The 123,771-nt window shown below is 41.0% G+C and overlaps 2 protein-coding genes across 4 annotated transcripts; both read left to right on the top strand.

Annotated features, from left to right (window-relative positions):
- The first annotated feature begins 3,990 nt into the window (after positions 1-3,990).
- On the top strand, positions 3,991-68,936 carry NCK1 (NCK adaptor protein 1). 3 transcript variants are annotated; one of them, XM_036431356.2, is made up of 4 exons: positions 3,991-4,120; positions 52,009-52,252; positions 64,893-65,605; positions 68,014-68,936. In XM_036431356.2, the coding sequence occupies exons 2-4, from the start codon at positions 52,027-52,029 to the stop codon at positions 68,206-68,208; spliced, it is 1,134 nt and encodes a 377-aa protein (XP_036287249.1). In that variant the 5' UTR covers positions 3,991-4,120; positions 52,009-52,026; the 3' UTR covers positions 68,209-68,936. The 3 variants fall into 3 exon arrangements, with proteins under 3 accessions (XP_036287249.1, XP_036287250.1, XP_036287251.1); XM_036431357.2 differs by lacking the exon at positions 3,991-4,120 and adding an exon at positions 33,925-34,014; XM_036431358.2 differs by lacking the exons at positions 3,991-4,120; positions 52,009-52,252 and adding an exon at positions 54,968-55,095.
- Positions 68,937-76,550: 7,614 nt separating this feature from the next.
- On the top strand, positions 76,551-104,187 carry IL20RB (interleukin 20 receptor subunit beta). The gene is given in 9 exon segments (XM_036431360.2): positions 76,551-76,668; positions 79,983-80,078; positions 85,591-85,717; positions 87,257-87,447; positions 91,351-91,475; positions 93,813-93,963; positions 96,952-97,094; positions 102,630-102,719; positions 102,721-104,187. Coding segments are annotated over 9 exon segments (1,191 nt in total). The 3' UTR covers positions 102,871-104,187.
- The last annotated feature ends 19,584 nt before the right edge of the window (positions 104,188-123,771 follow it).

Raw genomic sequence — 123,771 nt, 5'->3', positions numbered from 1 at the left:
CATGTATTAAGGACTAAGAAGTTTAGCATAAGTATAGTCTCAGAAGAGCAGAGAGAAATGGGGCAGAAAAAAATACTTTAAGCAATATTTGGCAAAAGTTTTCCAAATTTGACAAAGGAGAAAACAGCAATAACCACCAGCAATTCACAGAAACAAAGATAAGTGAACTAAAGCAGGATAAATACAAAGAAAACCACACCTAGTAACATAGTGTAAATGATGATAAACAAAGATTTAAAAAAACAAAGTCTTAAAATGCAGCCAGAAAAAAAGAAAAAGAAAAAAAAAGACACTCAGGAAAATAATGATAAGAATTACAGCTGGTTTCTCATCAGAGACAATGAGGCCAGAAAACAACAGAATGACAGGTTAAGCTGCTAAAAGAAACCCTTTAATGGCTTCTCATTGTCCAGCAAGCTCTCTGGACTCTACAGGAGAAAGTTTAAGGTCCTTAACTTCAACAACCCAATATTGCTTACATTTCCAGTCATCTTCTGCTCCAGCAAAATTCTACTATTGTGTCATAGCATTTTTATGCAGACTCCTCTCTGTAAAAAGTCCTTCTTTTTTGCCTACTTAATTGCCTGACTATCCTGACCACACAACTTCCCTTCCACTGTGGCTTAATGTTCCTCTGTACATAGTATTGCTGTACTTACTATATTAATAATAAATATCTGTTTAAATTTCATTCTCTGGCACTGGATTGAACTCCTTTAAGTTTAAGACAGATCTTAAGCACTTATTGAAGTGCCTATTACAGAGTGGACTCAAAACATTTTTGTTGAATTAATTCCCATAAAAGCATAGCAATACTCAATCCAGAAATTTAGTTCCCAGGGTCCACTAGTTTCTATACCTCACAGTTGAGCCTGTGATTGGTTACTTCTTGATTAGTAGGTCTTTTTGGTCCTAAAGAGCCCTGGCTAATGATGCTAAAACAGATCATGCTCTCAAATCAATTCGAGCTATCAATAGTTTCCTGGGAAAGACCTTGAGACATGGAGGCTCATTTTTTTCCTTCCTTCTTTTCCTATATCCTTTCTTTGGAGTTAATGCAAGCTTTTATCTTAGACAGATTAGCTACTTATCAAAAGCTCCATTTCCAGTCCTTAGGTCTTTAAGTTCTGACCTAAATTTTGTCATTTTATTCTATCTAGACCCTGGTCCACTCAGCACTAATTAGCAAGGGTGATTACCGTTTTTGGTTTGAGTTCTGCTAAAAGAAGTAACATGCATGTTTATGTTTGGAAGTTGGGGAGACATTGTGCGAAAGGAAGCCTCTGGAATAACTCCTACCCCATAAGAACTTGGACTCTATTCCTGTTAACTACATCACACTACAATTTGATACATTACTTTTTGCCTATATACCATTCCTCTTTCATCTCTCTTTCCTTACTTTTAATTTCTCTTTTTCACTTAAAAATATTTTTTATTGACTTCAGAGAGGAAGGGACAGGGAGAGAGAGAGATAGAAACATCAATGATGAGAGATAATCATTGATTGGCTGCCTCCAGCATGCTCCACACTGGGGATCAGCCCACAACCCAAGCATGTGCCCTGCCTGGGAATTGAACAGTGATCTCCTGGTTCATACGTCAATGCTCAACCACTGAGCCATGCTGGCTGGGCTTAGGTATAACTTTTTATTTTAACAAGTCTTAAATAAAAGAACTATTTGGTCTTTCAGACTTTTTGCTGCTAATTCCCACTAGAGGATATTTTTCCATGGATTTTTTAGAGTGAGTGGAAGGGAGGGGAAAGACAGAATGAGAAACATCAATATGGGAGATACACATTGACTGGTTGCCTCCTGCACCCACCCAGACTGATGCTGACTGTGCTGGGGATCAATCATGCAACCCAGGTACCTGCTCTAGATAGCAATGGAACCTGAGACCCTTCAGCCTGTGGACTGATGGTCCAACCACTGAGCTAACCCCACCAGGACTCTTTTAGACTTCTTTAAGTGAGATTAGTTTATTTTTGAAATCAATAAAAATATATATTTAAAAAAAACAGGTTTAAAAGGAACTAAGACACTTTAAAATCCCTTAATTCTTCTATTGCTTAAACAGGTGGCACACGGTTGTCAAGAAATCTGCAGTCTTATGAAGGGTCAGTTCTGATTGTTGGGCAATTCAAACTATATATTCCTTTTCAAAATAAAAATTAAACTTATGACTTAAGCATATTTTTTCTGGGTTTATTTTCCCCACTTAAGGTAGGCGGCATAAGCTACCTGATGGCAAGAATTACTTTACCTATTGTATTTGTATTCACATCCCCCTGCCCCTAACACAGGTTAAAGGTGTAACTAGTATTGAATTGAGCTAGGTTTTCCTAACAGTTCGCACTGTGATTTTGGATAAATAGTTTTAACTTCTGGAGAATGGTTTCTCCAGCTTCAAAAATGAGTGTAACACACTTCAGATCATAAACTTTATAAAATGTATCAATAAAAGGGTAGTATTAGTTAGCTCAGGCTGCCATAACAAAATATCACAGAGTGGGTGGTTCAATAAATAAAAATGTTTCGCAGTTCTGCAGGCTTAGTTCCACACCAGGGTGCCAGCATGATCAGCTTCTGGTGAGACCTCTCTTTCTGTCGTGTACATGGCTGTCTTCTCATGGTGAAGCGAGCTCTCTGGTGTCCCTTTTTATAAAGACACTAATCCTATAAGATTAGGGCCCCACTCTTACCACCTCAGTCAACTTAATTACTGCCTAAAGGCTCTATCTCAAATATAGCCAGATTGGGGGTAAGGGTTCAACATATAACTTTTAGGAAGGCAGCCATGACAAAATACGGCATTGAGATCCTAACAGTAAATTCAAAATTCACTTATGTTATTCACTGCAGATGCCAACAATAAGATGTAAACAGAGAGTTTAGCTGATGTTCAGAGGTTCGTGCTATACTTGCGTCAGCCTACCTGAAGCCAGGAAGCGGCCAATGGTGAGGTTAACCTTGTGATCCTGTATATGGCAAGCAAACCACATACAATCACCAGTATTCAGATGGAATAATTTTGAAGTTAAATGCAGAAAGGTGTGAACTCTTGGAACCTAAAGTCAAGGGCCAGGATTAAAGCTGGGAAAGGGCGAGGTATCAATGCCTTTAATATTTACTGACGTGCTAGGCACTGGGGGAAAACTGAAAAGTGATAGGGTCTCTACCTTAAATGGAGTTTACAACCTAAATATACAGGTGAACTACTTCCACAGCTTGGATGGGGACAATACCAATACTCCACGAAGGGTACCTAACCGAGCAGGCTTCCCTGAGAAGGCAAGCCTAACCCTAAGCCACAAAGTTTAGTTTAGGAGGGAATGAGGGATGCTGTGAGTGGCCAGGCAGGTGGCTGGGGCAGAGCCCCCCAAGAGCGGGCAGATCTGCCACCGAAAGTCACTGTCCTTTCTCTTCACAGCATGGCCACTGCAAAAAAAGGCCCTCAGACTCTATTTCGGTTTGTGGCTCACATGAAGCATTATGTCTTACATTTTTTCTCCCAAGTACCCATTTTCAGGCCTTTTGGGTTTTCTTTCTTTCTTTCTTTTTTTGCTGTCTGCCCCCAAGGATCTTCATCTGCCAAGACTTTTCAGGTGCAGAAACCCGAAGGAAGATCCCAGAGCGGTTGGGGCTGACCTCGGGAAGCAGTCATTTTTTTAATTTTTATTTTAATTTTTTTGCTGTGGAGTCTGTCCGCAGCATCCAGGAGGAGGGCCCAGCGTAGGCAGCTAGAGAGAAAAGAGCGACAGGAGCCTGAGCGGAGGCCGGCGCTACTCCCTCTCCAGCTCGTTCTGCGCCGCGCAGCCTCAGCTCCGTCCACGCCCAGCACAGCGCTTGACGGACAGGCAGTGCCGCCCAATCCCGGTGCGGCGGATGGGAGGGATGGGGGAGATCCAGCCTATCAGATTAGGCCAGGAGAGTGTTTCCTGCCCGCGCGGACCCGCCCTCTCGGCCTCGCGGCCAGTCGGCGCCGCACCTCCGCCCGCCCGCTGCGCGCGCCCCGCCCCTTTCCCCTGAGAGCGACGCGGCGGGCGGCGGAGCGGAGGCCTCGTGCCGTAACGGCCATCGCGGCGGCCGCGGCGGCGTCTGGGTGCCCTCGTCAGGTGAGCTGGGGCCGCCGAGGCTCGGCAAGAGGCACGGAGAGACGGCCTTGCCGGCGGGCGGACGCACAGGGAGCCGCCTCTCCTTGTCCCTCGCGTTCACACAGCCTGCTGCTATATTCGTTGCGTCGCTTCCTCTTCCCAGGCGAAGGGAGCCCCGGGCGCCGTCTGCCGGCCCGGAGCTGAGCTGAAGGGGGCGGGGAGGCCCGGCGGCCCGGCCTGCTGGGCGTTTGGCACCGAGGTTTCGCGCAACCCTCCGGCCACTACCTTGCGGGGAGGGAGGCGGGATCCCCGCGGCTTTCCTGTCCGCCGCCTCCGGAGTGCAGGTCCGGGGTGAGCATCCCGGGGGCGGCCACCCCCTGCGAGGCTGGGAGGTCCAGTGTGCAGCGCGCGTGCCTCCCTGGTTCTTTTCCTCCCGAAATCCCATTGCCTGTTGGGACCTCATGCAGCCGGGAAGGTAGGGACGTGGTGGTGGCGGAGGAGGGAAGGGGGGCGATCGCCTCCGGCCTGAGCCCCGGAGCGGCGGGCGGACATCCTCGGGATGCTCCCTCTGCCCCTCCCCCAGCCCCAGCCGGTCCCCTGGAGCTTGGGAAACCGGGGTATTTTAATCGTATGGACGGACCTGGGGTCGATTCCTGCGTTGAGTTGCCTGGGTTGTGAGCTTTTTGACTTGCCTTGTCATGTAGATCCGGTAACAAGCGACCTCGGTTGGCTGATTTTGTAACCTTTCTTCTGTGTTTCCATAAAAGTTAGATCGGCCGTTAGGAGCTCAGGAAGAAGCTTTTTTTTTTGTTTTTTTTTTTGTTCGGGGCTGAGAAACGGTGACATGATTATAGACGCGCAATTAAACTCGAACCGATGCACTGATCAAGCTAAAAAATAATTCTACCCATTAGATTTCTGTATGAAAGAATGAAGGTAGGAGAGAATGAAGGTAAGGAGAATTTTTATAAATCCCACCTTGGGTGAGTGAGCAGAGAAGCTCAGTGTCTGGTCAAAATGGGTAAGTGTTGCAGGAGTTTAACTCATTTTTTTTTTTTTTAAGTTTTTGGTAGATTTATGCAAACTCAATCATACAATATATTAAGCGCTTGGGAAGCCCTGTGCCTAAAGGCTCAGTTTTCAGCGAGGTCCCAAAGTGAAGGGAGGAAATAATTCAAGAAGAAGGTTTTGTTTGAGAATTGTCGATAATATTCAGTTTTTAAATAGGCATCCCATTCAGTTTGATAGTAACTCAAGAAGTATGCATTGGTTGATTAATAGTTTCATTTCATCTTGATTACAGATTTTTTTTTCTTTGAGAAAATTGTGATTTGTGAGAATTAGCTAGAGAATCTGTAAACACTAGTTGCAAAGTGTCCTTAACTGTGCTTGTTCACATATTTGATTATAAATCCTGTACTTTATTTTTCTAAGCATTATCTTTTAGTCCATGTAAATAAAACTTGAAGCATACATAGAATGCTTTCTTAGTTTGTTGAGAGATACTTGTGCCCTGGATTTATTTTTCTTATGGACCTTTGGGACCTGCCAAAGCTCAAGGTAGATTTGATGTGATTATTGTTATAAATTACTTGTCAGGGAGACTTGTTTTGATAAGTACAGATGTAGTCCTTTTTTCCTATCATAATTTTATAACTTTTACAATTTACTCACCTTTATAATATAGAAAAATTCCAAGTGTTATCTACCTACATCGGAAGATTAAATCATTATTTAGTTGACACATAAAATCAGAGGAAATTCTGGAAGTCACTAAGCACTTAAAAATTCTTCATTAATACATACTCTGCGGTGTGGTTTCAGGAAGACAACTGGCACGGCCAAAAATGACATTTAAAAATGAAGGCAACAATTTTGTCTGGATGATCCTCACTAGACTATTTCAGAGATAGAATTTATAGTCTTTCCTTCAAAATTGATTCCATATGTTATGGTGATGATATGGTTTCAATTGCCCAGATACAAATCTTGGTTTTACCTTTGACTTCCTCAACTCACATATCATTGGCAAATTTTTCAGATACCTATTCATTTCCTCTAGCTTTAAAAAAAAAAAAAAAAAATATATATATATATATATATATATATATATATATATATATTTTTTTTTTTTTTTAATATTTTTTTTTATTGATTTTGTACAGAGAAGAAGGGAGAGAGATAGAAACATCGATGAGAGAGAGTCATCGATCAGCTGCCTCTTGCACACCCCCTACTGGAGATATGCCCGCAACCAAGGTACATGCCCTTGACCGGAATCGAGCCCGGGTCTCTTCAGTCCCCAAGCCGATGCTCTATCCATTGAGCCAAACCGGTCTCAGCCATTTCCTCTAGCTTTTAACTAGGTTTTCTGTCTGCCTTTTCTTCCTACTCAGTATATCCAGCCTTCTGCCTAATCTGTTTTTAAAAATATATTTTTTTATTGATTTTTAGAGAGAAAGGAAGGGAGAAGGATAGATAGAAACATCCATGAGATGAGAGAGAAATATCATATCAGCTGCCATGTGGATTGAGCTGCAACCCAGGAATCGAACTAGGGACCTCTTGGTTCCTAGGTTAAGACTTAACTGCTGAGCCACACTGGCCGGGCCTTATCTTAAAATAATGTTTTCAACGTATCTCATTATTAAACCAGTAGGTCCCTATTACCTATAGACTATAGTTCAAATTACTAGCCTTTTAACAATCTGCTCAAAACCTGTTTTTCCTAATAATAGCACAAATGCAGTGTTTCTCAAACTTTTGACATATATGTACCCCTTCTATAATTTTCGTAACGCTGAGTACCCCTCGTACTCATGAGAATGTAGAATTAGGCGCAGCTAAGCACGGTGCAGTGCATATCCCCACCAAACTCCGGTGCAACACGTACCCCCACCAAACTCTTCCCGTACCCCTGGGGGTACGCGTACCACACTTTGGGAAACACTGCATAGGAACTGAACTGCCCACCTGACCAAACCAATCTCTTATTCTCATTTAGACTTTGTTTTTTTCTACCTTTATATCTGTTGAGACTTTTAATGTCTATGCATAGCCTGCCTATTCTTTTGAAAGAAAATTTACCTCCTTAGGTACCCAAATAGCAAAGGAATTCAAATTTTGTTAAGCTTAATTTTTGTTCCATCAGTGCAGCCTTTCAGATTTTTCATTGTGTTGTTTTCTTATGAACCCATAGCCTTTATTGCTTTATCATTCCTTTAGTTTTTTAATCTGATGTGGGCTTATATCATCATATCATGGGACAGTATTGTGGGAAAGTTGGAATTTCACCTTCCATTTATAAGGAAAATGCAATCTGTACAGAATACCTGCATTAAAATGCATACCATCTGCTGAAACCGGTTTGGCTCAGAGGATAGAGGTCAGTTTGTGGACTGAAAGGTCCCAGGTTCGATTCCGGTCAAGGGCATGTACGTTGGTTGCGGCATATCCCCAGTAGGGGGTGTGCAAGAGGCAGCTGATCGATGACTCTCCCTCATCGATGTTTCTAACTATCCCTCTCTCTTCCTCTCCGTAAAAAATCAATAAAACATTTTTTAAAAAATGCATACCATCTAGTAATGGTGTCAGAACTGAGATTTAACCTTTGATTTTCTAACTCAGGTACTGTGTTTACAAATTTTCTGTATATTTATGAAACTATACTGCTCATCTCTTGTAATGTTTTTTATTGTTTACTTCATATTACTTTGCATTTTGTGTATTTATGCCTTATATAAATTCAGAACTTTTTTTTATGAGGACAGGGGAACCTTAATGATCAATTGAAACAATGATTTAAAAGTATACTTACCGTCTTTTTCTATGCTTGTTAGATGTATTAGAGCACTAACAAAAATAATGTTATTTTTATAGTTGTGTCTTATGACTCACTAAAAAGTGAATGAATCTTTTAGAAGTTTTACTACTGGAGTTTGTTTGAATCTCTTGATAAAGAGACTGAATATTTGGGGGCCTTGAAAGTAGATGGGAACAATGTGATGGTTTGAAGGAAACGTCTGAGAATTTATCACTTAATTAAATGTAATGAGTTTTCTAAAAGTTCTCTTGTTGATTATTAGAACAGTAACACTTTCACAGTTTGTTACTTTGTCACTTTTGTTCATCTGTGAAGAACCAGATTATTGAGCAATCCACTTATTGAGCAAAACATTTTGAAAATTATTTGTTCTATTTTGGAAGTCATCTTTTATACACATATTTGTTCTTCATATTCCTTCCTCCCCCGCTTAAACTCTAAAGTTTCTCTGAATAGCAGAGAGGAATTATATCGTGTATATAATTCAGAGAGGAAGGGGGAGGGAGAGAGAGAGAGAAACATCAATGATGAGAGAATCATTGATTGATTGCCTCCTGCATGTCCCCCACTGCGGATGGAGCCCCGCAACCCAGACATGTGCCCTTAACTGGAATTGAACCCGGGACTCTTTAACTCCGCAGGTTGATGCCCCATCTACCCAGCCAAACCAGCTAGGACTGCCTTGGTGGTGGTATTTTTTTACATCTATTTATATAGCAAGAGTTGAATGATGTAAGACAGGTAGGTAGCACAAAAAACTATCAGATGAAAATATCTCTACAGATGATGTTTTACTCTTTTGGTCTGAAACATGTTAGAAGCTATTATTCTTTTAACTTTTAGTTGTTTATAATGGTTTGTTTTTATTTGTTTAAGTAAATTACCTGCTAAAATAAACAGTTGAAACACTGATTCTTATTTATTTTTTTAAATTATTCCTGAATTGTACTTAAGGACATAGTATGGTATGAATAATTTCCACATTTGTTGATACAGCTCATTGAATAAAGCAGTAAGAATATGGATTGGAGAAATTTTTTAAAAAAACAGATGCATCTGAAAAGGATTTTGTTGTTTGTTTTTAAAGAATCAGCTTTCCAAAAATTTCAGTACATGTTTTCAAATCATGTTGCATTTAGATCAATTCAAATAATAGATATAGCAAAGAATTTAATGTGCTTTGTACTTTTTAAGTATTCCAACTATATTACAAAAATGTTTTTCTTTGGAAATGCTTGATCACCTGAAGGTACTACATGTTCTTGAATGATAACAATTTTTATTTTTGGAAACATTTAGAATACTTTTTATACAACCCCTCTTCCCAGAGTTCTGCTTCCTAGGGAAGTTTTTATTCTTTAAAAGGCCTATTTTTGCAGTTGTAGACATATACCCATCACCCAGATCAAGGTATAGAGAACATTTGTAGTGCTCCAGAATGCTCTGTCAATGCTTCTCAATCAGTATCTCCTATCCTCAAAAGTAATCACTATTCTGAATTATATAATCATAGATTATTTTTGCCCATTCTTGAACTTAATAGAAATGGAATCATACAGTATGTGCTCTTTTGTGGATGGCTGTTTTGCTTAGTATTGTGTTTATAAGATTTATCCATGATGTTGGGTACAGCAATAGTGGCGTGTTCCCCCCCCTCCCCCCCACTGATGATAGTATTCCATTGAAATAATATACAGTTTTTAAAAATGAGCCATTAATGGATATTTGGTTTTGCCCAATTTTTTTTTTTAACTATCCTATAAAATAAAGATGTAATATGCAAATGGTCGTTATGCCATAAAGTAGGGGTGTCGAACTCAATCAGAGAAGGGGCCAAAATCTAAAATCCAGCCTAAATCGCGGGCCGAATGGTTTACTGAACAGTCATAAACTGTCATTGTGATGGAAACGCAGTGAAGTGCAGTGATGACAGCGCGGTGCGGGCCACATTGCAAGGCCTGGCGGGACGGATTTGGCCCGCGGGCCTTGTGTTTGACACATGTGCCATAAAGTGTATCAACCACGTAATGACTTACTGTGTTAATGACTGGGTCACGGATCAACAGGAGGGTGGGGCTGCGAGCCACAAGATGGCTGTTGAGAACTATAGGAGAGAGCAGGGCAGGAAGTTATGGGGGGCACAGGAGGATAGTGGGTGGAGAGCTACTGGAGAGTGGCAGTGAGCAACTGACGAGCTAATGGTGCACAGATTTGTGTGCAGGGCTACTAGTTATGAATGAAGCTGTTATAAACATTTACTTAGAAGTCTTTTAGTAGACATGCACACATTTTATTTTTTAAATTGATTTCTAAGAGGAAGGGAGAAGGGGAGAGAGAGATAAACATCAATGATGAAGATCATGGATCAGCTGCCTCCTGCATGCCCCCTACTGGGGGCTGAGCCTGAAACCCAGGCATGTGCCCCTCCTGGGAGACTGGGAATCGAACTGTGATCTTTTGCTTTCATGAGTTGATGCTCAACCACTGGGCTAACTCATTTCTTTTTGGTATGAATACCTGGGAGTAGAATTGCACTATCTTTGTCAGTTTTGAACCGGCTTGATCCAGCTTTCTCCTTTTACAACAAAACTGGTGACACTCCTCTGTGTTAAATCTATTGCCTGTGAATTATGCAGTTCTTTTAATGTAATCCCTCCTTTAAAAAAAAAAATTTTTTTTTATGATTTCAGAATGGAATGGAGAGGGAGAGATAGAAATATCAATGATGAGAATCATTGATTGGCTCCCTTCTGCCCACACCCCATCTGGGATCAAGCCTGCAACCCAGAATTGAGCTTTGATCTCCTGGTTCATAGGCTGACAATCACTGAGCCATGCTGGCTGGGCTTGATGCCTCCTTTTGATGGAGTATATTCCACCATAGATTGCTGTGAAAGGTTGCAATTTTGCATTAATAATTTTTTCTTTTTTTATCTTCCTGCTTGATTTGGTTCAGTAATGAATTCTAGATTGGAAATAATTTTCCTTCAAAATTCTGAAGGCATTTATTATTTTCTAGGCTTTTGAAAATTCTGAAGACATTCTGATTCCTAATCCTAATATTTTCTGCTTTCCTGGGATTTTGTATCTCTTGTACTGAAATTTCTTGAGTGTGTGACTTGGCATGCATCTATTTTTGTGTGTTTTCCTGGATATCATGTCCTCCAAATCTGCAAAATTATGTTCATCAATTCTGGGAAATCTTTAATTATTTCATTGATGGTTATATTAGTTTTCTGGGGCTGCCATCACAAAATACCACAGACTGGGTGGTACAAATAATAGAAATTTATTTTCTCATAGTTCTTGAGGCTAGAAGTCCAAGATCAAGGTGGCATCAGGGTTGGTTTCTGATGAGATTTCTTCCTGATTTATGGACAGCCTTCTTTTTCACAAAACCGTCCTTGCTCTCTCCTTCTTTAGGGGCATCAATCCTTTTGGATTATTTACGGCTCCACCCTTATTTATTTTTTTTTAAATATATATTTTATTGATTTTTTTTTTTTTTTTTACTGAGAGGAAGGGAGAGAGATAGAGAGTTAGAAACATCGATGAGAGAGAAACATCGATCAGCTGCCTCCTGCACACCCCTACTGGGGATGTGCCCGCAACAAGGTACATGCCCTTGACTGTAATCGAACCCAGGACCCCTCCTTCCGCAGGCAGACGCTCTATCCACTGAGCCAAACCAGTCAGTCTACGGTTCCACCCTTATGACTTCATTTATCCTCTGTTGTCTGTGATAGTCCTTATCTAGAGTTTCAACATGAATTTTTGGGGTGACACAATTTAGTCCATTACAGTGGTTTCCTCTTTTTCCTTCTGTTTCTCTCTGAAAGTTCTCTTATTTGCTTGAATCTCTTAGGCTAGTCCTCTAGTCTTTTTTTCTGCTGTTTTTTCATATCTTAATCTTTTTTACTTTATTTTATATGAAGGGCTTCTTTAATGTTCTTTTCTAAGTTTTCTGTTGAAAATTTCATTTTTGCTGTCAAGATAATTTCCTGTCCCATGTGGCTCAGGTGGTTGGGCGTTGTCCTGTGCACTGAAAGGTTGCTAGTTGAATCATGATCTGAGCACATGCCCAGTTGGGTTGCAGGCTTGATCCCTGGTAGGGGGCATGCAGGAGACACCCAGTGGATGTTAAGCTCTCACATAGATGTTTCTCTCCCCCTCTTCTTTCCTCTCTAATAATCAATAAACTATTGGGGGAAAAATATTTTGATTTCCCAAGAGTTCTTTTTGTTCTCAAATTTTTTTGTATAGAGAGCATCCTGTGCTTGTTTCATTGTTGTACTTTTCTAATTTTGAGGCTACAAATGATTATTCCTTTAATTTTTCTTTTTCTTTTTTGCAGGCTCTATTTCTTCTATATTGGCCTCTAACTTTTATGTTGGAGGCTTATTTTAGAAGTCTTTAACCTTTGGCTATTATCTTGTGATAGTAAACCTGAATTGGTGGTGACTTAAATACTGGATTTATTACATGGTGGTTTGAGTGAGCCAGTTTTTTGATAAAACTGTGATATATGAGAGGTGTTTCCTCTTACGTCAGGTTCATGAGGGGAAAGCTCAGTCTGCTTGAGGGCTGAAAGTTTCTCCACCAGGGCCGTGTGTGTGTGTGTGTGTGTGTGTGTGTGTGTGTGTGTGGTGGGGGGCGGGGGTGGCCGTTGGGGGGACTGGATTTCTCATTCTCCCACGTTCAGAAGGGTATATAGACCTTTAATTATATCTGGTTACACCTCTTTCAGAATAGGGTAGCCAACCATCAGGTAGATTTGGGGAGGAAACTTCTAAGGGTTTAACTTAACTTTTACCCAGTCTTCCTTATTTAACTCTTGCCTCGATTTAAGTAGTATGAGGAACTACCAGTTCTTGAATCTTTTGAGGATTCCAAGGTATAAATTGGATTTTTCAACTCCTATTTAGAAGTTAGGGTTAGCTCACTTTTCCGGAATTCACTGAGTAGTTGCCATTGTCCATCTATCTTTTAGCTTCTGATATTTTGTTGCCTATTGTTTGCTTTCCTGTTTGCCCATGTAAATTTCTTTTTTTAAAAACTTTTCTGTATTAATTCATCCACTGTTTTAACCTATAACTCCTTAAAAATGCTGTTTGTACTGCCCTTAGTTAAGAATGATTTATGTATTAAAAAAGGGAATATATGACAGAACTAACTGTGTGTCCCCAAAACCCTAAAATATTTATGTGGCTGTTCACAGAAAATATTTGCCTATCCTGTGTTTGTTATAAAGTTTTTCATTTCCTTTAATAAAGCTGTTTCTAGCCTACTACTATTTTTACTTGCACTCAAGCTTTACAATCTTGAAACTTCCTGGAGCTTTTTGTTTTAATTAGTTTAGTGCATGTCATGGAAGTTATGACTAAGAATTGGTAGGATATACTCTATTATCAGAGCTGTGAGATTTTTTAAAATGTAAAATATCAAAGAGTAGGGAAAGCAAAATGTTGATGAAATGAGTTACAAAACACATAATATATGTATGTATGCATTGTTCTTTGTCTTGTTATCTAAGTGCAAAACATAGGTGCATGTACAGAGGGAAAAGGGGCAGTTATAATATTGAGAACAGCCCATATTTTAAATGAGTCATTTTCATTAGCCTTCTCTGTAGTTAGAAAACCATATCTGGCAGAATAAATCTGCTCTGGGCAAGAAGCCATTCCAGGCAGTGACAATACATATCCTATATAATAAAAGACTAATAATGCAAATTGAATGAATGGTAGAACCAACTGGTCACTATGAGGTGCACTGACCACAAGGGGCAGACGCTCAATGCAGGATTAGTGCGTTCCCACAGCCAACCTCCTGTGGCTGGCCAGCGGCAACCAGCGTTTGTTCCTTCTGCACCCAGCTGGTGACCATTGCTTCCTCTCCTGACCCTGCCCGTGGGATGTAGAACCAGGGGTGGGTGGAGGTGGATATGGCCTGTCCCTCTCCCTGGCCAGCAGTTCCTGATCGGCCTGGCTCTGATTGGCCCTGATCACCTTTCAGGCCTAGGGACCCCACCCTTGCATGAATTTGTGCACCAGGCCGTGTGTGTGTGTGTGTGTGTGTGTGTGTGTGTGTGTGTACATCAGGTGTGCAAAATGGTATGGCCCCTTCTACCCATGCATGCTTTGCTGCACATGCAGCCTCCTGGTGACTAGTCTTTGGTTGTTATGGTGTCATAATCACTAGGTTTTTATTATACAGATATATGTGGTTGTATTTTCCTATCTGAAATGAAGGAGTATTAATGTGAGCCACATGTCAGATTTCAGAGTGGGAGAAACAGGAATTATGTTATAGGAAATATCTTTTCTTTAAAAAAGTCCTGACTGCAGACAAACTCAAATATGTTTAGTTTTAATTGTATGAGCAGTGTCATTAAATGTGTACCGTATTCTTCTTCATGGAAAAATAAGACATCCCCTGAAAATAAGACCTATCACATCTTTGGGAACAAAAATTAATATAAGACACTGTCTTATTTTCGGGGAAATAGGGTAGTAGGCAAAAACTGACAGAATAGTATTAGACAAATTCCTAAGTACAATATGGTATATTTTAGTATAACTCTCTGGAATAGAACAATAAGTAAAAAAAAAAAAATTTTAACAACATAATTAACAAATGAGTCTAAATGACATACATAGAACATTTCACCCAGCACCTGCAGGATACAGATTTTTTTCAATTGCCTATGGAAATTTTACCCAAATGGTCCAGCATAAAAAATATGAAAATTAAGAGTGTATGCTTTGAAATATTGGAATTAAGCCAGAAGTTTATTACAAAAAAATAACTAAAAGATTTGAGGGAAATACCTAATCAAGGGTACTAGGGTTTTTTGGGTCTGATTAAATGTTCTAAAATTGATTGTGGTGATGGTTGCACAACTCAATATGCTAAAATCCATTGAACGTGTACACTAAGTGGGTGAGTTGTATACCATGTGAGTCATATCTTAGTTATATCTTAGTAAGCTATTTTTTTAAAAAAAAAAGCTTCAACCTAGGTCTTTGTCAATTTGTATAGCTAAGTGACTGCCCTGTCAGAAGACTGAAGATTCATCCTATGTAGGTGACAAAATAGAGAGGGTTGGGCACTAGACATACCATAATTGAAAGGCAGGTATCCTACTGAAAACACTTAGATTAAATGAAATATGCTTAGTGTTAGGATTCAAAAGAAATTTCAATTGTACTGTTGATGTTTGGCTCTGTTAACTTATGAGTTTGCCGACTACTGTCCTAAAATGACCTTTTATCTTTTTTACCTATCTTCCATCTTTTCCTGTACTTTATGAGAGGTTGGCTCTACTTCTATAAATTTCAGACTTCTGGTGGCCCCAAAGGTGGTATGGATTTCTGTTTAAGCCAACCCATTGTGTGTGTGTGTGTGTGTATGTGTTACAGCAGCTCTCTGAAACAAATACACTAGATAATTGGGGAGCTGAAAAGGAAATAAGCAAACACTTAGATATCACAGAGACAGTAACTTAAGTGTAGCAGATCCTTAAAGTTGTGGAATAAGATTATTTTGTTCAACAATGTTTCCTTATTCAATGAAATGCCTTAGGAATTTAACTCTTGTTATGTAAGTTAGCCTATGATAAAATTGTTTCACTTACAATCACAGAACTAGTCAACTGTATTAAGTGAGGATTTAAATAATTACTAGCCCCTAGGGCTGGAAGAACAAAGAGATTGGGTTTATTAGAATTTAAAATCTTGAAGAGTGGCCCTCAGGAACTGAAACTTAGATTTCTGAAAATTAGCTAGCTGCCTGCTCAGTAAGTGTAGGTATCTTAGGAGACTTGATGAGGCTGCTCTGGGAATCGTAGGTAAAACACAAAAGCAAAAAATTGCTAACTTAGAATCAATGCTGTATAGGGTCCACTGCTATTGTCAGAGTGAAGGTCATTTGTTGTTGGTTGATGCTGATCTGAAGGAGTATTTCTTTGTTCCCTCCTTTATTCTTCTAGTGTCTTTCTGGTGCCCCTTATAGGCTATCTGATAGAGCACGCTAGCAAAGAAGTGCTCTTTGCAGGGTTCCAGCTCCCCTTCCATATTACAAAGCACGATAGAATAGAGTAGGTTTGAAGCCTATTAGTTTAAAAATCCGTATTCACAGACACTGAGGTGTGTCATTGTGAAATTTTATAGTATCTGGGACAAAGCAGATCCTATAAACTTCTTTAGAGGGTAAAATGAGTCATATTTCAGAGATTCATTCTCAAGTGCAACCTCACAAGCTGGAAGACTGAACAAAATAAATTTGCCTCAAAATATGAGGCAAAATGATATCCAAGCTAGAATTCTTTATCCAGCCAAAATTATTGAGCATAAGTATAGTATAGACATTTTAAGAGATAAAACCAAAAATTTATCTTGCTCACTTCTTTTCTCAGAAAGCTATTGTCTAATTTGCTCCACCCACCAAAAAGGAGTAAACAATGAAAGGACCGTGATACAGGAAATCAAATTCTAGAGAGACAAATGGGATACTTAAGGTGATGGTAAAGAGGATTCTCTGAATGCTAACTGATCCTATATAATAAAAGGGTAATATGCAAATAGACCTAATGGTGCAATGACTTCCAGGGGACAGACACTCAATGCAGGAGCTGTACCCTGGTGGTCAGTGCGCTCTCATAAGGGTATTGTTCTCAGCCAGAAGCTGGGGTCATGGCTGGCGGGCACAGTGGCAGTGGCAGGAGTCTCTCCCGCCTCTATGGCAATGCTAAGGATGTCTGACTGCTGGCTTAGGCCTGCTCCCCCTCTCTGCAGGGAGCCAACTGCTAACCGCAGGGAGCAGGCCTAAATTGGACATCCCCCAAGGGCTCCCTGCCTGGGCCAGACTGAGAGACCTCCCCCAACCCCCCAGTGCACGAATGTTGTGCACAGGGCCTCTAGTTATCAATAAAAGAACAGTAAGTCCAGATATGAGCATGTGAGAAGGTGATGGTAGTTTTTTGAAAATGAGTAGAATATCTGATATCTGTATTAGACAATAATTTAGGCAATTGGCAAAGAGTTTAAAGTTGAATTAGTGATGTCTTTGTTTAGCTTTTTTTTTTTTTTAATTTTATTGATTTGTTATAGAGAGGAAGAGAGAGGGATAGAGAGCTAGAAACATCAATGAGAGAGAAACATCGACCAGCTACCCTCTGCACACCCCTTACCGGGGATGTGCCCACAACCAATGTACATGCCTCTGACCGGAATCAAACCTGGGACCCCCCCCCAGTCAGCAGACTGACGCTCCACCCACTGAACCAAACCAGTTTTGGCTTGTTTAGCTTTTTTTTTTTTTTTTTTTTTTTTTTTCCCCCTTAGCTTTTTATATTGAAGTTTTAGAGTATCATCACTCTTTCTTAGATGATCTCATTTCGTCCTATGATTTTAAATAGTATTTTTATGTGGCTGGTTCACAAATTTATGTCTCTAGGAAAGATCTCTTCCCTGAACCCCAGAGTCATATTGTATCCATTATCTTCTGCTGTATAAAAATCACTCCAAAACTGAGTGGTTTAAACATTAATCTTCTTTACCCTCCCCCCTCCCAAAAGTTTGCATGTGGACAGGTTTGGGTGGAGATGGCTTGTTTCTAAGTTCCATGTGGTATCATTTAGGCTGGCTGGAAAGATTTATTTTTAAAATAGCTTATTTACATTGTTGACAAGTTGGTGTTAACAGTTGGCTGGGACCTACTTGGCTGGCTGTGGGTTAGGGGCCTTGAATCCTCTCCACGTGGATCTCTATATAGGCTGCTTGTGCTTCATCATAGCTCAAAAAAAAGCATCTCTAGGGTGTTTGGCAGAAGTTGTAATAACATTTATGACAGCCTTAGAAGTTGAGTAGCTTTAATTTTGCATAGTAATAAGCATACCCAGATTCACTGGCTATCCTCCCATTTGGAGATGTGGTTTAAATCACATAATAAGAAAAACTAATAGGATGGGAGATTCTATCTCAGCCATCTTTGAAAAAGGAATATGCTACATATCAGGTTGTTGCCTTGATACTTGCCACTTGGATATCTCATAGCTATTTTAAACTTAAAGATAATAAAAACAAGTCTTCATTTCTTTACCCTTAAACTGCACCCCTATCCCTATTTGTCCACTCCTCAGTCTTTACCATTTTGTTAAATGGTGTTGTTATCCGCGCAGTAACTGTAACTGTGCCAGGTAGATGTCATAACTGATACCTTTTTCACCCCTCAATCCGTCATCAAGTCTTGTCTCTTCTATCTCTACATATAGCTTGAATTTTTTTGTTCTCTATCTACATGGTCATTATACCACTCAAATCTAAGCTGCCATCTTATCTTCACTTGAACTGTTGGCCTTCTGTTTTCTGTGGGTTCGTTTTTGATTGGTGATTTGTTACATTTTTTATTTTACGAAGTACTAAAGGCTTGATGCATGAAATTTGTGCACAGGTAGGGTTTCTAGGCCTGGCCGGTGATCAGGGCTGATCGGGGCCTTCTGGTTGCCGGCCGGGGCCTGCCTTCATTCCGTGCCACCCCCTGGTATTCAGCACATGCCATAGTGAGTGATTGAACTACCAAAGGAACACTTTGCATATTAGCCTTTTATATGTATAGATAATTGACATACCCTATATAATAAAGAGGTAATATGCAAGTTAACTGTCACGCCCTTGCACAAGATGGCCTCTCCCATGTGGTCACAAGATGGTTGGCAAGTGAGGACAGTTGTGGGCAATCAGACCAACAGGGGTTGACGGTTGGGGGCGATCCTGGCCTGCAGGGGAGAGAGGGCAGTTGGGGGGGGACGACCAGGCCTGGAGGGGAGGGCAGTTAGGGGCAACTGGGCCAGTATGGAAGGCAGTTAGGGGCGACCGGGCTGGCAGACGAGAGCAGTTGGGGGTGACAGATCTGGCAGGGGAAGCAGTTGAGGCTGACCGGGCCTGCAGGGGGAGGGCAGTTGGGGGCGATTGGGCTGGCAGGAGAGAGTAATTGGGGGCAATCGGGCTGGCAGGGCAGCAGTTAGGTGTCAGTCAAGCTGGCAGCCGTGTGGTTAGAGGGTGATCAGGGTGGCAGGCAGAAGCAGTTAGGGGCAATCAGGCAGGCAGGCAGGCAGGTGAGCAGTTGGGAGCCAGCAGTCCCAGATTGTGAGAGGGATGTTCGACTGCCGGTTTAGGCCCAATCCAGGATCGGGCCTAAACCGGCTGTCGGACATCCCCTGAGGGATCCCATATTGGAGAGGGTGCAGGCTGAGCTGAGGGAACACCCCCTACATCCTTCCAGTGCAGGAATTTCATGTACTGGGTCTCTAGAGTAGTATTATATTAGTTTCAGGTGCACATTATAATGATTGTACTTACTAGTGTCACTGTAAGAAACATCCAAACCTTTAGAGAATTTTATGAGTTTATATGAGCCAAACTGCCAATTGCTGGGAAGCAAAATATCAATAGGTTGAGAAAATGCTCTAGAGAATTGTAGTTTTGCAATTTATTTTACATGTTATAATCAAAAGAGGAGGCATAAGGAAAGTTATATGAAATTCTTTGGTTGTAGATTATGGAAGAGGGAGAAAGCAAAGCAGAGAAATCTGAGATTGGATAAAGAGTAAAACAGAAAAATTCTTTTATATTGGTGAGTACACAGTAGTTAATATTTATAGCACATAGAAATAGTAGGTGGGAACGAGATAACAACGAAGGGATCCATGGTCTCCTGCTCCGGTAGGAAATTGTGTCCTGACATTCCTAAGTTATGTTATCCTAGATGCAAAGAGACACTAGGGTCAGTTATGGTAAGATTACTTTCGTCAAGGAAGATATGGGCCTAGGACATGTCTACCTGCCATGACTTGCTTTGTTAGGAAGTTTTAAGTAACCACATGCTATGTGGTTACTTAAGGTCTCTGGATTTGTAAGGCCTGCCATGCCTGAAATTGTCAGGCTTAGTAGACCCCTTTTTCATCCACACTGGTCTTTTTATTCTCTACACCCCTCCCTCTCCATTTTTTAATTGTAGTAAAATACACGGAAATTTATCATCTAACCATCCATTTAGTGTACACTTCAGTATTGTTAATATTCATATTGTTATGCAGCCAATTCAGAACCTTTTCATCTTGCAATACTGAAACTTTGTACACATTAAGCAACTCCCCATTCTGCCATCCTCCTCGACCCTGGAAACCAGCATTTTATTTTACATATTTCCTGGCGTATAAGACAACCCCCCTAATTTTACAGTTAAAACATAGGTTTAGGTTTATATTCGCTGTATAAGACTATCCCCCACTTCAAAGAAAAGACTTACTTTGCCATCAAGATCTGCAGGTAATTTTTGTGCAATTTTGGTCTTTTGCCCCCGATTTTCAGTTGACTTTTTTTCGTTTCAAAAGTCGTCTTATACGCCGGAAAATACGGTACTTTTTCCATGAATTTGATTGCTTTAGCTACCTCATGTAAGGGGAATCGTGTAGTATTTGTCTTTTTAGTGATTGCTTTATTCCACTTACTGTAATGTCCTCAAGGTTTATTCATGTTGCCTCATGTCAGTTTCCTTCCCTTTTAAGGCTGGTATTATCCCATTGAATATATATACCATATTTTGTTTATTCATTCATCTCTTGATGGACATGTGGTTGCTTCCACCTTTTAGCTATTATGAATAATGATGCTATGAACATGGATGTACAAATACATGTCAAAGTTTCTACTTTCAGGAGTAGCTCTGTTTAATTTTTTTAGTAACTGCCATACTGTTTTCCATAGTAGCTGCACCATTTTACATTTCCACCAACAGTACACAAAGGTTTCAATTTCTCTACATCCTCACAAATTATTTTCTCCCTTTGTTCCTTTCCTCCCTCCCTCTCCTACCCTAGCCTTCCTCCCTCCGTCCCTTCTTCCCTCCCTCCCTCCTTCCCTTCCTCATAGTGTTATTCATGGGCTATCCTCCATGTCCCATCTATTACTGGTGAAAGTGGGCTTCTTGGGGTGCCATGGGGATAAGAATTTCTGGAGATCCTCATGGGATGATGAGGTATTGTGGAAAACTTTTTTGGTGATGTAACATTAAGGGAGTTTCCCTCCAAGGTCCCATCTCCTTGCATCTTGTTATGGGAAAAATTCCATTTTGTCTTCAGAGCTAGAATCAAAGCCATTGCCCAGAGTTTCCATTCCACGTTAAGGCACAGTCGATTACATCATCTGGTTAGCTTAGCTTGTATTCCCAGTTGCAGTCCATTGCTTGTGGGGTCCCCATAACCACATAGGCCATGCAGTTTCTACAGCCACATGATGGGCAAGCGCTGCATGTTGCAGAACAAGTGAATGCAAGGCAACAGGAGCAAAACAAAAGGAACAAGAGATTGTTCAGGATTTTGCATACTAGCCGTGGCTCCATCCCCTCTAACCAGTGATCTTTTCCCCAGATTGGACTTTCAGGCAAGCACTTTCTATTCACTCCAACTTCACTGCACCTGGGTCCATTTCCCTTATTCCCAGTGATATGTAGGGAATGGGCCAGTGGTTCCCTGGGGAGTGTAAAGTTGCAACTTCCTGGTGAAGCTGTTCAGATGACCATGTGTATAATGTTTGCCTTCCCTTTTGCTTTCTTATTAATATTAAAACTAGCTAATTACAACAGAAACAATAGAAGCTGTTGTAACGGGATTTTGATTTGCTTTTTCCTTGTAAATTGTGATATTGAGCATCCTTCATATGCTTATTGGTCACTTGTATAAGTCCTATGCTTTAAATTTTTGTTGTTGAGTCTTAAGTGTTCTTTTATCTAACTATTTTTTCTCCTTTTAACTCATTCTCCATAGAGCAGTCAGAAACGTTTTTAGATTTCTGTATTAGTATTGCTAACAACTCTAATAAGCAACAAATTGTAGTGGCTTAAAACGATGGAAGTTTATATTACTTTCTTACATCACTATCTAGTTTATATGTTTGATGGAGTAGGAGTAGGGGGATACCTCTACTCCATGCGGTAACTCAGGGACACAGGTTTCTGTATCCCTTTAGTCATCACTATCATCACCATGTATCTTTTGAGGTTGTCTTGAGAAAGGAAGAGAATACAGAGGAAGATTTTAGGACCCTGGCTGGATGTAGCATGTGCCAAGCCAACTCATCCAAGGGTTTGGTGAACCTGGGGGAAGGGGGGGGGGCGGTGAAGGATGAAGAAAAGACAGCACTGGAGAATATGCTGGGTCTAGGAGAAACTCCTGTGTGTAAGGCCACAGAGATCCAAATGGAAAGCTGAACCTTAGTCAGAGGTAAACAAGATAGTGGTCAACATAGTTACAATTTTATTCTGCGTTTCACTTGTTTTGGCAGCACTTGCTGCACCTCTCACAGCCCATTAGCTACCCAGGAATGATCTAGGGAGTATCATGAGGTCAAGCTTAATTGTGCTGTGCCCTCTAAACTGGGACTTGTTCGTGGCTTTGCCAACAGGTGGGTCCAAGGCTTAACCCTATAGCCACTCCCTACAGTAGCACATATCACTTTTACTCATGTTCTATTGGTCAGAATGAGTCACATGATCCCAGCTAATTACAGGAGTGTCTGGGAATGTAGCAGTGTGCTAATGAAGCAGAGGAGAACACAGGTATTAATGAATAGTCTCTGTAACAGTGTATATTGAATTAGAACTCGCCTGCTTTAAAAAAAATCCTTTAATTATGTGCATAGGATAAAATTGGCCTCTGTTCCAATTGTACCTTATAACACTTTCCTCCTTATTCTCAAGGCACATGAGGCTCAGTCGTATCCCGTAACATACCAAGCTTTTCTCCTCCTAGAACCAACTGCGTGTTTTGTAGTTTCCTTTGCTTGGAGCACTCTAAATATTTACATGACTCCCTCATTTTCTTCTTAAAGTGTCAGCATAAAATCCATCTCTAAAATCTACCTAAAGTAGCCCTCCTATTCTCTGTCCTTATTGTAGCACTGTGTTTACATCTATCACAGCATTTATAACAGTTTATAATTATTTATTTGAGAAAACCTTTGTTTGCATTATCTGTATCCTCTGCTAGAAAGAGATATCCTTCTCACTGTTCTGTCCCTGCAGTAACTAGCTGGTGCTTATTTAACACACACTAATCTTTCAGTGAATATCTTGTATGGATGAATGACTATTATACAGAAAAGACTAAAGTGGATAGACTAGGATGAATTATAACCAAGAGCTCTTATAAATTAGGTGAATTGCTAAGGACTTGGGGTTTAATGGTGGCAGTGTCAATGGAACAGAAAAAGACGAACCATATACATTTCAAAGGCAAAACCTATATAAAATGCTGTGTGACTTATTGGAGGTGACAGCATAAGTAGGATGATAGTGGTTTGTAACAAACAGAAGTTAGTGAAGAGGATGGAAGAATTGGCTTTTTGGAGATAACGATGAATTGGAAATAATACATGTTGAGTTTGAGGTGATAGCAAGATTTTCAAGTAGAAATGCTGAGAAATGGTAGCTTCTATTAGAGAACACAATTGAACTTACAGATTTGATAGTCAAGTGGCCAAAAGTGATAAGATGAAACCATAAAAATGGATGACTTATTTAGAGAGAGGGTATATATTGAGAAGAGTAGATGGCTGAAGGGGAGAAAAATAGGAGCCAAAAATGGAAACCAGGAGTAGGTGGTAAGGGAGGAGGAAAACCAATTTACTATAGTGCTAAGGAAACCATCAGCGTTTAGGATAGAGGAAGGGTAGTTTGGCTGATTTCCACTGTAGCAATTCCTTGTGACATACATTGGAGGTTCTAAAAGGTTACCTTCTGTGAAGGTTACAAAATGGTAATATTAATACCTGTTCATAAGGTTGCTGTGGGGATTATTAACATATTGTACTAAAAGTACTTGGCATACTTGCTCTATGTACTAAGTGTCCAGTAAACATTTCTGAAGTGAAATAATGAGATAATGTAGTTAGGCATCAAGGAGAAATTGAGTTAGGCAATACGGAGTTTGTAGAGGGAGAAATGATTTCTGAGCTTGTTGTAGCAACTGTTCTTTAGATATAGTCCTTTTAAATGTTACAATCCTAATATATAAAAACTCAGGGTCCGTAATGTCCAAAACGACTGAAGACTCAACCAAATGCCAGGCTGCGTACACAGAAGGCTCCGGTGGGCGGGGAGTGGCGAGCGGGCTAAACTGCTGACCTCTCAGAGAGGGGGTGGGGGGGGCCTGATGAGCGGTTACCACAGTTGCTGGTGAGGCCTGGAGAGAGAGAGAAGTAGGGTCTGATCAGCAGCCCCTCTCTCTCTGAGAGATCAGCAGTTCAGCCCCTTGCCACAGCCTGGCTGGCTGTTGATCAGCCTTGCCTCTCTGATTAGGCTCGGAGATGCTGACTGGCATAGAAACTGACCAATCAGAACCAAATCTGGGTGAACTGCAAGGAGCCAATGGCTGCCTAGAAGGTGGAGCTTCTGACACTGACTGGCTTAGAAACCGACCAAACAAAACCTAATATGGGTGAACTGCAAAGGCAGAACTTAAGGGCAACAGCTGTTTGGTGTAAGAAAGCAGTTCCATTTTTTAATGACTGGTTTGGCAGTATAGTGCATATGGCTGGCTATCAGTCCAGATATAGGGATTATGTATTTTTGTCTGCCAAGAGCATCTTCTGCTGAAAGAGTCCCGTCCCTCTGCCCCCCCAATTTAAGCAATCTTATCCTATATAATCCATCTATACTAATAAAAGGGTAATATGCTAATTAGACCGGGTTGACCGGCCATCTTCTGGACATCCCAACTTCCTTCCAGACAAAGCCATGGTGGTGGGGGCCGAGGCAGAGGCAGTTAGGGGCGATCAGACAGGCAGGCAGAGAGGGGCAATCAGGCAGGCAGGCAGAGGTAGTTAGGCGATCAGGCAGGCAGGCAGGTGAATGGTTAGGAGCCAGTGGTCCCACATTGCGAGAGGGATGTCCCTGATTGGAGAGGGTGTAGGGTGGGCTGAGGGATTTCGCTCCCCCTACACACACACGAATTTCATGCACCAGGCCACTAGTAAGCTATAATTGTATTGAAAACCTACATAGAGATAACATTTATGAATTTACTTTGAAATGTTTTTAGTAGGAATTTTCTGATCTGAAAGTATACAGAATTATAACAATAAAATGGCAATTTTATTATGGCAATCTGTTTATGCTTCTTAACTACATCCTTTTACTACATCTTATTCCGGAAGCATTTATAATGCAGGTGCTCCTTTGAAAGACACTGTCCTTTAAAATAATTGTTATTTAATATTAAAATGAAACAAGAGTGTATTTAAAATGTATAGCTTTGTATGCCAAGTTATACTAATACCAAATCATTAGAGTATCTGACATTTTGGTAGTGGAATTTGGTTATGGACAATGTGGAGAAATTCTAGTTCTTTGTAGAGGCCTCAGGATTCTGTTTCCAGATAAGTAAGACAGCTGCTATCACACAAGAGAAAGCAAGAGCTTTATTGTATTCCTTCTCATTCTCATCTTTTAAAGTTTGTTCACTTTGTTCAAGGAACTTTGGTGGGTTAGCTGGGCAGAGTTTGTTGCTGTTTCGTAGCTGGCATAAGTCATTTTAAAAATCCTAATATGTATTATAATGGAAAAAAGTAAATTATTGTTGTTTTTCTCATTTATTAATAATAGCCTGAGTAAAGGTAAAAAGGCAGGTAGGTAAGGAAAGAAGTGTTTGGAAATGAAGGAAAAAGAGGGAACTGTTGTTGAGATAATTGGTGAAAAGAGTTATCTAAAGTTTATTTCTATTTGCCTTGGGTTTCAATTTGCAGCGAATTAGCACTTGAAAATTGCTCTGTCACTAGTATAATTGGCAACTTTTAAGTTATTTGCTACCTGGAATAAACATAACTTCCTTATCATGAAATTCAGATATATTCGATAACTATCATTGAATTTATATTTCCATAAAACTGATGGTGGAATTTTTAGTATTAGGTGGGAGGATAGGGAAGAGAAGGACTGTGGTGTAGAGCAGACACTACACTAAGTGTTTTACATATTATTTTGTTCAATCTTTCTAACAGCCCTGTAGGTAGGTGTTACCGAAGCACAGAAAGGTTAAGTACCTTGCTCAATGTCACACACATAATGGCAGAGCAAGATTTCAAATTACCCTTTAATTCATTCCTCTGCTTTATTTTACAATTTCATTCAGTCACTGAGTCTTGTTGGCTTAAAAAAAAAAAAAGCTTTATTGAGATATAATCCACATAGCATATAATTTTCCCATTTAAAGTATATAATTCAGTGGCTTTTAGTATTTTCACAGTGTTGCAACCATCACCACAATTTAGAACATTTACATCATCCCAAAAAGAAACTCCACTGCTGTTAGTCATCACCCTTTAAAATTCCCTATTCCCTACCCTAGTCAACCATTAATCTGCTTTTTGTCACTATAGATTTGCTCATTCTGGACATTTCATATAAATGGAATCATACAATATGTGGTCCTTTGTGGCTGGCTTCTTTCCCTTGGCATAATTTTTTTAAGGTTCATATAGCGTATATCAGTACTCCTTCCTTTTTATTGCTGAATAATATTCCATTATAGATATACCAATTATTCATCATTTGGTGACATTTGGATTTTCTCCCTTTTGACTATTATCAGTAGTACTGCAATGAACATTCATGTACAAGTTTTTTATTGCGATAAGATACATATAACAAAGTTTACCATTTTAAGTGTATTGTTCTCTGGCTTTAAGTACATTCACATTATTGAACAACCATCACCATCTATTTCTAGAATATTTTCATCTTCCTTAACTGTATTCATTAAACACTGACTTCCCATTCTCCCATCCCCCAAGCCCCTGATAACCACCATTCTACTTTGAGTCTCTGTGTATTTGACTACTCTAGTAGGATCCTTATATATGTGGAGTCATATATTTGTCCTTTTGTGACTGACTTATTTTACTTAGCATACTATATGATTTATCTTTTTTGTGACATCGGTCAGAATTCCCTGGTCTAGCCAGTTTAGTTCTGTGGATAGAGCACCGGCCAGTGGACTGAAGGGTCCCAGGTGCAATTCCAGTCAAGGGCATGTACCTCAGTTGCAGGGACAAGTGCAGGAGTTAGCCCATCAATGTGTCTCTTTCTCTGTCTCTCCTTCCATCCACTCTCTCTAAAAATATCCGGTACTAGGTCCTCCCTTAGAGCTAAAGACAGACAATGTATCTCTGGAAAAATATCCTCGGGTGTTTGATTAACAACAAAAAAGAATTTCCTTTTTAAGGATGGTAATATTCCATTGATTGTGTATTTCACATTTTATTTACTTGTGCTGCACCAGCACAGCCAAGGGTTTGGTGAGCCTGAGGGAGAGCCAGCAAAAGATGAAGAAAAGGCAAAGAGAATAAACTGGGTCTAGATAGATCTTCTGTGCCTAATTGAGACAACAGAACAGATCCAGACTGCAAGGTGAGCCTTTATTTTATACTCAGAGGTAAATAAGGTAATTTACAACATTCTTGTAAGTTTCACTTGTTTTGGCAGCACTTGCTGCACCTCCCACTGCCCATTAGCTACCCAGAAAAGATCTAAGGAGCAGTCACAAGATCAAGCTTAATTAGGCTAAGAGGGCTATGCCCTCTAAGCTGGGACTTGTTTGCAGCTTTGCCAGCAGGTCAGTCTGAGGCTTACCCCTATAACCTCTCCCTACATCTCCCCCTTCTTTTATTTTTAAGCTACTAATAATGGAAGTAACACTTAAACATTAAGGACAAAACTCTGACTATTAAATATTAACAAATCAGTGCCAATTCAAAATCCAATAATGAAACAATGCCAATGCAAGACCCAGACATGGCTATTCATAAGACAATGCCAATGCAACACTACAGTAATAGAGAAATCAAACTACAGTAACATTTTCCTACTAAATGAAAGTTTCTTTTGCTGATTTACTCAGAGTCCTCAGACTTGGCTGCGCAAGAGTTTGCAGAAGTCAGCTAACAAATGCTAGCATACTAGAAACATGATTGAGGGAGTAGCTTCTACTAACGCTTTTCTACCATTTGCTGGGCCTCGGTTATTAACTTCTTCAGCTGACCCCATGTTGGCACCTCAGTCTCTTACGTAGCCTTCCTCATCTTCCTTTTCTGCTTTGCTGCCATCGGGGCAACTCTCAGTCTTTTGAATGATGGGACAAGGAGCTTCTCTGGGTTCATTGTGTTGACACACGTAACTCTCTGGCACCCAAATTGGCTTCACTGCTCCTTCTGGAAAGATACGAACACAACCTCTTTGCCACATTATTATTAGATCTGGTAAAACTCTTGTCTGGTTTGTGCCACCGGGCTAAGTTGGTAGAGGCGGCCGTTGTACAACCCTCTGCATCACAATTCAAAAACTTAAAGTATAGAGAACATGTTTGAGTTTGTTTTGAGGTGACACATAACATCCACCGCCCCCTTTCTGGTTTAGTAGCATTTTAAGAGTACGATTTGCTCTTTCCACTATTGTTTGACCTTGAGGGTTGTAAGGGACACAAGTTTTGTAATAAAATAAAATTGAAATTTTATGTCAATATTGTTGACAAAAGAGGATCCAAGATGGCTGCGCCCAGGTGAACAACTAGCCGCAGCCGCACACAACAATTTCAATAAAATACAACTAAAATATAAAACGGACATTGCCCAGAACTACAGGAAGGTTGACTGACTGGAAATTCTACAGCGAGAAGCAAGGAGAAAACCAGAAGGAGGCTCGGAGGAGCTGGAAAAGCCCAAGGTACGGAGACGCGGCTCGCGGAGAGGACGGAGCCGGAGAGGAGGGAGCCCGAGTGCCTGGCGGGCGTTCCCGAGCGGAAAGGAGACAAAACTCCGACTGTGCTGGGCCCCCGACTGCTCTGAACCCCAGTTCTAGGCCAGACCCCGGGGACCCAGGCTCAGCCACAGGGAGCCGGGCTGTAAGGCAGAACCCCGGGAGAGGCAAAAGGAGGTCCCGGAGGAGCACACAGTGCGTGCAGAGAAGGGACGGTCGGCTGTGCCGCGGGATTGCCCTGACGGGAAGGAGACTGGGGCTCCAGACTGCTCTGAAGGCCACCTCCAACTCCACTTCCAACTGAACTGAACCCCAATACCGGGCTCATTGTGGGAGAGCATAGACTGTTTGGCAGCAGGCGAAAATCGAGGGCACCTTTCTCTCAGAGGTGCCGGCAGCGAGCACTGAAGGACCCGAATAGGGCGGGGCTGACGGAAGCCAAAGCTGCAGGCTCCACCCTGAAACCCCGCCCCATCTGTAACTGCGAAATGCGACAACAAAACAGATCACAAACGAAAGAAATGGAGGACAAAAAGCATCTGGATATAGAGTTCAAATATACACTTACAATGTTTTTCAAGAATTTCCTAGAAAAGATGGATAAGGCCTATGAGGATATGAAAAGAGATCAACTAGAATTAATAAGGAGTCAACAAGAAATGATAAGGGATCAACAAGAAATAAAGAATACATTGTCTGAAATAAAAAATATTTTACAGAGTCCTAAAAACAGAAGGGAAGATCGTAAGAATCAAGTCAAAGATTTGGAACATAAAGAGCCAGAAGACACTCCTCCACAGAAGCTAGAAGGCAAAAGAATCCAGAAAATTGAAGATAATGTAAGAAACCTCTGGGACAACTTCAAGCGAACCAACATCAGAATTATGGGGGTCCCAGAAGATGAGAGAGAGCAAGATATCGAAAACATATTGAAAGAAATAGTGACAGAAAACTTCCCCCACCTGGTGAAAGAATTAGACTTACAAGTCCAGGAAGCGCACAGAACTCCAAACAAAAGGAATCCAAAGAGGACCACACCGAGACACATCATTATTAAAATTCCAAGAGCAAAAGACAAAGAGAGAATATTAAAAGAAGCAAGAGCAAAGAAGGTAGTAACCTATAAAGGAGCATCTATACGATTGTCAGCTGACTTCTCAACAGAAACCATGCAGGCCAGAAGGGAATGGCAAGAAATATTCAAGGTGATGAATAGCAAGAACCTACAGCCAAAGATAATCTACCCAGCAAAGCTATCACTCAGAATTGAAGGCCAGATAAAGAGCTTCACTAATAAAAAAAAGCTAAAGGAGTTCATCACCGCCAAACCAGAATTATATGAATTGCTGAAGGGGGTTCTTTCAGAAGAGAAAGTAAACAAAGATAAAAATTATGAACAACAAATACGTAACTATCAACAAGTGAATCTAATAACCAAGGAAATTAAAAAAATCTGATGAACAATATTAACTGTTGAATATAATAGAATCAGAGGTATGGAAGGGGAGTGAACTGACGATTCTTGGGGGAAAGGGGAGAAGGGGGCGTGGGAAGAGACTGAACATAAACTGTGCACCTATGGATGAGGACAATGGGGAGAGGGGAAAGGGCAGAGGGTGGGGTGGGAACCTGGTGGAGGAGAGCATTGGTGGGGGGGGAAAAGGGAACATTTGTAATAATATGAACAATAAAAACTTATTAAAAAAAAAAAAAAATGTTGACAAAAATGTTGAAAAGCAGAACTAGCATATGCGGGTCCATTGTTTGTCTTTAGCTCTAAGGGAGGACCTAGTACCGCAAAGGCAGCTAGGCAATGATTAATTACATGCTTGGCACTCTCGTTTGGGGAGTTGCAAAGATAAAGCAGCAGCAGGTTTCTATATTAACACGTACTCATCTGTGCTTACCAAATTCTGGTATGTGGGTGACATCCATTTGCCAGATTTGATTAAGCTTACTACCCCTAAGATTGACCCCCAACAATGCTCAAGGCAATGAATTACACCCTGAGAGCACTGCTTAACAATTTGACAAGCCTGCTCCCGAGAAAGACAATTGTTTGCATAAGGCACCAGCATTTTGATGTTGCAGAGCATGGGAGGACTGGGCAAGAGAAAATGGGGTAGCCTTTTACATTACAGCAAAGAGGCGATCAATAGAATGACCCCAGTGGGTATATGTGTCGTATGGAAAATTAAAACCTATGGCAAATTAAGGGAAGGGAGTAATCAATTCTAGTATGTTATACCGAAGTTAAGGCATCCTCACCTTTATGTAAGACTCTCTTGGCTTCCTCTGTCAAGCAACGTGGGAATGACAGAGATGAATCTCCCCTTAGTATATGAAATAAAGGGCTTAACTCAGGAATGGTTCATTTTAAAGCAGGTCGAACCCAGTTAATATCTTTTTAACTGATTTCAGAGAGGAAGGAGAGGGAAACATCAAGGAGAGAGAATCATTGATTGTCTGCTTCCTGCACACACCCTTCCCCCCTTCAATGGGGATTGAGCCCGCAATCCTGACATATGCCCTGACTGGGAATCGAATTGTGACTTCCTGGTTCATAGCTTGATGCTCAACCACTGAGCCACACCAACCGAGCTACCCTATGTATTTTTAAAATATATATATTTTGTTGATTTTTTACAGAGAGGAAGGGAGGAGGGATAGAGAGTTAGAAACATCCATGAGAGAGAAACATTGATCAGCTGCCTCCTGCACACCCCATACTGGGGATGTGCCGGCAACCAAGGTACATGCCCTTGACCAGAATCAAACCTGAGACCCTTCAGTCCGGCCGACGCTCTATCCACTGAGCCAAACCGGTGTAGGCTACCTGTGTAGTTTTTGATGGATACTTCGGTAGCTTCTAATATTTTTCTTTTGTGAATATTGTTACTCTGAATTTGGGTGTACAAATGTCCATTCAAAATTCTGCTTTAATTTCTTTTGAGTGTGGACCTAGAAGTAGAATTACTAAGTCATGTGGTACGTAATTCTATTTTTAAATTTTTGAGAAACTGTCTGTTTTCCAAGGTGGCTGCACCACTTTACATTTACCAGCACTGCACAAGGTGCTCTACGTCTGTTTGCTCTACGTCTTCCTCAATACTTTTTTTTAATAACTATCCTAATTGAGTGTGAGGTGTTATCTGTGGTTTGAGTTGCTTTTTTCTAACAACAGTGATGTTGAACATCTCTTCTTGTGCTTCTTGGCCATTTGTATGTCTTATTTGGAGAACTGTCTATTCAGATCTTTTGCATATTGTTTAATTGGGTTGTTTGTTTTTTGTTGTTTTGTTGTAAAGATTATATATTCTGGATATCAATTCTTTATCAGATATATTGCAACTATTATCTCACATTTCCCGATTGTGTTCTTTGGTGCACAGGAGTTTAATTTTGATGAAGTCCAGTTTATCTATTTTTTCTTTTCATGCTTATGCTTTTGGTGTCATATCTAAGAAATGCCATGAAGCTTTTGCCTTGTTTTCTTCTAAGAGTTTTATAGTTTTGGTCTTTGAGTAATTTTAGGTTTTTTTTGGGGGGGAGGCATATAGTGTACAGGTTCAACTTCATTTTATGTTTTTATGTGAATACAGTAGGTCCTCAGGTTACGTCGGAGATCTTTTCTTACAGCGCGATGTAACGTGATTTTCGCCTTAAGTTGGAACCCACTTACATAAGCACCTATGTCACTCTCATGGAGCACATACATCGCATAAATGAATTGAAACAGTAAAAAAAAATGTAAAAGAAAGATAACAATTGCTGACCTTTACTTGTGGTAAATAAATAATAAAAAAACATAAAGCACATATGTACATACATCAAAGTAATGGCACTTTTTTTTTTTACATATAAATGGAAGATGGCGACATAATTATGAAATGATGTACATCCAGTCTGATGCAACCTGAGGACTGCCTGTGCTAGAGGTCTAGTGTATGAAATTTATGTACAGGTAGGGTCCCTAGGCCTGGCCGGTGATCAGGGTGATCAGGGCCAATCAGGGCCTTCCAGATGCTGGCTGGGGCCTTCCTTTGTTCTGCGCTACCCCCTGGTGGTCAGTGCATGTCATACCAAGTGATCAAACTCCTAAGGGGACACTTTACAGATTAGCCTTTTATATATGTAGATATGTTTTAATTTCTCTTGGTATATTGCTAGGAATGGTAATACATACCTGGGTTATATGGTAACTATGTTTGACCTTTTGAAGGAACTGCTGAACTGTTTTCCAAAGTGGCTATACCATTTTACATTTCCTCCAAGAGTGTGTGAGGGTTTTAATTTTTCCATGGCTTTTCAAATCCAAATCTTTTCACTTTCTGACTGGCTTAGTTCAACAATTTCCTTGGCTGGTGATAATCTCACTATTCTGCCTTTCTGCTGTCCCTTTTCATCAATCCATAATGATGTTTATATGCTATAAGAGTTTACAGGTGAAAGGAACTATAGATAATAATGGGAGTCAAGCTGTTCATTTTATAGTTGATAAAACTTAGAGAAGAGATTTGACCTGAAGTTATATGTTATAGCATCAAGACTAGATACCCTATTATGTATATAGCTTTCATTTTGTTAAGTCATTGTGTTTCTTTTTTCTGTGTGTAAAACTCTTTATCTGATTGTCTTACCAGTTATCCTCCTCACCCTCTACCCTAAAGTACAGTCAAAAAGCAAGGATGGACTTGTGTGCAGGTAATTTATTTGTGGATAATTTTAGGGAACAAAGAGTGAAGGACCAGAGTGAATATAAGAAGAAAAGCCAATATAAGACTCTTATTGAGTTACTGCTGTTGCAACTAGGGCTCAATTCCAGTGGGAACTTCTGCGGATCTAAATAGTCTCACATTTTCTTTTCTTTTTTTTCTTTTTTTAAATATATTTTATTGATTTTTTACAGAGAGGAAGGGAGAGGGATACAGAGTTAGAAACATCGATGAGAGAGAATCATAGATCAGCTGCCTCCTGCACACCCCCTACCGGAGATGTGCCCGCAACCCATGTACATGCCCTTGACCGGAATCGAACCCGGGACCTTTCAGTCCCCAAGCCAACGCTCTATCCATTGAGCCAAACCGGTCTCAGCTAGTCTCACATTTTCTACTCATCTGCTCTTGTTCCCCCATCAGTTGACAGTTTCCTCGGTGTGGTATAAATTCTTTCCCCTTCCCTCCCCCACTTACAGCTACACATGAGAATCTGCCAATTGTGTTCCCAGTGGTATCTCATTTTCATTGCCTCAGGAAGTCCCAGAGCAGAAAGCAAAAGAATCACAGTGAGTAGTATGGAGAAATTTAGTCAGATCTACCTGGAACCATTAGTTATCGTGGTAGATAGAAAGATGGTCTCCAGTTTAGTCTTCTATAAGTGTGAATAAGTTAACCTATGGCAAAAAGGACTCTGTATTTTCCTGGATTTTCTATCCCTGGGCCCAGTGTAATCAAGGAATCTCATAAGAGGGAGGCAGGAGTGTAAGAAAGAGAAGTGGCAATGGAAGCTGAGGTTATGATGATAATGGCTGGGAGCTGAGGAATTAGCATAGAATGGGTTTGCCCCTAGAGCCTCCTGAGGGAATACAGACTTTGATTTTAGCTCTGTAAATCCTGTTTCAACCTTCTTGCTAGTACTTTAAGATAATAAGTTTGTTTTTTTAAAATTAATTTTCCAATTGCAGTTAAATTTGTTTTTTAAACCACTAAATTTGTGGCAATTTGTTACACAGCAGTAGGAAATGAATACAGCTAAAATCAGAGGAGAGGCCAACAGCAAGAGGTACATTTTCTCAGAAATTTCTTATACTTCATCTAAATGACTTGAGATGTGGGGGTTGACTGAGCAGATTTCATAAATTCAGATAACTGGATTAATAGTGGTACTATTTACTGAGTTATAAAACACAGAGGCAGAAACTGCAGGGAAAGTTATTAAGTGTGTGAGGTACTTAAGGAGTAGACAAGCACAATGCTTTACAATTTAGAACACATTTTTATATATAGGAGTTTTTAAGTACTAGTGTATTGGTTTTCTGTAATTCCAATAGGTCTTATTGTAGGCATAGGCCAAAAGGATAATGAGGGGCGGGAGGGGGGGGGGGTAATGGGAGGCACAATAAACTTTAATAGGGCTAAGTGGTTATGTCCTAAAACTGTTTTTGAATGAAAATTACATAAGCACATGGAGGGCATGAGAAAAAGCATTAGAATTAAGGGCAGTCCTAGCTGGTTTGACTCAGTGGTTACAGCGGCAGCCAGTGGACCAAATGATTCCAGGTTCGAATCCAGTCAAGGGCATGTACCTCAATTGCAGGCTCTTCCCTGGCCCTGGCCCTGGTTGGGTCTCATGCAGGAGGCAAACAAATTGATGTGTTTCTCTCTGTCTTTCCCTTTCTCTGACACTCTAAATAAAAAAAATTAATGGAAAGAAAACATCCTCAGGTGAAGATTAAAAAAAAAAAAAAATTAAGGGCAGCATTTAATATGAAAAATATTCAAATGTTATGGTTAAAGTCATCTATAATAATAAAAGTGTAATATGCTAATTAGACTAAACGTCCTTTGGGACGACCTTCTAGATGAAGCCAAGGCTGAGAGGGAAGCCTGGGTCCCAGTAGCCAGAGAGAAGCTGGAGCCGGAAGCCTGGGGAAGGAAGGCCTACTCTTGTATGACTTTCATGCATCAGGCCTATAGTGTTAAGTATGTCTGAGATTTCAGGTGACCACAGTTTGGTGTATCAGGATAATATGGTTGCTAAAAGTGATGACATAATTTTAACCTTACTTATACTGTACAGTATGGGGAAATGGTAGTTCCATTGTTTCCTGATATCTGTGTATTCTTTTGAGAATATGTACAACTTGAGTGACACTTTTGAGAGACATAGTAATCTATGTATATAAAAAGCTAAGGGTCCATTTGTCCGACCCACCAATAGCTGTGACACACACTGACCACCAGGGGGCAGACGCTTAATGTAGGAGCTGCCTCGATGCACACTGGCCACTTAAAAATAAACAGCACCATGGACCTGACACCAAAAAATGAACACTCAACCTCCCCTAAGTGGGACACAGGCCCTGCCACCCCCCTGGAGTGACATCCCACCAAATTGCAGCCAATACTGCCAAGACCCCATGGCTCAAAATGCAGCCCACAGCCCAACCCAGAAACGGTTGCTGTGGGCGCCAGATAATTATGTCACATAGCAAATGCCCGGCTTCCTCTCCCTAGTGACTAGCCTCCTTGGACTTTCTTCAGCCCAGGTACCTAACTTGCTTTATAGCCAGGTGCAAACATTTTGCACTTTAACCAAATGTCTGTGAAGCATTTTCCTGTACCTCATCTCATTTGATCCTCATAGAAGTCCTAGAGTAGGTAGATAGGAGACTCGGTGGAATCCTATTTTTTTTATATTAGCCAGAAAACAAAGATTTAGAAAGCTTAGAAACTTGATCCAACTGTAAAGAAGAAATGGTGAAACTTGAAAATGACTTTAGGTTTTCTCACTGCTCAGAATATAATCAAACACTGCTACAGTTAAATATTTTACCCTTTGTTTTCCCTGCATGATCTACAATAATAATCTTCATCTTGATATTTACTGCTGTGTTGCTGACAAATACCTGAAAGAGAAGTTAGAGTGCTTCACTGGGCTGGAACAAGTTTTAGCTAAATCAGAAAGCAAGTCTAATTAAGCAAGTTTGTTCTATATATATATGTGTGTGTGTGTGTGTGTGTGTGTGTGTGTATATATGTATGTATATGTATATATATATATGTAAAAAGGCTAAGTTGACTCCCATATATGCAATGCATAAAAAGCTCTCACTGGCGCCAATCGCATGCGTGTGTTTCGATCTGTCATTGTCAATAGTGAATTTGGTTGACACTTCTATTATAGAAAAAGGGCGGCCGAAACCAGTTTGGCTCAGCGGTAGAGCGTTGGTCTGTGGACTGAAAGGTCCCAGGTTCGATTCCGGTCAAGGGCATGTACATTGGTTGTGGGCAAATCCCCGGTAGGGGGTGTGCAAGAGGCAACTGGTCGATGTTTCTCTCATTGACATTTCTAGCTTTCTATCTCTCCCTTCCTCTCTGTAAAAAAATCAATAAAATGTATTTAAAAAAAAAAAAGAAAAAGGGCAAATAGCGATAGTGAAATATTTTTTTCTAATTTCCTTTCAATGTGTATGAATCCATGCACTGGGACGCTAGGTAGAATGTAAAAGAATAAGGATTGCCCAGTAGGTGTGGCTCAATGGTTGAGCTTTGACCTATAAACCAGACAGTCATGGTTTGATTTCCAGTCAGGGCACATGCCCAGGTTGCAGGCTCAAGTACCTAGTAGGAAGTGTGCCTCAGGCAGCTGATCATTGACTCTCTCATTATTGATATTTCTATCTCTTTTCCTCTCTGAAATCAATAAAATTATATTTTTAAAAAATGATTGGAATAGTGGTAATATACAGGGTTTGGCAAAAGTAGGCTTATAGTTGTTAGTATATAAAATACAAGTTTATTCTTATATTGTTATTTATTAACTAGAGGCCCAGTGCACAAAATTGTGCATGAGTAGGGTTCCTAGGGCTGGCTTGCAATCAAGGCTGTTTGGGGCCTTCCAGCTGCCGGCTGGAGCCTTTCTTCATTCTGTGCCTCTCCCTGATGATCAGCACACTCTGTAGCAAGTGATAGAACTCCTGGTTAAACTCCTGAGGGGTCACTTTGCATATTAACCTTTTATATATTTAGAAGACTATTTGTATTGTACCTGTAAACCTACTTTTGCCATCTCTTGTAATGAAAATACTTAGAAAACACAATACAAATCTGACTTTGTTTAGTTCAGAAAATTTAAGAAGGAACTTAGATAATAGTTTTGGCACTCAAAAAAGACTTTTTGATTGTATCTGATTCAGTTCCCTTGCTTTACAGATAAGAACATGGAGTTTCCGGAAGGTTGATAGGACATTCCCAGAGTCATAGCTAATGGAAGAACAGTGTCTAGTACAGAATTATGAAGTTAAGAAAGTAAATTAAATGTATCATAAGCATATTTTACTTACAGGGGCATTTGAAGCATGACTTGGACTAGGGTGAGACAGACAAGTTGCTTAGGTTACAAAATTGAAGGAGGCATTCACTCCTAAGTGCAAACTCTTGCAAGTAATATATGAACATGGCTTAAAATGTCAGATAGTACTAAGAGGCACCTCTCAGCCTTCCAGATTAGGGATAACTGGAGGACGCTAGATTGCTATTGTTTAAGACCTAGCCCTCAGTGTGCAGTAATCAAAGTTTGCAAGAACCTATGGAGCATTGCTTCACTTTAAAAATAATAACTCAGCCTAGAGGCACATGAAAACATGCTCAAAGTCACTAATTATCCGAGAGTTGCAAATCAAAATGACAATGCGGTACCATCTCACACCTGTCAGAATGACTATCATCAACAAGTCAACAAAAGACGTGCTGGTGAGGATGCGGAGAAAAAAGGAACCCTCATGCACTGCTGGTGGGAATGCAGACTGGTGCAACCACTGTGGAGAACAGTATGGAGTTTCCTCAAAAAACTGAAAGTGGAACTCCCATTTGACCCAGTAATCCCACTCCTAGGAATATATCCTAAGAATCTAGAAACACCAATCAAAAGGATATCAAAAAAAGGATATATGCATCCCATGCGTTCATAGCAGCACAATTTACAATAGCTAGGATTTGGAAACAGCCTAGGTGCCCATCAGCAGATGATTGGATCAAAAAACAATGGTACATCTACACAATGGAATACTATGCTGCCATAAAAAAGAAGGAATTCTTATCATTTGCAGCAACCTGGATGGAATTGGAGAACATTATGCTGAGTGAAATAAGCCAGTCAATGTAAGAAAAATACTACATGATCTCACTCATTTATGGGTAATAATGAACATTATAAACTGATGACCAAAAAGATACAGAGACAATAAAGCAACAAACAGACTGTCAAATTTCAGTGGGGAGGGTAGGGAGATATGGGGGAGATAAGAGATCAACCGAAGGACTCGTATGCATGCATATAAGCATAACCAATGGACGCAAAACTTTGGGGAGGGAGGGCACGTATCCAGGGGTGGGGGGGATTGGTAAGATATGTATACATATAATACCTTAATAAAAAGAAAAAAAAAAGAATAATAACTCATGTCTGGCTGATTACCATTCTCCTTTTTTTAAAATATGTTTTTGTTGATTTCAGAGAGAGGAAGGAAAAGAGAGAGAGAGAGAGAGAGAGAGAGAAACATCAGTGATGGGAGAGAATCATTGACTGCCCCCTACTGGGAATCCAGCCTGCAATCTGGGCATGTGCCCTTGACTGGGATTGAACCTGGGACCCTTCAGTCCACAGGCTGACGCTCTATCCACTGAGCCAAATCAGTTAAGGCTGAAGACTAAGTAAGACTTTATAAAGTGAAAAGACAGGTTGTTTTATTAGTCCAGTCAGAGGTAGTTAAATATATAAACAGAAGCATCACATTTAACTCAGTTTATAGATGCAGTTAGCATAGTTTGTGATGTTAATGGGAGCAGAGTAAGTTTGCATTAAAGAACCCTGGGTATGTCACATCCACAACGACTGAAGGCTCCATCAATCAGAAGTCAGTCCTGCAGTCAGCACTGGGTTGCCGTGGCGACCCAGCACTGACTACTGAGGGAGCTGCGAATCAGACCCAGAGAGAGGCCTAAAGAAAGAAGCAGGGTCTGATCCGTAGCCTCTGTGGCAGCTGTTGACCAGCACTTGCCTCTTTCTTTCTCTCCAGGCCTCTACCAGGGCTGCTGATCACCCCCGCCTTTCATATCCAGCCCCATTGATATGACCAAAGACACTGATTGGCATAGAAACCAACCAATCAGAACCAAATTGGCCAGCAGAGGCGGGCAGTTGGGGGTGAGATCAGGCCGGCAGGGGAGCATTTAGGTGATAATATGGCCAAGCAGGGGAGCTGTTAGAGGGTGATCAGGCTGGCAGGCAGAAGCAGTTAGGGTCAATCAGGCAGTTAGGAGCCAGCAGTCCCAGATTGTGAGAGGGATGTCTGACTGCCGGGTTTACCCGATCCCTCTGGGATCGGGCCTAAACCGACAGACATTCTCTGAGGGGTCCCAGAATGGAAAGGGTACAGGCTGGGCTGAGGTACATGTGCTCCCCCCCCCCCCCCCTTACCCCATGCACCAATTTTGTGCACTGGACCTCTAGCAAAATATTAGCAAAGAAACAAAACTTTCCCCACTAGCCTGGAAGCTCTTTCATGACAGCTTTAGCTTTATGAGTTGGATAGCTCATACTGTGCCTGGCATATAGTAGGGTCTCAAAAGAAAATGGGTAAACATGTTTCTGAGTAAAAGCTTGGTAAAAATCAGTGATTTGATTGTAATGTGGCAAGGTGGTTTATTTGTGATGCAATATCAAAAGAGTTCTTCTGGCTTTCCAATGTCCCATTTCCTTCATCCCACCATGGAAAAAGTCCAACTGAGTATCAGGGCAAAGGCAAAGGCCAATGTCCAGAGTTTCTGCTTCATTTGGGGCCTGCATGGCCTTTCTCAGGCTCCAGGTGGCCACTAGACCCACAGGGTCGCACGCTCCCAGGAAGAAGAGACCACACAGGGCGAGTGCAGTTACAGTCCCAGGTGAGAGAGCTTTGTTCTCCCGGGGTTTTAACCAGGAGTTTATTCAGAATAGCCAGTCAGCTTCTCAAATCTTCCTGGGCTTCTGATAGGGTCCATCCACTGAGGAATGATCCCTTTCCCATGTAAGACTGACAGGTCTTCAGGGTCAACTATGCCCCCTGCACCATTTTGACTTTACTGCATATGTGTTTATCTGCCCTTTTGTTCTTTCCCTTCCCCCAAGTGATCTGCAAATGGACTGGTGGTTCCCTGAGCTCTAGCTTCCTGGTGAAGCCAACAGCCTCTGTTTCCCAGCTGAATATGCTCACCAATTTCTGACTCTTTTTGCTTCCTTTCCCTCATTGATATCTAGCTAACACTACCAGTTTAGCTGTATATGAGTGTAATTTTTACTGGGTATAGAGTTTTGCAAGATGAAAATTGTTCTAGCAATGGATGGTTATACTTGTTGATCAACATTGTAAATATATTTGATGCCACATAACTGTACACTTAAAAATGGTTTAGATGATACATTTTATGTGGCTTACTTAGCTAAGGCTGCCATAGCAAAGTATCACAGACTGAGTGGTTTAAACAACAGAAATTTATTGTCTCAAAATTCTGGAGGCTTGAGTCTGTCAAAGATCAAGTTATTATCACAGTTGTTTCTTCTGAGGCCTCTCCTTAGCTTGTAGATGGTTGTCTTCTCCCATTGTCTTCATATAGTTTTCAAATGGAGCATGTCTGCGCCAAAATTGGCTCTTCTTATTTTATTACTAGTGTCCCAGTGCATGGACATTGAAAGGAAATTAATTAGAAGAAGTAATTTAATTATCACTATTCTGCCGAACGTTGGGGTGTCCTCTATCGCCGGTGGATCTTGATCCGGCACCTAGAAGGGTTCTGGAACCTGAAAAGGCTGTGCGTAGATTAAGTAAGAGTCCAAAGATGAAAGATAATTTTGAAAGCCATTGGGGGTCAGAGGAGCCTGGCTGAAGAAAATCAAGTTCTCCTTGTCTCAGGACCCCTTGCTTTTTATTAACACAAATTGTCCTAAGGCAAGGTGGAGATACACACTTCAAAGGGTAGGTTTTTGTACAGAAGCATTGCCAGATCGGGGAATAGCCTATGGCTGTTCAGGTGTTTGGCCAACAGAAGGCAATAACATGTAGATTAAGATGCCCTGAGCTGTCTGGCAGCAAACAATCATCCTATACAGGTTTGGGGGAAATCCCTTCAGCCATTCCCAACAGGTAATAACATATATGACTCAGCTCTTATTGAGTCCCCAAATTCCATCAACCTTTTGATGAAACTCTTGCAATTATGACATGTTAGAACTGGCTTCTGGCACTATTTGCCCTTTTTCTATAATAGAAGTGACAATCAAATTCACTATTGACAATGACAGATCGAAACACACGCATGCGATTGGCGCCAGTGAGAGCTTTTTATGCATTGCGCATATGGGAGTCAACTTAGCCTTTATATATATATATATATATATATATATATATATATATATATATATATATATATATATATAACTTGCTTAATTAGACTTGCTTTCTGATTTAGCTAAAAGTTTTTCCAGCCCAGTGAAGCACTCTAACTTCTCTTTCAGGTATTTGTCAGCAACACAGCAGTAAATATCAAGATGAAGATTATTATTGTAGATCATGCAGGGAAAACAAAGGGTAAAATATTTAACTGTAGCAGTGTTTGATTATATTCTGAGCAGTGAGAAAACCTAAAGTCATTTTCAAGTTTCACCATTTCTTCTTTACAGTTGGATCAAGTTTCTAAGCTTTCTAAATCTTTGTTTTCTGGCTAATATAAAAAAAATAGGATTCCACCGAGTCTCCTATCTACCTACTCCAGGACTTCTATGAGGATCAAATGAGATGAGGTACAGGAAAATGCTTCACAGACATTTGGTTAAAGTGTAAAATGTTTGCACCTGGCTATAAAGCAAGTTAGATACCTGGGCTGAAGAAAGTCCAAGGAGGCTAGTCACTAGGGAGACGAAGCCGGGCATTTGCTGTGACATAATTATCTGGCGCCCAAAGCATTCGTTTCTGGGCTGGGCTGGGTGGACTGGATGGGCTGGCCTATTGGCCACATTTTGCTCCATTGGGCTCTTGGCAGTGTTAGCTGCAATTTGGTGGGGTGCCACTCCAGGGTGGTTGTGGTGCCTGTGTCCCACTTAGGGGAGGCTGTGTTCATTTTTTGGTGTCAGGTCCATGATGCTGTTTATTTTTAAATGGCCAGTGTGTGTCACGGCAGTTCCTGCGTTGAGCGTCTGCCCCCTGATGGTAAGTGTGCATCATGGCAACCGGTTGGACAGTCGGACTCTTAGTATATATAGATGATTTTTAAACCTCACCTGAGGACATGCTTAGAGGAAGCGAAGGGTGTGTGTATGGGGGGGAGGGGAGATACATGAGAGACTTATAGGTTGCCTTCCATACATGCCCCTACTAGGGATCGAACCCACCATCTAGCTATGTGCCCTAACTGGGAATTGACCTGTGGCAGTCTTTTGGTGCATAGGGCAATGTTCAGCCAACTGAGCCACTCTGGCCAAACTAAATTAGCTGTTATAATGACGCTAGTCATACTTGATTAGGGTCCACCTATTTTATTTTAATTACTTCTTTAAAGAACTTAACTCCAAATGTAGTTATAGTCTGAGGTACTAGAGGATGGGACTTTAGTATCTAAATTTTGGGGGTGGGGTGGAATTCAGCACATAATAGGTATTTTATCACAATTTTAAAATTATATGTAAGGGAATATAATCAATAACACTAATAACTACCCTGTTTCCCCGAAAATAAGACAGTGTCTTATATTAATTTTTGCTCCCAAAGATGCGCTAGGTCTTATTTTCAGGGGATGTCTTATTTTTCCATGAAGAAGAATACGGTACACATTTATTGTTAAATGAAAATAAAGGAAATTTATTACCTGTATACGGTACTGTAGTCTGGTAGTTGACAACACAAACCAGACAAACTGTGAATCCTACAGTATCAAGAATTTACTCATTTATTCAGTGACAATCATGTCATCATCTTCTGGAACATCATCATAACAATCCAATTCCCGAATTTCCTGGTCAATTTCTTGTGACTCCATTTCTTTCAGAATTAGTGGACCAAATCTCTCATGTTTAGCAATAGCATTCTGAGACAGAGCATAGGGGCCCTTATATTTCACTCAGAAGGAAATCTGTAAGTAGATCTTATTTTTGGAGGATGTCTTATTTTCGGCGAAACACGGTATATGGAGTCAGATGGGTACTAGACTTACTATTACTTTTGTAGTAGAACTCTTAGCACTACGTGACATTTTAATTCAGAGAGGGTAATAAGTAAAATTTTATGATGCCTGACAAAGTAATCATATAGGGAGTAATACCTAAGGCATGAAATAAGTTGTTGAAATAGAATTATAGTTGATATTTTTTGAGAGCAGGATTTTTGCTTGATGTGCCTATAGTTATTCTCAGGCCTTAACTCAGTGTGTTCTTCATCTGTAATAACTATTTAATAACTTTTGCCTTTGTCATTATTTTGTGCTTTTTCATATTGGGGATGTTTCCAAGTGATATTTCCAAAAGTGAATAACATAGGGTGGCATTTTATTTGACCCATTGTTTAAAATAAACGCCTTTATTTTAAGTAGTTCTTGTTTCAGACTAGCATGTAATTTTAAATTTCCCCACGATGGGAGATGCTTGTCTGTGTTGTTTCATTAATCAGAGTGTTTAACAATTAAAATAACTTGACAAAATGGTAAGGTATAATACATTGGGTAGAGTAAAATCACATTTGAATTGCCTTGTCTTTTTGCATTACTTACAGAATATTGAAGTCAGTTATTTGGGGATTTTTCCCTCTTAATTGTTTACTGAGAGATCTATAGCCCAACCAAACTTCCGGAGTTAGTCACTTGGGTATTGTCACACTGCTGATTTTTATCAGAAACAGGAAATTGTCAAGTTATATGTCAAAGTACAGCAGACTATAAAATTGTATTTGTACTTGCCTGAGAGATTTCCCTTTAGAATTTTTTCTATCACTAGCTGGTTCCTTTTTCCTCAGAATATAACAACTGACTTGCCAAAAATGGTGATATTTATCATACGCATAGTTTACATGTCATACACAATATGATTGGTAAAATGATTTGACAAACTTAGTGCCATTAATCTGTAGATACACCTAATTAATTTGTAAAAGTAGGTTAGGGGAGAACATGTTTTTAGGTGTTTGTCCTGATGTTATTCCCATATTTAGATTAGCAGGTCTTTTTAGGAAGTCTGTAAGGCCAAAACTATTTTCATATACTGGAATGTTAATTTTCATTTTCACTCAAGTTTCCAGAGACTGCATGAAATGCAGTGATATTTTATAAGATGTCAACATTTGGAAGATCTGCAAAACTTAGTGACTTATATTGCATGATGATATAAAATCAAACATGAGTCAAAACAGGCCCATTTTAAAGTATAAGACAGTGCAATGAATGTTTTCTGCTATATATTTAGTTTAAATATAGTAAGATTCACATGTTTTTGAGTGTGAAGATTAGATACATAGAGAAGCAAATGACTTCTTTAGTAAAAGATTTGTTTTTGCCTTTAGCAACCATTGTTCTTATATATCTAAGTTAACATACCTTGTGCATCTAAGTTAATAACTACCACAACCTGAATGCAGAACAGTTTCTTCATCTCCTCTCAAGAAAATAAATTGTTCTCATGCTTTGTAGTCAGACTCTTACCCCCTCCATTAACCTATGAAAGCCACTAATCTTTGTAGTTTTGCCTTTGCTAGAATGTCATACATAGCCTTTTGAGTTTAGCTCAGTGAGATTGCTGTGTCATATGGTAAGTGTATGTTGAACTTGAAGCTGTCAAACTGTTACCCATTATGGCTGTACTACTTTTGCATTCCTACAGCAATGCATTATCTTCAGTTGATTAGCATCTTCATTGGCAACTTGGTACTTTTTTTGTACCTCCCTTATCTCTGTTGCCATCTTTCCTCTCCCCTCTTTCTTTCCCCCTTACATTCTTTTCTCCACCTTCTATTAACGATTGAAACCTGTAAAGAATTTTTGTGAGTTTATTTGAGCCAAACTGTCTACATGAAGGGTAGCAGAACCTCAACCAATTGAGATAATGCTCCAGAGAATGGCGGGTTACATTTGTACTTATATCTTGCAATCAAAGGAGGAATGTAGGTGGAATACATGAAATTTATTGGTGCTATAAGGAGGATTAAGGAGGATAAAGCAAAGGGGAGGAAACCCCTGGGATTGGATAAAAAGTAAAATGATGGACACATACTTAGGTGGGTGCAGGAACAATTAACACGATAATTTGTGGTATCTGCCCTGGAGCCCAGCACATTTGTTTGTGCTTCAGGGGCTCCAGAAAAAAGGAAGTTACAAGTTACCCAGACCTTTCAAGGGTATGTTAACATAGATGCAAAAAGACAAATAGGCTCAGTTAAGATAAAGGTTGACCTTGTCAGTGAAGATACCGGCCTAGGATGTAACTGCCCACCACAACTTATTTTAAAGTTAAAGTTTAATTTCAGACCATCCTTTGTGGTTACTTTAGGTCTCTTGAGTTTGCAAGACTGCCACGCAGGCCTCCCCTGAGCTTGTCAAGTCAACATGTGGCCCTTTTCCTCTTTTTTTTGTTTTCTTATCTCTCTCTCTCTATTTCTCTTATCTTTCTTCTCCCCTCTTTCTTTCCCCCTTTTATTGTTCTCCACCTCCCTTCTCTTCATAAGCCATTTATAGCTGTGTAGTGATATCACTTGGTGGTTTTATTTTTCATTCCTATAATGACTAATGAGTTTGAGAATCTTTTCCATGTGCTTATATGCCATTTAGATATCTTTTTTGTGTGTGTGTGAAATATCTGTTCAAATATGTTCTCTATTTAAAAACATTAAATACTTAACTGTGTTTCCCCAATGGCTTTTCTTGAATGCAGCTCAAGGCAGCTCTTGCTGTGCTACAATCACATGCCAGTGGCTCTCCTGGCCCCACATCTTTGGGTTGATGGCATTGGCCCCTTTTGAAATGGAGGAGGCAGCCTTTGTGGTTCTTCTTTCCTTGTCTTAAAGGATATCTGTGGTCTTACCTTGTAATATCTAGGAAGACTGGCCAGCAATCTCCCTTTATTCCTTCCTGATTTCTGCTAGTTCAGATTGCCTTTGCCATTATTTTGGTGCACTTAGCGCCGCCCAACCCATTGAGCCACAGCAGCCTACCTTTGCCATTATTTTGTGCTTTGTCATATTGTGGATGTTTCCAAAGTGGTATTTCCAAAAGTAAATAATATAGGGTGTCATTTTATTTGACCTATCATTTAAAATAAAGGTCTTTATTTTAATTAACATGTAATTTTTAATTTCTCCATGATTATGATGGCTGATTGAGTCTAATGTTCACACCTAAACTAATCTATCAAAGGGTCCCATCCCTTGGCCGTACCCTTAGAACTCATAACATATTTTCTTATTTTTTTGCAATATGGAAAGTTGAGAATTTTCCAACTTTTAAATTTAAATGAAATTTCTGCTTTCCTTTTGATTAACAATTCATCTTTAAATTGTTTCTCTTCTCAAATTTTACTCTAAGCATCCAAGAGAAGCAAAATTGCAGTTTCAACACTTTGCTTAGTAATATTAGGTCTAGTAATAATTAATGTCGTTTTCCAATACTTTTTAAAATCGAATTTATTTAAACAATACAACAAAATTTAATCAACAATATAGTTGCCGTTGTTTTCTACTACTTGTGCCCAACGCTCAGGAAGCATTTTAATCCCTCTGTTGTAAAATACTTGTGATTTTGATGCAAAAAATTCGGTCAATGCATTTTTGAGGCATTCTTCATTATTAAATTTTTTTCCAAGAAGAAAGTTTTGCAAAGAACGAAACAAATGGTAATCGGAAGGGGCAATATCAGGAGAATATGCAGGTTGAGGGAGAACTTCCCATTCCAACTGGCGCAGTTTTTCAGCAGTGATTCTTGCAGTATGCGGTCGTGCGTTATCGTGGTGAGGAATTACGCCCTTCCGATTAATCAGCGCGGGTTCTTTTTCTCTTAAAGCTTGGGCTACCCTTTCCAATTGGGCACTATACACTGCACTTGTAATGGTTTGATTAGATGGTAAAAGTTCATAATGAAGAATTCCTTTAAAATTCCACCAAACACACAACATCACTTTTTTCGCATGCAAGTCAGGTTTTGGCGTGGGCTGCGGAGCCTCATTTTTGTCCAACCATTGAGGCCACCTTTTCAAATTAACATACAGCACCCATTCTTCATCTCCGGTAACAATTTGCTCTAAAAACGGCAAACGGTTTTGACGAGAGAGGAGCGAACTGCAAATTGTGACTCTTTGATTACGGTTGTTGTAGGTCAACTCATGAGGAACCCATTTTCCAAACTTTTGGACTTTGCCAAGTGCACACAATTGATTGAAAATTGTTTTTTGTGAACAATTTAAAGTTGTCGCAAGCTCTTGTTGGGTAATTTGAGAATTTTGCACCAAAAGAGCTTGAAGAGCTTCTTGATCAAAATTGGACACACGGCCTCGACCACTCTTGTCATCTAACAAAAAATTTCCCTCGTGAAATTTCTCAAACCAACGCTGGCATTTTCTGGCGCTAACTGCATCTTGACCAAGAGCACTACAGATGTTTTTTGCAGCCTCACTTGCTTTTCTTCCTAATTGGAACTCATAAAGCATGCAGTGCCGAATATGCTCTTCATCCGCCATCTTCTTAGCCCTAGTTTTGCAACAAAAACCAAACCAAACACAAACTTTTCAAGCAAAACTTGTTAATTGCACTTCACACGTTCTGTAGATACCACGTGTTTGAAGGTTATGTCAATACAAGTCAATGCCAAGCAAGATTTTAAACGAATGTTTAAAAACGACATTAATTATTACTAGACCCGATAGCTGTAACCAAATAGCCAATTTATCCTCACAGTTCTAGCTTCCACAAAACCCTCAGACATGAACACAGTTTATCCAAGTTCTTTGTTATTTATTTATTTAGTTAGTTAGTTAATACTCTCCTGAGAATATTTTTCTTTTCTTTTTCTCTTTCCCACTCGCCCTTAAAACAATGTTTTTTGATTTTATAGAAAAAGGAAGGTAGAGAGAAAAAGAGAGAAACGTGAGTCAGTTTTCTCCTGTATGCCCCTTACTGGGAATCGAACCTGAAACCTTTTTGGTGTACTAGACGGCCCTTCAGCCAGCCCAGCCACCCAGCCTGGGCTCTGGGATCTCTTTTTTAAGAGCACTGATCCCATTCATGAGCACTCCATCCTTATGGGGGTTAGGATTTTGACATGAATTTGTAGGGACACAGACATTCAAGTCAGCAATAGTATTCTCTTCTGTTTTTAATATCTTTGGATCTTTGATGATATTTTCTCAGCACAGACATTGGTAATTTTCTTTTCTTGATCGTATTTGCTAAAGATTTAGCAATTGCCTTGATCTTTTCAAGGACCATCTTTTGGTTTTGTTGGGGAGGAAGATATTCCTACTCTACCCTTCTAGGTTTTTCCACTAGTCTAATAAGTCACCATGAGACAGAGTAATGAGAAATAATCCACATTTATGTACATATATCTGTATATGTATATTACATTTCAGAAACTGCACATACATGAGGGGTTCCAATACAGAAAGTTAAAATGAGGTATATATGGCATTCTGGGCTAAGGAGGAGAGAAGATATTTTGGGGATTCACAAGACCATAAGAAGAGCAGATGTTCAGTAATTAAAAGTTTTTCCTGCCCTATAAATAGGTCATAAAAATTATTTCTTGTAATGATTCTCATTGTGGGAAAGGCTCCAAATTTAAATTCTTTAAGAGATAGGTGAAAGTTTTCATGAGCTTGCTGGTCTTGATTTACCTTCAGATCAAAATTAACATGCCAAAGTGGAATATCTTGGGGAGACCTGTTCTCAACCCTTTCGGTTTCAATAATTTTTCAAGTATTCTCTTTTTGTCTCCTGATTTCTGGTCTTAATCTTTATATCCTTCCTGTTTCCTTTGAGTTTAATGTGCTCTTTTTTAGTTTCAAAAGGTGAAAGCTTACATTATTGATTTGGGACTTTTTTCCCTAGCATTTTTATTAGTATTTTAATGCTATAAATTTCCTTCTAAGCAGTCCATTAGCTGCTTGGAAGAAAATTAATTTCAACCAATTTTTATATGTTGTATTTCTATTTTCATTTTGTTCAAAATATTCTAATTTTCTCTTAGAAGACTGACAACATATTATTTAGAAGTGTTTTCAACTTCTAAATACTTAGAGATATTCCAGATATCTTTCTGTTACTGACTTTAACTTCATCATGATCAGAGATCACATGCTGGGTAATGTAACCTTTTACATTTATTTAAAGTTTGTTTTTATGATTCAGAATATGATCTGTATTGGTGACTAATACCATGTACACTTGAAAAGATTTCTGTGTTGCTGGTGGATATAGCATTGTATAAAGTCAATTAGATTCACTCAGTTGTTGGTTAGATTTTGTTTATGTTGCTTTTGTATCTACTTTGGTGGATTACTGAGATTAGTGTTTCAGTTTTCAAGAATAATTAATAGATTTGTTTACTTCCTTCAGTTCTAGTACTTTTTGCTTCATGTATTATATATAGAACTCTGTTGTTAAGTACCTACACATTTAGGATTGTTGTGCCGTCTTGATGAACCTAGTAATTTCCCTTGTCATGAAATCTACTTTGTTCTAGGAAGAATGCTGTCTCAAAGGCAGAATATGTTTCTGTGTGGTTATGACATCAACTGAATATACAACTAGGTTAATTTGTTTCTTTTTTCTTTCTTTCTTTTTTTTTTCCTTAGAGATCACCTTATTTTTCCTTTTTGTAAATTTAATTTTACTTTATAATTACATAAAACATTTAGATGCTTCTAAAAGTACACCCAGAGAGGTCTGTTTCCATACTGAGGTTCTCTCTCTTTTCTCCCCGCAGGATAACCATTATTTGGTTTTACCTTTCTATTGTTTCTTTGTGAGTAAATATAAATTGGGAATTCTAATTTTTATGCTCCCCCCCCAACAAAATATGTACACACATTATGTATACTTGTGAACGCTGCATCCTTCTGTGGCTAGGGTTCAAGATCTGGAGAAGGGGCCGAGGGACCCCACCTGTGTACAAATTCGTGCACCGGGCCTCTGGTATTTTTATATATTTACTAGAGGCCCGGTATGTGAGATTTGTGCACTGGGGGGAGGGGGAACCCTCAGCCCGGCCTGTGCCCTCTTGCAGTGCAGGATTCCTCAAGGATGTCTGCCTGCTAGCTTAGCCCTGATACCCCCAGAATTGGGCCTAAGCTGGCAGACAGACATCCTCCTCACAGTCTGGGATTCTTGCTGCTTCTTACTGCTTTCTTGCAGCGGAGACAGGAAAGGCTCCTGCCACTGCCTCTGTGCTTGCCAGCCATCAGCTGGGCTTCTGGCTGAGTGATGCTCCCCGTGTGGGAGTGCCTGACCACCAAGGGGCAGCTCCTATGTTGAATGTCTACCCCTTGGTGGTCAGTGCGCCATAGCAACCAGTCGCTCTGCTGTTTGGTCGATTGGCATATTACACTTTTATTATATAGGATATATAGGACAATGCACAAAACTCATGCAAGAGTAGGCCTCTGCCCTTGCAGCCTTAGCTTTGTCCAGAAGGTCATCCTGCTGTTAAGCTGTTCAGTCGATTTGCATATTATGCTTTTATTATATAGAACTAGAGGCCCACTGCATGAAATTCATGGAAGAGTAGGCCTTCACAGCCCTTTATTGCCTTGGCCCTCTCAGTCCCGGCTTCATTTGGAAGGTTGTCCCGCTGTTCGGCTGTTGGTCAATTTGCATTTTATGCTTTTATTATTATAGATTATTATAGATTATTTCAAACTACATAGTTATGATGTCAGTTCTATTCTCGCTTCACTAATTTTTTTATCTCCTTGATTTATTACTGAGATAGTGTATTGTTAAAAATTGTCCTCTGTGCAGTAAAGCAATAGACTGTCAAATTACAGTGGGGAGGGGAGGGAGATATGGGGGAGATAAGAGATCAACCGAAGGACTTGTATGCATGCATATAAGCATAACCAATGGACGCAAAACTCTGGGGAGGGAGGCCATGTATGGGAGTGTGGGGGGGGAATTGGTAAGATATGTACACACATAATACCTTAATAAAAAATTTAAAAATTGTCCTCTGTGACCATAGATGTCTATTTTTTTTTTTTGTGGTTCTTGTAATCTATTTTGGCGCTATGTTAATCAATACATAAGTATAGATATTACAGACTTTTACCACTGTATAGTAAATTTCTTTATCATTAGTAATGGTTTTGCCTCAAAGTATTTTAGTGTGTTATTAATATAGCTACACCAGTTGTGTTTTGATTTTTATTTGCTTGGTGTATTATTTTTCATATTTTTACTTTTAACCTTTCAGTGCTCTTAGATTTTTTAGGTGTATCTCTTTTGAAAAGTATATAGACTACTATTATTTACACCTTAAAAATATTTTCTATGTGGTTACAGTGCTGAAGCTGCTGAAAGATGGCAGAAGAAGTGGTTGTAGTAGCCAAATTTGATTATGTGGCCCAACAAGAACAAGAGCTGGACATCAAGAAGAATGAGAGATTATGGCTTCTAGATGATTCTAAGTCTTGGTGGCGAGTTCGAAATTCCTTGAATAAAACAGGTTTTGTGCCTTCTAACTATGTGGAAAGGAAAAACAGTGCTCGGAAAGCATCTATTGTAAAAAACCTAAAGGATACATTAGGTAAGTTTTTTTTGTATTAAAACAGCAACAATACTTTCTTTTAAGTAGATGTTAGAGCTTGGTTCTTTGTACATAATTTTGGCAGTAGTGGGAGATCTGACTAGAAAAGTCCTGGACTGGAATTTCAGCTAGACAAGGTAAACTTGGCTTATAGTAGGTGTTCACATCAGGAGACTAGTGGATGTCGTAAGTGTTTGTAGGAAGTTTCTATGAATCTAGCTCTGTTGGGTCTGGCTGGAGTTAAAAAAAATCAAGCCAGGGTGGTGCTAAGGGGCAGAACTGACTTACATAGCAGGGGCTCTTTGAACTCTGAGTACCTGAGGAAGTTAGGCAAATTCTGCATCTAAATGAGACCGGGGGTAAATGAGTAAGATGCAGAATTGCCACCTTGAAATGAAGGCAGTTTATTTTGCATGGCACATTGTTATATTTTAAACATCTAATGATTTACACTTTGAGCTTCACTTTTAAAAGCAAACCATTATTTTATTATTATTGTTGATAAAAAATTTTTTTAAATATATTTTATTGATTTTGTACAGAGAAGAAGGAAGAGAGAGAGTTAGAAACATCAATGAGAGTCATTGATCAGCTGCCTCTTGCACACCCCCTACTGGGGATATGCCCGCAACCAAGGTACATGCCCTTGACCGGAATCGAACCCGGGACCCTTCAGTCCCCAAGCCGACGCTGTATCCATTGAGCCAAACCAGTCTTGGCTGATAAAAAAAATTTTAAATTGTGAATTCATTACTGTGTAAAAGTCAATTAGATTCATTACTGTACATTAGCTTCTATTAGGCTGATCTTTTTTATTTTGTTTTTCTTTTCTTTCCCCATTCTTTCTTCTTCTAGCTGTAAAGTTTGTTTTTACTGGCCCTCATTAGGGCCAACATAGTGGAACCTACTTCACACTTGCCTTGCTGAGCTGATAGGATCTGTCCAGATGAGGAGTGGCCTTTTTTTTTTTTTTTTTTTTTTTTTAATTAAAATCTCTTTGGCTGACAGGAAGGAATTGGGAGGGACAGAGTTTCATTTTTTTGTATTCAGGCAAGCATGCAAACATTCTATTACTTAAGGGTTCATTGGATATATCTAGAAGAGGAAGTAAAATTTCTCCTAGTGAAGATAGTTTGGGAGTAATGTGGCATGCATGACTGACAAATATAAAATATTATTGATTAACTTCTTTGTATTTTTTAATTCTTATTCAATATTGTTAATTCTACACTAACTTAATCAGTAATAAAAAACAAATATTTTTTGTTTTTAACCATTATAAAGCAGCAAAACTTTATTGCACAATTCAAAGTAAGATATAAAATATTAGAATATTAGTTTCTGAACTAAAAATCCAGTATTCTAAATGTAATTTAATAAATGAAGTTATTAATCTGAATTTTCACCATGACATTGAACTGCCGTGGTAAGGTTACCTTTTTTGAGATTTTAAGTTTGTGTATAAGACCATTGTTAGCCGAAACCGGTTTGGCTCAATGGACAGAGCGTGGGCTTGGGGACAGAAGGGTCCCGGGTTCGATTCTGGTCAAGGGCATGTACCTTGGTTGCGGGCATATCCCCAGTAGGGGGTGTACAAGAGGCAGCTGATCGATGACTCTCTCTCATCGCTGTCTCTAACTCTCTATCTCTCTCCCTTCCTCTCTGTACAAAATCAATAAAATATATTTTAAAAAAAGACCATTGTTAGTTTTTTATTGAAAGAAACCAGAAAGAGATTTTCCTTGAGTAGCTAAAAGAGACCAGAGTTAGAACCAAGAATGTTTATTATTTTGTGAATACTGGACATTTATAGAGATATTGGGAATAATTAAGGTAACTTCTGTGAAGAAAGTGTGCCTTATAGTGATGAAGGCACGAAAAGCACTAGAACCACATCTAAATAGATATTTTTATTTATTTATTTATTTTATTTTTTTATTTTATGGATTTTTTAGAGAGGAAGGGAGAGAGAGAGCGAGCTAGAAACGTCGATGAGAGAGAAACATCGACCAGCCGCCTCCTGCACACCCCCCACCAGGGATGTGCCCGCAACCAACGTACATGCCCTTTACCGGAATCGAACCTGGGACCCTTCAGTCCGCAGACCCGACGCTCTGCCTCTGAGCCAAATCAGTTTTGGCTAAATAGATATTTCTTAAAAGAATGCTGGTATCCTGCGACTAGAGCAAATGTGATAGTATTTAACAAAAGATAGTGTAAAAACTAATACCATAGAGCAAAGAGGCTAAGTTTCCAAATTTTAGATATTACTGCATATAAACTTTAAAGCCCAAAACATTTTTTAATTATTCATTTTAAGTTAGTGATCTGTAGTTAGCCTTATATAGTGATGTAAATTCAGTGTTTGCATCAGACAGCCTTATCTCCACAGAATTTCTGAACTCCTTTTTGGTAACTTAGATGTCCCATATAATTAAATCGTTTCGCGATAATTGTGCTGATGGAGACATTGTTTGAAAGTTAAGAAAACACAGGAAAAAAATGAATACGTGAATATATTTTCAATTGTTGAAAATATGTATGACTTAAAGCTTCTTCTAAAATAACTCTGAATAATAAGATCACATTTGTGGCCATAATATACTTGCTTTACAGGTTCTGTTATAATTCAGGGGGGGAAATGTTTGGAAAGAGAGTAGCCTCAGAAAAACTTTGTATTGCCTGGGTGTGGGCCAAGTCACGTGGGTTGGGTGTGGGAAGTTTCAGTGTTACAGAACAGACCAGGAAGCTCACTCAGAACTGTCCCGAGCTGTAACTGACAAAAGAAAACACGGAATTTTTATTCTAAATGGATTGGTTAAACGCCTTTAAAGATTTTTTCAGTAAGTTTATCTGTTTATTAAATCCATAGTTTTCAAATTAGATTTTTCACTTTTGTAATTTAAAGGAAAACTGTAAGGAGAGAACCTATGGGAGGGGATTATATAGGTTGGTGCTTATGTGGCTTATTAAATTATTGGTGATATCAAATAATATTAGTTTTGACTTTATAAGTAACGTAGTTTTAAAATATTGTAACACTGTTTAACAGATAGCAAAATTAACACAGTATTGTTTTAGTACTTTTTACTTAGATTTTAGAGGAACAATGTAGAAGAGAACATTTAATAAAAGCACCAGTAAATGGAATGTTTTGTTTTAATCCATGCAGGATTGCTAAAAATTACTGTTTCGGTAAGTGTGAAATTTTATAGTTTGAAATGAGTTCTCAGAGCAACTGCTTGCAAAGAAAATATAAACAGTGAGGAAAATAATAAATTATTTGGCTTGTTTTTGAGTTCTGGTCATAAAGTAATACTAATACAAGAGCCTAATCTTTCTACCTAGTGATGGCCTTTTTATAATCTTATGACAATGAAGTTGATTTGGTCTCTGAACATTTACTTGATATTTCTAGAAAAATGAACAGAATTGTTATGAAGTCTCATATATAGGGAGTATAAGGAAACAAAGTGTAACCTGTCGAAATTTCAAGGTAAGGGGCAAAATGGAAAAGAGCAATCACTTTGCTGAAAAAGAATGTTGTAATTGTAATATTAAGACTCCTTTTATTATTTAGTTAATTTTAATAGCCAAGAGATATATCTTTTTTGTTGCTTTGGGGGAGTTATAAAAATTTTTAGATCAGCTTTTTTGGTCAGTGTTCCTTTTACAGTTTATTCTTTAACTTATTCATTTATTTGTTTATCAGGATATTTTTATTGAGAGCCTATTGCAAGCAAGGCAAAAATCATAGAATATAAAACTAGTACTCTCATAGAATTTACATTATCCGTACAATGATAAAATCATCATTCTCTCTTTGAGTCTTAGAAAGTTGATAGTTAATCCTAAATATATTTGTAGGGTCAGGGTCAGGATTTGATATTTGTAACCAAAATACCCTTTGTTCACTAGCAGCAAGTCAGAATTGACATTTATTTTGCTTTCCAGCTTGTCAGAGTAGATACAGGCTATTCACTCGCCTATTCCCTGAATGGACTTAAAAATTTGAGGAAATAGAATGTGTGCTTCTTGTATGGCAGCAAAAATACCCTTGAAAACAAAAAGTGCACAATATTTTAGATCAAACAGAATAATAATTTCTCTATTTTTTGTAGATAAAAATGAACAGAAAATACAAAATATAAATAAAAATCTGTAATGGAAAGAACACTATATTTTTGTATTTAGAATTCCTTAGTTCTGCTTCCAGAAATACCAGTTATTAATCATGTGACCAAGGATATATAACTAAACTTCCTATTCTTTATTTATAAATGAGAGAATTGTGCAAGACTATGACCCTGGAAAGTCCCTTTGAACTCTGGAAGTCTTATAGTGCTGGTAAACAGCTGACCAATCTTAGATGTGCCATAAAAACCTGGGGGATATCCAGGAGGGAGAAATTGGTTTTGAAGTACGAACATAACAGAATTATAGTTCCCTAAAGAAAGAATACTTTCTTTGGCCTCATTCTATTGGATATTTATTTACTCAGTGATTTAGATGGAGGGAAAATAACATGCTTAATGTTAAGACCTAATGCTGGAAGAATGACAAATACATTTTGTACAGAAATATTATTTGAAAGCTAAAAACAACATAAATAAACAAGATAAGTAGGAACAGACATTAACGTAAATTTAAGTTTTTAAAAGAATTTGAAAATGTTGAGAATCTAGCCTGGCAGCAGTTTGCATGAGTATAAAAGACTTAGAGCTGCTGTGATAATGTAGATGCTAAAAGATCTCAACACAGTTCATAATGGCATTGATTCAAATTTATGTGGTGCTCTGGTAAAGGGATGCTATAGCTTCTTTCTGTGTATGTTGGCCAAATAAATAAAGCATGGCTTAGTTTATATACTTTGGGTAGACATACTTGTCACACGTAGGTCCCGGGAAAGGATCTGGGGTGTTTATCTTAGATGTTCCTTTTACATACACACACACACACACACACACACACACACACTTTATATCTCTCTCTCTCTCTCTCTCTCTCTCTCTCTCTCTCTCTCTCTCTCTCTCTCTCTCTCTCTCTCTCTCTCTACCCGTGCAGGTGTTGGGACATTCAAGTAGTTACTAGCAAAGAGGCTATTCTACGCAAGCAGGACCAAGGGCAGGCTTAGGACCGACAAGACCAGAAGCTTTAATTTCAATTTCAAGCGCACACAAAATGATTTAGCTGTTAATTACACCACATGAAACATATGCAGTAGCAAATCACATAGTATTTTATTATTTACAAAAGTTCCTGGTGCTGCGGATACAGGTTTGATGGGAACCTCGGGGTGCTATCCTCTGGGGTCTGGCAGCTGGGTTGGTTTGGTCCGGATGCAGGGGGCCAGCATTCCTCACCCGAGAGCTTGGTCACCTCTCCATTGGGAGGTATTAGCTGTCCTTATGTGGTCTGCTAGAAAGAGGAGCGAGGAGTGGTGTTGCTTGCCGGACTGATAAAAGGATGTGCTTTGTGGCTGTTTCAACAGGCGAGCATTGTTGGCCGGCCAGGACCCCTTTTTAAAGCCTGTTTCATTCCCGTAGCAGTTCAGGCAGCTATCATTGAATTACATCAATGCACACATGTTAATCTCAAACAGGGCGAGGGGCTACATGTGGTTATCTAGGGAGAGTACATTATTCACACAAATGGTTATTTTAGCAAGTCATTCTGAGTCAGTAACTAAAGTTTCAAATCCTTATTTATGAGGTACACACGCTTTAGGGCAGTGGAGAATGTGTCCTTAATACCTCATTTTAAGTTTTAAGAAAGTTAACTTAAACATTTTAAAGTATTTTTAAACATTTCTATATATTATTACAACATTACTTTAACCAGTGGTATTGAGAAATCCAGATGCTTCCAAATCCTGGTATCCGTATATTAAAGATTTGAAAGCCAGGTTACCTAAAGAATAGTTGTGGGTACAAAGAATGACCTTAGGAAGAGGACAACTATCATGTGAAGATGCAATATTCAGAATATTTAGCCAAAGTTCTTAAAAACTTTTGAGGCCTTAACAATATATTGTTTTGGTTAAGAAGCAGAGTTGTAGGAAGAGAGAAGTTAGACCAGTGGTTAGAAGTAACGGAAGGATTGGAAGGTATGCTAACACTCCCTCCCCCCCCCCCCCCCCCAAAAAACAAAGCTAACAATAAAAATGAGTGCCTCAGAGTTATGCAGCTCCTCAGTGTTTAGACCTGAGCATTTCCCTCCCAGTCCTGGCCAGGGCCTGCTATTTTATGCTATAATAAAGGCTTAAGTATTTTTTAAAAGTAAATACCAATATGAAGGAGTTGGAAAGTAGTAACTACCATTGCTTGCTATGTGCTATGCACTGTGCTGAGTGCTTAATATATAAACTTTTAAAAATTCTTTACAAAAATTTATGAGATAGGTACTTAATACCACACTATCATTTCACAAGCAAGGCAACTGGAGTTTAAAGAAGATTAAATAACTCAACCAAGATCAAATTAACTAGTAAATAGCAGGACAAAATTTATACTTAGGGTCTCTTTTGCACCCATATGGACTAAAGATTAGAGTCAAGCAATAGATTAGAAAGGTTTAATGCAAAAGGGACCAATTGAGATTAGGAGTTGTACTGTGAAGTTGGGAAGAATTTAGGAAAAACATACCTGAGGAGGCCCTGGCTAGTGTGGCTCAGCAGTTAAAGCACTCCCACCCTCCTACTCCCTTACCCCCCTTGCACTAAAGGTTGATGGTTTGATTCCAACTCAAGGATATATACCTGTGTTGCAAGAGGGCAGTTGGGAGGCAACCAATTGATGTGTCCCTCTCACATCCATATTTCTCTCTCTCACCCCCTACTCCATCCCTTCCACTCTCAAAATCAATGGAAGAAATATCCTTAGGTGAGGATTAACAAACGAAAAAAATACCTGTGCAAGTCTGCTTGTAGAGTGATCTAATTGTTGATTATAACATAATTTAGAAATTAAGAGGTATTAATATTTTATATTTGTATAATTTTATAAAGTAATTTCACATCTATTCTCATTGCTGAAAGACTTAAAAGATTACTTTTTTAGTAATAGAAACAAAGGGCAGTAAACAGGCCCTTTCCAAAGAATTGTAAAAGCAGGGTAAAAAAAGTGTAAGTTATTGATTATGCATACATTTGTCTGTCGTTCACATGATAAATGCTAATGGAACTTAGTATCAGGCATTGGGAATAGATAGGTGATTAAAAACATGGTGTTTGATTTCAAGGAAGCTAATATTGGTATACGGAGTATTGAGGATTACTAATATTTACAAATAATAGTAGTGGCATAGAGGAAATACATTAACTGTTTTGGGGAGAAATAGGGAAATCTTTAGTGAGAAGATACATGACTGAGTCTTGAAGACTGAAGTTGGTGAATGTCATAGGGCAGAAAAACATGTGTAAAGGCTCATATCCTTGAAATTGAACGTGTATTTTGGTAACTGAGGAGCTTGTATGGCTATAGTATTAGTTGAACAGGTATGAGATTAAAGACATGCTCAAAAGAGAGACCACATGAGGCTTTGTATTGCATAGAAAAATGAATATTCTAAACTTAGGTTCTTTCCCTAAAATATTTCTGGCCTTTAAGATTAAAATAGGTTATTTGTGTGTGTGTTGGGGCGGGGGGCGGGGGAGACACTTTCATTTTTGGGACTGTCCAAAAATTCTTTTTTTTTTCTTTTTGACGCTGTATAATTAGTCTTAAAGGTTATCTTATTGAGAAATTTTTAAATGGGCACACAATACAATATACAGATCATGTATTATATAAATGTATGCTTGAAACCTGTATCTTATTAAAAGTCACCCCAATATATTTAATTTTAAAAAATCATTTTGTAACTTGCCTTTGTTTTCAGGTTTAAAATTTTGTATTTTCTTTTATTAGTATTCAGTTTTAGTCAATGAACAAAACATTTATTGAACATCTGCTATAACACAGTTCTAAAGTATAGGGATAGAAAAAGATCAGTGAGGCAGAATGCTCTTCTCCGGAAGCTTAAGCTAAAAAGAAGAAGAAAAAAAAGCTTAAAAGATAGACATAGGAAACACTATCATACAAGCACTCCAGAAATATAAGGTGCTAGAGTGCTTTAAAAAAGGAAAGAGTACATACTACTGAGAGTGAAGGTGGGGGAAAAAGATGTTGAGAAACATGGAGTGGAAAGATGAATAAAGTTGTTAATTTGAAATGGTCCTTGAATAGATTTTTGAAAGGTAGAAGTTTTAATAAGATTTGGGTAAGCAACTTGCCAAAAAGGTAAACTATTATATGTCACTAAACTATTATATGTCACTAAAGTGGAAATATCTATTCAGGGAATTGACTTAAGGGGTCACTCCCCTTTTAAAAAAATCAGTGGAAAAAATATTCTCGAGAGAGGAGTATCAAGAAAAAAAATGTTCTCTGTATCTATTAGTCTATTTCTGTTTTGCTTGTTTGTTTATTTGTTTTTAGATTCTGATGTGGGGATCTTTTAAGAAAAAAAGTTATGAGGTAAAGCATATGTAACATAAAATTAACCTTTTTAAGATGTACAATTCAGTGCTGTTTAGTACATGAACAATGATGTGTAATCATCACATCTATCTAATTGCAAACCATTTTTATCACCCCAAAAGGAAACCCATCCCCGTTAAACAGTCACTCCCTGTTACCCCTTTCCTTCAGCCTCTAGCAAGCACTAACTGCTTTCTGTTTATATGGATTTACCTATTCTGGCTATCTATACTAATAAAAGGGTATTATGCTAATTAGACTGGGAGACTTTCTGGACATCCTGCTGGACAAAGTCATGGTGGCGGGACCGAGGCAGAGGCAGTTAGGGGTGATCAGGCCAGGAGTGGAAAGCTCTTGGGGGGTAATCAGGCTGCCAGGCGGAAGGTGGGGAGGTGGGGGGGTGAAGTTGAGGGTGAGCAGGCGGTGGGGGGGCAGGTGGGGGCGAGAAGGCTGTTGGGGTGAGCAGGCTGGCAGGCAGAGTGGTTAGGGTTAATCAGGCAGGCAGGCAGGTAGGTGGTTAGGAGCCAGCATTCCCAGATTAGAGAGGGTGCAGGCTGGGCGGAGAGACCCCCCCCCCCCATGCATGAATTTTGTGCACTGGGCTACTAGTTTAATATAAATGTGTATAATATATGACCTTTTGTGTCCAATTTCTTTCATTTAGCACAGTTTTTAAGGTGCATTCATGTTGTAACGTATCACTATTTCAAACCTTTTATGTTTAAATTATGTTACATTATATGAATATACCATTTTGTTTATCCATTTGTTGATGGACATTTAGGTTGTTTCTACTTTTTGGTTATTTGGTTATAGTGAAGCTGTGAACATTTGTGTACAAGTATTTGTTTGAATACCTTTTTTTATTCTTTTGGGCATACACCTGGCATGGAATTATTGGATCGTATGGTAATTCTGTGTTTAACATTTGAGGAATCATCAAACTGTTCTCCATAGCACTTGCACCTTTTTACACCTTGCCCAGCAATGTAAGAAGAGCTCCAATTTCTCTATATCCTCACCAACACTTTCTTATTTTTTTGGTTTGGTTTAGTTTGGTTTTATTATCACCATCCCAGTAGGTTTGAAGTGATATTTCATTGTGATTTTGATTTATATTTCCCTAATGTTTGATGATATTGAGCATCTTTTCATGTACTTTTTGGGCATTTGCATATATCATTGGAGAAACATTCAAATTCTTGGCCCATTTTTTAAAAATGGGATTTTTCTTTTGTTGCTGGTTCTAACATAAATATGTTATATGCCCTTAATTAACAGGATATGATTTGAAAATAGTCTTTTCTATTTCTGTAGGTTGTCTTTTCATTTTCTTGATAGTTTTTACACAAATATTTATTTTAATGAAATACAATTTATCTTTTTTGTTTGTGCTTTTTTGGATTCAAATCTTAAGAATTCATTGCTATATCCAGGCTCATGAAAATTTTACCCTATGTTCTCTTCTGAAAGTTTTAAAGTTTTAACTATTAGCTGAATCCAGTTTGGCTCAGTGAATAGAGCGTCTGCCTGCGGACTGAAAGGTTCGGGTTCAGTTACGGTCAAGGGCATGTACCTTGGTTGCGGGCACATTCCCAGTAGGGGGCGTGCAGGAGGCAGCTGATCGATGTTTCTCTCTCATGGATGTTTCTAACTCTCTGTCCCTCTCCTTTCCTCTCTGTAAAAAAAAATCAATAAAATATATATATTTTAAAAAGTTTTAACTATTATACTTGTGTTATTGATCCATTTTGAGTTAATTTTTGTGTGTGTTGTGAAGTAGGAGTCCAGCTTCATTCTTTTGCATGTGGGTATCCAGTTTGCTGAAGAGATTATTCTTTTCCCCATTGAATGATGTTTGCCTCCTTTTTGAAAATCATTTGACCATATATGTATGGATGTATTTCAGAAAACTTGATTATCTGATGTACACAGGAACTTTTAAAAGCCCTTATTAACCCCTGTATATCCTTATCCAAACGCTTCTTTCTCGGGTTTTTAATGTCTGTTTCTTGTCCAATTGTTGTCCCTTGCCCCAGACTACTGTATCAATTAGTAATTTCAGCAAAAGACCTCTTGCCCTGGGAATGCTCCAGGTCAGGTGAAACTAAGGCAAGTCCTGGTCCTTCAGGTAGCTGAGATAGATTGAAACCCATAACCACAGTTCTTTGAGGATAAGATCTTTGGTGCTTCTTCTGGCATTAGGAGTGCAGATTACTGTTCTCACAGCCACTACTAATTGGGGATATAAGTGATTGTTGGCAAGCAACTTAAAATGCCACCACTTTCTCTATGCTACAAAGCAGCAGCTTCTTTCTTCCCTAAGTTTGGCCCTAGTTTTTGTAAGTTTTTTACTATATTCCAGTATTTTGCAAAAGTTTATTCTGACAGTATTTGTCAGCTCATTAATTATTTTTTGGTGGATGGATGGAGGCCTAGAGTTTTCAACTCCATAGGAATTCTAATGTGAGGATTTTAAAGGATAATGGTACCATTAATCAGAAGTAAGAAAATTGGGAGGAAGGGAGTTGATCTATGGATATTTTATTTGGACCTAGGTGTTTGTATTTGAGGTGCTGTGGTACAATCTGTAGATATCTAGTGACAATTGGAATTGTAGTGCTTGAATTCTAGAAAAAGCTTAAGAGCTGCAAAGAGATCTTGGAACCTTCTATACAGAAGTTATAGAAAATGAAAATGATTTCCTTGAAGTAGAGAGGAAGTACAAGCATGGCATCTTAGGAAACACTTTTAACTAAGGAATTGTTCACTTTGGATTCATCCACAAAAATTGACTTTATTTCTGCCACTAGTGTAGGTACTGTACTGCTAAGCACTGGAGATACAAGGTAATAAAATTGTTTTCTACCCTAGGGAATCTCATTCTCTGATTAAGGAGACAAACTATTAAACAAATAGAATGCAATTTTATAACAAGGTTTTAAAAAAATTAATATTATAAGGAGTTAATGGTGAAAAAATAGAAGGCAGAAGGGAAGACAACTTTTTAAAAATGGCATAGTTTAAAGGGAATAGCAGAGTTGAAGTAAAATTATTTAAGAATAAAACTGATCTGAGTGCGATTTTAGACAACAATGTAGAAAGGAAACAAGGATGGTCAAGAGTCATAAAAGAGACAGTAAAGATGACAACAACCCAGAAGGATCAGTAGTTAGAAACTTGGATGAAGAAGAGGAGTAAGAGTAATGAGAAAGTTTTGAGAGAGTGAGAATGTATTTGAAAAATTTTACCTAGGAATGCCTTAGTTTTCTTGATAAAAATAGAATATAAAATCATGTGATAAGAAATGAGCACTGGTGAAAATGCCTGATTAGAGTTGACATAGCATACATTTGTGATGATGGTATCATTTGATGATTTTCTTATACCTTTCATCAAGTTTATATTAATCACCTTTTGTGAGATCACCTTTGATTATATCCATGAACAAAGTAAATAAAATCTTTGCACTTGTATAGTTTACATATGAATGGAATGAGAGGAGACAAACAAATAATATATTATTTAAAAAATAAACATAGGAAACAAATAGGAGCAACTTGGGTCTTGGAATTAAAAAAGCAAATGAGAGTATTACCCAGACATAACTATTTTATATTGTATACATCAAGTTGTAAGTTAAGTTATTGTTTATTTCAGTTATAAAAATCTAAGTTTTAAAAATAAGATAAGAAGAAGATGGGTTTTGTGGATCCTTTATGTATGTACTTAGATTGTAGGTATGAGAGAAATAATCTGTATTTACATTTCAGAGAAAATGCATTAATTTAGGACAATTTTAGAATTGTGCAGTTATTTTAGGGTCTTTGACCAGAAAAAAGATGAAAAGGTCAATTGTCATGTAACTACAGTTAAGTGGTTATGAAAAGAGAATTGGTAAAGGAGGTAGTCAAAAAGTACAAATTTCTAGTTATAAGTCATGGAGATGGAAGAACGGAAGGGAGGAGAAGGTGGGTGGGAAGGGAAGGTGGAAAAGGAATTTATTTAAGTTTAAAAGCTTACAAAACTAGTCAAAGATTTCTTAAAATAATGAGCAAATTGGTTTTTTAGGTTATCATTGTTTCGTATTCTCATGACCTTTTTTCCCCTAATTTAAACAGGCATTGGAAAAGTGAAAAGAAAACCTAGTGTACCAGATTCTGCAGCTCCTGCTGATGATAGCTTTGTTGACCCAGGGGAACGTCTCTATGACCTCAACATGCCTGCATATGTGAAATTTAACTACATGGCAGAGAGAGAGGATGAATTATCATTGATAAAAGGGACGAAGGTGATCGTCATGGAGAAGTGCAGTGATGGGTGGTGGCGAGGTAGCTACAATGGACAAGTTGGATGGTTCCCTTCAAACTACGTAACTGAGGAAGGTGACAGTCCTTTGGGTGACCATGTGGGTTCTCTGTCAGAGAAATTAGCAGCAGTTGTCAATAACCTAAATACTGGACAAGTGTTGCATGTGGTACAGGCTCTTTACCCATTCAGCTCATCCAATGATGAAGAACTTAATTTTGAGAAAGGAGATGTAATGGATGTTCTTGAAAAACCTGAAAATGACCCAGAGTGGTGGAAGTGCAGGAAGATCAATGGAATGGTTGGTCTGGTGCCAAAAAACTACGTTACCATTATGCAGAATAATCCATTAACCTCAGGTTTGGAACCATCACCTCCGCAGTGTGATTACATTCGGCCTTCACTCACTGGAAAGTTTGCTGGCAATCCTTGGTATTACGGGAAAGTCACCAGGCATCAAGCAGAAATGGCATTAAATGAAAGGGGGCATGAAGGTGATTTTCTCATTCGTGACAGTGAGTCTTCGGTAAGTTGGTTTTCAAAGGTAAATGGAAATAGAGCACTGAGTATTTAAAAAAAAATTGGAGAGGATAATTGGCTTCCCTATAAATGTTCTGAAGCTTAAGTCAACGTTTTTTCCAACTTTGTTTTGAGTAAAATATAGCCCTAATAGTGATACTCTACTGGATTATTTGGCCTAGTCTAATACTGTTGGTTTTGCATTTCTAAAGTATTTTCTGTTGCATTAAACTGAAAAGGGGAGAAAATTTAACATTGGCTTCTTCATTGAGAGTAGAACGATGCAATAGACTAAACTGGGAAAACAATTCTTTCGTTTTGAAAACATTTCTTAAATTGCATATTGGATGCACTGTTGTCCATGTAATAAAGAGAATTCCTAAATTTAAAAGTTTGATATTAAAGTTTTTTCTTTTAAAGTGGTTATGGTATTTAAAATGCACTTGTGATAAAAGTTAAATTTTATTGTAATACTAGTAGAACTATAAAATCATAAAAAATAGTTAGGTGGACTCTTGGGTAGTTTAGGATAATTAGAATTTGGTGATACTCATTTCCCTTAAAATGTCATTTTTATATATATATATAGGATACCACTGTGTTTCCACTTTTCAAATCATGATTAGTATTGGCTTTGTTTGTATGTAGTTGTACAAAAGTGAATGTGTGATTGTACAAAGGGTTGAAAGGCAGAAGAAAAGCTATCTGATGGCAAGTTTTGTGTGTGTGTGTGTGTGTGTGTGTGTGTGTTTGCATGCACATGCACGCATATGCACAAGAGGAAGGAAGAGATAGAGGGAGGAAAGATAATGATTGAACTGCCAAAGTGTAAAGTTGAGGAAATGGGGCCTATAACATGCATAACCAACCCCCCAGGAAGAGCAGGTGATTGATGATAGGGAAGAGTGTTTGGACGCCTGACCTGGCCCTGCTTTCCAGGGCAAACAGTGGGCTGGTTAGGAAGGAGTGGCCTGGGAGTGAGTGGTAAAGGATGGGATGTTTCCAAGTAGCCCGCTGTTGGAAGCTTTGGCAGTAACTGGATAAAAAGAGGATTCTGGGGTTGATACAGACTATTCAAAAGAGTGTTAGGTTACATTAAAAAGTCTAATTAAGCAAGTTTAAAGTAGTAGCTTAATTGCAGAATACTGTGTATTTTCTTATGGCTAATTGAGCATAGATATTAACCAAAATATACCATTGTTTTTAGCCGTAGAGTTTTTGAAGTAGAGGTCTCAGGCATATTTTGTTGGACTTGCACAATGTTTTTAAAAAAACATTTGAATATATTGTCAGCATTTAAATATTGGGAGATTAATTGTAAAAATTCAGAGAGCAGACATCCCTTTTAAAATTGGAAGGTCTGTCATCATTAACCTGTTAACTGAGCGGGACCTATAAATACGTCAAACGTAAACAATATCGGGAACGGGTAGGACGTATGAATACATCCTGGAAATATATGTTGCGCCCTGAGAGGGACGGTATATATTTTTTGTAATCTTTATAATTGTTTGTAAAATTTATAATTTTTTAATTCGATGTTTCCATTTTTTTGTTGGTATTCTTTTCTATTTTTTTGTAATTTTGTATTTTCCTTTGTGCTTTATATATAAACAAATATATATTATATATATCATTTATTTTAATTAAATATAAATAAAAATAATAATAATATGAAATTACATCCTTCGGGCGTGACGTACTGACACGTCCTAGTGAAAGAGTACGCGCCCATTACAGGTTGTGTAATTAAAAAGGGAACTCCCGGGTTAATAGGTTAAGACCATATTCCTACAAGGCAACAATCACAGCTAAGTGGCCACCTCCCTTAGACTGGGGCCGGTGCATAACCGGAAGAGCAGGTGCTTGATAGGGAAGGGTAACACTGGAGTTTTCTCTATCCACCCTGTCCCTTACTTTTCTTCCTCTTGTAGGCATTTGAGTTTATGACCTCTCATAAGTTTACATTATTCCTCCTTCTTTGAGAATTCAGAATATTGTATCAGCTACTCTATAAGACTGCTACTATTAGTTACTAGTTGAAAGGTGGTAGATGTCTTAGATTTTCTCATGTGTTTCTCTGGTAGTTTGACTGAAGAGAAGATAGCTCTAGACGTGCTTCAGATATTTAAAGGATTTGCTTGTGGTGTTAGGTAGAACATGTTGAGACTTTGGAGTCTTACTGCTTGGGTTTGAATCCTGGCTCTTGTTAACTAGATGGATAATCTTAGATTATTTAGCTTCTCTCAGCCTCAATTTTCTCATCAGTAAAATGGGTTTGTTTGGAGGCATAAATAATTTAGCATAGTGCCTAGCACCTAATAAGTGTTCACATTTTAATTGTTATTAGTTTAATATAAAAATGCTAACAGATGTCTTTCAAAATGTTTACCCTACATGTTTTTTCTCTTTTAGCCAAATGATTTCTCAGTATCACTAAAAGCACAAGGGAAAAACAAGCATTTTAAAGTCCAGCTAAAAGAAACTGTCTACTGCATTGGGCAGCGTAAATTCAGCACCATGGAAGAACTTGTAGAACATTACAAAAAGGCACCAATTTTTACAAGTGAACAAGGAGAAAAATTATATCTTATCAAGCATTTATCATGATACTGCTGACCAGAAACGATTGCTGCACAGCTCTAATTCGTCATGTAATTGAAGACTGAGAAACTGTCAGTCCAATCATACTTGATTGGATGTTGCTATTTCTAACTCTATATGAGAATTGACTATAATACATAAGTATTTTTATTATAACTCAACCCATACATATATACTACGTATGCAAAGCATCTGCATAAGCGATTCTTTTTCCTTTGTCTTCTGTTTTATTGTTTCCTTTGTTGTTTTTTTCTTTGTTTCTAATATTAAGGTTTTATATTTTGAAAAATGATGCAAATTAGAAGTCTTTCTATGGAAGAATTTCCTTATTGTCTCCTTTATTTCCTTGTAAGGGCGCCATATTAGTCATTTTCTCAATGGTTTCTCTTCATATAAAATTATACCAATATATGACATAAGCTAAAATAAATTTCTTGGAGAGTGTTAATCATTTCTGTGACTAAATAGCAATAATAAATGAAAAATTAGAAATTATTTTTAGGTATTGTATTTGTCATAAGCCATTGTAAATATCAATCAAGTATGTTTTATCTGCCTTTATTTTTAAAAATTCATTGTCTTCACTGTAAATGGAACATAGGTTAAAAAACATATCTTGTACAATTTTAATTTACAATTGTTGGAAACAAAAATCTCTAAATTTCTAAGACTTTTTGGGTGCTTCTTTCTCATCTGGTTATTCAAGAGAACAAAGCCGTTTTTCAAACTGTAAATGGAGGCTCTAGTGTTATTTTTCCCCAAAGCATCTTGTGTTAGGACATAGCTGTGCCGGTGTAAAAACACTATTGCCAAATTTGGGGGATGTAATAGGCAGTGCGATACTTGGTCTCATCAGTAATTATCAGCATGGTATTTATACTACTTCCATTTCTGCCGTTCAGCTTGAGTTGTTGACCGTGAACTAAAATTGATTTATACCTGGGATAAACTCATAGTTAAAGAAAAGTATTTTTTAAATCTTACTTTTGCAAGTGTTTCTATTATGTTTTTGTTTACCAAGCAGAAGTTTGGGTGTATGGATGAGAGGCTACTGTAGAGTATTAAATTTACTCTTTAGGCCACAGAAGAAAACCAGTTGTTTTGTGGTCACAGCTTGTCCATTATTCTGTAGATTGAAATTTAAGCAAAGCAACCTTCAGTATTTTAATTGAAAGTTATTAAAATTACAAAACTTGTAAACAGAAGTCATATATTTTGAAAAATTTCCCAGTGCAGCCTATAATATTATATAAAATATTATATATATATATAAAATCTTGATTGATTTCAGAGAGGGAGAGAAAGAAACATCAATTATGAGAGAGAAGCATTGATCAGCTGCCTTTTACACAACCCTACGAGAGATCAAGCCCACAACCCAGGCATATGCCCTTGACTGGAATCAAACCCGTTACCCTATCCATTGAGGGCTGAGTTGTTTTTGTGTGTGTGGTGGTGTTTTATTAAAAAAATTTTTTCTTTAAACCTTAAAATTATTTTAATATCATGTTAAAAGATGTTGCCACTGGGTGGCAGGCCCGGCTTCTCCCATTAAGCAACAGGGGTCAGCAAATATAAATAAGACATTGATATATAAGCTTTCATCTTCGTTACATCTGCTTTTAAAGCCTTTTAGTTTATATTTCATTATCTTTCTCAGTCCCCCCCCTTTTTTTAATTTTTAAAAGTACATTTTATATTCAGTATTATTTTGTATTTCTGATGTACAGCATAGTGGTTAGACATCAGTCCCTCTTTGTTGGAGATGATTATTAGTAGGTAAGTTTAATGAAAATAAGTTATGTATGCTTATCTTTTTGCTGTAAAATCACGAACATAAATTGAAAACAGTTATAAAGTACTTTTGAAAAGACTAGATAGGAAACATCTTTTTATTTAATTTCAAACAAACATTTGATGATGCTTTGTTTTCTGTGAGGAGATACTTAGCTATTAAATACACATAGCACAAAATATTGAAAGGAGGTTCTTCAAAACTGTGTAAACTCAATAAGTAAAAGTTTTTGCTGCTTCTCCTTAGTTGATCATAACTTAGGCGCCTATCACTATTAATGACAGTGTGTCACAGATTTATCACTAAGCAGAATAGGAAGGCCAAGTGCAATCCATTGCCATTGCTGGAAGAATAAGGCCTAGCAGATGAGCAACTTGGGTTTGTTGAAATTTGGGTTTATAGTATGCTGGTCTACAAGTTTTTATAAAGATACCCCAAAAATAAAAAAAATTAAAAGGTCATCCTTATATGTCAAGTATAAGTATCAAGTATCTCCAGCTTTAATGCTCTAATTCTATCTGATCCAGAGATTGCAAAGAAGCAGGTACCTTTGTGAGAAGAAAAAGGCACCTCTTCCTCCTAGGCAAGCCCAACCCCCTTATTGAGAAGTCTGAATTCACACTACATGCACAGTCCTCCCCCACTCTTGACTAGGGTGCCCTGTTCAGAGTAACAACCATCTACACCCACACAATCCTTAAAGGTGTTTACATTTGAAAATTGAGGGATTTCACAAAAAATTCAGTTTCTGGTTTCCTATGAAGGATGAGTAGCTTACAATATTAGAGATGAATTCCCACAAGGCGACTATCAGTGTTTCCCAAAGTGTGGTACGCGTACCCCCAGGGTTACGGGAAGAGTTTGGTGGGGATATGCACTGCATCGTGCTTAGCTGTACCTAATTCTACGTTCTCATGAGTACGAGGGGTACTCAGCATTACGAAAATTATAGAAGGCGTACACATATGTCAAAAGTAAGAATGGTTCCCTTAGTTTTAAGGAAAAAAAGTCTTCCAACCCTTATCCTCCTACTTCACATCTCCAAATGCAGTTACTATTGCTTCCTTTTTTACCTGTAACATGGAAAATTTTTGGTTTGGATTCTGGAAACTATTATCAAACACTTTAAAGGCAATGTCCAAATTAATAAATTAAGGGTATAGTATTACAGCATGCTTTAACTTTTCCACATTAATATTTGCAAGAAGATACGGGGTTCTTTGTAATCGTGTAGATATTTTTAACTGTTTCCAAATGGCTTTACAACTGTAGTCACTTCTTTGATATATTAGATGACATCCTAATTTTATGTTCTGAATAGTATACAGTGAATTCTTCTTTAAAAAATGTCATATTACTGCTCCTAGGGGAGACCATTATTTGTCTATATGATTCTATTGCAAGGCAAGATAGGAAGCTGCTGTCTTTTGAGAAAGCTGGTTCTATTGGTTTAGTAAGTTTTTATGACTCAACTCTATCATCTTCTAAACACTTCAGAGGCTAGCATACTACTGTGTTTCTCCGAAAATACGACTTCCTCAGAAAATAAGACCTACTTACAGGTTTCCTTCTGAGTGAAATATAAGGCATCCCCCCGAAAATAAGCTCCCCCCCCCCCCCGGGCTAAACATGAGAGATTTGGTGCACTGATTTTGAAAGAAATTGAGTCACAAGAAATTCACCAGGAAATTCAGGAATTGGATTGTTACGATGATGTTCCAGAAGATGATGACATGATTGTCATTGAATAAATGAGTAAATTCTTGATACTGTAGGATTCACAGTTTGTCTGGTTTGTGTTGACAACTACCGTACTACCGTACCGTATACAGGTAATAAATTTCCTTTATTTTCATTTAACAATAAATGTGTACCGAATTCTTCATGGAAAAATAAGACATCCCCTGAAAATAAGACCTAGTGCATCTTTGGGAGCAAAAATTAATATAAGACACTGTCTTATTTTCGGGGAAACGGTATGCAAATTTTATTTGTATTTATAACTACAGAAGACAAAAAAGCAATACTCAGTTTTTCTTTGTTTTCCTGTACCTCATAGAATGATATTGACTTTCAAACAGGAAGACAAACATAAAAATAGCAACTGAAAATAGACATCTAAGGTTGTAAGATATTTAGTTGCTTTAAATCTCTGGGCTCAAGTAATTTATATCTAGGCTATGTAGAAAATTTGTACTTAGCCTTTGGGAAATTACGGAGATAGGTGGATTCCAAGATGAGACTGAAGTGTTTGTTTATGCTGAACACAGGAATGATTATTAAATTGATACTTTTTTGAGCACTTATGGAAGAAATTAGTAATTCTTGAATACACGTGTTTTTTTCTAGGAGCAAGTAATGCTAACTTGATAATGTTTTCTGGAGTATAGGTTACAGAAAACAAATATTGATTTCATCCGGGCATATGCTAAGCACTTGGTGTCACGATGAAAAAATATGTTCTGTACTGTTATATCTGTGTGTATTATTGTGTGTCTATATTTAAAAAGTTTTTGAAGATATTTGTTCAGCATCCAACCAACTCATTTCAAATACTTGATGTTCAGGTGCTAGACTCTTCTAACCTAGCAATATGATAATGAAAATGGACAAAGTTGTCCAAAAGCTGTCATAAAACTTACTTTTCTTGTGATATCGGGTCTAGTAATAATTAATGTCGTTTTTAACATTCGTTTAAAATCTTGCTTGGCGTTGACTTGTATTGACATAACCTTCAAACATGTGGTATCTACAGAACGTGTGAAGTGCAATTAACAAGTTTTGCTTGAAAAAGTTTGTGTTTGGTATGGTTTTTGTTGCAAAACTAGGGCTAAGAAGATGGTGGATGAAGAGCATATTCGGCACTGCATGCTTTACGAGTTCCAATTAGGAAGAAAAGCAAGTGAGGCTGCAAAAAACATCTGTAGTGCTCTTGGTCAAGATGCAGTTAGCGCCAGAAAATGCCAGCGTTGGTTTGAGAAATTTCGCGAGGGAAATTTTTCGTTAGATGACAAGAGTGGTCGAGGCCGTGTGTCCAATTTTGATCAAGAAGCTCTTCAAGCTCTTTTGGTGCAAAATCCTCAAATTACCCAACAAGAGCTTGCGACAATTTTAAATTGTTCACAAAAAACAATTTCCAATCAATTGCGTGCACTTGGCAAAGTCCAAAAGTTTGGAAAATGGGTTCCTCATGAGTTGACCTACAACAACCGTAATCAAAGAGTCACAATTTGCAGTTCGCTCCTCTCTCGTCAAAACCGTTTGCCGTTTTTAGAGCAAATTGTTACCGGAGATGAAGAATGGGTGCTGTATGTTAATTTGAAAAGGTGGCCTCAATGGTTGGACAAAAATGAGGCTCCGCAGCCCATGCCAAAACCTGACTTGCATGTGAAAAAAGTGATGTTGTGTGTTTGGTGGAATTTTAAAGGAATTCTTCATTATGAACTTTTACCATCTAACCAAACCATTACAAGTGCAGTGTATAGTGCCCAATTGGAAAGGTTAGCCCAAGCTTTAAGAGAAAAAGAACCCGCGCTGATTAATCGGAAGGGCGTAATTCTTCACCACGATAACACACGACCGCATACTGCAAGAATCACTGCTGAAAAACTGCGCCAGTTGGAATGGGAAGTTCTCCCTCAACCTGCATATTCTCCTGATATTGCCCCTTCCGATTACCATTTGTTTCGTTCTTTGCAAAACTTTCTTCTTGGAAAAAAATTTAATAATGAAGAAATGCCTCAAAAATGCATTGACCGAATTTTTTGCATCAAAATCACAAGAATTTTACAACAGAGGGATTAAAATGCTTCCTGAACGTTGGGCACAAGTAGTAGAAAACAATAGCAACTATATTGTTGATTAAATTTTGTTGTATTGTTTAAATAAATTCGATTTTAAAAAGTATTAGAAAACGACATTAATTATTACTAGACCTAATATAATACCTAGTGGAGATGTGCTCTGAAGAAAAAATAGAGAGAATCAGGGTGTTAATTATGTAAAATGATCAAAATTGACCTTTGAGCATATTGTGTGCTCCACCTAATAGAATCACTAATTAAACTGGTTGAGTGAAAATACAGCAACCAAAATCTTTTGAAAATTATGTTAAGATCTTCACTATTACAGAGCATTTCTAAATTTCAAATTTTAAAATTGAATAAAATGGTGTTTGTTTTATTTAAATGTGGAACTTTTTAACTGCAGAGAGCAATTTCGAATAAAGCCTGATCTCCATCTTAAGAAGAGGTGTTGGGGCCCTAGCCAGTTTGGTTCAGGGGATAGAGCATAGGCCTGTGAACCAAAAGGTCCCTTGGGCATGTCATTGGTTACAAGCTCCTTCCTGGCCTGGGCCCTGGTCAGGGCTCGTACAGGAAGCAACCAATCGATGTGTTTCTCTCACATTGATGTTCCTCTATCTTTCGCTCTCCCTTCCATTTCTCCCTAAAACTCAATGAAAAAATATCCTCAGGTGAGGATTAACAAAGAAGGAGGAGGAGGAAGAAAAGAAGGAGAGTTGTTGAGGAATGTCACATAGAAAAAAAATCAAGACTGCAGGAAGGAGGACAGTTTGACAGACTTATGGGCTTTATTTGAAAGAATTAGGTTAAATGACTGATGTTCTGCTCTGCACTGATGGCCAGACACTGCTCTGCACTGTGGCTAGGCAATACGGAGAAAGTTGAAAAACTAAAGTATTTCAAGGAGGTATAAAAGGGCTGAAAACGAAACCTTGACAGTGTGTAGAAATTATATCTGAACAGTCTCAGTGGAAGCAGGAGTTAGAAAAATCTAAGACACAAAATTCCACTGCTTAAATACCCTGTGTAACAAAAAAATATATCATTGACACAGTGGGTTACAACTAAATGAGATGTTATAAAACACAAAACATGTTCGGGAATCTTGGTAAACGGTCCAGAACTGTTCTGTGCTAAGTAGGGAAAGGAAGGGTTGGAATGGACTGATTGGCCACATACGTAGTCTACCAGGACACCAAGACCTGTCCTGCACCTGCACAACTCTCAGAGTGAGGGCCTCAAATTTGCATCCTCGTGTTTCCTCTTGCTTCATTCTAGTCCTAGCCCTACAGGCCTCACAGGGCTCTTTCTTGAATCAACCTCCTTATCTCCCCACAGCTTCTATCATTCCATAAAAACCTATATCACCTACATTTCTTTCCATAATTTAATATAAAATATTTAAGTGGCTAATAGTGTAATAAGGGAAAAAATTCCTATTTCTTCACTGTATCTGTTTATAATAGGAAATAATTTCTTTTTTTCTTTTTCAGGGGTTCATCTTCCAAATAGATGATCTTTTAACTCTGGATGGCAATGAAAATTAACAGAAGTGCAAGCAACAGGTTAGAGGATAGCTTGGTTCTGGCACGTTGCATAGACAACTGTAGATCTCAACCAGCTGATGAGGAGGTATAGAAAGAGAAGTACCTCAGAGACAAGAGAAATGTGAGGTCAGACTCAGGGATTCCTGGCAAGAAAACAGGCTAGCAGGTGAGGCACAGCCCTCCCAAGTCCTCACCCAGTGGCATGGTCTGTATAGAGTTGGTTGGTCTGAGTGCCTTGTCATGAACCAGTCCTGAGAGGGACTATCATTCAAAAGGGGCAGGCAGGTAGCATTACCCCTCAGTGCCCCGCAAGGGGTGCAGAGCCCAGGACAGAGACTTTGGTGGCTTGTGAAGAATTGTCAGGCAGTATTGCCTAGAGAATATGGCAGAGCTGGGCAGGGGCACCTTGACAGGGAACTATGCCCAGGTAGAGTCAACTATCATTAAGACCTCAAGGTTTTGGTGAGCAACACTCCTTCCTCCATTCTTGTTTTCCCATTCTCTTTCCTTTCCTTTTCTTTTTCTTCCTCAGTTGGTATTCCCTTCAACTTTTCCATCCTTGAGCCTTGCTCATGTTATTCTCCCAGTTGGAATGCTGAACTGTGAATGCATCTCTCCTACCCAAATCTAAACAGGTACATCCTTGCAACACCACATCAAGGTCTGTCTGTTCTCTAAAGCCTTTACTAATCTCTCGAATCACTCTCTCCTCTGTGCCCTGAGACACACTGTGAGTCCGCCTTTGGTGCTAACTGGGAGGCAGTAAAGCGAGTGAAAAGAACTTGGAATTGGGCAGACCTTATCTGGAATTCTTGTCTCCATCCCTGATTAGCTCTTACATACAGTAAATTTCTGAGTCCTGTGTCCTCATCTGAAAAGTTGGGAATCAAATCTTGCCTTGCAAGTCTGTTGTCTAAAATATGGAAATGTATATAATCATGGAAAGCCTTTAGGACAATTACTGGCACATAATAGATTCCCAGTACAAATCGGCTTTTATTGTTAACATGTGGAAAACTGGGCAGACGTACATTTAGGAGAGAGGACTCGGGAAGCCAGGACTAGGAGAAGAAAAGTAAGATGGGGGACAGATGTTGAGGCCAGCATGTATGAAGCACTTCAAGTTGGGGTGTGTCCAGACCCAAAGGCAAGGGGAGCCAGGATCAGACACCAGGGGAGCAGTGAGAAGCGATACAAGCAGCCATGACCAGAGGTCATGGCACAGATGTGGCCACTGACTCACAGTGCTGGAATCTGAAAGAGCATGCAACAAACATTCGTGACTATGGTGTAATAAAGAGACATGCAGCTAACATTTACTGTACACTTCCTTTGCCAGATCCTGTTCTAAGTGTACCATTTGTTTACTGGTGGTTCTCACAACAGCCCTGTGAATTAAGTACTATTATAACTGTCTCCAATTTATAGAAGAGGACACAGTAGCAGACTGTAAATGAGTTGCCTGAAAAAAAACACAACTAGTAAGTGTGGCAGAGCCTGGATGCCAACCCAGACAATGTGGCTCCAGAGCCCAGGATTTTAACTACTACGCTCCAATAGGTATCCCCTACTGGAAGTGTTTCTTCGTTTCTCCAGGGGCCAAACAGAAAGATGAGCAGCCTGACGCAAAGAGCCAGCCAGTCAGAGCAAATTACCCCTAATGTACTTATTGCTAATGTTATTGACATAAAACATGGTTAAAACAGCATTTATGAAGATCTCCTGTGTTCCTGGCATTGTGTTAATGTGCTTTGTCTGTATTCTCTAATTCCCTTAACTAATATGCAAGACATCGTCATCTCTGTTTAATAAATGAAAAAATGAGGCTCTTTGGGTTGCTTTCTTCCCCTTCACATTGAAAATGTACTGCTTATCCCAGCCATTCCTCACCCTACAATGGTTTAGCTTCTGATTCAAGTCTCCACTTGAAACATGGAGATTACAAATGATCATCCAGGGGACATTTTTCAATGATTAACTCCGTGACTCACTGTTCTGCACTCCTGCTTGATGACCACTCCATCTTTCATCATGTCCAGGGCCAGTTTGTTCCAGGACTGTCTGCCTCTCTGACCTATTTTTACCCACATCCCCCCCATATGTTTATATTTCTTTTTTCTTAATGCCAGTCCTAAAATGTGGGTCTTCTCCAAAAGCACATCCACATGCTTCCTTAATTACATACTCTCCTTGAATGTTTCACCACTTCCTGATCTCAGCTACCACTGAAATGCTAAAGGTAGAGGAGATGGTGCCAGACACCTATAAACTTGAGGCAAAGATTCTTTACATACTGGAGCGTCCCTCCTCCCCTCCCCCCTCCCCAACAGCACCCCCCCTCCCTTCCCCGCCTGTATCAAGTTGAACACATGCAACCTTTTTCTGTACCCTCCCAGCACTGCCTGTCCTGGCCCCACCCCATCCTCCTCCTCCTTTTCATTTTTTCTGGTTGAGATGCTGCCATCCACCCAGTTACTCAAACCTAGAACCTGAAAGTCTTGTTTGCCTCTTCCTCCACCCTTCCAATTTATTTAATATTTAGGAGCTGTCAATTCTACCTCCATCTTTTGGATTAGCTTACTTCTCTCTACCAACAAGGGGAAATCTAATAGAAGCCAATAACATAGCTCCCTCCAGTCTGACCCCTTCTACTGTCTTATCTTTCCTAGTCATACACTTTTTAAAGCTCTAATGCAGGAAATGACATGAGCTTTTAACCCCTTCTTTGACCTTCATTGCTCTCCAAACTTCATTGCTCTCTAAGGATAAACTCTAAGCTCAATAAGGCATCCAAAGCTCTCTGGCAGCCTGTCTCGTTCTGCCTTTGGACCCCATGTCTTGCCACTCCAACCTCCAGTTGCACCAAACTTCTTGTTTCCTAAACACATCAGGCCTGGCTAATTGTTTTCAGCATTTAATAGCCCCCAAGTCACCTTCTCCATGGAGCCTTCTCTGATCTCCCAGGCTGGGTTAGATGTTTCTCCTTAATGCTCCCTTTTTCCCTTGTGAATATTTCTGTCACTTTTTTCAATGCCAATTTATTATCCCCATGTTTATTTTCTTCACTAGTTGGGAAGTTCTTAGTTGAGGGCAGGAACTATTGAATTTAGGAATTTCAGGATTAAGCGCATAGTAGGCCCTTAGTAAATGTTTGTTGAATGAATAAATTATTCATTTCTCAAGGGGATATTGCAAATCAGTTCTTAAACTGGAACCACCATCTGTTGTACTCCAAAGCTCACGTTCTTGGCACATATAAGGTGTTTAGTGTCCTTTAAAATCTGGCATTTTAGGGAGCCAAATCCTGAAATAAGGTTTTCTTCCAATATTTAAAATTGTTTTTCATTTTTCAATAACACATTCATATGGTTCAGCAATCAAATAGTATAAAAATATATAGCACCCAAAACAATTGAAAGCAGGGTCCCGAAGAGATATTTGAACATTCATGTTCATAGCAGCCTTGGTCACAACAGCTAAATCATGGAAACAACCCGACTGTTCATTGATGGATGTGTAGATGAGCAAAGAGTGGTATATACATCAGTGAAATATTATTTAGCCTAAAAAAGGAAGGAAAGTCTGCAAAGTGCTACAACATGGCTAAACATTTAGGACATGCTAAGTGAAATAAGTGGGTCACAGAAGACAAATACTGTATAATTCCACTTCTATGAGGTACTTAGTATAGTCAAGTTCATAGCAACAAAAAGAATGGTGGCTGCCAGGAGCAGAGGGAAGGAGAGAATGGGGAGTTATTGTTTAATGGCTATAGAGTTTGTTTTACAAGCTAAAGGGAGCTGTGAGGGTGAATGGTGCTGATGGTTGCACAACAATGTGAATGCATTTAATACCATTGACCTGTATGTTTAAAAATGTTCAGATGGTAAATTTTATGTTATGTGTATTTTACCACAATAAAAAAATTTAAAGCCCAAAACAAATACAAAAAAAAGATACTTTGCAGAGTCTCTTCCCATTTTTCTCCATCTTCCCAGTCCCCACTTCCTCTGCTCCAAGGTAATCAATCTTGTTAGTTTTTGTATTTCCTTCCAGGTTTTCTTTTAAAAAATGTGAGTGAATATGAAACTATATTCTTCTTCACTTCTGACTTTTTAAAAGGTATTAAAACATTTTTTTTTTCCCTTCAAAACGTCTCTACTTTTTTTCTGAAGTGGATATGTATTAGCAAAAAGAATGAATCAATACCCAGCTTGATTGCTTGAATAAACTCAAGATGAAGACGTGGAAGAGAACAACTAATTGATGAGAGGGTAAAATCATCCTGCCTGCTCACTCCAATGGGGTTTCTAGGGACATCCAGGGTCTCCCAGGACAGAACCTATTGTCCAGGTATCTTCCCCAGGCAGGTTCTCAGGCTCCCAGAGTTACTTTTTCTCTGGAACTCTGCAAGCCACTCCCCCTGATGCAATCAATATCTGGGTTTGGGCTGAAAGGAGGGTGCTCTTCAGCCCGCCCCTTCTGAGCTGTCTGGGCCGGCTCCACTTTCCGGAACGATTCTGGCGGCACAACATCTGAGACCTCAGCTCCAACATCTGATTTCTGAAGCAAGGATGGCTGGGGTGGACAGGATGTCGCATTGTGAAAGGAAACAATGATCCAGGTCAAACTGAGTCTGCCAAACACGGTCCCTCACGAAGATTCTAGAAGAAATCCCGGCAAGTCTTATCATGTGGCTTTTCTACACCTTGATTCCATGTTTGCTCATAGGTAAGTATGAATTAGAATACAGCTAATAGACTAGGAATTGAATGTAGATTAAGAAGGTAAAAGATACTTTCCCAGGGTTTGGGTTGCATTATATACATATAACATCTTAAGTCTGTTTTTAATAAGGTTGCTCATCTCCTAAGCCTCCATCCCCATATCCTAAAGAAAAGAAAAATCCTGCATTCTGTTTGGAAATCTCTCTCTTAATGTCCACAGGATAATCTAGAAAGATAAAGATCAAAACAAATAGTCTTAAGGTTAGCAGAGCTCCATGCATTTTATTATTTATCTCATTATCTGGTTTTAAAAGCATGGTTATCTCAGTCTTTATGTGTACCTCAGAGATGTTAACTGTAGGGACAAAAAATAGAATAAAGATTCTAACAAAATACATATGAATAAAAAGACACAATTTTCAACCTTAATAATGAGTACAAAACTTGTTAAAATTGGATCTGTCCTGGTCACTGCAGAAAAGGTAGCAGGTAGGTACTCCATAGCATTAAAAAAAAAAAAAAAAAAAAAAAAAAAAATTGGTTTGAGGCACTTTCACTTCCAGTAACATTACATAATTTTCTCTGCTCCACTCCTGCATACTTGTAGCTACATGCTTTATTATTCCAAAATCACAGCTCTGTAGTCTTTGATGTTTAATCATGTCAAGTTGCATTTAAGAAAAATGTCTAATTTTAATACTCCAACGTACTGGGCACTGTGTAGCATCAGGGGGAACCTTTCGTATTTTTTGTCTTTTTCATTTTCATTATTTTAACACTGAGAAGTAATTATTCTACTTAGTTTAAACCAGGCAACAAATCAGTGCTGAGGTGATTTGCAAATGTTTAGAACTGGTTTAGACATCAAGTTTATGGTGTCCCTTCTTAGTTCAAAAACCTTCAAAGTTCCTAATTGCTCAGCACATAGTGTTCAAATCTGCTGTTTGTCTTATGATCCAGCATATTCATGCCCTGATCCTATTGCTCACATCTCCTTGAAAACAAATATGGACCACAAGGTGGCTGCTGTCTTCATAGTTGGCGTATCAATCCTCATTTCCTCCCCCTACTCTTTACTGGTGTAGTTTTCCACCTAATACCATCTCTATTTCCTTTCCCCATCCTGATCCCATTCTCCTAGCATCATTCCAAATGGCTCCCTCTTCCTACAGACTCCTCCTAAATTTCTCTCTCCTTTGACCTGACCTCTTTTACTCTGCTTTGGTGTGTTCTGTTTTCTGCATTGATCTGAGGACAGGGCCTGGGCATCTTTCCTTGTGTCCCCAGTCTGTAGCGTAGGCTAAGTGTATTGACTGATTGGTTAGTTAGTAGATTGTTTGATTAGCTGGTGGGACAAACCGGTTGTCATGGAAACATTCCTCCACAAGCCCAAAAGAGAAGATGAGGAGGCCAAAGGAGAAGGGGAAAGACCAGGTTTAATATGCATACGAATTCCCTGGGAACTCTTGTTAAAATGCAAATTCTGGTTCAATTGGATATAGGGGGCAGCCTCAGAGCCTGCCTTTCTAATAAACTCCTGGGGAATGTGATGCTGCTGATCTTACGACTGTACCTTAAAAGCATGAAGTAATCTACTACTTTTCTGGGCATGAATTTGTTTGTGTACTTTTTGAAGCTGGGATGTGATGCCAGCAGCCAGTTTAGCAGCCAAGTTCTAGGTCAGTCTTGCTCTCTTCTTTTTCTGGTGGTATACAAAGTAATTCTCTTGAAATAATTCAATATATTTGAGGGATAAATTTTAGGGCATAGTGTCAGTTCATAGAGCCAATACCCCTGCAGAGCAAGGGCCATGCAGTGGACAGAATAATGGTCCCCGAAAGATGTCCCCACTAGTCCCTTGGAAAATAAAAGGTTGTGATTAATGTTATGGGAACTTGAGATTGGGAGATTATCATGGATAATCAAGGTGGGCCCACATTATTTACATGAACCCTTAAAAACTGAGAACTGCCTGATGGTTTGAGCATTGACCTATGAATCAGGAGGTCACATTTCGATTCTGCTCAGGGCACATGCCTCAGTTGTGGGCTTGATCCTAATCAGGGGCATGCAAAAGGCAGCCAATCAGTGATTCTCTCTCATCATCCATGTTTCTATCCCTCTCTCCTTCCTCTCTGAAATCAATAAAAATATGTTTTAAAAGATGATGTCCGAGAACCTTTCCTAGCTGCAGTGACACAGAGAGATGGGAGGACAGAAGAAGAGGCAGGAGAAATTTGAAGTATGAAATAAAATCAACCAGCTAATGTTGTTTTTGAAGATTGAGGAAGGAGCCATGAGCAAGGAATGCAGGTGGCCACTAGAAACTGAGGATGGCAAGGAAACAGGAGGCAGATTCTTTGCTAGAGTGTCCAGAAGGAACACAGTTCTATCAATACCTTGATTTTAGCCCAGTGAGACCAGTGTCAGACTTCTCACCTATAGAAATGTAAGCTAATAAATGTGTTGTTTTAATATGTTAAATTTGTAGCAATTTGTTACAACAGCCATAGAAAATGAGAGAGAGAGAGAGAGAGAGAGAGAGAGAGAGAGAGAGAGAGAGAGAGAGAGAGAGAGAGAGAGAGAGAGAGATTAGCGTTGTGAATGCAGCACTATGGGAAAGGTGTTGCTTAGCTGGTTTTGCGTGAGCAAATCAAAGTTTCTGAGCACCAGAATCTTAACAGGTCACAGCCACCCAGTTCAAGTCCATTGGAAATAGAGCGTCCATTCAGTGGACCTTCTTGAGGTACCTACTAGAATGAGAATAATACAATTCTCTGTAGTAATAAAACCACAAACATTCACAAGGAATAAAAATATTATACAGGGGGTTTTAGGATTGTTCTCTTGCTCTGGTGAGAACCCTCATTCAGTGTGGCTGAGGAAATTTAGATTTTTCACACTCTTCACTGTGGCCAATGTGTTTTTCCTGTCTCTGCTTCAAAGTTTCTTTTTCCCCTTGAGTATATTTTTTTATTTTTGCATTTGACCATTTACATTCGGTAGTCTTCATTAACTGGTTTCTTCAAAGATTTGACTTCAATAGATATTGGTCCTTGCTGATTGATGACATTTCACATTAATGAGAATGCTTTACGGATAACAGTTTTCTCTTTCTCCCTTGAGTTCCCAAGTCCTCAATCAGTCTTCTCTAACAATTAAAGGGCATTTTAAAACCTTTTGTAGGTGGAAAGAGTCACTTTGAACTTGGAGTCTAAGCTGAAATATGGTTCCTTGTACTTCATTTCCTTTTTAGTGTTCTAGCAATGCCATGACACTTTCTACATTGCCTTTTAAATGTCTCCTGGAATCAGTAGTTCATGGGCATTACAGTTTTTCCATCTCACACCCCATGTGTGTGTGCTGCAAACATGAGCAAAACAATGAAATTGGCAATACTCTTTACAGATAGTATAAGGATATTGAAGATGTTGTCTGTAGGACTCAGAAAGAAACAGCAGTTTTCATTTTACCTCAGGGATGATAATCCCCTGTTGTTCTTAACTTGAAGAGATTTATCTCTGTATCATTGAATTTTATAAATGCTTTTTATGTGTCAATTAACATGACTATGATTTTTCTTCTTTAGCTTGTTGATATGGTGGATTATATTAATTGATTTTCAAATGTTGAACCAGTCTTGCATACCTGGAATAAATCTCACTTGGTCACAGTATCTAATCCTTTTTTTTAATTCTTGTATTTAGGTTGCTAATATTTTGTTGACAACTTTTGCATCTAAATGCATGAGATATATTGGTCTGTAGTTTTTTGTGTGATTTTTAAAATATATACTACTATCTTTGTCTGATTTTGTTATCAGGGTAGTACTGATAAATATTATCCTAATACCAAAATAAATTGGAAAGTGTTCTTTCCTCTTTTACTTCATGGAAGAGATTGTTTAAAATTAGTGTTAATTTAAAAACATATCTGGTATTGTTTTCCAGTGAAACCATCTGGCCCTAGAGATTTCAATTTCAGAGCTATTAAATTATGAACTGTAGCCTTACATTCCCCACATAGCTGACTAGAAAAATGTTTTGTTACTTTACCAGAGGAAGGATGTCAGAAAGGATCAAGCCCCGCCCACCCGTGCCACCTCACTGCAGCTGGCCCTTTTCTTTTCACCCCCTGGGTTTAGGGTGGGAGGACAGGAAGCCTCCCTTGTGGATAACCCAGGTGTTTCCTCACGGGGCAGGCCATGGAAGCTGAGGGTGGGTTGGAGGTACATCAGCAGGGTCCTACATTACAAAAGAAGCAGGGAAACCAGGCAGGGTGTCCCTAGCAACCCTCATCCCCTCGTGGTCATGAGGCTTGGTAACAACAGGTGCCAATCTCGAGACAGACACCGAGATGAAAAGTCCTGTGCAAGGGCCCTAGGCCCTACCGGGTTCTCGATGTTATCACTGCAACTGTCACAGCAAGGGGAGGCAGGTGTTAGCATTAAAAGAAGAACGTTTGAAACTGGGAAGAGAAGGACCACAGCAGAGAAGCCACACTGCACCCTGGATTCACACAGGATGTGCCCTAGGGCTGCCCAAAGTTGTTATGAGTGCATGTTCAGTGTCATAGGCCTTGTTTCATTCTGTGTGCAAACTGTATGCATTCTTGGGCACACCACACATACCTATGCAAGCAGATGCTTGTGTCCCAGGCTGGCTCAGAAGTCTGCAGTCTGCCTGAGGTGGAGTCTCAGAGCTGGCTTGGTTCTTTTTTTTAAAAATATATTTTTATTGATTTTGTACAAAGAGGAAGGGAGAGAGATAGAGAGTTAGAAACATCGATGAGTGAGAGTCATCGATCAGCTGCCTCTTGCACACCCCCCACTGGGAATATACCTGCAACCAAGGTACATGCCCTTGACCGGAATCGAACCTGGGACCTTTCAGTCCCCAAGCCGACGCTCTATCCATTGAGCCAAACCGGTTTCGGCTGGCTTGGTTCTTATCTGGATTGAACTCCCTCTACAGCAGACCAGCCTGCACTTTCCAGGTGGGAGCTGATGCTTAATTCAGCTTTTTGGGGGAGGCATAAGCATGTCCCTTGGATGGCAGTAGCAGGAGAGGGAGGTGCTGAGGAGCTGGCTGGAGCCTGCATGGGTTTCCCATGTAGGGATGGAGGGCTCAGATTTATTTGCCTCGCTGAGAGTCACATGGCAAGTGATAGAGTCAAGGCCTGCATCTAGGTCAATCTGGCATAAAAGTTGTAAACAATGTACCTTAATTTTGCCACTTGTATAGTGGAAAAACTAATAGTCCTTACCTCCCAGTATGGTCATGAGGATTAAATACGATAATCATGTAATAATCTAGCACATTGTCTAAGTAGAATAAGGTAAGTGCTCAATCATATTAGCCATCGTGACTATTAATTTAGCTTTTATACACGTATGATGAAATTAAAGGTGTTTCTGGTTCATAGACATATGAAGTCTCATTAGGAACTAATTTAAAGCTGTGGCATTCTCCCAATATGAGCCCACCTGTCAGCATGTCTGTCTGCCTTGGTTCTAGATGAAGTTGTGCTTCTGCCTGCCCCTCAGAACCTCTCTATACAGTCAACCAACATGAAGCATCTCTTGACATGGAGCCCAGTGATCATGGGTGAAGAAACAATCCACTATTCTGTTGAGTACCAGGGGTGAGTTTTTTTTGAAATGAGTGTGTGTGTGTGTGTGTGTGTATGTGTGTGTGTGTGTTTCTTAGTTGTTCTCCCTTGGACAATAGTTGATTGCTGGAGGCACAGCCTTTATTCCAGAGCCCAAGGAAGCTTTGTGAGCCCAGAGATAGATTATCTCCAGTGACCTGCTGCCTCTGTGTGCACAGGCATTGGGAGAGTTGAAGAAACAAGGGGAATTGTTCTGTGGGTTTGATAATGAACTGTCTGGAAACCCAAAAGTGTATAAACACATTCTGGTAGAGCTTTTTTTCGATGGTGAGTCAACTGTCTAACGCTTTAGAAAATCTTGAGTTTGACTCTGACTTCAGCTGGAGGGGTCTCTGGAGAGTCAGATCCTTTGGGGGTGGGGAGATCTCAGTTTTCCTGTCTATGAGCCAAAAGAAATTGTGATCCTAAAGGTCAGTTGCCCAGGGGCCAAGCAGGCTCTGCTCCTCTGCAAGTGTTCAGGCCCTTGGAGCTACTGAGGAGTGACAGGGACACAGAGGTGCTCAATATATTTCATTAACAATAAATACTGGTCAGGGTACAGTTGGCCAGGTTTCTGGATATAGGGAGCCTGCATGTAAAGGAGACAGCAAGTAAAAAGGTAAAGGAAACAAATACCTAAGTCTGCACTGTCCAGTGTGGTAGCCACTAGACACAGAGAGCTGTTTAAATTAAATGACAATGTCTGTTTCCAAGACACACTAGTCACATTTCAAATTCCTAATAGTCACATATTGAATGACACCAATATAGAACCTTTCCATCATCACAGAAAGTTCTACGGGGCAGCACTGCTCCAGGGAATTTCAGATAGCAATCAGTGCTGGGAGGAAGCTAAAAGGCTGATGCAAAAGACAGTCAACTCTGCGGCTCCTTTTCATTGGGTGGTCAGGGAAGGCCTGTCTGGGGAGTGATATTTAAGTCTATTTCTGAAGAATAAGAGGAGCCAGCCAATGTGAACAGCAGAGACAGAGCATTTGGGACACAGCAAACAGCTGCTTAGAGGTCCTAAGGTTAAAAGAGCTCAGCAAGGAGGCCAGTGTAGAGGAGAGAGCATGTGTAGGGGTGAAGTGGGAGAGAGGCCAGAGGGTCTTGGAAGCCATGGGAAAGAGTTTGGATTCCATTCCAAGTGTTTTGGAAGCCATTAAGGGTAGAAATATCATGATTTGCTGAGTGATGAATGGTTTGAAGAAAAGTGGGAGTGGAAGCTGGAAAATCAGGAGACCATAGCAAGGCAAAGGATGACAGTGGCTGTGATTGGGGTGGTGACCCTTGGAGATGGAGAGACCTGGACACATTGGGATTTTTGCCTATGTTTCCTTTGTCTGGTCATAAAAGGAGTAAGGAAGAATGGTTTTGGTTGGTCAGGGAGGAGGGTGAAGGAACTAGAGTTTGGAGCAAATGCTTATTTTGCTGACCCATGAAAAGCAGGTGAATGAGGCAGTTACTTGCAACCATCGTTGAGCCTGGGTGGGAGAAGCCGGTGTGACACTGTGCCTTCCTCTCTTTGGCTAGAGAGTATGAGAGCCTGTTCATGAGCCACATCTGGATCCCCAGCAGCAGGTGCTCACCTACCACAGTTCCTGAATGTGACATCACCGATGACATCACTGCCACCGTGCCATATAACCTCCGTGTCAGGGCCATCCTAAGCTCACACACTTCAGCCTGGAGCATCCTGAAGCCACCCTTTAATCGAAACTCAAGTAAGATACTTCTCTCTTTACTCCCCCACTGCAACCAGCCTTCCCCTTCAGAAACCATGTTCTCTGAGTTTTTCAGGATTTTTTTTTTAGCATCAAATTAGTCTTGCAAAGCCGGAGTACTATGAACACAAACAACTTAACTGGTTCATTAAAAAATATGCCAACTGCTCCCACATGCCCTCTTTTTTTATTTTGAAAGAGGCTTTGGAAGTCATTCTCTATCTCTGTCAGGGTCTGCAGGTGTTGGGAACACTGATATTGCAAAGCTGGAAGGAGAGCTAGCTGCTCTAGAAGTGGGGAGATGGGGTTAGGATTGCTTCTTTCCACGCTGACAGTGCCTCAATAAATCATCTAGTGATTCCCATCTGGTGCCTCATTAACCCTATATTGCCTGTGTGAGCAGCTTTTCCTTGCACAATAGGATCTATATATTTAGCAGAGCCACCAGAAATAGTTGCCCTTCTATGGTCACTGGGAAATAATAACTTTTCTGTAGCAACAGTACTTGGCAAATGATTGAGAAAGAAGTAAGGGGAGAATATAGATAGGTGGCCAAATATGACAGAGCACAAACAATAGCCAATGTGTAAGCGGGTGTGTGTGTTTAGAAATAGCAAGAGCAAGGACTGCATAGCCAGTGGTAAGGAAGCAGCTGGTCACACGGTGAAGGATTTTGACATAAAGTTGACCAAATCAGTAGAGGGAAATCATGGGGGGAAAAAGATGTCTAGGCCATGTTTGTCTCACAGTTACTGGCTGCTGTGTGAAAGGGAATTGGAGTAGGACAAGCATGCAGGGCAGGGCAAGAGTCAGGAGGGGATGGTAACACTTGAGCTGAGCCAAGTTGGATCCTGATCCCAGGAGTGGGGAAAGGGATGGGGGAAAGAGGACAAATTTGAGACATGGCTGAGTTAGGACAGCTTGGGGACTAATCATTGGAAGAGACAACAATGGTGTCCAGTTCCAAATGGGGTTGGTGAGAATGTCATCCAAGTCAGAGAACCCAGGAGGGAAAACAACTCTTGAGAAATAGGTGATACTTCTGGCTTTGGGCTCTTTGTGATAGAGATTCCCACAAGATATCATACCAAGATATCTGATTGGCAGCTGGAAATCGGGCTCTGGGGCTGTGACAGGTTAAGGACAGACACATAGCACAACATTAATAGCTCATGTCTTGGGAGCAGATGCAATTGTCCAGGGATATGATTTGAGGACAAAGACAACTCAGAACAGGATTCTGGGAAACCTCAGACTTTAAAAAGAAGGTGAAGGGAGAGCATCAGTAGGTAGCTGGGCAGGTAGAGGGTCATGGATGGGAGAACAGAAGAACTGCTGATTGGCTTGAAGGAGGCCCCTAACTGGGTCCTTGAGAAAGTGGCTTTATAGTATGGTGTGGGTGTGGTTAGGCTGCTGGGTGGAGGATTGAGTGGAGGTAGGAAGGAGCAAGGCAGATCCTCCTCTGAGACAGGTCAGGCAATAATGTGTCCTGCTTGGAGCTGCAGGAGAGGCAGGGAAAGGCCTTTGTGAACTCTGTTTTATTGATATGGCAGATGCTGTGAGTGAGGACAAAGGAAGTTAAGAACAACATGGACAGTAGTGGATGAGTCAAAGGTTCCTGGGGAGTGTATGAGATTGGGGAGAAGTCAGGAGGGTTTAGAAGGTGGGGATGGTGGTGGGGGGAGCCCAAGCTGGCTGAGAAGGTGAAGATTGATTTGAAGGGGAAATAGCCTTCTAGAGTCAAATAAATGTGGATCAAGTCCCATCTCAACCATTGATAGTTGGGTCCCTCCCTGCCTCCTCATCTATAAGAAGGGCAACAGTTTGCCTCAAAGCATAGTTGAGGGAACTATACAAAATGAAATACTAATTGCAGTGCTGTCCTGTTATAGTACTCAGCTATTGTTAAGTATTATTATTGTCTTGGACATGCCCCACTTGAGAGCTGTAGAGTAGAGGAAGGAAAAGGTGGGGGCAGGAGTGGAACCATGGGAATATGTTCTCAATAGGAATTCTGATGCAGAATGTGAGCTCTTCTGCCCAGGCACTAGGAGGATATAGTGGAAGCAATGGGACCCCAGTGCCAGGCCCCGGGAGAGGCTGGGGGACACTGGAGGGTGGAGCAGCTTTGCCTCTATTCACAGTGCCCTGGTATCACCCAAACCACCTCCCTCTGGCTCCTGGGAGCAAGGGGCTCCAGCAGAGACCACTGCTGGGGGCTGGCAGCTGTTGTTGGAAATGAAGGCATGGGCCAGAGGGAGATAAAGAAGTAGCTATAAAACTATGTGGATGGGGGTTTTTGCAGTAACATTGCTTGAGAAGAGCATTACAAACAGGAAAAAGTTTTGCTGCAGGAGGAGGAGGAGGAACAGGAGTCTGTGTAGCTGCACCAGAAGGTGGAAGATGTGATCCTGTGTGACCCCTGGGCAGGTGGAGTTAGCTACAGAGCTGGCATGAAATTGTGGCACTTAAGGGCATTAAGTCTGTTATTTTGTCTCTGCAAAATGCCACTCTGACTTCTTCCCAAACATATGAAAAGTCTTGTTTTTAAGGCTGCCCTGACCAAAATCTCCTACCCTTACAGGGAAGCCTTTTTGAGAGCAGAGGTTCTTAATCACAAGGGAACTTTAGAACCACTTATGTCTGGGGCCCATCCCCAGAGTCTGATTTAGATAATCTATGTGCATCCTGTTCACTGGGAGTTTAACGTTTTCCCCAGGTGATTCTCATGCACAGCCAGAGTTGAGATCCACGAGTACAGGGTACCTGGAAAAGACACAGCCTCAAATTCTGGCTGCTAACTGTGTGACTTTGGGCAAGTCATTTAACATCTCTGAGGCTCAATTACGTCATCTGTAGAACCGAAGCAGTGTTTACTTTCTTAAGTTCGCTGGATGGATTAGATGAGTTTGTAGAGTGCACAGGACAAAGGTTCCTGCTCCAACACTGTCAAAATATTCTCTGAACTGAAATGAGAATTTTTCTAATTCTATTCTCAATAAGGATGGAAATCAGGGAATTTTAATCATGCTTGACCTAAAACTGAAGTAGTCAAACATCTCTCATCCTCCTGGGGGTGTTTTAGAGGTAGTACTGGTGGTGCTGAGTGCTCATCTGAAGCCTCTGAACTGGGTATGCTTTGCATAGTTGGTCCCTGACTTCCCAAGTCCTTCTGTCCCCTATCCGGGCAGTTTTTCAAATGCCAGGAAATGCTTTGCTCTCTGAAAACTCCCTGCAGGAAATGACTTTCTTTTGAGTGTCCACTGACCTTAGTGCAGGGGGATTTAGCTCAGATTATGCTCTATTTCTCAAGCTGAGGCCAACAATCAGTGTGCCCTTCTGTTCCCGCAGAGTCTGGATCTGAGAGGCAAGTATGGCTCCATCATCACTAGCCAGGGACAAGAGACTGCCTGGTAGGCCCTTCTGTTCTCAGTCTGCTGATGGGAAAATATCCATGGGGACTGCTGGCCAATCTGTTTGGGATCCAGCAATTTCTAGAGTTGGTTATTGGAATTTGTAAAACCCTCTGGTTTTCCGGCATCCTCCATTAAGGATATGAGATAAAGAATACTTGGGCTGAGGACAGAATGGCCAACCCATTCACAGGCTGCTGATTTGCTGATGTTTGAAATATCAAACATATCACTGATCCATGGGAATTGTAGTAATCTTCGTCAGTTTTAAAAACGTGCTCATAATTCAAAAACCATTTACTCAGCACCTGCTGAGTACAGGAGGATATTGGTTAGACATGCTTCTGCATGCTGTGAAGTTACAGCCAACCCCTTCCCATCCCAGGAGCCTAGCATGTTTCTACCAATGACTGGTCATGGTTTCCCAGAACAGAAATCAGTGCTGTCCGGGACTGGTTTTGATTCTTTTCTTTTCTTTTCTTACCAACAGCCATTCTAACCCCACCTGGAATGGAGGTCACCAAGGATGGCTTCCACCTGGTGGTTAAGCTGGAAGACCTGGGACCCCTGTTTGAGTTCCTCGTGGCCTACTGGAGGAGGGAGCCTGGTGTTAAGGTAAGACTTCTGGCCTTGACCTTTTGAGTCAGACTTTGGAGAAGGCATCACAGACCTCTGAGAGGTGGTTGAGAAAAGCTGGCCCTGCAAGTGCTCATTGTATGGGGTGGCCAGGCTGAGTGAAGCGTGGGAAAGAAGAAGAGATGGGAGTAGGCTGACAATCCCAATAGCCTCCTCCTCAAAAAACTGCATTGGTTCCAACCCAGGCCTTGGCTCCATCCCAGGCCTTGGGAGCTTTCTCAGGCCTGTTTTACTGAAGTATGAGGGCTGCCTCCTTGTTACAAACTCTAACATAGTTGAATTCACAGTACTTTCTCAATATATTTTCTCCCCTCGCGTCCCCCTCATCAGCTTGTCTTCTCAGCCATTCTCCCTGGCATGTTTAGATACTGCAGAACAGGGAGTTCCAGATCAGCCAGAAGATTTAAAAAATGCATGAGGCTAGCACAAGCCTCTTGCGGGTGTGTATCTGGGCAGGGTGCAGAAGTCAGGGCAGAGTGCCAGGACCCGGCTCCTGGATAACCCTGCCTAATTATGAGCCAGTGGGTCACACAGGATGCCTAAATGGGGTGCTGCCCCTCCCTGTGGGACGGCTGCTGCAGGCTGGGTTGGGTGGAAGGTCAGCTCTCCCAGAGGGAATGGTCAAACAGCAGCAGCCACAGCAGCAGAAGGGGTTGAACTTGAGACGGAACTAGAGGACAGTCAGACCTGTGGAAGTTTTGTCCAAGCTGTTAGGGTGACACGGCCCACAGCAGTCAGCACAGACAAATGTAGACTTTAGCATAAGGATTATTATGGTGCAATAAGGGGTTCTGATAGAATCTATGAACAGAGCTGGCCCAGAGCTGGGTGGCAGCACAGCCTCCCTTACCCAAGGACCCTTGCCTGTGGAGTCCCTGCTTCCCTCTGGTGGGTCCTCTCTATTGCACTCTTTCTGTGGCCTTCTCTCCAGCTTACTCCCAGGCCCTGATTCCTTGTCAGTCCTTCCTACACATTCCTGTGGCTGTGCCTCACCATCCCTCAAGGCCTCTCAGGCCTAATCCCTCCCCATCACTGTATCCTCTCCCCTCGGTCCCTGTTTCTATCTCCAATTATTCTCAAGACCAATTCCCAAGAGTGGAAATCTGATTGGTTCTGCTTATCTTATCAGGCCAAGCTTAGGAGTCGCAGGTTGCTGCCTGGCCTTTGATGGAGGATCCTTCTTAGACTAAGGGTACCTCTGACCACATAACAGTGTTTGGGGAAGAAGGGCATATGCCTCTGTGTCCACTCAACAGGGACTATAGTTTGGATAGTTTCCCCTGGAAGGTATGGGTAGGTAGAATGGGCATTGACAATGGTTGGACATTGCATTGCCAGCCAAGCAGATGGAGTGGGGGAAAGGGGACAGATCAGGGCCTGGTCAGGAGGGCACACGCAGCTCCTCCCTCAGATTCTTTGGATGGAGCCTCTTTCCATCCATAGTAACTGGAAGGGCCATGCTAGAGAGGGTTATGTACCCTGAGTCATCTAAGCACGGTCCAAACAAGCCTCCACAGGATCAGACATGGAGCACAGGCCACAAGGGGTGGGTAGAGGTGAAAGGATGTATAGGTGAATTAACAGATGGGTGGATGGGTGGATGTGTGAGGAGGCACAGCCCATTGGTTCCATTGCTTCTGCGCACTTATCCCCCCAACTCAGTCCTATAGTATTTCCGACTTCCACTTCTCTGTCCACGTTATCCTGTTGGAGAGATCTTCCCCAACCATTCTTTTTGGTGCCTCCTTATCACTCTACCTTCTTGCCCTGCTTCATTTTTTCTTCTTCTTCTTATTACCACCTGATAAATAGTACACATTGTCTGTCTTTTCCCACGTAAGCTCCAGGACAGCAGGGACTTTGTTTTGTTCAATGCTATGTTCCAGTGCCTCCAATAGTGTTTGGTCCAATAGTGTTTGGTACATATTCCATGTATAATAATAAACAGATATGTATGAATGAATGAATGAATGAATGATGGAACATTCTGTGTGCAGCTTGGAAAGGAGATAGCTGCAGCTTTCCTTCCCTGGCTCTTCTCTCTCTTTCTTGTCTTGCTTTCCTCAGTGTGTAACTGGTTTTTGGTCTCCTAAAGCCGTGGTCGGTAAACTGCGGCTCGCGAACCACATGTGGCTCTTTGGCTTCTTGAGTGTGGCTCTTCCACAAAATACCACAGCCTAGGCAAGTCTATTTTGAAGAAGTGGCGTTAAAACAAGTTTAAGTTTAAAAATTTTGGCTCTTAAAAGAAATTTCAATTGTTGTGCTGTTGATATTTAGCTCTGTTGACTAATGAGTTTGCCGACCACTGTCCTAAAGGAACATGTGAAAATAGTGAAGAGCAGCGGCATTCCAGTGCACCTGGAAACCATGGAGCCAGTGGCTGTGTACTGTGTGAAGGCCCAGACGTTCGTGAGGGCCATCGAGAGGCACAGCGCCTTCAGCCAGGCAGAATGTGTCAAGATGCAAGGTAAGGATAGTCTGTTTGTTCCCTGGGGTCCTGCACAGGTGACAGCCCCCCTCCCTGCCCCCTGGAGGATGCTCGGCTGCCTACTGGGTTTCTTTGGTTCTCAGTCTCCCGTGGCCTCACTGACCTGCTTTCTGAGGCTGGATGGGTTCCTATGGTAAAGGTGTGCTTCACTCCAATTCCCCTATAGGCGAGAGTCCAGTCTGGGGCTGGGTGGTGGTCCCTTGAGCCACTGTCTGGAACTTTCTTTCCCCTGAAAGGTCCCTAGGCATGAGGCCATATATTGCAAGGCTGATTACTGCTGAATCAGAGGCGGGTGACAGGAGAGGCAGTCAGGGCTGAGAGTCAGTCCTCTGAGGAGACAGCTCATCACAGCCGCTTTCAGCTAGGAGGGGCCTATGGAAAGTCTATAGACTCCATGTTTGACATACATTTTTTCCCTTGACATTTTTTTATGGTCTAAAACCGCTCAATGTTTAAAAACCCATTGAAAAGAAACAAAACCCCACATCCCACAATTCTACCACTAAAACACCACTCGTGATATATTTGTATATAACTTTTTAGTCTTTTAAAAGTATTTTGCACATTTAGTTTAAAAAAATATAAGATACACATGGAGGCTCCCCTTCCTACCTTTCCTTTTAGCACAAATGGTAGTATACTCTATTTGTTATTCTGAATCTTGTCTTTTCCACTTTATATATCTTACAGATTTTCTATATCTACACAGAACTGTATATCTTTCTTTATGGCTATGTAGTATTTCATTTTGTGTATATATAACTAATTTAACCAGCTCCATAATGAATGGCATTTCATTTCTCCCCACCCCCTGTAATATTTTGCTATTGCTGGCAATGCTTTAACTAGTTACCTTGTACATAGATCATCTTACTGGTAGACTGGATTTTAACTGCTGCTCCCAAATTGCCCTCCAGAAGGGTGTCGTCCTTCCATCATTGCCCACATGTGGACACATGTTGGATCACACATAGGTTTTGTGCCTGCTTTTTCACAAATATTCATCATGTTTCCCAAATGGATTTTTTCTGATTGTCATTTTATACTACTTTTTAAAACCATGTAAGTCAAGCTTGTTAAAAATTGAAACAACACAGAAGTATATAAAGTAAGAGGTACCGGTACATGTTTTCCACTGAGAATGTTTATTTTGGCAAGTTTAGCATTTAATCTGCAAGTTACTGCATGATACCGGTACTCACAGGCGCTAATGGCACAATTGTACTTACTGTTCAGTTTCTTGCTTCTTTGCTGTAGTGTATTGTGAACATCTTTTCATGTCAGTACACATGTTTCTTCCTCATTTGCAAAGAAGACGCAGAATAAGCCAATATATACGTGCCAAAATATATGTACTTATTCCTCTGATGATAGGTATATTCTGTGCTTTCAATCTTTGCCACTACAAATCATGCTGTAGTGAACAAGCTTGTATATGTCCTAATGCTCATTTAAAAAATATTTTTATTGATTTCAGAGAGGAAGAGAGAGAGGGAGAGAGAAATAGAAACATCATTGATGAGGAGGAATCATTAATTGGCTGCCTCCTGCTCACCCTCTACTGAGGATCAAGCCTGCAACCCGGGCATGTGCACTTGACTGGAATCGAACCCGGGACACTTCAGTCTGCAGGCCAGTGCTTTATCCACTGAGACAAATCAGCTAAGGCTATTCTCATTTTAATAGAGGAATTCCTAACCTACCATGCTAATGTCCCATAATAAATTAAATAATATCCTACTTAGATATCTAAGTCATTTCTAGGTCTTAGGTCATTTCGATTTGCTTTTGAAGATGATGATTTTGAGTGGTTGATTGATTCACTCAGTGACTATTTATTGAGCACTGACAATGTGCCACTTGCTGGTCTAGTCCCTGGGGTACAGCAGGGATATCCCTACCTTCTAGTTAGAGAGATGGCTACAGACAAGTAAACAAATGAGATAGCTTCCCTTGTGAGCAATGAAGAAAATGCACAGAGCATGCCTGGAAGTGGTGGGCAGAGGGAGACTGGTTATGAGGCTGATGCTGTAATCCAGATGTTGCTGTGAACTGCTTTCTGCATATCATTGTTTCCTTTCTTGGGATCATGGTTTTGGAATGTACTCAGAGGAGTGGATGAAAGGGTGTGAACATGTGTGTATCTCTTGATGTACACTGCCAAAATGTTTTCCAAACGCACTGAAACAAAGTCCAGTGCCCCTAGCCACACATGTGAGGCCACCAGCTTCTCTGCAGCCTCTGTGGCTGTGCCGCCTTTCCCACTGCAGGTGAGCAGTGCAGCCTAGAGGGGCTACATGAGTTGCCTCCAGTTACATGATGGGAAAATTACACATGCCCCCTTCTGCATCTTCAGATCTCCCACTTGGTCCTTTCTTACCCATTTACTTAGTTAGGATGCATGCAGGCTTCGAAGCCAGCCCTACCTATGTGACCTGGGATAAGTCACTTAACTATAGTAGGGGCTTGATGTATCCTAGTTATCATGTGACTGTTTTCTGAACCCAGTATTTTCCTCCCAAAGATGAATCAATGCCAAGAGCAAATTGCGAAACACTTCACCACCTACTGCCTAGTTCCTTTCTGTGCTGTTCTTTTTCAGCACCCCCCAACCCCCTCCTCCTGCCGGCAGCCTGGCACTCTGCCTGTCCTCCTGGTCATGGCCCCAAGGTCCTGTACATGCTAGCACAGCCAGCGGTTTAACAGTTGATTCTCCTCTCTTTTCCCAAGAAAATGATTTTAATCTTCCCTGGGGCTTTCTGGAAACCAAGCCTCGATCTGAATTCTAGAAAAATGGTTTTAGTGGTGGTAATTTCAGTCACTAGGGCATACAAGCCATCTCAGGATGTTGGCATCTGCTATCTTGGCCATGTGCAGAGCCAGCTCCAGGAATGTGAGGGAGGCCCCAGATGGGAGATGTCAGCCTCACTGTGTATCCTAAGCCTGTTCCTGTCATTGCGTTTCCAGGAGAGACCCTCCCCCTGGCGCTCGCCCTGTTTGCATTTGTTGGCTTCATGCTGATCCTTGTGGTTGTGCCGCTCTCCATCTGGAAGATGGGCCGGCTGCTCCGATACTCCTGTTGCCCCGGTGTGGTGCTCCCCGACACTTTGGTAAGTGTTCTGTTTTCCTCTCAGCACGACACTGACCAGATGTAGTTTGGGCTGTAGTTTGGGCACGGGCACACGTTTCCTGGTTGACAAGAATTGGCGCCAAGAAGGCAGAAGAGCATGCACAGGACTTCACTTCTAATCAGAGGGGCTAGAGAATCCTCCCTTCTCCGGGGAGTGGGGACCCTCCTCAGTCAGGCCACTCCTGCTGGCCCCCAGGACCTGGCATGGCCCAGCGAGCAGGGGTGTATGTAGCACAGCTATGGTGCTCGGCAGCTCAGGAGTCACGCACAGCCTAATCCTTCCAGACTGGTCTGCTGAGGGTTCTTGGCCCTTTCCCATGATTCTAACAGCAGCTGCATCCAGTAACTTGTTCCAACACAACATACTCAGTTCACCTGCCAAGAGCCTTGTTGGTTCTCAGGGTGAAGTGCGTGGGTGTGAGTGTGGGAGGCCTAGATTGTGCTTTGCTTTGGCTGCGGGCCAGGAACAATCTGGACCTGCCCCAAAGGTTAGGATCTCCATCTGTTTTCTCAGCTCCTTGCCAGCCCAGGATTCTTATCTCGCTCCTGGCCCACAGGTCTGAGGCTCTCCAGGGTGGGTAGTCCTGTGTGCCCATGCCAGGATTGGGAGAAGCAAAAGCAGTCCTCCAGCAGCCTCCTTCCCCCAACCCACTACCCGCAACTCCCATGTTCCATCTGGCTGGCTCCTGGGCCCATCCGCCAGACCTCAACACGCAAAGCAACACAGAGCCAAAACAAAACAGCAAAATCAAACCCATCCTATCACCTCAGAGAGTTCTTCTCACAGCTCTCTCCTGGGAGGAGGGTTAGCAGCCAGCTCCTCAGAGGCAACTGGAGCTGGAACTGCCTTCCAGCTACACATTCCTGTAGTTCTGCTCTGGCAGGAGTCACTTTTGTGACAGCTGCATGGCCCTGAGAGGGAGGGCCGTACACTCCCCATGCAGGAGGAACGGTTCTCCTGATGCAGTCTTCAGGACACCCCTCCACCCTGCTACCTGAAGCCGTTCTTCTCTCTCCAGCACTTCCAGGCAGGTATCTCTTTAGCGGAGATTAGCACAGGGTTAAGCACAAGGCACTGTTCTAAGGCTTCACATATAGAGTATTGACTCCTTTCATTTCCCCCTTTTCATAAAGCTTAGCAGTGTGCTTTTCACCAGGCCCCCTCCAGCCCAGTCTGAATGGTTTGCTAAATGGTTTACTGCGAACCATGAAGGTAAAGGCAATGTGGTTTATCAAACACGGGAGGCAGGGCAGGCCTCAATCCCTTCAGGAAGAACTTGGGGGCGGGGGGAGGTTGGGAAAGGGGGAGGGGAGGAGGGGGTAGTTTGGGGGGAGCTCGGCTCACGGCTTCCTGGAGTGTAAAAGGATGTGTATTCTGCAGTGGTTGGTGTAGTGTTTTATAAATATCAATTGGGTCAAAATGTTGGATGATACTGTTCACACTTTTGTATAGTTCTATTAGTAATTGAGAGAGATACACAAAATCTTTATGAGTGTGGTAGTGTCTGTTTGTCCTTTTATTGTCAGTTTTTCCTTTATGTATTTTGAAGCTCTGTTTTAGGAGCTTGGATATTTATGGTTGATATATCTTCTTGAGTAATTGGGCCTTTTATCATCATGAAATGCCCCTCTTTTTCTCTGGCAATACTCATTATTTTGTTATCAATATAGCCTTTACTTTGGATTATTGTTTGTATGTTTTATCTTCTTTTCAGATTCTACTTTAGACTTATCTCTGTTCTCACATATAAAGTGTGTCTCTAATAGTAGCATATAGTTAGCCTTTCAAAAAACACACACACAAAAAAACACCAAAACATCCCAACAAGCTCTGCCATTTAATTGGAATGTTTAGTCCATTAACACTTAACCCTGGTCCTCTCACTTTCTGACTTTTGTGTTTGCACCCATTACCTGTTTTCTGGTTCTTCAAGCCAGTAGGACTGTCATTGTTCATGGCACCAAGAGAGACCTGCCCTCAGACAAGGAACTTTTAAAAAAAGGGAAACTCGCCCAGTGACATTCTCTTCTTCCAAGTGTCAACTTACGGTTGCTCTCCAGTGACTCGGGAAGCTGGTTTTCTATTTTGATCAGTTTTTGAAGGTGTTGTCTGAAGGAGGTTGGCTTGCTTGGTGCTCCTCTGGCATAAGTAGAAGTGGTTCCAGCAGTAAAAGCGGCGAGCCTGAACCAATCCAAAATGATGAAAATGGAAGGGGAGTGTTAATGGCTCGGGGAGGCCCAGTAGCTCTTCTTCCCCAGACGTGGCGAACAGTTCAGCCTTTCTCAGTTGGATTCCATCAAGCAGTCACCCTTTATGGTTTTCCTTTTCACTCTTGCCCATGCTTACCCTCTACTCTCAGGCCATTCCATTTCTAACTCCCTCTCTCACTACTCCTCTTCTGGCCCTACATTCATGAGCCCAGCAGTATCCTCCGTAGGATCAGGGGCACTAGAATCCTTCCAGGACCCAGTGTCTTGTTAGTGAGCATGGAGTAAAGGGTCAGGGGAAGAACCATGTAAAGGGCCAGTTCCTTATAGAATTTCAGATGCACATGAAGAGCCCTCAAATGACAAGAAGTCCTAATAATCCTAATGCATTGTGAGCCACACCCTACAAATAGCTTTTGGAGAAACCCAAATAATGTAGATAAAACCAGAGGCAAGGACAGTCTATGAGAGTATGACCACTTTCACCCATCAGAGGTAGATATCACTGCCTTGGACTAACTTTTGCTTCTCTGTTCTCCTTATCATCCTTTCTACATCATTTCAGTGTCTGTTCCTGCATGCATTCTGTTCCACGAGACTTTTCATTTTTACTGTTTCTTCCTAGGGTTTTTTAAGTGGAAAATTTATCTGAGTATATGCATTTCCTATAGTGCTGTGTGAGAAGTAGGTCACTAGCATCCATTAAATCCCAAACAGATTCTGGAGCTGTCCATCACCACCGCCATCTCCCTACCTCTCAGCCTAGACTTTGGTATAGTCTAGCTGCACTTCAACATTTGCATTAGTTATAGATAATCTTCCAAACTATTAAAAAAAGCAACTTCCAGCCATCTTTGCAAAATCCACACATCTTTCCAATTAAACCATGGAAAATTACCAAGTGGAAATCCTCTTTAAAGAGCCCTATTGAGAAAAAGAATGAAACTTAAAAAAAAGAAGAAGAAAAAAGCCCTTTTGAGTTTGTGAGTGTTTGTTTATCTGTTTGGACTAAATATTTCATGTCCACATCTTAATTTTATAGCTGGTGATGATTGCACTCTGAAATATACCATTAAGAATGTCTTTGCATTCTAGTTGATATCACCAAGTAACATTTTGAAGCAAGAAACACATATGCAAGGAAAATTATATTAAGACTTCTAAGTATATATTCCATATCTAAAAATATAATTTCTTTTCCTTGTCTTTCATCCATAATTGCTTCATGAATATGGAGACTTTGGTGCCAAAGTGAGAATGACTCACTTTATTCTCTCTTCTTGCTGTCGCATTCCACAGTAATGTGGCCTCCTAAAGATGGCCCCAAGTTAGTCATTCTTCAATAGACCATCCCAAGTATGACTTTGTGTGCTTCATAGAAAATAGAGTTTCTGAGATCAGATGCCTCTGGGACTAAGATAGGTACCAAAAACAAACAAACAAACAAACAAATAAATAAATAAATATAAAATAAAATAGTGTGCGGTGCAATGACTGTAATTCAATAGGATCAGATGGTGGGGACCATGGCAAACACGTTCCGACTAAACAGGACAGCTGCTCCTCAGTGCCAGCAGGTTGCTGCCAAGAGGGAATGCACATGAGCCAGTGTTACAAGATCTTCAAGTTTTAAGTGAGAAACAAACGAAGAAACAAAAATCTAGACTTTAATGAGAAATCTTCTGATTTTTAAACTTTGAAAATGAATTCAAACTGATGTCAGCTGAACCTTGTTTGAAAGTTTGTTCTAACCTGTGGGACAACAGTTTTGCATCTTCTGAAATTCTGGGGTTGGTTGTGCTGTTTTACTTTAATGTTCTAGAACTATACTCTCCAGTACAGTAGCCACTCGCCATATGTGACTGTTGAGCACTTGAAATGTGGCTTGTCTTAAGTGAGATGTGCTGTAAATATATACTGAGTGGACAGATTATTATGATCTCTGAATGCATAATAAACTGGCCACTCAGTGTGTGTGTGTGTGTGTGTGTATATCTTAGAGGCCCATGCATGAATTTGTGCATGGGTGGGGTCCAGCCAGCCTGGCCAGGGAGACGACATGGGTAGTTGGCCGGCTTGCCTGCTGGTCGAACTCCTGGTCAAGGGGACAATTTGTATATTAGCCTTTTATTATATATAATATACACTAAGTGGACAGATTATTATGTGTTCAGAGATCATAATAATCTGGCCACTCAGTATAAAACACAATTGGATTTTGAAGAGCCATTAAAAAAAGAATATGAAATATTTTATTGATATTTTTATATTAGTTACATGTTGAAATGATATTTATTTTAAATAAAAAATATTATTACTTTTAACTTTTAACTTTCTTTTTACTTTTTAAAAGTGTGCTACTAGAGAATTTTAAATTTCATTTGTAGCTCACATTATATTCCTATTGGACAGTGCTGCTCCAGAATTTAAAACATAATCAAGTATAACACTGCAGATCTAGGTAGCCAGAGTCCTGAGAATCTAACTGGGCCAGCAGCTGGGAACTGGTGGTGGGCTCCACATAGGCAGCCCTGCTCAGGGAGCCCCGTGTGGGCCTTGTCCTTTCCCAGGATCTGCCCGAAACACTAAGAGTGAGATCCCCTGAAGCTACCTCTTTACAGACAAGGATCAAGGCCTACTGACTGTCTCCTGGGGATGGAGGTGGAGGAAACCACTGCGCCTGCTTATCTGTGCTCACAGGCCTCTCTTCGGAGTGATGAAGGGAAGGGCCGAGGGAGATAGCTGCAGAGGGACCTTGTGAACTAGGTGGAGGTGAGCAGGATAGCAATGGCTGGGGAGTGTCCCTCTGAAAAGTTGATACCTGCATTTTTACAACTGGTTTTGATTATGTGTTGGGGTCCCTGGGAGAACATGAAATATGAGTAGGAAATGGACTTGTGTTTCAGGAGTGCCATCTCTGGACTGGGCACTCTGCTAGGTGCTGTATGTAGAGCATCTCAGACCAGGTCGTTATTTTCAGAGCTCTCTGGTAGAATAAAATTAGACAACTATTTATTTATTTATTTATTTATTTATTTGCCAGAATTACATTCTGGGCTTTTATAAGGCAGGGTCCCAGAGAGAGGAGCACTGATGAAGCTGGATCCCAGCAGATCTGCTGCTCAGTGGACTGGGAGACATCTCTGTAAATGCTGGAAGGCCCTGATCTAGGAGTTAGAATTGTTTTGGGGCCTTTTTCTATTTAAAAGTTAATTAACCAAATAATTGGGATCTTTGTGATAATATTCCAACTACTATGTTAGTACTACTCTTCATCTAATAAATATTAATGGGAATTACTTTTCAGAAAATCACCAATTCACCGCAGAAGTTAATCAGCTGCAGGAGGGAAGAGGTGGAAGCCTGTGCCACGACCGTGCTGCCTTCTGAGGAACTCTTCAGGACCTGATGCAGGAGGCTTGGGGAAGGGCCCAGATGAAGCTAAGAAACCTGATCTGCATGACACAGGGGCAAAGGCTGTGCTTCTGTGTTTTTGTTTTTCTCCGAGGACAAGAGAAGTAGGAAAAGCCTTCTGTGTCTATTTTTAGAAGCAACTGTCAGAGGCAGAGTGTGGTTTGACAGACAAAGCACTGAGTGGGGGCAGATGTGCCTGCAGAATTGGATCTATCTGCCATCCACTAGCTGAATGACCCTTGGGAAAGTGACTTGGTCTCTCCGGCTCTCAGTTTTCTCATCTATGGAATGGATGGATTAACTATACCACTGTTGTACCATATATACATATATCCAGCACTGGCAGAGCTATAGGGAAATTGGTGACGCTGTACATTGCAATTGGTTCGGCTCTTCTGAAGAGCAGTATGTAAAAGTATAACAGGCGTGATCAGAGACTCGATACACCAAGTGGGTTTGGAGATCCCACTTTCCTAGAGGAAACCTTGAAAAGGAAAGGAAGGATGGGTACAATGGTGTCCATTTAAACCAATGCCTGTGCAGAGGTGAAAGGTTCAGCCTGCCCTACAGTGAAACTGGGACGTGCAGGAATGCTGTGAGTCCATGAAATACTATACACGGTAAATAGTGTATGCACACTGAGGACAGCAGCTAACATGTATGTGTATGATGAGATGACAATGCAGAAGGACGTCAGTGAGTGTGATATTTGCTATGTTCCTTTTTTCCCATAGAGTAAAGTATAGAACTAAAAGTAGAAAAGGGTTAGCTTGGGTAATCATTTTGGTTTCTTTCTTCTAAAAAAGTGATATTTAGGGTTTCTAATTACATCAAGGACTTTACGTCCAGAGAGACCACTGAGGTCAGGAGGTAGAGAGGTCAGGGATGGGGCAGGAGAAGAATAAGGGTCACATGAGAACTCCAACTGAGGCAGCTGGCCAAAGCCTCTCCTGGTCAGGGTGTGCTTGGGTCTTCCTGGAGGCCTCCCTCCACAGGAAATCCCTTTGGGGATCTTTTTCCCTTAAGAGGCCCGTTTCCTTCACTAGGAGAGGAAAAAAGGATCAGAGAACGGATGGAGAGGGGAAGTTTGTTTTTAGCAAAGTGATTGATGGGCAAGGCCTGTGCCTCTCCCTTCTTAGCCCCCACCCCTAACAGCTCTGGAGCTTCTGAGTGGTTTGTCTCCATGCCCACTTCCTGGTCCCCTTCCAGCCAGCCCATTGGGGACCATCTAACTGCCTCAAACCAGGTGTTTCCCCTGCAAGATAGAGGCCAACAACCCTCTCTCCACTGGTGGGGTTTCAAGTGATCAAAGGATGGGATCTTTCCCTTTGTACTATTTTGTATGCTTTTGTGTTGTTTGACTCTTTCGTGAAGAGTGTTTGTAGATTTTATATTTGGCTTACACTGGAGACATACTTTCAGTTTGCAAAAATAAAAACTATTCTACTTCACTGATCACCCCATCCCTTCTTCCCTCTTCCCAGCCTCTCCACTCTGGCCACTGTCCCTCTGGACCTGCCCAAGTCCAGAGCCCAGAAATGACCCATGACTTCCCTTTGCTCGGGTCTCTCTCACAGTTGTCCCAGGGCCCATCCATTCTTGCTGGCATATGTGGGCATACAGAAAAGTTCTCTTGATTATTCTGTTGTTTTCTCAGGTCCCCAAAATACATTCACTGAAGCCCAGACACAACAGACATTAAGCTAGCTCCCAGAGGGGCTGCCTTCTCTGTAGCTGGTTACATCCTTCTCTCTCCTGGAGCACTATGTCCTGACACACCAGGCCTCCTTTCCTCCCTTCTGGGACACTGTCACAGTACAACGGGGCACAAGTAGAAATTCCAATAAGATGACAACGAAGACTGACCATGTGTTGCAGTCCTTGCTATTGCTCAACCCAGAAGATCTGAACCCTGGATCAAGCCCAGCTTTCTTAGTCCTGCCATCAGGGTCCAATGAACAAAAACCCCAAAAGGAGAATCTAAAAGGAGCATCCCAAAGGAGAATCTTGGCTGACATCAACTGACAATAAACTGGAAAAGTCATGAGTCCATAAGGATACACAAAAGAGCAAATGCTAACACAATGAATTCTCAAAAAAGGTGAGTAGAGTGCATTTATACTTAGTCTTGTTATTCAATCGTGTTGGGCTTATTGACTCACTGTATCAATAAAGAATACTAGTAAGTGTAAATATACCAATCAGAAGCATTTTTCTCCACCACAATTTCTAGACCCAAGTCAGACCCAGTGTCACCTGAATGCTTGCATCAGCCTCCTCACCAGCGGCTCCACTTGCAATCTTTCCGCACCTGCCCATCACCTGTCCTGCCAGGGATTCTGTGGCTAAGTTCTTTTAAGATCCTTCTACAGTGGGTCCCAGCTGGCATGGCTCTGTGGTTGAGTTTTGACCTATGAACCAGGAGGTCATGGTTTGATTCTTGGTCAGGTCATATGCCCAGGTTGCAGGCTCAATCCCCAGGGGTGGCGAGGGGGAGGGTGGGAGGGCATATAGGGGGCATGCAGGAGGCCTGATCAATGATTCTCATCATTGATGTTTTTAGCTCTCTCTCCCCCTCTCTGAAATCAATAAAAATATATGAAAAAAGAAAAGATCCTTCTACAGTGGGTGGAGGGAGGCAAGGGAAGGGGAAAATGGGAGACATCTGTAATATGGTAGACAATAAAAAAATCCAAACAATCCTTCTGCAGAGGGATTGTAGACTATCTGCCTACCTCTGTGCTACTCCACCCCATCTCTTAAAGTTTTTTTTACCTTTATTTTCTGTGTGCTTTATTTTTCCTCAGGCCAACTTCCTGTGGGTGCAGATCTCCGTTTCCTTTCAATCTGCTGTGACTCACTTCCTTCAGGGAGAGTTCGCCCATTGAGCCCACCTGGGAGGATCTCATTATGTCTACGGGTTTCTGGCGCCACCTTGTGTGCTGGGAAATTCCTTCTGTTTCCACTCTGAGATAAAGGAAAGCTCAAATTTCCTAGAGAACTAATTACAAAACTTCCACGGGCGTGGCCCCTCACAAATCTTCACTGTCATTAGTTAGTAGCCGCAGTCTCCGCTCTCGTGCTCATCTGAAAGTTAGGGGCTTCCCTCTGCTCACAGAGCGCTTTCTTCCTGCTGGAGCCTTGGCCTCTGCCTCTTCCATCTTTCTCTGCGCTGCCCTTTCCTACCTCTTAAAACACGCCCCCCCCCCCCCCCCCCCGCCTCGCATTTGCTCTTTTGTGTATTCTTATGGGCTCATGACTTTTCACAAAATGCTTCTGCTTGCTGCATTTACATTCATATTTTATCTAGCCTATCCCGGGGCTGGATTGACCTTCTGGGGTGTTCCTCAAGCCATGAAACAAGACAAGGAGTCACGTTGAACTACTGTGGCGCCCAGCCTGAGAAATCGGGAAATGCCATACAAGAGTTGGCGTAAAATTACAGCGTTCTCTTGCTGGCTCATGGCTTCAGGTCCTCAAGCACCTACCAACGAAGCCTGGAGAAACCCATCCTGGCCAGAGGTGGAGGCAAAAGGAAGGCACAGCCCTTCCTGCCTCCCTCCCTCAGCGAGAGGCTGCAAGCCCAGCAGAGGCTGTAAAACCCCACGAAGGGCCTTGGAGGAAGAAACTGAGCAGCAGCCTTCTCAGGAACCTGCAAAAAGCCCTCAGAGCAAAAGCACAAACCCTCCCACTGTGGAGGAGGTGTATGCCCCTGGTCCGTTCAGAGGACTCCATGGGGGAAGTTTTAAAAAACCACTTAAAAAACCCCACCTGATTGTTGGGGAAACGAGCGCCTGTACAAACCACAGGAACGCCCACCTTTTCCTCTGTACTGAAAGCACATATCTGCAAGGTGGCCACACACCTCCAAGTTTCCGGGAGATGCCAGTAAGTCTCCTACCAAATTGCTTCAGGGTAAGAGGAAGCCTACAAATGCCATCTTGGGTTTCTAGCCTTAGGAGATCATACCCCAGAAGTGAGGCCTCAAATGTCATCCCGCCCTCCTTAACCACGTGGAAGGCTCTTCTCAGACAGGCCTGTTTCACTGAAGTTAACTCACCACTGTCTCACCTTCACTTAAAAAAAAAAAAAATATATATATATATATATATATATATATATACATATATATTTATATATATATATATATATATATATATATATATATATATATATATATATATATATATATATATTATTGATTTTTCTTACCGAGAGGAAGGGAGAGAGATAGAGAGCTAGAAATTTTGATGAGAGAGAAACATTGACCAGCTGCCTCTTGCACACCCCCTACCGGGGATGTGCCCACAACCAATGTACATGCCCTTGACTGGAATCGAACCTGGGACCCTTCGGTCCGCAGACCAATGCTCTATCCACTTCACTTTTGAGTTTTGAAATTGGAACTAGTTCTAGGTGGAATGACCCGCTCTCCTCAGATTAAGCCCAGATTATGGAGGCCAATGGGATGGAAGATGACGGTATTTTAAATGAAGATTCTAATTGAGCAGATGGTGGCAAGTAGATGCTGAAACTGAAAGATGTGTAATTGTAATCAGCTTAGTTTTAATTTATGAGATTTTTTTTTGTCAGGTAGAAGGATTTGTCTTCCTTCCTCAGATGTTCCTGCTTGCTCCTGCAGTGCTCAGATGTTCCTGCTTGCTCCTGCAGTGCTCAGATGTTCCTGCTTGCTCCCTTTGTTTGAAGGCAAAAGGCTCTGGGCAATTAGCTGTGAGTAGGCTGTGGTGATCTTGCAGGTAGGTCACAACATCTAATTAGAGCTCAGGCCCACCCTATTGAAGTGGAGGGGGATGTAAGCAACTGCGCTCACTGCCTCACTGGCTCTGGGGCTTGGAGAATTCCCACGGTTCTCATGGCTTCCCAGCCATCTCTATTTATTCTCTCCCTCTTGTTTGTTCAGAAGCGATTCTTTCAGCCTTTCGTTGTCTCACAGGAGTATTTCTCTCTATTTGTGTATATTTTATTTTGCTGATGGGAGGGGGGTGAGTTCCATGTCCTCCTCTGCTGCTGCCCTCTTGGGCCTCTAAATGTGACCACTTTGGAAGTGAGCTTGTCTGCTCTCTCTCACTCGATTGAAAGACTGAGTGAGTTAACCTGGGGTGGGGCCATGCCACACCATCTTTATGGATCAATAATGAAGAACAAACCTTCAGAGTAAGCCCAGTGGGAGGGGGGAATGGGTTTATATAGGCTGGGCTTCAAAGTTCATGTAGGAATGGAGATGAATGTGCTCCATGCGTGGCCAGAGAGTGGACCCATGCTAAGGACATGAAGCTGGGGTTGAGGCTGGTTGTGTGGTCTCTCCGGTGAATGGAGGCTGACAGCACTCCAGGAATGTGCTGCTTGCCTCTGGTGCAGAAAGCAAAAGGGGCATCTTTGTAAAAATTGGGAACTGGTCCTAACAGTTTGGTTGACTTAAATATGTGCCAAAAGGCAGCCTACAGGGAGAAAATGAAAAATGCCCTGGCCAGTGTGGCTGAGTTGTCCTGTCCTGTATACTGAAAGGTTGCAGGCTTGATTCCTGGTCAGGGCACATGCCTAGGTTGTGGGTTCTATCCGTGGTCGGGGCACATACAGGAGACAACTGAACAATGTTTCTCTCCCACATCAATGTCTGTCTGTCTCTCACCTTTCCCCTCGCTCTAAAATTAATTATCATGTCCTCAGATGAGGATTTAAAAGAAAATGGCTGACCTCCCCTGGCTTAATGTAGAGGAAGGAATTCAAAGGCTTAGGGAGCCTGAAATGTGAGAGTGGATTTATTATTTAACACCTACTCACCTACATGGGCTGGTGCAGAAGACATACCTTTTTACCAATATTGCAAAGAATAAATTTATGCAGGAGGCCCAGCATCCTTGAAGAGCTCTGTGATCACTCTTCCCAGCAGGTCAGACCTTACAGTGGGAGCTGCAGTCATTGAGTTGAGAAACCTAAACACAACGGGAGCCATTGAACCTGGGGTGGTAGAGGCCTAGTGGTGACCGGCACCAAAGGCAAGATGGACATGGTTAGCCTAACGGATAACCAAGAGTCAAAGCCATGGTCAAAATAATCTGACTCACACAGATCTATGCTATTGGCTAGTTGGCCATCGAGTTCTTAGAAGCCTACTGAATTTCCACCTGATCTGTGTAAGCAGAAAAGTTCTATGTGAACAAGAGTCTAATCTGATTCATAAAAACAGAGTCAAGGCCCTTCAATCAATCCCCAGACTTGAGAGCTAATTTACAGACCTAGAATCCCTAGATGAAGGGAGGCTAGGTCCCCTTTAGGAAGGACCCTGGTGTGTGTTATGTGCCACTGAGTCGGATCTCCAGCTCCTGGAAACCCTGTGAACGAAGGACACCCACAATGCCCTGTCCTCAGCAGCCCTGCTCAGCTCCTGTAGACTCATGCCTATGGTGTTTTTATGGAGTCCATCCATCTCACATTTGGCCTACTGCTTTTCCTACTGTCCTCTATTCTCCCCAGCACTATTGCCTTTCCAAAGAACCCTACCTTCTCATGATGTGCCCAAAGGAGGACAGCTTCAGTTTTGCCACGTTTACCTCCAGTGATATTTCAGGCTTAATTTGCTCTAGAATCCACTTGTTCCTCTTCCTGGGTCTTCAGTTCGCCACCAGCAGATCTTGAGACTTATTAGTCTCCGAAGTTATGTGAACCAATTCCTTATAATTCTTCCCACTCCACCCCTGCCTGCACCTCCAGCCCTGGATATGTAGTCTGTATCTGTTTTGTTTCTCTGGAGAATTCAGACTAGTACACAGCTGCAGCTTCCCTCCTTAGTCTCTGGTTTTCCCAGACACTGCTGTCTCCTCTGCATTCATAGTCCCTTTGGCCTCCTCAAAGTGAGCCCGAACCCACCCTTTTTGCTCTCCAACAGCGGGGGACACACACCAGACTCTCTGCATCGACTCCCAAGTTGAGTTTTAGAGATAAACTGCCCCCTTCACACCCTTTCCCCGAGGGCAATGAAACTGAGCACTCCAAAGACAATCCTCTTCACAAATCCTTTGAAATGTCCTACAACTTAATCATTCTTGTGTCCTTTCAGTGAGTGACAGGTACAAATTTGGATATTACTTTTAGGTTTAACATCATGTTACATATTGAAGAGGTAAGCATCTTTGCAATGAGACCAGGAAACTACTAAGCATGAACAAGTTTATATGAAAAATATTGCTATTGGAAATAAAAAGACTATGAATAGCTGATGAGAGATGAGTGAATTAAAAGAGAAAAAAGAAATTAAATATAATACAGCACCAAAAGATGAAGAAATTTAAAAAAATGAATAAGTTGAGAGTCGTGGAAGATAGATTGAGAAATTTCAACACACATCCACAAAGAATTCCTGAAAGAGAAAACTAGTGAAAGCATAGGAGAGGAAATGAATGAAAAATATCCATAATTAAAATAAAATTCCAGCTCAGCCTTGGCTGGCGTGGGACAGTTGGTTGAGCATTGTCCCATGCACTGAAAGGTTGCCAGTTGCATTCCCGGTCAGGAGACTTTCTGCATCTTCTGGTCCATGAGCTCAAGGCACCTGTTATTGGGTTCAGACACATGTTAGGTACAGCACATAGTGGGTGCTCACTGCGGGGGTTTTTCTAAGTGTTGAAACTTGGCACTGGATCCCTCGTCTGACTGCTCCTGATTTGGGAAGGTAAATGTGATTTGTTTTAGGAAAGCTGTTACAGACAAAATATGCCAAAATATGCCAAAATATGCCAAATTGCTGAGTTCTCATTCCAGATAGAAGATAGAAAAGACAGAGCAGATTATATATTGGCAGTTTTTATCCCCTCTTCCCAACCCCAGGCTAGGTGAAGCTGAGGAGGAGGAGGAGGAGGAAGAGGAAGAAAAGGGCAGACAGGGAGGAAGTAATGGAGAAATAGGGTCTCCAAAAGGAAGGCCCCTTGCCCTCCTCTGGGGGTTAGTTATAACATATGAGGGTGTTATTAAACTCACCAATAAAGTTTGGGGTCTTAGGAACAGAGGGGTCAGAGATAAACTCCCATTTGGAGATTTGGGAAACAGATACCTCACCTTTTAAAATATGATTCAAGGTGGGCCTCTAAACCTAAAGGCCAAGGTAAGAAGAGAAAACATCTTCAATGACGAGGTTTAAATATAAAATGCCCGACTTTCTCCAGGACTGACAATGGTTACACTTTCCGCCACCAGGAGGAATGGAGACTCCAAATAAAGGTAAAATTCAATTACGCAACAATAGCAAAAATCATATCACAAACAGCTCTATTTTTAGGTTGTTTCCATTTTTGTTTGCTTGTTTGTTACTCCAAATACTGTTGCAATAACTATCTTTGCACACTTGTTTGAGTATGCTGAGGGCAGAATCTTAGGTCAGAGGGCATTTGCGCTATAAAGTTGTATTCCAAGTAGGCTTTTGATTCTATTCCCCCATTTCCCTTTCTCCACTTACCTGGCTTTTATCCTGAGATGAAATGAAAGAGTGATGGCTTCAATTTCTCCCTCGGCCTGCCAAATGAAGATATTTAAGTATGGAGTGTAGGTCTGTCTACCACCAAAGAGGTGTTGAAAAGGGGATATCTGTTTCCCACCCTGTCCTCTTCTTGAATATTTGCAAATAATTCGATCACAGGCATTGTTTGGCTTTTCCAAGTGTGTTCCCCAGGAACCCGCCTCATTAGCTGTAATTCCCCAGACCGCCACTAGGTGTCAGTGTAGCTCTTGGTTGGTGCCAACTCGGAGCTCCCTTTCTTTAATTTGGTTTCAGTCCCTGTGGAGCCTGAGCGTCCTCTGTCCTCTCCCGGCAAAATAACAAATGTCCGTTGTCGTGCGGGGCACTTTCTCCGGGAAGGACTCCAGGGAGCTCGGGAGTTTGCATACGAAGCCGAGGGAGTGAGGCGCTTCCGATAATGATATGCAACGCCTAATGCAGTCGCTTACAGGCAGAGTGGGGGTCCTCCCCGGCTTTGATGTATGAGATTATTATGGAGAGTAATGCAGGCCAAGAGGCTGTGCTGCGGGAGTCCTGTGTGCATGGAGAGGCTCTGCCGAGATGGTCACTTCCCAGCGACATGGAAGGGAGAGGAGATGTGCCCTGGGGGTGCCAGGGGCAGAGGGCTGCCATGAAGGGCCAGGCACTCTGTTCTCAGCAGCTGTGAGTGGGGCCCTCCCCCATGCAAGTAGAGGCCAGAGAAAATGGGCATTTCCTCTCCATCCTGTGGGGGAAGGCAGAGCAGAGCGCACCCCCAGGCGGTCAGTGTCTTTGGGAGAGAGCCGGAGGGACTGCGCCTGGCTGTTACTCTGGATGCCGGAATCTTGACTGAATCAGTGTTAAATGTGTGTGTACAGGAGCTCTTCAGCCCAGGACTTGATGGAGGTGACAAAAGAGTAGATGGGGGGTGGCTGGCACCCTGGAAGAGAGGCCTCAGTACCGGTTCCTCTGCAGCTGACCTCTGAGGACAATGGCGGGGAGGGGGCAAGGCTGGTAGAAGGTTCCCTAGGGAGCTGGGAGCCCCCTAGACAGGTTGCAGCTAAATGGTCTTTCTTGTCTTCTTCGGCTTGTGCCAAGCCTCTTCCCCCGCCCATTCTGTTGACACTGCAATGTTGTTTTTTTGTATCAAGATTTTTATGTTTGAGCCATATCACCAGCATGGAATAGAAACTCTACGCTCTTGCTTGGATGTTTCTGCCTAGCCTGGTGAGTCCCCACAGACTCGTCCTGAAGGTGATAGAAATCCCCTCTGAAGACCCCCGTGTCCCACCTTCATGTTGTTCCAGGAACACAGACGGGCAACAAACTGTGGTCACAGCCAAGGGCATCCCTGCCCAAGTCTGGTCCTCGATGGACGGATGCCTGTCCTCTGGAGAGTGAGTTTGCTCCCTGGCATCATAGTTATATACTCAGTTTTTGCTCATCTGCTCAGCGGCTACCCTTGGAGCCAGCACAGGCCCCAGCCAAGGACTCTGCCAGATCTAATTCTCCCCTCACAAATCCTTAGACCACAGGCTTCAGACCTTTGCGTAGAGCCTGAGTCTCCAACCCAGATTCTACTTCTTTGTCCATAGACCTGTCCACCCTGTCAGCTTTTTTAGCCTCACGTCTGGATCTGAGACCCTTTGTTCCCAGAAAATCCCGGCTTCCACTGCAGACTGTCCACCTTTCTTCTGAGGTCTGCAGATCTGGAGGTCTCAGGCAGGGGCGTGTTCTGCTCCACACAATCCCGTGGCATTCCCCTGGGGCCGTGGGCGGCCAAGTCATTAGTCAACAGAGCCAAATATCAACAGCACAATGATTGAGATTTCTTATGAGAGCCATTTTTTTTTAAAAACTTACACTTCTTCTAATGGCACTTCTTCAAAATAGACTTGCCCAGGCCATGGTATTTTGTGGAAGAGCCACACTGAAGAGGCCAAAGAGCCACAAAGTTTGTCAAACCACTGCCCTAGGGCACCAACAATAAGGTATTACATACCTTATATCCCCCTGGGGCCTTAGCATCTTCTCCTGAAATATATATAATTTATATATATGTAAGCCTAATATGCAAAGTGTCCCCCCTGGGAGTTTGACCCATTGTGAATTTGATGCTTGCTATGATAATGCACTAACCACCATGGAATGAAGGGAAGGCCCAGACAGCAGCTGGCAGCCACTAGGCACCTCCCTGTGCAAAATTTCATGCATTGGGCCTCTAGTATTATGTAAGGCCTTAATTTGCGTAAGTAAGAAGGGTCCCCCACGGATCTCGATATGACTTGCTCTCCTTAACCAATGGACTAAGATAGGCAGCCAGTGTGACCTGCTCAATTTGGATTCACTTTGGACCTGGTTGCTTAGATTGTTGACGGAACGCTCTTTATCTTTGTATCTTCAGATAAAAGAAATCTGTAGACACCGAATCTTTATTCCTTGATTTCTATGGATAGGCATATAGGCAATTATGCTCTATTTTCAAGTGAGTAAATGCAGTGTTCCTGCTTTAGGACTCTGTGGAATGACTGGCTGACAGCTTACTGGGAAAGTGGGCGGAGGGGCTGTGTGCGTGTTGCTCTCTCTTATTGTCCTTTCACTCTCTTGCTCTCTCTCTCACTCCCTGGTTTCTCCTTCTTACACCCGAGCACTCAGCCTGCTTCTAAAGTCTGGATGGAGGGTTTCCTGCCCTGCTTAGTATGCTTGGCTGCTACAATCTACAATGGGAGGGCATTTTGAACCAGGCTGGGTAGGAGAGTCTTCTTGGGTCTGGCACAGAGCAGGGCACCCTGGCACTTCCTGTGTGACACCTGCCTCCAGGCTCTAGCAGCGGAAGGTAAGAAAGAGAGTGTGTGTGTGGATGGGGAGAGCCGGTGAAGGTGAGTTTTGGAGTTCCCGGTTTAACCATTTTATGCTCAGGGTCATGTAGAAAGCAACATAAATATGGTTTGCCATTGGGGCATGGGATCAGCAAGGAAGTGAGAGGGATTAGGGAGTGATGGGAACACATGAGTTATGAGTTATAGGTGGGAGAGAAGGCTGATGGTCTGGATCTAGCCCTGGAAAGTATTTAAGACTCTTTCCTGGCATTGAGTCCTGTCCAGGATTCATAAGCTAATCTGTTTGAAGGGTCTGAATTCTAGAAGTGGGCAAAAGCATAGAGAACTCAGGGGAGGAGCGCACAGAAATGGTGAGAGAGACCCAGGGGAATCTGGGTGGAGCATGGAGAGTGTCCCTCCCTGGGTTCTCCCTCAGCCCTTGTGCCTGTGGTTTGAAAAGGGAGCTGTGAGCACACGCCCTCCTGGTGCAGGTAACAACAAAACTCTAAGGAGCCCTGATGGAGGATTCATATTCCATTTGGAGTCTCCACCCAGGTGCTCAGACCTATCCTTCGATGTCTTACGGGAGATCCCTTCCTCTCATTACCAACTCCAGTCTGGGATCTGGCCTTTTCTCAGGGATAAGGGCTCAGCCAGTGGGATCCCCAGCCAGCGCCTCCTGGCTCCCTGACGAGGAAGGAAGCCTGGAGCCATGTGGAGAGGACAGGTTAGCGTAGGGGTGTCGAACTCAATCAGAGAAGGGGCCAAAATCTAAAATCCAGCCTAAATCGCGGGCTGAATGGTTTACTGAACAGTCATAAACTGTCATTGTGATGGAAACGCAGCGGAGTGCAGTGATGACAGCGCGGTGCGGGCCACATTGCAAGGCCTGGCGGGACGGATTTGGCCCGCGGGCCTTGTGTTTGACACATGTGGAGCGGGATGTAACACCGGTCCGTTAGGCTGGTGCACCTCCTGCCAGCACGGAGGACACCATTGGTCATTTGGTACCTGGACTGCACTCCAGGCCTCTCAGTGATGGGGACACAGAAGCCAAAAGGCACCTGGGCTTCTTCAGCCCCCGGGGATCCCAGTCCTGGCCACGGTCCTGGGCAGTTTCTTCACTGGTCATTCAGGTTTGTGCCTTCAGGGAAATGGGAAAGTATATTCTTGTCCTATAACTTCCTGAACTCCCAAGCAGTTCCCTACAACTCTGAGGCCCCCAGGCAGGTGAATGTCTTCCAAGGCAGGGCAGGAGTCAGCCGATAAAGCAACCGGGGCTTACCTTGCTGCTCAGCTGGCTTCTAATGGGACAAACATCAAGTTGAGCTGCCTCAGTTTCCCTAGACTGATCAGTTTCTGATATTAAAGAAGAAATGGCCCAGGTTCACATGGGGCCCCACTCCTCCCCCATTCCCTCGGTTTGGAAGAGTTGAATCAAATCTTTTTTTGGGAGGTGGAAGGGGGCCAGAAGGAGGGGACAATACTTCATATATTTTAAAACAGAACCATAGAGGCGGTATTTAATAAGTTCATTCAGTTCAGGCCTAACACCTAGGAAGTACTCCTGAATCACATTAAACTCTGGGGAAGTCTATTAGGAAGAAAATCTGACGAGTGCATGTTTGATGTTCCAGTTTTATTCATCGGAGATAATATGCGGTACGGTCTGAATCTGTAGCAGAATTTTGTCCTTTCTTTCAAAAACTAACAAATGACATTCTGTGGTCTCTTTTTCTTTTTAATTTTATTTTTTTTACCTCAAGTACAACACACACCGATAAAAAAGATGTACGTCGCATGTATCTGTGATAATAGCCATGGCAAAGGCAGTCTGAGGCATATTAATAACAGACTTATCTGTGGAGCAGCACCTTATGTAAGATGCATTTTCCTCCAGAGCCAAGCAGCCGAGAATCCACCTACGCAAGCAGATAAGTGGCCCCTGGGCCCGTGTGCATCCAGGCACCAGGCCCAGCGCAGGGGAATTTCCTCACCTACATAATTGACATAATAAAGGTAGGATTTCCATTTAGCCTAACAGATGCTAACATGTAAATGGATATTTGATGTTCCGCAGTCTGGCTGTACTAATGTCACCTATGGAACCCAAGATAATTTCAGTGACATCTTTCTTTTCTCTGGGAGAGAAGTGTGCTTTCTGCCAGTGTCCATTTGACAAGCCTGGGAAAACATTTGCGTGGCAAGTGGGGAAAGTGTAATTAGTGTTTACTTGAGTGTAGCCATTCAAGATGTCTGTTTTTAAAAAATTTAAATCTTTATTGTTGATTTAAATAAACCCTCCCTATTGACCCCTTCTAGTCTGCCCTCATCTCCACCCCAGGTCTTCACCCACCCTATTGTCTGTGTCCATGGGTTATCTCTTGGGTTGATCTCTTCCCACCCACACAACCCTCCCCTGCCTTTCCACTGAAATTCCGAAGACTGTTCTATGTTTCTATGTCTCTGGATCTAATTTTGTCCATCAGTTTGTTTTGTTCATTAGATTCCACATGAGTGAGATTGTGTTCAAGATGTCTTTTATAAACTGTCTACAACAAAGAAAAGGGCTAGCTAATAATAGAAGACTTCGTTGAAGCTGATGGTATAACCGCTAGTCCTTTTCTTTCTGATAACCAGGGGCAAACTAGACTGTGGGAGCCAAATGGATCCAAGGAAGTTGGCAACTTTCATCTGTGCAATTCTGTGAAGCATAAGGGTGTGACATGGCCAGTAGTGCGATAGTGTTCGTCTCTAGCTTCCACCACCTGATCACAACTGCCTGCTCTTCAGCCCCACACCCAGCAGGACAGCAGCATCCTGACCATGGATTGGCTGTTCACTCTTACATGCGGCTATCTGTCCCTTTGCCTCATCCCACTTCAATTCTCCATTCCCCAGTCTTCTCTACCTGCTCATCCTTCTTGCCTTTACTCTCTCTGACAGACCAGCATCCCCAACTCTCACTCCCCAGAGCCTCCATAAAACCATAAGCTGATTTTCCAACCCAACTATCTCTACTGTTTGTCTTCTTGTTCCTTACTGAGTCCTTGAGTCCTGCTCAAGAAAGTCATGGAAGTTGAGTTAACACCTAATCTCAGTGAAGCATCAACACTAAAATTCATGGTGAATGTCTCTTCCTCTTGTGGTCCCTCCATGGCATTTCCACAGTGGTGCCTTCAAGCCTGGACAGCTCAGGGCTTGGTCTATTTCTATTTCCCCAATGGGTCATGGTGTTTACTTCCCTCCTGCTTTCATGCTCCCATGACTCTGTCATTCTTTATCCTCCATTGGCCTGATTATCTCTCAGACTATAGTCTTTCCTCACCGTTCATTGCTGTACTTTCCCAAGGAATGGGCAGTATTTCTGCCTCCTTCTCTTTACTACCTGCACATTTCCAGTCTCTTGGCATTTAATTTCCACTCCTCCCACTTTGTGGAAATGATCTTTTTGAAGGACACAGATGAGGCTGGGACTAGACTTAGTGGTTTTTCCTCAGACTAGTGGCAGGGTTGTCCTGTGTGACCATCATATTTTTCTTATTGTAAATAGAATAATGACTCTCCAAAGATACGCAAGCTCCAATCTCTGGAATCGTGAATATGTTACCTTACATGGCAAAAAAACCCCCACAAAAAACAAACACACACACACACACACACACACACACACACACAAAAACCCCACAAACAAACAAACAAAACACACACACAAAAAAACACAAAACCACACAAAAAACAAACAAACAAAAAACACCTTTGAGATGGGAAGATTGTTCTGGATTACCTGGGTGGGCCCAGTGTAATCACAAGTATCCTTTTAGTGTAAAGAGGGAGATAGGTGAATCCTATTCAGGGAAGGAGCTGTGGTGATGGAAGCAGAGGTCAGAGTGATGTGGGGCCATAGCCAGAGAAGGCTGGCAGCCTCTCAAAGCTGGAAAAGGCAGAGAATGTGTTTCCTGTAGAGCCTTCAAAAGGAATGCAGCTCTGCCCATACCTTAATGTTAGCCCCGTAAGAACCATGTCAGACTTCTAACCTCAGGGACAGAGAGAATAAATTTGCATTTTTGCTTTAAGCCACTAAATTTATGGTGATTTGTGACAGCAGCAATAGGAAACAAATGCACTTCTCAAAAACTCTCTTCTCCCTAGATCACATGTGTCAAACACAAGGCCCGCGGGCCAAATCCGTCCTGCCAGGCCTTGCAATGTGGCCCGCACTGCACTGTCATCACTGCACTCCGCTGCGTTTCCATCACAATGACAGTTTATGACTGTTCAGTAAACCATTCGGCCTGCGATTTAGGCTGGATTTTAGATTTTGGCCCCTTCTCTGATTGAGTTCGACACCCCTACCCTAGATTGTCACATCCAAAGTCATGGAAACTTCTGCTTCTTCTGCTGGTCCTTTTTATTCCATTTCTTTCACAGTGGGGGATTTTTATGTCATAACCTTCTCTGGAGCCATGCACTTAGCATTTTCCTAATGAATATTTGTATAATTTGTCTCTGTCTGTTTAAGAATACTACCAATTAGGCATTTTAGAGATACCTGCCTCACCCACAGCCCCTCCTTAGAGAATCTTCATTTACTCATAGCCCCTGCTGCACAGACAGCAGGACACCGGTCCCTGCCCCAATCACAGCTGATTTGGATGGGTGTGCACCTCATTAAGGGGAACTCACTGATGAGCTGGCCTGCTGCGGAAAAGGTGATTTGGGTTGATCAGAGGCTCACTTTGGGGAATCTGTCAAAGTGACACCAAGGAAAGTTTCAGTTTATGGTAGGCATTTGAAGATAAGACTGTGGTAGAGCTTTATCTGGATGGCAATTAAGGGCCAGATAAAGTTCTGAAAGAGAGGAAACTGAGATGTGGCTGATTGGGGAATGGGAAGGGAGCAGATGTTCAGAGAAGCCACTCAGGAAGGAGGTAAGAGTGTTTGTGTCTTGGAGTGGCCTTGGTTTTGCCTTTCCCTAGGAGTTTTCTGTATTTCTCTGAGACACTTGGTGTCCTTACAAAACTCCGCTTTTACCTGAGTTAGTTTGAGTGGGTTTCTGTTCCTTGAAACCAAAGATGACAAATTAGAATGATATGTGTTTGGACAAACACATATCATTCTAATTTGTCATCTTTGGGAGTCAGCTCTGATTATCCTTGCCTTCTCTGTTGCCTTGAAACCTGAATATGTGAAAAGGAGAAGAACGTTGGAGAGACTCTGAGGAGTACCAATATTTAGGGAGAGAAAGAAAAATCTTTAAAGAAGAATGAGACGAAGTTGGAGAAGTAGGAGTGCACCCTGAAGCATCCCTGAAGTGAAGGGAGGGAGCAGTTAAATGTCATCAGATCCTAAACTGAGTTGCTTTTGTTTCTGTCAGGAGCAGTTCTAAGCGATGAGAAAATAAAAATCTTTTTGGAAATGTAGTCACTCAAAATTGAAAGCTTCAGGAAGAGCATTTGGGTGAGGGAACACATAAGCCATTCTCCAGTGGAAGCCAAGGAGACTCATCTATTAACACCAACTACAAAATACACACAAGGACCAGAAATGAATGATGAGTAATTTCAATTAGATCAGACTTTGAGCTCCTCAAGGTCAAGGTATGTGTCTTATTCACTAACACATTTGAAGTAACTAGCTTAGGTGCTGACATTTCTTTCCACAAATTTTTGTTGCACATTTAGGTGCCAGGACCATAGTAGGCATTCCGTTGGATGATTAAGCTATTTTTAAAATTTCTTTTAAAAGTTTATTGCTTTGAGAGAGAGAGAAAGAGAGAGAGAGAGAGTAGTAGGGAGGGGGGGAGGGAGAGATTTGTTGTTTCACTTATTTATGTATCCATTGGTTGATTCTTATATGTGCCTTGACTGAGGATTGAACCCACAACCTTGGTGTATTGAGACACTGCTCTAACTGAGCTAACTTGGCCAGGGCCTGATTAAGCTATTTTTACATCAAGTTTTAAAAATTGTACATCTAAAAAAATTCCATATTTGCTTTGCTGATGATTTTAACTCCGGAATTCATGGGAAGAAGAGACTCTTTAGGAGTAAAGATATTTTCCACTTGCCAATGAAGGAATCCAAATTTTGAGAAACTATTGCCTTGTGTGATAATGACAATATTCAATTAAAAATTGTTGTTGTGGATGGATCCATAAAACTAAATTGTTGATAATACAAAGACATATCTCAATAAAATGCTTACCCTGACCTTGCTTTGGGCATCTCTGAAAGAAGGGGAAGGTCCTGGATTTCCCAGGGCAGCACTCTGAAGTCCCAGCGATTTATATGGATTCCTTTGTGCCATCAAATGAGATTCTACATGGACCCTGGACCTCTGACAGTGGAAACGAAACCCCCTCTCTGTGTGATTCATTTTGGAAAAAAGAGAAAAGGAATTCTATGATAAAATGTACTCTTTTGGAGAACCTGGGAGCAGCGGTGTAGAAGCCTTGTGGGTAGCATGCTTACATGGGGTTGAACACCTGCTGGCGTGTCTCTGTGTCCATAGGAGGCTCTCCAGGTTGGCCGCAGCCTGGCTTTGTGAGAGCTGATTAGGATGCAAAGGAGTGACGCAGGCTTGTACACGGAGCTTGTCTCGCCTCTGTCCCCTCAACCCTGCCTAGGCCCGTTCCTAGGTGTGAAAGTCCTGATTGTTATCTTGGTCATAGAATCCCATTCCCTGTCTGTTTTCTTCTGCCCTTATCCTCACATTTCTTTGAAATGTCCTTTCATGGGACGCCTTGATCTGCTCCCAGAGAAATGCAATTATCAGAAACCAACCCCTCTCAACCCATTTCTGCCCTAAGCAGCTTTTGCCCACTGGTGAATTTCACATTGTGCGGAGAAAGTCAGCAACTAATACTAATAACAATAAAATATGTTTGTATTTTTTAGATGACTTTTTCCACCCGGGACTCCCTGGTGAGAGCCGGGCCCTGAGCTGAGTGAGAGTGGATATGAGCTGGAAATAGAGAGCGAGAAAGAGCCCTGGCCGCTGAAGCCTTTCCTTGACAGCTAATTTCCATTTTTTGGTATCAAGGGGTCTGTGCCAGTAATTGGCATGCAGATTGTGTCTGATGGGCCTGTTATACAGAAGAAAGGAATCTGCTAGTTAGAATAAGCCAACCCCAGGCTGATGGATGGGGCATAAGGAGGTCATTGCAAAAGAGAAATTGTGTGGGTGTGTGTGCCCCTGTGCGTGTGTGTTTCACAAGAATTCCCACCCCCCTCCTTCCTCCCTCTTTATCCAGCAAACTCTAATCTTTCATATTGCATTAAGACAAATGTTGCTCCATTTCTCTGCCTCTCTCTGTTTTTCCCTTGAAGGGATATTTGATGGAACCCACTCCAGGTTTTAATAAAGTGTGGGGGCAAAGGAGAAATTAAAGCAGTGTCATGGTTTGTTAGCAGCCCAGGATCTTCCAAGATGGGCCCAGGCTACAAATTATACTCTGGAATTAATTGGCAGAAGGCAGTTCTCCTGTCCATCATTCTTAATCCAAAGGCGTGGTGGAAGCAGCTATGGGATATCAACAAGAAAATGTGGGCTGTTTTCCATTTCCCCTTTGTCTGAGTCATTGGTCTGACTAGGTAGCTGTTTTCTTGCCCTCCCGCCTCCCCCACTCCTACCCCCATACCTTGATTAGGTAGGTGGTGTGCTATCTGCTGTTACCCCTTGAGTTAGCTGGATGATTCAAGACATCCTCCTAGGCTTCCAGTTCAGGGGCCTAGGGTTCTCAAGCATCCACAGCTGGGCTTCCCATAACCATGGAAAGCTGAAAGAGAATTTAGCCTCCTGTCCAAAGCTCTACTAAAACCCTGAAGCCCGGCTGGTGTGGCTCAGTGGTTGACATTGACTCAGGAACCAAGAGGTCACCTGTTCGATTCCTGGACGGGGCATATGCCTGGATTGTGGGCTCCATCCCCAGTGGGGTGTATGCAGGAGGCAGCCAATCAATGATGTTTCTCTCATCGATGTTTCTTTCTCTATCTCTCTCCCTTCCTCTCTCTCTAAAAATCAATTAAAAATATTTTTGGAAAACCACAAACCAATCCCAAAACACTACAGAGTTGACTGTTATTAATGTATTTGTGTTATTGATAGATAGACTATTATATTTAGGATAAGCTTTAAAGAAACATAAAAACATAGGAAGAACCAACTAGTTTTTACTTTCCTCTCCTGATCTTCCTCCCAGATGGGAATGGATGGTATTGACTCTGGCTTACCTTGTCTGGGATGTGCAGGGACACTGGTCTCAATAGCATTTAGACAGCTTGAATAGGGGGGAGGGAGGGGCTTGTTATGGTCTCAGCCAATGGTTAGCCTTCCTCAAGGGCCCAGTTTCCGCTTCCTTGTATAATGGAGAAATGACTGCTCCAAAGGCCCAAGTCTGTCTTTCCTGGCACAAAGGAAAACATCCCTGTATGTTGACCTTAGAAATCCTTAGGATAGACCTTCCCCAATTAGAAAGGAGTGATTTTTCTCCTCTCTAGCTCCCTTGTTTCTTAATACAAAACTTGAGTTTATCACACTTGTTGGGTGACTTTTTTAAACCCCCATTTACAGTATTTATGGTCCTCCTTATAGTTCTCTGGCCTTATATCTGAGAGGACTTTTCACAATAAAGTGTGTGATGCTTTTATTGATATAATATAAAATCTTTTTTAATATAAAGATGTGCTTTTTTTTTTTTTTTTTTTTTTTTGCTATGGGATTCCTTTTCTATATAGTTCAAAAGCAAACAAAACTAATATTTAGGATTAAAACAGTTTCATAGAAAGCAAGTATTCTTACCCACCTAATGGGCAATCAAAAAATTTTAAAATTACATAGTAAAATTGACAGTTTGGGAGGTACAGTTCAATCAGTTTTAATGGATGTTTGCATTCATATAACCAGCACTGTAATCAATATGCACAACTTTTATGTCACCCCGAAGAACTCCCTGAGATCTCAGTGCTGCCCCTGTGTAGTCTCTGTTACTATGATTTTGAAAAAGACTTTTCTTTAAAATCATAGTCAAACAGAACATTATAATATTTAAAAAAGAAATAGATGAGTTCCTCCTAGAAAATGCTTTCTTATTTTTCATTATTGAGGTAGATAAATTCAGTTGTGTTATTGAGCAGGCATCAGCCAGGGTTCCAAACCCTTCCTTTGTCTTCTGAACGGATCCAGAAGGTCCCAAGGAGTTATCCCTTTGGGCAATGTCTTCCCCCACAGCTGTCTGAACAGTGAGTGCAGAAAACCATTTCAGAGGGTCAAAGCCATCTTTGACTCACCCCTCCCCTTTTACTTGTCTCTGCAAGCAAATATTTTTATCTCACTAATCTCTAAGGGTGGGGACAGGGTCTGTTACATTTTTTCCACCTCTAATAGCACAAAGAAGAGTGCTCTATCCATGAGTGGTATTGGAGAGAAAGAGGAATGAGGGAGGAGGCAGAGGAGAAACAAGGAATTGGAAGCTAAGGAGCAGGAAGAAAATGCAGGTGAAAACGAAGAGAAAGGAATGGAGAAGGAAGGAGAGGACAGATGAGAGCTGAGAGGGGTGGGAGCTGATGGCCCAGATCCTTCTCCGGATAGAAGCTGTCTGCCTCTCCAGGACTAGCCAAGGCTCCCACCTTTCCAGGACATCATTGTTGCACTGCCCACAGGCCTGGAGGTCAAACAGGAGGCAGGAAATGTCTCTGCCAGCTCCACCCATATTTCCTTGAACTCTG

The sequence above is a fragment of the Pipistrellus kuhlii genome, unplaced genomic scaffold (assembly GCF_014108245.1).
Source record: "Pipistrellus kuhlii isolate mPipKuh1 unplaced genomic scaffold, mPipKuh1.p scaffold_m20_p_11, whole genome shotgun sequence".
Taxonomy (NCBI): domain Eukaryota; kingdom Metazoa; phylum Chordata; class Mammalia; order Chiroptera; family Vespertilionidae; genus Pipistrellus; species Pipistrellus kuhlii.
This window is presented reverse-complemented; position numbering and strand designations above follow the sequence as displayed.

Excerpts from the sequence above, each read along its gene's own strand:
- NCK1 (XM_036431356.2), top strand. The coding sequence starts at position 52,027 with ATGGCAGAAGAAGTGGTTGTAGTAGCCAAATTTGATTATGTGGCCCAA. Across the intron at positions 52,253-64,892 it reads AAACCTAAAGGATACATTAG|GCATTGGAAAAGTGAAAAGA; the intron begins GTAAGTTTTTTT and ends TAATTTAAACAG. Across the intron at positions 65,606-68,013 it reads TTCGTGACAGTGAGTCTTCG|CCAAATGATTTCTCAGTATC; the intron begins GTAAGTTGGTTT and ends TTTCTCTTTTAG.